Source organism: Ursus arctos, unplaced genomic scaffold, assembly GCF_023065955.2.
Source record: "Ursus arctos isolate Adak ecotype North America unplaced genomic scaffold, UrsArc2.0 scaffold_2, whole genome shotgun sequence".
NCBI lineage: Eukaryota > Metazoa > Chordata > Mammalia > Carnivora > Ursidae > Ursus > Ursus arctos.
The window spans coordinates 63,337,671-63,440,689 of NW_026622874.1; the positions used below are offsets into that span (position 1 = coordinate 63,337,671).

General features: G+C 56.8%; 1 protein-coding gene across 6 annotated transcripts; it reads left to right on the forward strand.

Annotated features, from left to right (window-relative positions):
- Positions 1 to 19,941: 19,941 nt before the first annotated feature.
- On the forward strand, positions 19,942 to 102,070 carry ARHGEF11 (Rho guanine nucleotide exchange factor 11). Of its 6 annotated transcripts, none has more exons than XM_026485090.4 (41): positions 19,942 to 20,752; positions 60,550 to 60,638; positions 61,765 to 61,863; positions 67,202 to 67,251; positions 67,829 to 67,886; positions 68,626 to 68,804; positions 69,552 to 69,623; positions 73,997 to 74,116; positions 75,566 to 75,611; positions 76,150 to 76,226; positions 77,270 to 77,407; positions 79,429 to 79,503; positions 79,719 to 79,820; positions 80,743 to 80,841; positions 81,848 to 81,890; positions 82,905 to 83,001; positions 83,165 to 83,287; positions 85,358 to 85,381; positions 85,573 to 85,717; positions 85,992 to 86,091; positions 86,817 to 86,846; positions 88,882 to 89,008; positions 91,254 to 91,433; positions 91,518 to 91,565; positions 91,737 to 91,924; positions 92,157 to 92,303; positions 92,582 to 92,661; positions 92,770 to 92,895; positions 93,349 to 93,466; positions 94,153 to 94,331; positions 94,680 to 94,755; positions 94,908 to 95,075; positions 95,482 to 95,572; positions 96,166 to 96,291; positions 96,607 to 96,668; positions 97,485 to 97,703; positions 97,946 to 98,272; positions 99,187 to 99,306; positions 100,020 to 100,228; positions 100,444 to 100,633; positions 101,053 to 102,070. In XM_026485090.4, the coding sequence occupies exons 1-41, from the start codon at positions 20,721 to 20,723 to the stop codon at positions 101,109 to 101,111; spliced, it is 4,638 nt and encodes a 1,545-aa protein (XP_026340875.3). In that variant the 5' UTR covers positions 19,942 to 20,720; the 3' UTR covers positions 101,112 to 102,070. The 6 variants fall into 6 exon arrangements, with proteins under 6 accessions (XP_026340875.3, XP_026340877.3, XP_026340876.3 ...); XM_026485092.4 differs by having other exon boundaries at positions 97,488 to 97,703; XM_026485091.4 differs by having other exon boundaries at positions 85,995 to 86,091.
- The last annotated feature ends 949 nt before the right edge of the window (positions 102,071 to 103,019 follow it).

Consider the following 103,019-nt stretch of genomic DNA (forward strand, 5'->3'; position numbering starts at 1 on the left):
GAGCCAAGGCGAGCAAACCTGATTGTTCTCCTGTCTCTAGGCTGCCAATGACAGGTTTAGGACCTGTCTCCACTTCCTTTCTAGGATGTGGAGTGGGAACTAGGGGGGCACAGAGGGTCCCAGTCCCTCGTCCAAGGAGTGTGCTTCCTGCAGGGTGGGGGGTGCACTTTGCTTTCTGCTGCCTCCCTGTGCTTCTTTGTGGCAGATGTGTGGGGAAGGAGAGGGAGCGCCCCAGAGTGGCTCGGGGTCAGGCCCTCACCCCACAGAGGCTGAGATGGGCAGGGAGCCCAGCCCCTGGGCTGGCAGGCCGGGTACAGGCTGAGAGCGCCAGCTCCGCCTCCCTGCCCGAGACGTCTCCTTCCCAGGAGATGTCAGGGGCTTCGTGGAAACGGCTTCTCCTAGCTCTCAAAGCCCAGGCCTGTCGCCAGCCCCGTCGGAAGGAGGCGCCCCCAGGCCGGGGCGTCCCCTCACCCTGCCCAGGCTGGGAGACAGAGAGCTAGGGTTGTTCCTCCAGCACAGGGAACTGGCTCGCACTGTCAGGGGGCCTGGGTGCTGTTCAGAGAGCCAACCCACGGACAGGGTCCCATACTGGGGACCCCGTGTGCCCCCTGCCTTACCTGCCCCTTCTGTGACCCCCGCGTTTCAGGCAATGAGCACTGTTCGTCAGTCAGTATCTAGAAGTTCCCTTTGGGGGAGGTGAACCGGGACGGGTCGGCTCCAGGAGACATACCCTGCCGGGGTCGTGCTCTCCGTTTTCGTAAAGCGGTTTCTCAGCCTTGGCACTGTCGCCGTCTGGGGCATCATCACACCCTGTGGTGGGAGCCGTCCCGTGCGTTCCGGGATGATCAGTGCATCCGTCCCTGGCCTCCAGACGCCAGCAGCAGCCCCCCCGGCAGACGCTGTGAACTGTCCCTAGGGGGAGGAAATTGTCCCTGGCTGGGAATCACTCAAGCAGAGGGTGGCCTCAGCAAGTCCAGATGGGCTCCCCAGCACAGACAGCCACAGGGGTTCCCCGTTATGAGAGTGCCCTCTGGTGGCCAGAGCTTCCACCTGCGACACGCACGCTCCCAGGGGGACCTGCAGGCGGGCACAGCCCAGGGAGGAGGCTAGGCTTGAGGCCAAGGGTGATGGGCGCCCTGGAGTCTTCTCAGCTTAGGAAGGGAGTTTCAGGATAAAAACACTTTATGAAACCGTCCCATTTCCAACCCCCTTTGCAAATGACAGACAAGCCACCCAAGGGTCTGCAGATGTCATGTGACCACAGATGGCCGGTTACCAGCTCCTCTGGGACAGTCGGGTGCAGCCATCAACCCCGACATCACATGCTCTGGCTGCCTGTGGCCGTCAGCCTCTCCTGGGAGAGCGCAGAGTGGGTACCCAGCATCTTCCAGGAGCAGGGGAGCCAGGAGAAGACTCGCCAAGTCAGCGCCCCGACCAGCCCTGCTCCCGGGCTCTGTCACACCAAAGACAGGGACACTCGTGGGTTCCAGCAGAGTTTGAGGAAGCCACGTACACAGCTCCACGAACTTGAGACCCGAGGGAGGCAGAGGGACCGTGTGATCATGGCCCACAGAGGGGAAGAGGCTTGTCCAAAGTCACAGGTGAAACGGAAGCTTCCCAGCTATCCCATCTCACCACAATCACGTGGACTGAGAGCTTAAGAGGCCCTCAAATTCCATAGAAATAAGAGCATATTACATATCGAGAGGGAAATTTTCCGTTATTCCCATGTGACTTGTGATATGACTGCGGTAGCAGCCATTTCACTGTCTGCGTGCGTTTGGGCGCCTGATGACATCGGCTTGGGCTGCCGTCTGACAGCCTGAGGTCAGTAATGGCGTGTCCCCCACGCAGCCGGGATTCTCGGGGTGGCGCGGCACATGCTCCTTACAGGGAAGGTGTTTGTCAGTAGAACCTGGATGCACGTGTGCCAGAAGCCTTGGGATTTAAAAACAAGAGCACGTGGTTTGCTGGCCTGAATTGTGGGTGGCAGTGAGGACCATCCCTCCCCTCTCCCTTCTTTGTCCCCAAATGAGGACCCTGCCCAAGAGGGGAGAAGAAAATTCCAGAACCATGTATGTGTTACACACACACACACACACACTAATTCAGAGAACCTTTCTTAAACGCCTGGTATGTGCTGCCAGGCACTGGGGTTCAAGGGACCACCCTTGAGATGCTTCTCAGTGAGGTGTCCGAGCCATGGTCGCCAGCAGCCGGCAGAGCAGGTGACCCCGGCAGGGCCGCGGACTCTGAGCGCGTGCGGAGCGCTGGAGTGGCATGCTTTCGGCATCATGTCCAACACCAAACAACACCAAACTTAAAGACACGTTTTGTTTAGTGATCAACCTACTTTAAAATACCCGAAAGGAAATCTTAAGAAGGCATTTCTAATCCCCACACGCAAACAGCCAGGCAATACATGCCAACTGTTATCAAAGTTACCAAAACACACACAGTTCCGTGACCACTTTCCTCGTGGGGTGTTACTTCGCCAACACTGCGCCGAGCGTGGAGAGCGGACGTGGGCCCTCAGACCGCGTTGGAATGTTCGGGCATGCTGATGCAGCCTGTACTTGACCATCAGCCTCTCGCTGGCCTTCTGGGTTGTTTCTGGTTATTTGCTTTGTAAATACAATGGTTTCAAAACCTTTGTCCGAAGTTATCCTCTGTTTTTCTTTTTTTGAATTAATTCCTTGAGACACATCCTCAGGGAAATTACTGGCTCAAAAATCACATTTTATTTGTTTATTTTTAAAGATTTTATTTATTTGACAGAGAGATCATAAGCAGAGGGAAGAGGGAGAGGGAGAAGCAAGCTCCCCGCTGAGCAGAGAGCCCAACATGGGGCTCGATCCCTGGACCCTGAGATCATGACCTGAGCCGAAGGCAGATGCTCCACTGGCTGAGCCCCCCCAGGCGCCCCCAAAATCACGACATTTTAATGGCTGTGGACACATATTGCCCAGCTGTCCTCAGAAAGATTATAATATTGTAAAAAGCCACATTTACAGGCCACTCACCCTGAACCAGCCACGTCGGTATGTGCTTCGCACATATCGGCTCATCCACGTTACGGATGAGGACTTCGGGCACAGAGAGGGAAACCACCCGCTCAGGGCCACGGTCCTGGCAAGTGGCCGAGCCGGGGTGCAGACCGGCAGCCGGCTCCGAGGCCCCGCAGACGGTGTCAACAGCAGGGAAGCGGCTGTCCCTGAGCCTCGCCCCCCGCCCCGCCCCGCTCCACCTTGCCCGTCTTTAGTAAACAGTGAGGCCACTGGGCGTCGTTATGCTTGCTTGCCTGTTCTAATCCTCACGCCCCTGTTTTAAGACTGGGAACAAGGACTACCTCACTCATACGATATTTGAAAATATCTTAGGGGCTCCTGACTGGCTTAGTCTGTGCAACTTGATCTCGGGATTGTGAGTTCGAGCCCCACGCTGGGCATGGAGATTGCTTAAATAAATAAACTTTTTTAAAAAATCTCAAAAAAAATAAAAAGAAGTAAAAAATATTTTAAATTCATATATGGCCAAGTAAGGACAGAGAGAGGAAATAGAAGTAGGTAAAGAGAGAGAGAGCAGGGGCGCCTGGGTGGCTCAGTCGGTTAAGTGTCCAACTCTTGATCTCAGCTCAGGTCTGGATCTCAGGGTCTTGAGTTCAATCCCCCTATGGGCTCCATACTGGGTGTGGAGCCTACTTTATTTTTTTGATTATTTTTTATTTTTTATAAGAACTTGAGTTGATTTTCAGCATTGTCCATTGTAATCTGTCCAGAAAACCCACTGAACCATTCTTTTTTTTTTAAGATTTTATTTATTTATTTGACAGAAAGAGAGCACAAGCAGGGGAACAGCAGGCAGAGGGACAAGCAGGCTCCCCGCAGAGCAGGGAGCCCAATGTGAGGCTCGATCCCAGGACCCCGGGGTCATGACCTGAGCCGAAGGCAGACACTAACCAACAGAGCCACCCAGGCGCCCCTGGAGCCTACTTTAAAAAAGAGACAGACAGACAGACAGACAGAAAGCAAAAAAGCTCTTCAGAAGGCTTTGAGAAAAAAGGGGAAGAACACATTCCAGGCTAGGCGTCGCTTACCTCATTTACTGTTAAAAAGGTAAATTAAATTATTTCCATTAAGACACGCCCCCCACTTGGGCTGAGAGCTGGTATTTCCATTCCAAGTGTTCATCCATAGCTAATGGATACACTTTGTCCCCGTTTCCCTGCTCCATCCTTCAGCTCTGGCTCAGAGCAGTCAGGCCACCCTGGCCTCCTGGTCCCCGAAGGGCTCAGGGCTCGGCCCAGGAAGCCACCGTACAAATCTCAGTGGCTGAGACCTCGCCTTGGGCCAGAGGTTTTCCTCCCAAGCAGCACAGCACCGCAGACCACCGCCGGCACTTGGAGGTGAAGCCCAGGACACCAATGGCCTCCAGTTAAGGTTTCCAGGTCCCCAAGCAGCAGGTGTCCTGAATCGCAAGGAACAGAGAAGCCGTGTGCCATCCATCCGTCACAGTCACGTGTTCTGGTCACAGGCTGGGGCTGATGGAGAAATCCGCTCCCCCCCCCCGCCCCCCACAGGACCTGGTGTTGCCACATAGCCCTCACCGCCCCACCTCCCCGAGCTCCCAGGCTGGCCGGTAGATCTGCTGAAATCCTCCCTCTCACTCCCATCCCACCGCTTCCTCCTGGTGGTCCCCCACTTCCCAGCAGGGCTCCGCTCCCGGCTGGGTCTCTCCTCCAGTCCTGGGGGGGGGCTGCCTCCCCAGCAACGCAGATGGCCCCCACCAGATGAGGAAGGTCAGGCAGTGTCCCCTCTCCTGCCAATTCCACCTAAGTGACTGGGGCCGCACCTGAGAAGCCAGTAGTTGAGGGGTCCACGGCCGCGTCGGGACTCGGGACTCGGAAGGGGGCGGTGCTGTGATTCTCCGCGACTTTCGTATTACTGGATCCAGTGACGACACTGCGGTCCTTATCTTGTCCAGCCTCTCCCTGCATGCACCGTTGTTGACCACCTTTGTTCCAGCCCTCCAGGTCTCCCATCCCTAAGATGTGCCATTTCAAACTCTGTTCCAGGGTCCCCTCTGCACCGCCATCCCCAGGGCTGGAGACCCACAGGTCTGCTCCCCTGCACCTGCTTCCTGGGCCGCCTCAGTTCTGTCCTGTCGTGGCCCCGACCGCCGCCTACATGCTGACCCAGCCACGTCTGCACGGCCGGCCCTCACCTCCGCCCTGGGCTCCAGGCTCCTCGGTCCGACTGCCCGCTGAGCATCTCTGCTGGGGCGGACCGTGTGCACGCGCCCCTCGGACCGTCCTGCCCCAGTGAGGCTCTGTGTCTCCACGCCCGGGCCGCCCCTTGCTCCCCTTGCCTTTCTGGGTCTTGCTTTAGTTAACGACACCACAAAATAACCACTTCCACCCAAGGAGAAGCTTAGGGGTCAGGCGCTCACCTCCTATACCCCATCTGTCACCAACTCTACCAGTTTCACCTCCTCAGCATTTCTCGAATCTACACTTTTCTGGAAAACCGTACGCTGACCTTCATTAGCCTTCACCAGCCTGCACAGAGACCACCGTCCATATTCCATACGTTTCTGTTTAAAATGCCGATCTGATCATGTGATGTCAAACCGTTCGGTGGCTCCCCTGAAAGGACAAACAGTCCTCTGTGCCCCCAGTGACGGTAATTTATTTGTACAATAGTGTCATTTAAAGAGAGACCTAAACCTAGGTATAAATATGTATTCATGGCACATCGAACTATAAAAGCAGTGGCAATTTACCAAATAGAAGCTAAATTATCAAGCCGATACATTTTTGAATAACATTGATTTATTGCAACAGATGGTATTTGCTGAAACCGATCGCTGCACAAAGTGTCACCGCAAAGCGGGTCCCTCCGGCGCAGGGTCCACGGTGGTTGGCAGGCGTGTGATGACTCACCCCTCCCACCGCTGCTCTCCGTAGAACCGCTGCGAACGCCCTGTTCATACTCCCCAGTGCCTGTGAGGCCTCCTCTAGTCTCTGTTCGGGGCCCGGCCTACCAAAGCGGCTTTCCTGGGACCGCGCGTCACGAACACAAAGGCAAACGCAGACACTGAGATCTTTCTGCAACGTAGGTTACGGAGCGCCTCCCAGATGACCCAAAACCTGACCGGCCCCTCCGTGTGCTCTACGACCCTTTCCACAGAAGATGCACGGACTTTGGGTCGAGACCTGCAGAACCAAGTCCAAGTTCCAGAAAGCGTGGGAGCCGGGAGCTCCCCCCTGCACCCCACACAAACGCTCAGAGACACTTCTGCAGCCACGTCCCACCCCCCACTTGACATCCCAGTGGCACCAAGTTGCCTGTGCCCCTGGGCTTTGGGTGCGTCCTCACCCCCTGATGGAAAGGGACTCTTGCCCCCTTCCTAAGCTAACTCCTTCTCATGCTCTGGAATGTCGCTCAGCAGCTCATCCTGACTCCCGAGGCAGGGTCAAACGGGTCTCGCGGAGCCGGCCCCCAGCCTGGGCCTCGACAGCACACACGGCTGCTGGAAGAAACTCCGGGCTCCATGCTGCAGTGGAGAGGAGCCCTCGCAGTAGCTGAGCTGCCCAATGTGCTGTGACGATCGTGGTGACCTTGGACATGTCACTTCACGAACTTGAGCCTCAGCTGCCCCCTCTCTGACACAGGAACCATACAGGTAAACTGGCACAGGTGAGGGGCGCCAGGGCGGCTCAGTCGGGTAAGCGTCTGCCTTCAGCTCAGGTCATGATCTCGGGGTCCTGGGACTGAGTGCCTCATCCCTGATCAGTGCGGAGCCTGCTTCTCCCTCTCCCTCCTCCCTCCTCCCCCCACTGGTGCTCTCTCCCTCTCTCTCTCTCTCTCAGATAGAGAAACAAAATCTTTAAAAAAACAAGCCTGGGGGCGCCTGGGTGGCAAAGCAGTTAAGCGTCTGCCTTCGGCTCAGGGCGTGATCCCGGCGTTACGGGATCAAGTCCCACATCAGGCTCTTCCGCTATGAGCCTGCTTCTTCCTCTCCCACTCCCCCTGCTTGTGTTCCCTCTCTCGCTGGCTGTCTCTCTCTGTCAAATAAATAAATAAGTAAAATCTTTAAAAAATAAATAAATAAAATAAAATAAAAAATAAAAAAACAAGCCTGGCACAGGTGAAAAATTCAAGGAAACACAACACAGCGTGGTTCTGAGCAGAATATTGTCACGCAGCCACGTGCGGGAGCGCCCCGCACAGACGGGACGAGGAAGCCGTGTGCTGACGTGGAAGCACCTCTGAGATTCGGCTTTAGAGAAGGAAGGAGGGACATAGCAGTGTGAGTGAGATGTTACCGTTTGTCTAGAAAGGGGGGTACATAGTCGTATCTACTTGCTTACGCATTAAAATGTCTGGAAAGGTAAACAAGAACTAATAAAAGTTACATCCGGGAAAAGGACACGGGTGGACAGGACACAGATGTGAGAGCGGATTTTTCACTGCACATATGTTCTATCTGTGATTTTTAAACTAAAGATTGTATCACTTATATTAGAAGTAAATGAATGTAAGAGTAAATGATAATATTACTGACCTAACTACAGCCCCGGACCGAGTAGGAAAACCAAATAAAAACCGTAAAATCACGTGCCGTTGTGGTCAGGTGTGAAGCAACAACAGCGCTTTTGCGGTGAGGCTGCTCTCCTAGGGAGCTGCTAGCAATGATAACGACAGATGCCACATGCCCGCCCGGGCCGTCTCCACACTGCTCCCGCCACACTCACCACACTCGCCGGGGAGGACCAAGCCCACACCCACCTTACGGAAGCGGGGAGGCTGGAAAAAGGGAGCGGACTGCTGGACTCGATCTCGTGCCTGCTCCCCGTGCGGTGGGTCCCACGCACAAACCCTCCGCCCTCCCTGCCCACGGCCCAGTCCCACCCCCACCTTCTCACGGCCCCCCAAGCAATCGGGCTCTTCCGCAGACGGTCCCAAACATCTACCATCACCCCACAGCACTTTCTCGCGAGCCTGGGCCACACACCGGGTCTCACGACCTTCCCTAGCTCCTCAAGACGAGCTCACAGAAGCCTCAGGGCTGCCAAGACAGCAGCCTCACGGCAGGTCCCCGCACAAGTCCTGGGTGCTGGTTCCCGAGACCCGGGGTAAGCCCAGCTCACAGGGTGAGTCACTTCTGATGGGCTTCTTGCATCTCCTCCCTCTTGTTTCAAAGAAACTAGGATGGCGGGGGGGGGGGGGGTGCGGAGGGGGGAGCGCCTGGCTGGCTCAGTCAGAAGAGCGTGCAACTCTTGATCTTGGGGTCCTGAGTTCAAGCCCCATGTTGAATGCAGAGATTACTTAAATAAATAAAACTTGAAGAAGAAAAAACAAAAACAAAAACCCAGGACTGGAAGGGAAGAATGCCGGGGCTGGGTTTTGGAGAACAGCCAGGTACCATGTGAATAACACTCCAGTAATAGCCACATGCAGGGGTCTCCTGTGAAATCCCACCCTGAGTCCTATTTGGTTCAAGGTGGGGCTGAAAAGACCCTAATGATTAATCACAAGGACTCGGGTCATGTTCATTCATTCAACAAATATTTACTGAGTGTGTACTCAGTGCCAGGTGCTGGGCCAGATAATGGTACGCCGGTAAACCAGCTCTCCAAACACAAAAATTAAAAAGCCTGATTTTTTTTTTAATAGGCTCCACACCCAACATGGGGCTTGAACTCATGACCCTGAGATCAAGAGTTGCATGCTCTACCAACCAAGCCAGCCAGGTGCCCCGAAAAAGCCCTGATTTAAAGCATGTGCCGATCACCACGGTGTAAATACTCACGGTGTGGCCGAATCAGCCACATGACGTCACTGAACGTGGCCCTGGGAAGAGACAGGTACAACTGGTTCTCGCAAGCCGGTACAAGCCCGCACCGCGCCCGCGAGCTCCGGAACGCGATGGGACAATGAGCAGAGCACACAGACGCTGCGTTCAGGAGCACACGGTAGAAGAGCCACCGTCGGCTGAGCGGTTACTGTATGCCAGATAATGTTCTAGCAAGTCCATCATTATACACCGCCAAGTTGCCACCAAAAACCCAGAAGGTAAGTTTTATCGTCTGATAACAAGAGATTGCACACATAGTCTCCAAGTGCGACGAGAACGCTGAAGCCGACAGACGGTACCGTCATCAGTAGCAGCAGTGGGGCAGGAGCGGGGTCTGATGACCACGGCAGCATCTCTCCCGCCTGGAGAGGTCAGTCAATAAACACAGGAGGGCTGCAGGCCGCTCTGTTCACACCTCCCACTGGGGAAGCACCTGAAATCTGGGGATTTTTGGTTTTTTAAGATTTTATTTATTTATTTGACAGACAGAGAGACAGCCAGCGAGAGGGGGAACATAAACAGGGGGAGTCGGAGAGGAAGAAACAGGCTCCCAGCAGAGGAGCCCGATGTGGGGCTCGATCCCAGGATCCCGGGATCACGCCCTGAGCTGAAGGCAGACACTTAATAACTGAGCCACCCAGGCGCCCCGAAATCTGGGGATTTCTGATGAAAGCTAGAATTACTCTAGTACAAGTGTTTCAGTTGTTTGCAAGTTTTCACATCTATCACCTGGAGGCCATCGTTTCACTGTTTTCTGGTTTCCGTTGTCGATATTGAGACGTCAGCTATCAGTATAAATGTTGCCACTTTTTTTTAGATTTTATCTATCTATCTATCTATCTATCTATCTATTTATTTATGTATTTTGAGAGAGAGAGCGCGCGCGCGCGCACTGGGGGGGAGCGGCAGATGGAGAGAGAGAGAGAGAGAATCTCAAGCAGACTCCCTGCTGAGCGCAGAGCCCAACATGGGGCTCGATCTCGCAACCCTGACATCATGACCTGAGCCGAAACCAAGAGTTGGACGCTTCACTGACTGAGCCAGCCAGGAGCCCCTAAATGTCGCCACTTTTAAAGACATCAGTTTTATACTCTAATCCCTTAAAAACATCTTCCTCTATAAATGTCTCAATATGTATCTCTAAAATATAAGGAATAACTATTTTTAACGTAACTGCAGTACTGTTGTATCAACAGTATTAACAATATATCACTTTTATCAACAATTCCTAATATCCGGTGTTCACACTTCTAATTGACTTACAAAAGCCATACGCTTTTTAAAGTTCTAGCAATTTGTTTGTTTGAATTAGTACCCATAAGGCCCGCATATAATGATTGCATGGTATGTTTTTTAAAATCTCTTAATCTGGGGCGCCTGGGTGGCTCAGTCGGTTAAGTGTCCCACTCTTGGTTTCGGCTCAGGTCACAACCTCAGGGTCCTGGGATCCAGCCGCACGTCAGGCTCCTCACTCAGCTCGGAGTCTGCTTGGGATTCTCTCTCACCCTCTGCCTCTCCCCTTACTCGTGCCCCCCTCCAAATAAATAAATTAAAATCTTTAAAAAATGAAATCTCTTTATCTATAGGTTCCCCCCCACACACACACACACACACGCACATTCTTCAATATCTTTCATCAGTTCTGTAGTTTTCCTCAAATAGATTTTGTATATACTTCGTAGATTTATACCTAAGTATTTCATTTTAGGGAGTGGTAAGGTAAATGGTAATGTGTTTTTAATTTCTGATTTCACTTGTTCATTGCCTGTATATGGAAAAGCAATTGGCTTTTGTATGGAAACCTTGTCTTCTGCACTATTCTATAATCCCTAATTAGTTACAGGAATTTTTTTTTTTAAAGATTTTATTTATTTATTTGACAGAGACAGCCAGCGAGAGATGGAACACAAGCAGGGTGAGTGGGAGAGGAAGAAGCAGGCTCATAGCAGAGGAGCCTGATGTGGGGCTCGATCCCAGAACGCCGGGATCACGCCCTGAGCCAAAGGCAGACGCTTAACGACTACGCCACCCAGGCACCCCTACAGGAATTTTTTTTTAAGGAGGCTCCATGCCTAGCAGGAAGCCCAAGCAGGACTCGAACTCACAACCCTGAGATCATGACCTGTGCCAAAATCAAGAGTCAGATGCTTAATTGACTGAGCCACCCAGGTGCCCCCACAGTAATTGATTTTTGAATGTTGGAGCAGACCAGCATACCTGATATAATTCCCATCTGGGGAGCGCCTGGGTGGCGCGGTCGTTAAGCGTCTGCCTTCGGCTCAGGGCGTAATCCCGGCGTTCCGGGATCAAGTCCCACATCGGGCTCCTCCGCTGGGAGCCTGCTTCTTCCTCTCCCACTCCCCTGCTGTGTTCCCTCTCTCGCTGGCTGTCTCTCTGTCACATAAATAAATAAAATCATTAAAAAATAATAATAATTCCCATCTGGTTGTGGTATATAGTTCTTTTTATGCATCGTTGAATCTGATTTGCTTACCTTTCGTTGAGGATGTTTGTATTTATGTTTACGAAAGACATGGGTCTACAGTGTTCTCATTATGTGTTTGTCTGACTGTGATGTGAGGGTAAGACTGGCCTCATAGAATGACTTACAAAGTACTTCCTCTGCTTCACCCTTCTGGAAGAGATTCAAGATGATTGGTGTAATTTCTTTCATAAATGTTTGGTAGAATTCACCAGTGAACAAACCTGTGCATGGTCCTTTCTGTTTTTGAAAGGTTATTAATTATTAGTTCAATTTTTAAAAAAGATACGGGCTTTTGGGATTGTTTATTTCTTCTTCTGTGAGTCTTGGTGGATTATGCCTTTCAAGGAGTTTGTCCATCTGATCTAGGTTACCAACTATGTGGGCATAGAACTGTTCATAAGATTCCTTTATGACCCCTTTTTTTTAAAGATTTTATTTATTGTTTTGAGAGAGAGAGAGAGCGCGACTAGGAGGGAGGGGCAGAAGGAGAGGGGCAAGCAGACCCCTCGCTGAGCAGGGAGTCCGATGCGACACATGATGCATGTGGGGCTCGATCCCAGGACCCTGAGATCATGACCTGAGCTGAAGTCAGAGCTTAACCGACTGAGCCCCCCAAGCGCCCCTATTATCCTTTTAATGTCCATGAGTTCTGTAGTGATGCTCCTCTTTCATTTCCAACATAAGTAACTGGTGTCATCTTGCTCTTTTTTCTTAGTTAGCCTGGCTAAGGACTTAACAATTTTATTGATCATTTCAAAGAACCAGACTTTGGGTTTGTTTATTTTCTCTACTGGTTTCCTATTTTCAATTTCATTATTCTGCTATAATTTTTATTATTTCTTTTCTTTTGCTCACTTTGGACTTAATTTGTTCTTTTTCTCGTTTCCTAGGGTGAAAACTTAGATTATTGATTTTAGATCTTCCTTCTTTTCGAAAAAATGCATTCATTGCTATAAATTTCTCTTTAAGCACCTTTCTTGCTGCATTCAACAAATTTTGATAAATTGTATTTTTATTTAATCCAGAATATTTTAAAATTAATCTTCAGAGTTCTTCTCTGATCTGTTATTTGGAAGTATACTGTTAAATTTCCGAGCATTTGGGGATCTTCTGGCTACCTTTCGACTATTGATTTCTAATTTAATTTCACTGGGGTCTAAGAGCAAACATTGTATGATTTCTGTCCTTTAAAAACTTGTTAAAGTGTGTCTTATGGCCCAGAATGTGGTCTACCTTGGTGAAGGTCTCGTATGAGCTTAAGAAGAATGTATAGGCTGTCGTTGTTGGACGAAGTAGTCTACAACATCCTTTATATCCAGTTGATTGATGGTGCTGTTGAGTTCAACTATGTCCTTACTGATTTTCTGCCTGCTGGATCTGTCCATTTGTGACAGAGGAGTGTAAAGTCTTCAACTATAATGCTGAATTAATATACTTCTCTTTGTAGTTTTATCAGTTTTTGCCTTACGTGTTTTGACACTGTGTTGTTAGATGCATATGTATAAGGATTGTTATGGCTTCTTGGAATATTGGCTCCTTTATCATTACATAATGTCCCTCTTGATCTCTGACGACTTTCCTTGCTCTGAAGTCGGCTTTGTCTGAAGTTAATACAGCTACTCCTCCTTTCTTTTGATTAGTGTTAGCATGGCATATCTTCCTCCATCTTTCTTTCTTTTTTTTTAATAAAAAGATTGTACTTGTAGTTAAAAAAAAGTCCCACAAAGAAAATTCCAGGTCCAAATGACTTCATGGGGTATTCTATAAAACATTTAAAGAAGAAATAATGCCAATTCCACACAAACTCTTTCAGAAAACTGAAGAGGAGGAAATTCTTCCCAACTCATTCTACGAAGCCAGGATTACACAAAACCAGACAGGACATTACAAGAAAAGGTGACAGACTACTATCTTTCATGAACATAGATATAACAATTCCTAATAAAATTTTAGCAAATCAAATCAAATAATAAATACAAGGTAACATCGCAACCGGGTGCCGTTTATCACAGAAATTCAAGGCCGGTTTAACATTGAAAATCCACAATATGAAGCAACTACAGCAGATAAACCATAGGATCATCTCAATCAATCCAGAAAAGGAATTTGATGAAATACAAACAGCATCTACTTACTCTTGATTTTAAAAGTAAAAAACAAACAAAAAACCAACTCTCAGCACACTAGGGATAGAAGGGGACTTCCACAATCTGATAGAAGAGTGCCTACGGAGGGGCACCTGGGTGGCGCAGTCGTTAAGCGTCTGCCTTCGGCTCAGGGCGTGATCCCGGCGTTCCGGGATCGAGTCCCACATCAGGCTCCTCCGCTGGGAGCCTGCTTCTTCCTCTCCCACTCCCCTGCTGTGTTCCCTCTCTCGCTGGCTGTGTCTCTGTCAAATAAATAAATAAAATCTTTAAAAAAAAAAAAAAAGAAGAGTGCCTACGAAAACCCTACAAATGACATCATATTTAACGGTGTGATGCTTTCCTCCAAAGATCAGAAACGAGGCAGGGGTGGGTGCTCTCACTAGTTCTAGCAACATTGCACTGGACGTTCTAGCTCCTGCGATTAGACAAGAAAACAGAAATGCATACTGGAAAGAAAGGAGTAAAATTGTCTTCATTCTCAGACAACATGCTCATCGATACAGAAAATCTGATGGAATCCACAAAATACCTACTAGAAGCACGAGAGTGGTTTTAGCAAGAATACAGGATATGAGATCAAGATACAGAAATTACTGTATTTCGATGTATTCACAGTACGCAATAAGAAATTGAAATTTTAGGGGCACCTGGCTGGCTCTGTCTGAGGAGCCTGTGACTCTCGGTCTTGGGGTCATGAGTTCGAGCCCCACGTTGGGTGCAGAGATAACTTAAATCCGTAAAACTTAAATTTAAAAAAAAGAAATTGAAATTTTAAAAATACCATTCAGCAATAAATTGGTATACTCAACAACATAGATGAACCTGAAAATATGCTGAATAAAAGAAGTCATACAGAAAAAATACACACCGTATGATTTCATTCATATAAAATTCTAAAAAGTGCAAAGTAATCTATGGGAACAGAAAGCAGATCTGTGGGGGCGCCTGGGTGGCGCAGTTGTTAAGCGTCTGCCTTCGGCTCAGGGCGTGATCCCAGCGTTCTTGGATCGAGCCCCACGTCAGGCTCCTCTGCTATGAGCCTGCTTCTTCCTCTCCCACTCTCCCTGCTTGTGTTCCCTCTCTCGCTGGATGTCTCTCTCTGTCAAATTAATAAATAAAATCTTAAAAAAAAAAAAAAGAAAGAAAGCAGATCTGTGATCGCCCAGGAACTAGGAGGGGCAAGGGGGTCCAGCGGGAAGGAGTAGAAGGGAAGAACCAGGAATGAGTCAAAGTAAGCTTCATAAATAAACATATGCACTATCACGATTGTGGCGATTGTTTCGCGTGTCTGTAAGTGTCAAAACTTACCAAGTTGCACATTTTAAACATGAAAAAATTATTACATGTCAGTAACTTTTTTTTCAACTTAAGAACATTTTTCAGTTTTTAAAGCAAGCTTTGGGCAGTTTTTAAAAATTATCTTCCCCTTGGCATCTCACCTTTTTGGGAGCTCACTTTTGATCCTGGGAACTTTTTCTGATTCAGAGGAAAAAAATAACACACACACACACCCAATTTCCCAAAATATTAGCCTTCAATCTAAAACTGGTTTTCCTTCACACATTTTCCTTTACAATGTATCTTGGCACCTTCCCTGTTATTCAGTTCGTCTCAGCTACCAGGGGTGTCGGTGGGAGAGAGCTGGTTTCTAAGGTAACCACAGACAGCAAGGTACCAAGCTTGGGAGGCTGGGGTGCACACCCAGGAGGTGACCCCCCAGGCAATGCAGACCTCCCCGCAGTGGGAGGTAAGGTGAGAAGCCCCTTCTCCACGAAATGCCTTGAGATCTTCCCAAGTGACGAGGGGGCAGGTTTCTGGGGGTCACGGCACAAGGGCCAACAGAACTGAGAGCACACAGGTAAGCTCCACTGCTCACTACCCCATGGACCAGGACGGTGCCGGGCAGGCCTCCCCCTCCGGCGACACCCTCGCCAGTCTCTTCGCCGCAAGCCTGTACCTTCCGAGAAGATTGTACCTCTGCATTGTTCTTGGTTTTATCTTTTCCTCCAGTGCTGGCTCCGTGCCTATGACATCGAGGCCGTCCGGGTGACAGAGCAGCAGACTCTGCAGCCAAACCTCCTGGGTTCCAGCTCTGTGACGAAGTACTCCCTCAAAGGTTGCTCAGGAGGATCCAGTGGTTAAGACTAGCTTGTTCAGAACGGCGTTTACGTACAATACACGTTTTGGGTTTTATTATTACTTCATATTAAAATATTATAGGGAACGCATCGGGTCGAAGGAGCAGAATATTCTGAGTGACAGTGAAATGGTCTCTGTAACGCAGGGGTAATATTGGCTATTCTGGCTACCCAGAAGCGTTCTAGGGAAATCTAAATCGGCCGAAAAGTAAGTCTCAGCCTTAGGGCTAACAGTACCTTAATTAAACAAGCCTTTGCACATTCCCCTTCCAATGGACAAAGGTTGAAGAGGGAGAAAAGTCAGAAAGCAGACCTCTGCTTTCCTCGGTGACGTTGTCCTGCAAGGCCTGTCCCCTACCGGCGCTCCAGGAGAATGGCTGCAACCCATGGTTGAGCCCACACTCTGGAGGACACACCAGTTTTGGACCGGGGATGTCTGCCCATGAATGAGAAGCCCTTTCTCTAGAGCTCACGCTCCGAGCCACTCAAGGATCTGTATCACTGCTCTCCCTCTGCGGTTCGGTTAAATACTAAGTTTCTAGAAGCCCTCCCAGCAAGTAGAAGCTGACCACAGCTGTGTTGTTCCTTTGCTTCTCACGCCTAAAAATGAGAAGGTCTGAATTCTAGCTCCAAACTATCAATTAATGAAATTCCATGCAAATCACTGAAAACCTGCCTGTGCCGTAGTTTCCAAGTGTAAATGAACAAATGTAACATGACAGCTAGTGTCCTGTCTGTCCCCCAGGACGCTGGGCAGACACGAGGATTCATTTATTGAGTTCTGTGGGAGAAAAGTTCAAAGGATTATGGCAGTTGAGGACATCACTCCTTCATGTTTATCCGGATTTTTCCGTCCAGCACGCTAGAGTTCACAGAGCCCGTGCCCAATCTCATTTAGTCCTTACACCCTGCACACCGCAGGTCCCAGAGCTAAAAAGGGGTACACCACCACCACCACCCCCAAACTCACTTCTTTGGACTGCTAGTCTAGTGCTCTTTCCATTAACCAACCACTGCTTCCAACTTCCCACCACATCGTCTGTCTGGGGCGCAATCTAATAATCTAGGTCTTTTTTCTAAACCGAGACTTATAATTTGCTTCGGTGGCCAGTTAACTTCAGGGAACTCTATCCCACCAAAGCCACCCCCTGCCCCGTGGACTTCCAAGTGGAGCGTACAAAGAGAAGCTCAGGTGTGCACCAGGAAAACATGTAAGAATGCACGCACGGTACTGTTTACCTAGAGCTGAAATAATTGTCTAAGCTGTACGGATACCCGTCTTTAACATACGGCCCAACCTAGCACTCGCCCCGGGTCCATGCTTCAGGAGTCATCTGTCCCGGGCCGTGAGTGAGACGTTTCCAGGAACCACAGTCGTGCACACTCGGTTCAGACATTCATTTTCTTTACAATGTGATGCCATCCGCCAGACAAAAACAAGCCTGTTAATTGCTACAAACTTGATAATTCCTAGTAAAGACGGAGAGAATGACCATGAAAATTCTCGCTCTGCAGAGACTGACTGCTTATCTCCAGGGAAAGGCCCAACAAGAGATATTGAACATAGAGGAGACACGCGTTTTTATTTTACAATGTCCTGCGTTGAAGATTAGCTGGCAAGAGGGTACCAGCACTTATTTTCAAAGACAAACAACAACAACAACAATCCACTTAATCTGTTTCTTCAAGGTGAACATGACAGTCTATTAATGAGTGAGAAAGCCATGGCTTTTCTAAAGAAATCACGCCTATGGAGAAAACATTTTGAAAATGTATGACTACAAATGCTCCCAATATCGTGATTTTTAAAACTTATTTATCAAAAACAATGTGTGTCACCTGTTTTTAAATATTTTTTATTAAGTAAACTCTATGCCCAACGTGGGGCTCGAACTCAAGACCTCGAGACCGTGAGCCACGTGCTCTACCGAGCAAGCCTGGCAGGTGTCCCGTTAGCTGTAAAACTTTTGTCTGCACGCTTGAAAAACTAAGAAGCAAGATTTTAAAATCTGTTCTAAAAACCTAAATGAAATTTCTCAGTGGGTGTGGACCCATTTGTTAAAATTATAAAATGCAACACCTTCCAACCATTCAAGGACTAATGACTTAAAATGTTAATTTACTAGCTGAATTTCAATCAAAACCTTTGCATCGTGGTAAATGGATTGTAAAATGAATGTCATGATTTAACAAAGGAAATCAAGGACGCACTTCTTCGGTCTTAATCTACCTCTTTGACAAGTATCTCTTCCAGTTATGACAGCCAATAACATTCATGAAAAAGTATGATTTTAAAAGTGTACTTCACCTTGGGGCACCTGAGGGACTCAGCTGGTTGAGCACCCAACTCGATCTGGGCTCCGGTCTTGATCTCAGGGTCGTGGGTCCAGGCTGCACGATGGGCTCCACACTGGGTGTGGAGCCTACTTTTAAAAAAATGTACTTCATCTTTATTTTGATCTTTTAATATTCCCACTCTAGGACATGTTTTATAAGGTACCTAATAGAACACATGTATATAATATTTTAAAATACTGCATCTATTACGAAAACAGGGTGTTTGCTGACCACTCGCTGGTCTACCAGCACAGAGGGCTGCCCACACTTGGGAGCATGTCTTTGCAGGTCTATGGGAAGGGAATAAACACTGGGACAGTAGCACTTTGGACTGTGGTACTACAGATGCTAGTCGACCACCTGTCTTTGGACGTTCTGACCTAGGAGGTGGTGGAGATGGGCGAGGCAGTGGGTCTTTCTTTTATTTGCCAACTTGTAGCTGGTATCATTTAGGGGAAGTTCCTGGATTAATCCAATGGTCAACCGATGCTTACTAGTTTTTTCCCTCTTGTGATTTGCAAACCCGCCCCGGGTACCATTGCTGGGGTCCGTCCGCTCCCTGGCCGCGGCTCATGGATGTGTGGGGGTCAGTACAGTGGACAGTACATGTTTCTCCCAGGAAGGATCCAGGAGGCGTGGGAGGGACAGAACACGGCAAACACAGCGCGGCCTCCACGGTGCTTTACAAGAGCATTTACCTGGGCAAGAAGACCAAGTTCATTCCCCCGTGCTAATGAAAAACTTTCCTTTTTATCTTAATTATTTTTAACTATAACGCTAGGAACCTTCTAATGTCATGTTACTCGTAAAGATTTAGGAACTGTGATTCTATGAAAATAGAATCGGCCTTGAAAGGCTGTTCCATCGAGTTCAAAAACACTGCACAGCCGGTCCCGAGGTGCCCCGGAACGCAGTCGCGGGGCAAGAGCGAAGGGTCTCTGCGGCCAAGGCGGGTGCGTGTCGGAAGTGGGGAGACCACGGAGACCCGGGACACTTAAAGGAGCTCCCGGCACCCGGGAAGGAGGCCGCCGCATCTCGGGAAAATAACATGAGCACTGAGGTGGAGAGAGGGTGAGCTGCGGCTGGGGGAGCGCCCCGGCGGGAGAGAGGCGCGCCCGCGGGGAGGGGGCCGGACGGCGGGGGCAAGACAAAGAGGGGAGACGGCCCCGGGCCGAGGAAGGGGCAGCGGCGGGGGCGGCACGCGCCGCCTAGGCGGGCCGGGGCCGGAGCCGGGGCGGCCGGCGGGCCTGGCCGGGAAAAGCCGGGGATCGCGCCGCGCCCGGGGACAACTAGGCCGCGCGGAGAGAGGGCGGCGCGCGAGGGGCCGAGGACCGCGGGAGGGGCGCTGGGGGGGAGGGGAGGGGGCGGGGCCGGAGGGGGGAAGGGCCGGGGGAGGGCCTGGAGAGGGGGAAGGGAGGGTCTGGAGAGGGGGAGGGTCTGGAGAGGGGGAGGGCCTGGAGTGGGAGAGGGCCCGGAGACGGGGAGGGCCAAGAGGAAGGGCGGAGGGGGAGGGTCCGGAGTAGGGGGAGGATCCCGGGAGGGGGGGAGGGGAGGACAGGGGGTGTGGGGGAAGGTAGGGAGGAGAGGGGAAGGGTTTGGGGGAGGGGAGGACCGGGGCGGGGGGAGGGGAGGGCAGGGGCGGGGCCGGCGGAGGGGGAGGGGCCGGGGGAGGGGCCTGCGGGCCGCGCCGCCGGAGCGGGGCCGAAGGGGGCGGCGCGGGCACGGGCGGCCGGCCGGGCCTGCGCCCCGAGGAGCGGCGCGCCGAGGGGGAAGGGCCCGGAAGGAGCCGCCGAGCCGCCTTCCGCGCGCGCCGGGCCGGAGCGGAGGCGGCGGCGGGCGAGCGGGCCGCGCGGGGCGGAGGGGAGCCGGGGCCGGGCCCCCGCGGGCCGGCGCGGAGGAGGCCGCGGGTCGGGCGGCGCGGGGACGCGAGCGGCGTCCGCGGTTGATGGCGACGGGCGGCGGGCGCGGGGCGCGGGGAGGCCGGGGTCCCGGCGGGCGTGAGGCGGGGGCGCCGCGCTGCTGCTCCGTGCCTTCGGCTCCTTGAAGGGTTTCCAGACCTTTCACGTAAAAGCTGTTTTTGTTGCTGTGTTTTAAGGAGCTCCATAACCGCGGTCGCAGGGCCGCCCCGGACTTGAAGGGCTGCCGCGGTGCACGTCCTGTTGTATGCTTTCATTTATTCCCCCGCCGAGCGCGCGGCCCGGGGCCTCCCCCGGTGCCGGTTCGGACCGGCCCTCCGCCGCCCCTGCCCTGGCGTCGGCGTCGCCGTCGTGCTGAGCGCGGGGGGACCCGGCACGGCCCTGCCGGCCACCGGGCGCCCGCCTGCGGGAGGACAGCTTGCGGGAACGGCGTCTCGAGCATGGGCTTCATCTGTATCTTGCAGTGAAGACTGATATTTTGAAGGCACATTCTTTCTGTGATTCATGTCTTAGCCCATAGCGCTAACCTTGAAGAGATTTGTGGTTGGGTTTTTGGTTTCTAAGAAGGTCATAGTTTTTCCTCTTTTTCTTTCGGTTTTTTTCTCCGACGGGGGAGGGGCCGGGGGCTGAGAACGGACACCATGCTCGCTGGTACAAGTAGAGCGGAGCCTCAGTTCCCAGGGTCCTGAGAGCCAGCAGAGAGCATTCGAGCATCCGAGCATCCAACCGTGAGGTTGGGAGGCCCTCCTCCCACCTTTCTTAAAAATTGCAGCCGACTCAGCCCTGATCAAGACATCAAAACTGCAGGATCCTGGTTCCGCGGAGACACTGAGAAACCATGAGTGTGAGGTTACCGCAGAGCATAGACAGGTAGGTTTGCTAATAATGTGCTTTCCAACACTTTCTTCACCAAAGACTGGGAGGGAGGGTGTTGCATTTCGGTAAAAGGTTGCAAAGGAAGGGTCGGGGTGGGAACGGGTCTCTGGGGACTGCCCGGGCATGTATGTTTATGTGTCCTCTGTGTGTGTCCATGTCCTGATTCGGTGGTTTTTAAATACAAGCAATAAACAGTGAAGCCAGGAGAGGAGAGAGAGGGGAAGTGCTTCCCTCAGTCTTTGACTTTTGCCCTGCCACAGGCTGAATTTGGGCCCCTAACTTGCCGGTTTAGGGGGCGGGAGGCGGCCCAAGCCTGGTCACGTGAGTCCCCAGGGTGGATTGGGACTGGCTTTAGGTGTTGAGTGGCTGGGGGAAGGGCCCTGGCAGGGGCGTGGGCCTCCACTGGCTGGTTGCTACGGAATGGTGGGGCTTGGTGATGGGGTGGATTCCATTTCTAGAACAAGGAGGATGTTCTTGGCCCGATTAATGGGACAGAAGCACCCTTTGCACCCATACAGATCTGGATTTTTGCCAGTGACTTTGCCAGCGATAATGGCCCCAAAATGCATAGGTCGCATTAGAATTTCTTCCTCTCCAAGCTGAGGGTTTAACTTGAGACCTGCTGACCGTCGAATGCTCTAGGTTTAATCTCCCAAGCCGTCCTTAATAAGCTTGACTCTGCAGGATGGGCCTTCCCTCTGCCTAGAGCCAGAACAAGTTGTTTTGGGTTCTCAGGCTTGATGGGCAGAGGCGCTGGTCCTTGGGAGTCTGAGCCCGGGATCCAACCCCTTCACCAGTCTCTGCATCACTGGTACCACCGCAGTTTACAACTTTGTGAGCTGTCTGCCTCCCCAGCCTCCCACGCCAACGCTTTCTCCGTAAGAATCTTAGAGAGGGTTGTTTGGGGGGTGCTGCACACATCCTAACTGGACGGATGGGTGGTTGGAGGACTGAGCAAGCAAATGAAAGCACTGGCCTGGAGACAGTGTTGCTGGAGAGGTGGGAAGAGCGTGGAGCCACGGTCTCTCCATGCCAGTTAACCTTTGATTATCCATGCTAGCTGTGGGCTAGTTTTGGGCTGTGGAATGTGGCCTAAATATAAACCTTACCAAGCACTAATCTGTATTGCCTCCGAGTCCTGTTTAGATCCGTTCAGTCCCCCACTGGGGTCCCTGACTTGGCAGTGGGGAGAAGGCAGCCAGCCACAAAGGGCATAAAGTGCATGTCCCTTCCCCCTGTCATTGGCTTCCCTGTAGTTCGAATCTTGTAAAGGGAGGCCCGAGGTGCGTCACGCGGGGAGGTGACATGGTTATGTGGCCGCCTTCTCTTTGTCGTGCTGGAGTTTGGGAATTAGTGGCCCTGCCTTTTGTGAGATGTGGGTGGTGAGTGATTTCTCTGAAATCAGGGATGTGAGCAGATGGAAACGCAGGTTTGGGGGTGCAAGAAGGAGGCCATGAGGGTTCCCGGGCTGATGCGAGATGGTCCCCTGGGAGCTCGTATATGGGGATGCGTACAGCCTGGGACGTCTCCCCAGGGGCTTTCATAGAACGGCACTCATCTTAGCCTCGCAGTGTTTCTGTGAGCAGACGAGGTGGAGGGGATGATTCCTGTTGTACAGCGGCAGTCCTTGAGGCTCAGGGAGGACGCCTGGCTTGCCCAGTGCCATCTTGCTGGACTAGCGGCAGAATCTGAGCCCAAATGCGGGTCTTCTGACCCAGGCTCTTGCTTGCCCCACGCTGGCTAACTGGGCTTGTGTATTGGTCCTGTGGGACGTGGCTTCTGTGTCTCCTTTTGACAGTAGGATAAGATGATCTCCGGTATTCCCTTTGCACTTGTCTTTTCAGCAGTCTTGGGGCTGGTACCGTCATTTCTATAGCAAAGCACCCATTTCTCCTGTGGGCTAATGTAGCTTTGCAGACTGAGTCAGCGGCTCAGGTCCCCTTTTAGATATCTTACCCCTTGGGCTGCAGGCTCCTTCTGCTGGACCTTTTGACATCTCAGGTTCAAGACTCTGTGGATTTTAAATAATTCATAAGTTTACATGGCACTGGAGAGATTGAGCGGAAGGACGCGCTCCAGACTGTGGAGTCAGGGATTCTCACACAGTCCGTCAGTGAGCCACGTAGAGTTTAGTGTAAGGCACTAGACAAGTGTTTCAGAAAATTAAAGTACGCGGCTCTCGCTCACAATGGGTGTGCAGTCTAATTGTGAAGCGAGGGAAGGGTGGGGTTCCCGAAGACCGTGGAACAGTGACACTAGGCGGTCCCAGAAAGTCAGAGACTGCATCTGCTGTGCTCAGCAGTGGGCCTGCGGTGAGCATTCTGTCAGTATGGGACAAGTGAGTGCTGGGATGAGCGAGCATGTCAGCAAGTGTAAATGCTTCCATTTCAGAGTGCTTCAGCACTCCTGGGTTGGTCGCCCACATAGTCAGAGCAAGGTCAGAGAAGGCCTCCTAGGTGGTGGGTATTTCCTAGGGAGGAGCCACATGACAGAGGACCACGTATATGGAGAAGTGTGGCCCAAAGTAAAGAAACCTCTGGAATATTTCTTCAGAAGCATCTTTAACCCCCTTTTGGGGACTGACACCTGGGTCCATAGGAACACAAAGTGTCTGTGCCGAATCTTGATCTTTCTGTATTGATTGGTCGTCCCTGACACGAGGGCTTGCACAGCTGCTCCAGCCCCCGTCTGTTTTGCCCACGGACAGCTCATTGCCTGGGGACACATATTGTTCTCAAGAGTTTCTGAAAGCGTGTTTGATGCTGCAAGCAGAGGTCAGGACGCTGAGTTATTTCTGCGGGGATGGTGATGAGTTTTGCTAAGCCGTCTACATCCACTGCCTCGTCTCCAATGGCAGATGTTTCCAAGCCGGCCAGGTGGGTTAGGCGTCAGCATCCGTTAAAACCACTGTCCTCCGCGAGGAGTCCCATAGTCCTGTGGGCCAGCACAGACGAGGAAGCACTAGCTTTAAGCCAAGAGGTCCTGGTTTGAACCCTGCATTCCCCTTAACTCCGCGACCTTGGGCAGGTGCCGTACCTTCTCATTTCCTCGTGGGCGAAGTGAGTGTTCATGTATATGAGAGGCTTTCCGGTTCACAAACACTTTCATGCCACGTGTCGTTTGAGGATTATAACATTTCTTGCATCTCATGGGGCTGTTGGAAGGAGCAAATCAAATAAGATCATATATTTCAAATTGCTTTCTAAACTGTAAAGCTGTAAATTTCAGGCGGTAAGCTTCTGAGTTTGGAGTAGCTTCATGTACTGCTTTCTGAACTAGCCCAAACAGAGTTTGAGTAACTGAAGGATCGTTGCATTGTTCAGAAGCATTTGACCAGAATGAGCAGGCTTCGCGTGCCAAAGCGCCTGGGGTTGGAAGGGAGCGTCGGGTGATGGTCCTAGAAGAATATGAGAAAAGGAAGCGCCTTCCCGAGAATTCTGATGAATGGGAGAGGTTGCAGCTACCTTGGCTCCCTTAGATGGGAAGAGAAAGGATGTGTTGAGTGATCTCTGGCCATTCCCAGTTCAAAATAAATCCAGACCCAGCAACCGTCCTTATCAGGGATCTGAGGTTGAATGTAGCCTTTCCCCTTTCTAGAAGAGGCACAATCTTAGGTTGGGGGGAGGCACAGGACGGAGGGTGGTTGTAGGTCCTAGGAGAGAGCCTTGGGCTTCAGAGAAGGTACTGGTTGCCCAGACTTTGCGTATCTAGAAAGGAAGGAGGTAGCTCCTGCAACTCTTCCCACCTTGGCTGCAAGTTCTTATCGAGCCCTGGGCCCTAGAATCCCCATTCAGCGGAGCTTAGATGGTCTCCCATTCAGAGCTACAAATAATAAGGCCCCTGCAGGGCTGAGTCTTCTCCACAATGTACCCTTGTCCTCTCTGGGGTGAGATGAGGGGTGGCCGTGGATTTGCGTGGATTTTGGTGGGTAACCACCATTACGGGCAGGAGCAGGCTAAGCCTAACCTCACATACTCAGAAGCATTTCTGGAAGAGCACCCTTTGAATAACAAATTTGTTCAGTTTTTTTTTTTTAACTGTTAGACTATGATCAGAGTCCCTTCCATCTATTTACGAGAATACATAAAAAATAGGAAAAGTTAAATGACAGTATGATTTCATCAAAAATAAAAAAGATTCTATGAAGGGTAATAGCCAACTCCCAAATTAGCATAAAGACAAAGGAGTCCTGGAAGCTCCTGACCTGTGTGGGATAGAGTTTGGAAGCTTGGGGGGGGGCTCCCGTCCTGCCCTCTGCAGGTCTGGAATTCCGGATGCGGGAAGGGCTTTGCTGCGTGTATGGTCCCGGAGGACGGGAGGGGGTCATTTTTGTCTGTGTCGGCCGAATCTGCTTCAGGTCCTTGCAGTGGCACTTACTGCCTTTAAAGCTCGACTTTATTGGTGTGTTATTTTAAGAACTTAATTCCAGGGTTTATCTGTGGCCTGCAAACCTTCTTTCCCCTGGGACGGCGCATGCTTCCTTTTCTCCATCACCGAGCCACCGAGTCAGTGCGGAAGGACCCGCACCCCGAGGGCTCTGGCCTCCAGGGTCACTCCTGCACCCCGCAGGCGAGGAGGACGCTCTAAAGAAATTGCAGCTTCTGTCTCAGAAGAAGAAAGGGATTGTTACCTTATTCATAGTGCACCAGATCCCCTGGGGGAAGGACTGTTGGAGCTCCGAGTTCCAGGTGAGCGCACCTGCTGCAGCCGCTCGGGGTTGGTCCCCTGAGAACACCTTGCCGTGTCCTTCCAGAGCCAGGACTCTTCCCCAGGAATCTTGTCTGGCCTTCCTGGAATTGGTGAAAATGAAAGCTTGGCAAGACTGGGAGCAGAGCTGGGCACTGACGGGAGGGAGGAACATGGAAGGACCGGGAAGGAGGCAAGAAGGGCTGCAAACCCACAGCCCCTCGTGGGACCGCAGCGGGATCTGGAGGACACTTTCCCACCTGGAGGAGCACCCGGAGGGGTGGCCAGAATATCACGCGTGTCCGAAAGGGTCACCTTGCCGGCTCCTCTTGGCTCCGAGAGGGCTCCCCTGGAGCTAGTTGCGGGCGCGTGGAGGGTGTGTCCTGTGTTTGGTGGCCTCTTGTGGGAGGCGGTGCCACACGGTGTGTGGCTAGGACTCCTTTAGGGTTTCAGACTTGCCTCTGCTACAATTTCAGCTCATTTCATTGTCTTTCAATCCTGACTTCAGTGGAGGCCCTAAAGTCATGAGTGTCCCTCTGTCATCTTTACCGATTTCTTCGGGGTTTCCTGTCTCGTTCTAAGTAACAGTAAACTAAGACAAATATGCATCAGGAAGAAGCTTTGAAAAGTCAGAGCAAGTGACTTCAGAGTCGTGATTTCCAGCACTTTCTCTGCCACTATTTGAAGCTACTCTAAAATGGTCTGATGGGACCTCTAGTCACCGGTCATGGCCTGGCCTCTGGTCACAGGGGATGTGATGGCTCCAGCAGCTTTCCAGGTGACGCTGGCCTGTAATCCAGGCAACTTGCAATCAGCTTGCTGCACAGCAAAGATTTATCACGGAGCCACACGCTTCACTTGCTTCTTGGTGTGCTGGTATATACCGTGCAAGAACGTGGAGCTTACGTGCTCGGTGCGAAAGGTTATTCGTGAAGCAGCAGGGAACAGTGAAGGGGTAGTACGGAATTGCTGAACCTCGGCGTGAGCCGAAAGGTACGTTTAGAGAAGAGCCGAAAGTTGGTGCCGAGGAGAGCAGCCGGGAGGGGATGGTTAGAAATTGGGAAGAGAAGAGAGGGACCCCATCGGACACGGGAACAACCCGGGCAAAGGTCGCAGGTGGGACCAGGCATGCGGTGGTTCGGGATGGTGGGATTGTTGGTCTTTGTGGAGCGGAGAAAGAGTAGGTTGGCAGGATGGGGGACTGAAGGTGTTGGGAGCTGAGGAGGTTCGTGTGTTACAGGGGAATAAAAACAGTGTTCCCAGAGAGAATGCGGACACTGATACAGAGATGGGAGAGGGCCTGGGGCCACGAGGGCCCCGGGGTGGTTTTGCAGTAGTCTTGGCAAAAGATAATGTTGAACAAAGAAGAGGGCCAGGATCTGAAAGACATTTTGGAAGGAAAATCAACAAGGTCTATTAAGGCTGAATCAAATTTGATTCCCAAGGTTTTGAGGCTGATTGGCTGGGAGAAGAGTCGGGCTGTCGCTAGAGAGGAGGACCGCCCATAAGTCCTCCTGTCTCCGGTGGACGCCCAGCAGCTGGCTGACTCTGGCACAGCCAGTGAGACTTACCGCTAGTACGACCCTTCGATTGGGCCTCCTTGCCCAAGTAGTTGCGGTTCTTCAGGGAGCTGTCCCGAGGGGAGCGGGGAGGGGAGCTGGGTCTGAGCGATCCCTTAGGAAACTGGTCCTCATCTGAGGAGGTGGGCAGGTGTTTGACGGATCTCCGTGAACTGATCACACCCCAGCCCCACGTAGCAGACCAAGCCCCAGTGGGACCACAGTTCCAGAGTCCAGGATCTTGAGGGAGAGGGGGATTTGTGGGAGCTTCTGCTCGGCCACTAACTAGCTGCATGGATTCTGTGGTGCCTGACACGGTGGGTGTTGGAAGCCACGGAGGACCTGGGCCTGGGGGCTCCGGCCTGTGCTCGCCCCAAACTAGGGAGCGGCGGACATGGCTCTGGGGACACCGCATGAACACGGTACGTGGGATCTCTTCCTGACGGCATCCCTTGCTGGACACCTGCAGTGTCTTCCCTTTCCAGTCCAGACTCCGCAGCTGGGGTCCGGGGTGCCTCCCCTCAGTTCAGCCCCCTCCGAGGCAGGTCCTCTTCCCGGGCCCCCCGCCAGGTTCCGGGGCCCACACACCTCCCTCCACCCCTGGCCTGGGCGTCTCCTCCTCGCCACAGCTGCAGGGAGACCTTTGCTGGCGCGCACCGGCACGCCGGGACGGTTCTGTCACTCAACGTTCCTTCGCGCAGACAGCACCGTTGGACTCTGTCTCCTGTCTGTGTGTGTAGCGTATTTACGCAGAGCTTCTAGCAGGACGCCTCGCCCGCGCTACGCTGTGGTAAGTGCGTGCTGGTGCTCTTCGGTTCTTTCTGGGTCGTGTGTTGGTGATCATGCCTTCCGCTGCCCAGGCTCGAAGCGACGTCTGTTCGTCCTTCTGGATTGCGTCCCGGTGCCCTGTCAGTTCTCGTCACACCAAGCGCTCACCTGCCTGCTAAGTGCCTTCACCTGCAGCTCCTTCTGGACGTTTCCCATCCCCAGCCTGCCTAGCTGAGGGTTTTCAAGAAAGCAACTCTAAACACTGCTGCCGGGAACGGAGACCAAGAGTTCCCCTCTTCTTAGTGGGGCTACGTCTTGGGCACTTGCTGTGTCTCGTGGGGACAGAGCATCCTTGTTGGGGTTGCTGGCCTCCAGTGGCTTAGGGCTCGGAGCTCGGGGGATTTCCCCCTTGGCGGCCTGGTTTCCGGGCTGCCTTTCCCCGCGGGGGTCTGACGGCACCGGGCCCACCCTGCTATTGTCCCGCCTGCCCTGGGCTGGCCCCATTCATTTCCCAGAGCAGCCTGCCCTGCAGAGAAAGGCCACTGTTGTTCTAGGGGAGATGGCGGAGAGCGTAGTAAGTAGCTTTGTGAATGGGACCTTGTACAAGGCCGAGCCGAAGACCTTTTCCCCTCAGGCCCTAGGGCTGGGGCAAGAACCCCTAGGCTTCCAGGGTCTTCACAGCAGCAGGGCTGAGGTTTGGGAGTGTCCGGGCCGTCCCTCAGATGAGAAGGTTGGTCGGCTCCACGGATCTTCAACGTGGGGTTCAACGTGAGTAAGCCGCACACTGTGCCCTCCAGGAGCCCGTGGCCGGCGGACAGAAGGATGCGGGAGGTGGTGGTAGCTCCCTGAACTTTGGTCTGTGATTCCAGCTGGAGCACATGGGAGGGACTCTGAGGAGGGTTTCCTGGAGGAAGAGGCTTTAAATGGAGGCCTAGAACTGAGAACCAGGCTCGAGAGGGCAGGTCGAGGCAGAGGGGGCACGCGTCAGAGCCTCGACCGCTAGAAAGAGCATGGTGCGGTGGGATGGGGGGAGCTGTGGTCTGTGGCCAGACTGCAGAACAGTGGATCCGTGAACGTGGACAGAGGAAAGGAGCCAGGACCTGGGGACCACGGAACCCTGTGTTAGGGCGTTTGGACTCTGTCCTGAGGGCCATGGAGCACTGTTGCCGGACTTACATAGGGAGCAACGTGATGGCATATGCTGTTGGAAAACCACGTCCCTGTGGCTTCAGTGGGGGCAGGGAGCTGTCACTACAGATGGAGAAGGACGGGTGGAAGACTGAGCAGGTGGCTGTGTGTGGGAGGATGACGCCCCTGTTCTTGGCATGGGTGTGGGGTGGGGGTCCCCCTCAGTGAATGCCGGAGCTCTGGAGGGAAGGAGCCGCGGGGTGGGTCGCACCCCTCTGGGGCGGAGCCAAGGGCAGGTGCTGAGTGCAAGCTGGCTCCTGGGCCTGGCAGGCCGGGGTGGAGAAGCACACGTGCGGTGCTCACACGTCCCGGTGAGGCAGAGGAGCGGGGTCCCACAGAAGAGGCTGGGGGAGCGGCAGAGAAGCAGAAGGCCGGCAGTGTCAGATGCCCCCAAGAGGGGAAGAAAGGGCCATAGAGAAGGGATAGAGAATTGGTTGTAGGAATATTTCCATGGCCTCGGCGTGGGGGGCAGGCAGGAGCCAGCTTGCAGTGGGCTGAAGAGAGAAGAGGAGGTGAAGAAGTGGTGATAGACGGTCTAGTGAGACCTTTTATGAAGTTTGCTCAGGCGGAAGCGGAGGAAAGACGTAGCTCCTGGTCGCCGTCGGTAGGACTTGAGCTAACTTCTCCAAGGCCAGACCGGCTGCCTGAGGTGGAGCTTTCCCTGGGAGGCGTGCAGCGGAATGGGCTAGAGCCTCGTCCGCCTGCACGTGGCGGGGTGCACCCCGTGGTGTCTGAGACCGTGACTTCGGATTGGGGTTGGGCCCGAGCACCTGCTTTCACGGCCTCCCGGGCGGTGCCTGCGCAGGTGTAGACATGGGTCAGCGAACCGTGGTCGGTGCGGGACGAGGCCTGGCGGCCCCTGTGGCTTTCCTAACCCCCACTCCGGCCTCTGGGTCATCTCAGTGCACAACAGAAACCCAGAGGAGAACCTGGTTCTCCCAGCAGGGCGGGGGGCCGGGCCTGAGGGCGCTGCTTCTGCTTCAGCTCTGGCCGCTCACCAGTTCCGAACTTGGAGCCTGACGGGGTGAGAAAGGACTGCACGGGGTGAGGGGCAGAGACCCGTCCCTTATCAGATCCCGCCGCACCGCCCTTGGTCTGGGATGTGGGGACTCTTCACGGATCCAGCACCGTCATCAGGTACGTGAGGCAGTGTTCTCAGCACTGGGGATACACTGGGACGAGAGGCCGTTGGGGAAGACAGGCAAGTAGCTTGTTTGTGATGCAAACGTAAGTGATTTAGTGAAATTTGGGCTCATAACTGTTAGGGCAAAAGGAAAGATCAGAGTTGAGAGGGTGGTCAGCATTTCAAGTAGGGGAGGACATGGTTGACGGAGAGAGGGACGCAAGTTTCGGGACGCAAGTTTCGGGACGCAAGTTTCGGGGCGCAGGACGGACTGCGTTGACTGTGCTTGTCTGTGTTTGTGCGGCGCGATGTATCATCTGTGGAGCGGGCTTGTCCCTCGTGTCACGGGGGCCGCGAGGCAGGGATTTGCAGTCACTCGTTGCAGACGACGACGTGCCCGAGTCTGTGCACTAGTAAGTGTGGGAGCCGGGATTAGAGCCCAGCATGCCTCACCCGCAGAGCCCCGTTGCATTCCCCTCACCCGGGGGCCTGCTGGGCATGCGCGTCCTGGGGGGAGCCCGGCCTCTTCCCAGTGAGCGTGCCTTGCCCGTGGCCCACGTGGGACTCCACCCTCCTCCTCCTCCTGCTTGGCTCGTGGCCAGGAAAGGGTGGCACGCGGGTGGGGGCCGGGCGGGTGGGGGGCTGATGGGAAGAACACAGTGCCCTCAGAGGTCACGCTGCACCCTGCCACGCGGTGTGGCACCTCTGAGCTGCTTAGGGGCTTCTCTGTGTCTGTGGTGCTGGGACCGTGTCGCGGGGGGACACTTGTGAAGTTTTCCTGAATGAATGGATGCAATTTTTCAAAAGATTTTTTAAGTTATCTTTACACCCAGTGTGGGGCTCAGGCTTACAACCCAAGATCAAGGGTCACGCGCTCTACCAGCTGAGCCGGACACTCTGACAATTTTTCCGTTAGCAGCTTTATAGAGAATAACTCACATCCCTAAAATTCACCACTTTACAGTTCGGTGTTGTTTAGAATATTCACGTGCTAATTTTGGAAACTTTTCATCACCCCGAGGAGAACCCTGGTGCCCACAGCGGTCACTCCCCACCGCCCCTCCCTGAGCCCCAGGCAACCATTAATCTGCTTTCTGTTTCTGTGGGTTCGTTTATTCTAGACATTTCCTGTAAAGGGAATCCTACCGTATGTGGCCTTTCGTGCCTGGCTTCTTTCCCTTGGCATGATCTTTTCAGGGTTCATCCACCTTGTGGCGTGTGTCACCGGTCCGTTCCTTTCTGTGGTCGAACACTGTGTGGGTTGGCCGCCTGTCCATTCTTCATTCGCGGGCACCTGGCTTGCTCCCACTTCCTGCTGGTGTGAATAATGCCGCCGAGGACATTCATGTGTAGGTTTTCATGGGAACATATGTTCTCATCTCTCTCAGGTCTGTACCTGGGGGTGGGGGAGGGATTGCTGGATCCGACCGGGGCTCCGTGTTCTGCGTTTTAAGGAGCTGCCGAACTGCTCTGCAAAGCGGCTGCGCCACTTCTCCGTTCCCAGCGGCACCCTCTGCGTGCCCGCGAGCCTCGGTGCCCTCGCCAGCGCCGAACTCTGTCTGCTGCAGCCACGCCCGCGGGCGAGACGTGGGCTCTCTGTGTTCCTCAGTGACAGCTCACGTCCAGCAGCTGTCATGGGCCTGTTGGCTGTTCGCACACTTTCTTCAGACAAATGTCTGTTCAGACCTCTTCCCCGTTTTTGTTTGGATTCTTTGTCTCTTTATCGCGTACAGTTTTAAGCCAAATCGCCTAACCTTGCTTGGCCTCGGTTTCATCATAAAATGGGAGAGTGGGATTTGATGTCTGAGATGCATGTCCCCACGTTCTCTCTAACAGTCATCGTGCTGATCTGGGGCTCAGCTCTGTTTCCACCCCGCGGTCTTGCCGCTGCCACTCTGGTTATTTACCCAGAGACGGAGTTGCTCGGGAGCCCTAGGAGCTCAGTTACTTTGGAAAGTTTGCTCCCAACAGGGGACAGTGTGTGTGTGTGTGTGTGTGTGTGTGTGTGTGTGTGTGTGTTCGTTCCAGGAGAACGGTCTGAGGAATGGTGCTTAATAGGGTAGGAAGCACCGAGGAGCGAGAGGATGGGAAGGTAGCCAGGGAGGTAGAGAGGACTCTTCAAAAGCCGTAAAAGTCAAGTTCTCTTTTCTTCAACTGACAAGAGCCCTGGCAGGTGCTAAATGGATGTTCTGTCTGCATCTGACCCGCTGGCGACCTGCGCGGCCTCCAGACTGATGCTCGGTCATCAGTCTGCTTCATTTCATTTCCTGTCTTGGTGAGCTTTATTAGGGTGCTGTGGCAAGAACCAGGATGCAGAGCAGGCAGAGGCCAAGAACCCACATAATGTAATAACCCTGCAGCCCCGAGCATCTGTGGGGTGCTTACCCTCTGCAGAGCACTCTCCACCTGCCGTGTACTTGAACCTCACTGTGGGTGTGTGAGGAGAGCCTGGGGTGGATGAGGGAGATTGACCTGGTTTCCCTCTCCCCCTCTCCCTCCTTGGATGTGGTGGCCCCGAGACACACTGTTTTGACAGCTCATTCCCATGTTGGAATTGCCCCCTTTCTGATACAACTCTGCTCCTGTGTCTTGCCGCAAATGGGGGACCTTCCCTCCCTGGGGGACCCACTCATCTATATGGCTGCCCCATCTGTCCTCATCATCATGTGGAGAGCCTTTTCTACAAAAGCTGCAGGATTGGAAAATCAGTTGGCTAGGCAGAAAGATGGCGAGTTCAGGGGCCAGGCGCCCACCACTTCAGGAAGGTGTGCAGGAGACAGGGTGAAGGGGGGGAGGACGAGATAAGCACTGGCAGCCTGATCCAACAGGAATCCGAGGTTCTGTTCCCTCCGCCAGACCTCCAGCCCATCTCACGTTGGCTGGCATCTCTCCATCAGCGTCCACTCCTGCCCTGTGCTGCGCCTTTGTGTCTCTTCCAGATGCCCTGGGGGAGCTCCCTGACTTTGCATCTCCTTAGTGACTAATGACATTGAGCAGCTTTTCACGTGCCTGTTGCTCCTTTGCATACCTTTACAGAAATGTCGGTGTTAAACCAACCTTGCATTCCTGGGACAAATCCTACCTGGTCATGATGCGTAATCCTTTTCCCATGTTGGTGGATTGGATTCGCTCATACTCTGATGAATTTTTGTGCATGGAGTCTTATTTCATGGTGATGACAGCCCTCTGAGATCAGGGTCCTCATGAAGAGGCTGACCTAGGCAGTGTGCCTGGGACTGCATGGTGTCAGAACTGTACCTGGAATGCAGGACTTTCCCATGTAGTCTCATTTTCTTTCCTGTGCTTCCCTTTGCCCCTCTTCTTGGTGTAGATAACCCGCAGTTGATTTCCTTTATTGGGGCTGCTGTCCTTGTTTGAAACCTCATCATTATGGCTTCGATTGAAAATTGCCGGAGGGCGTGGTCTCACTAATGCTCTTGTCACATGGCCCTACAGTTAGGACTTAACATTGGATGCATTTTGGATGATAATGAAATTTATATTCTGGATGGTCATTGATTGGATTGTAAATGTGTCCTCATCCCTTTGCAGAATCAGGAGCATTACAGAACAAGGACGTGTTGTGATGCTGCTTTCTTGTTTGAGTGCTCAGCATTTGCTTTGCCCAAACAAGTACTTATAAAGCCATAGGATGGGAAGGATGCATCTCTGGAGCGCCCGCCTAGCAGCACCCCTTAGATGTCCCTAGCATGCCCCGTGGCCACGCGCTCCTCTGTGTGTCCCATCATGCCTGTTTCTCGCCTCCTTCCTGCAGAGCAACTGGTTCATCACGCTGTGATCGCTGAGAATTTACTGATAGGATCTCAGCGTTTAATCTTGGCTTTTTCTGTCTTTTCTCATGTGAGAGGCAGACTGAAATATGTTTCACGTTGAGGTGCACGCCCTTAGAGACCTAGAAAGGCTCTGCGGTGGTTCAGGAGGGTGAGTGGGGGGCACGTGGCCAGTTACCCGTGAGTATGTGACAGTGGCAGATACGTACGAAGGCTTCTGCACGCTTGCTGTCGACACATAGCTTGGCTGCTCTATGCACGCCAGCATCGTAATTTACCCCTGCTCTGTGATCGCCGTAGCTCCCACCCTGGTGCGAGATGGGAGGAGGGCTGACAGTTCATTTTAATGGTAGTCAAGGCCTGACGTCCCTGAGAACATGTCTTCTGCAAAACAAAACCGTGTGTTAAATTACAGAGGCAAATGAAATTGCTTTTTGGATTATCTGTTCTTGCTGATTACTTGTGCTGCTTCTCCAGTGGGGGTATTTGGGACTTGCCCATGCATTAATTGATGAAATAATCCTTTGTATGTACAAGTAGGTAGAATCCAAGGGCGTATGTGTGTGCGGTGACTTCCCCGTTTTAAATCCAAAGCCATTGCCTCATTTTGTGACGTAGCAACGCTGTGACCGGGGTAACGAGCTGTGTCTCGGGGCTTGTACTACCGGTAAAAAGCGTCCGCCTGCATCTCTGTAATTGAGAAGGGCATCATTTAGTCTAGTTTCTGCTGGGGGCCCAGATTACTTTTTTCCCCTTAATGCTGTTTTTTTCCCTTTCAGTAGCTTTACTGAGGTATATTTGACATGCAGTCGAAATGCACACGGAGTATGTACCTCGATGCGATTTGACAGATGTGCACGTGTGACGCCATCACCACTGCCAAGATGACGAACATACTCGTCACCCCAAGTGCCCCTTCAGTCTCTCTCTCGTCCCCTGCCCCAGGGAACTCTCCTGGGGGCGTCCTTCTTTCACTGTAGATTGGTTCACGTCTTCTGTAATTCTGTGTCCTGCACTGTGACCCCTCTTCCTGTCCGACTTCTTTCACTCAGCACCATCGTTTGAGGCTGCCCTGTCTCGTACAGATCAGCGTGTGTATTTCCCCACCTGGAGGTGGTTAATTTCTCTCAGCTCTGTCTCATAGTTTCTAGTGTACTGGTCTTTCTACATCTGCTGTCAGATTTGTCCCTAAAGGATTTATTTATGTATTTATTTATTTACGTAGAGAGAAAGCGTGCGTGAGCAGGGGGAGGGGCAGAGGGAGGGGAAGAACCCCAGGCAGACTCCCCGCTGAGCATGGAACCTGACCTGGACAAGGGGAGAGGGGAGTGGGAGGCTGGGGCTGGATCCCAGGACCCTGAGATCACGACCTGAGCTAAAACCCAGGAGTCGGATGCTTAACTGACTGCGCCACCACGGTGCCCCATAACTTGTGAGATGTTCACGTTTTTCCTACCACGTGCATTTTGGCGGAGCATGCTTTCGACCTCGTAGCCCCAGCATCTCCCACGATGTGGCGCGTGGGGGGTGTACGTATCGGTGTAGCTTCTCTTTGCCCTGTTGTCGTGCTGTGGGTTCCTCTAAATAATACAGGATCGTTCCCATTTTCCAGATAAGGAGATGTCTGCAGGCTCCAGGGAGCAAATGGTAGTAGGTGCTTTTTTTTGGTAGAGAATTTTGTATTTTATTGGTTTGTTAAAATGGGATGATTTAGGCAGCACTGACCAAACCAGCACTCCTCATTTCGGAGGTGGGGAGCCTTGCTTGCCCACAGAGGAAGACAGATGGCAAGTAGCTCTCTTCTGTTGCGTGCCATCCCCATTCCGAGGGGCAGAGGCCGGCCTGTGGGGGGCGGGGGGTGGGCCACGGCTCCCTGCAGACGCACGTGCTGGCAACCTGACCCGGGTTCTTCTTTGCTGCTTCATCAGTGACAGAAGCTTGCAGATGCCCACAGTCCTCGTTTGGGTCTGAGACCTCAGCAGCCGTGACCTCCCTCTTCCCACCACCGTGTTGCGAGAAAAGTCTCTCCCCTTCCTGAACCGAGCCCTCGCGGACTGACAGCGAAGTGGCTGGCATGGGGCGGGGCTGAGTCGGTGTTCTTGACCAAGAGAAGGAATGCGTTGAGCACACCACGGGAAGCCCAGCCGTCGGGCCGGCGTGAGTCTGGTGGTTGGTTTTCCACCAGTGCCTCTTCCCCTGGGGTGCTGAGAAGACCACACCGGCATCTACTGTGCCGAGTGTGGTGAGGCCCTCCGTGACCTCACGACCCTCCGCAGAGCACCCTCTGCTTATGGAGCCCCTAGGGGGTGGCGGCCTGTGCGCTGCACACACAGAGGGGACAGTCCCGGCCTCCGGTAGCTCGCAGGCCATTAAGCAGACAACAACAGTTGACCCTTGAATAGTGCAGGGGTTGGGTGCCATCCACCCCACCCCCCGGCAGTCAGAAACCCACGTGTAACTTGTAGTTCCCCAGACACTTAACTGCTGGTAGCCTAGTGATCACCAGAAGCCTCGAGCACAACTGAACGTCGATAAACACGTATTTGGTACGTTATGTGTGTTATACGCCATGGTCCTCCTGTAAAGTGAGCTGGAGAGAAGACAACACTGTGGAAGTCACCAGAAGACTTACGGCGCACCTGTGGGCCTGTCGTGTATTTCTCGAACAAAGCCATGTGTTAAGTGAACCCACGGTTCCCCCATGCTATTCCAGGGTCAGCCGTGCCGCGCACGCTGGATACAGGGGTGGGGGGCGTTAGGGCCCAGCGCAGAGATCACTGACCCAGCTGGGGGTGGGGGGCTGTTCTGAGCACTTTGCACCTAATAACTCCCTCAGCTCGCCTAGTAACAGCCTACGAGTTAGGTACCGTTAGTGTCCCCATGTTACAGCTGAGGGTGAGGAGCTATTGGGAGTTAAGGTCGCATAGCTGGGAAGTAGGGGAGGAGGGTCCGAGCCCGGGCAGTGAGTCTGTAGGTCTGCTGGTCATCACTGCGCCGTCTCCTGCAGGACAAATAGGCATGTTCCTATGGAATTGACAGGACTTACTGTTTAAGTGGCAAGCGGAGGGGCGCCTGGGTGGCACAGCAGTTAAGCGTCTGCCTTCGGCTCAGGGCGTGATCCCGGCGTTACGGGATCGAGCCCCACATCAGGCTCTTTCGCTATGAGCCTGCTTCTTTCTCTCCCACTCCCCCTGCTTGTGTTCCCTCTCTCACTGGCTGTCTCTATCTCTGTCGAATAAATAAATAAAATCTTTAAAAAAAAAAAATAAGTGGCAAGCGGAGAGAGAGAAGGAAGACTCCAGGCGCCCTGGGAGTGTCTGCCCTGGGGGAGAGAGTGTCTGTACAGGAGGAGGCATTGACTGTGAGTATCTGCAGGTTGAGTGTCGCCCCTGAAAGTTACAAATGGGGGTCAGGAGCTTGAGGGAGACCGAGGGCTGAAGTGGATGTGGGGTCCTCAGTGTTACAGAGACGGCTAAAAGCACCAGAAGAGGCAGTGTCCCTACGAAGGGGGTGTAGAGCAGGGCTAGTGGCCCACGTGGTCAGACACAGCAGGGCCTGGTCAGAACAGATCTGCAGAAGAAAGCCTGCCGGCTGAGGCCCTTGCGAGGGTGAGGGGTCGGGGATCTCACCCAGAGCAGTCAGAGTTCTGGGAGCAGAGGCCAGACTGCAGTGGGTTGAAGAGGCATGGGAGGTGAAAGGTGAGCCAGCCGGGCAGATGACCCTTCCCAAAGTCCAGGTGGGCAAAGGGGAAGGGGTCGGCTGGTGGGGCAGGAGGAGCTTGCTTTCTCCAGGAAGCAGTTCTCAGGTCAAGAGGGGTCGAGCCATGAACTGGAGGGACTTTGGGTTTGGGAGGGTTCCTGAGGAAGCAGAGGGGAGTGGGGCCAGGGCATGGCCCTGAGCAGGGGGAAGGGGTGAAGAGGCGAGTGAGCGTGCCCTGAGAAGCTCGCAGTGGGAAACAAGGGGCTCTGGCTCCTTCGGTGAGGCAAGAGGCAAGATAGTCTCGTGATAGAGGGTGACCTTGAACACACACCTGGGGGCAGCCATAGAGGAGAAGCGAGCTGGCTGGCGAGGCAGGGTCAGCGGCAGGATGGCCACAGATGGGAGTCCATGCTGCTGCACAGCAGACTTGGAGGGGAGACTCCCCACTCTCAGGTGTCGGCAACAGAGCCGATGCCTGGGCCGGGGAGGGAGGGGCAGGGAGGGGCCTGGAGCGGTCACTGAGCCCAGAGCGGCGGCAGCACCCAACGCTGCCTGGTGCTCAGAACCATCCTGTGAGGCAGGCTGTTTTCCAGATTCCACATTGGGGATTTGACCAAAATCCTGAACTAACACTTAGAGAAACTACTTACTTTGGATGGATGAAGGGTAGGTATCCATCAGCATCCTAGGGAAGGCCTTCTCCACTCAGTAAAACCAGAAAAGCCATGTGTTTTTTACAGCTTTATTGAGATGTGTTTCCCATACCATACAGTTCCCCATTAGAGCACACCAGTAGCTGGTTTGGGGGACTTTCACAGAGCTGTGAGGCCATCACCCCGGTCTCATCTTAGAATTTTCCAGTTTCCTGGGAAGCAGCCACGTGCTCCATAGTGGTCATTCCCCTGTCTTGCGCCCCCCAACCCCTGTCCCAGAGAGCCCCTGCTGTCCTCTCTGTGTCCAGGGACATGGTTCTTCTGAATATCTCACATGTAACGGAACCCTCACAACGTGAGGTCTTTGCGCCCGGCTCCTCCCTGAGCGCCCCGTGTTGGGAGTGCTTCCGTGTTGTAAGCGTGTGGCAGCGCTTCATGCCCTGGGGAGTCCATCCCGTGGTCCGGACAGGCCACCTTGGGTTGCCTGTTCAGCTGCTGTGGACTCTGGGTTGTTTCCTCTTTGGGGCTACTCGGTGGGTGACGCTCTCACGACGTCCGTGTACAGGCATGGGTCTGGATATTCTCCTGGGTCGTACCTGGGGGTGGGGCTGCTGGAGCGTGTCTCTGTGAGTCTCTGTATTTGCTGTTCTGCTGAGCCGCGGAACCGTGTTCGTGCTGACCGTGTGACTTCGCGTCCTCACCAGCAGCGTCCGGGGTTCTGATTTGTACACATCCCCACCAACACTTGTTGTTTCCCGCTATTTTGGTTTTAGCCGTCCTAGCAGGGGTGAGGTGGTGTCTCATTATGGTTTTGATTTGCATTTCCTGAAACACTAATATTGCACATTTTTTCACGTGCTTATGGCCATTTTTATATTTTCTTTACAGAACAGTCTATGCAGATCTTTTGCCCATTTTTTTTACATTTTTTTTATTTTAATAATTTTATATTATATTATGTTAGTCACCATACAGTACATCCCCGGTTTCCGATGTAAGGCTCGATGATTCATTAGTTGTGTATAACACCCAGTGCACCATGCAATACGTGCCCTCCTTACTACCCATCACCGGTCTATCCCATTCCCCCACCCCCCTCCCCTCTGAAGTCCTCAGTTTGTTTCTCATAGTCCATAGTCTCTCATGTTTCATTCCCCCTTCTGATTACCCCCCCTTTCTTTATCCCTTTCTTCCCCTACCGATCATCCTAGTTCTTATGTTCCATAGATGAGAGAAATCATATGATAGTTGTCTTTCTCTGCTTGACTTATTTCACTTAGCATTATCTCCTCCAGTGCCGTCCATGTTGTACTTTTGCCCATTTTTAAAGAACTTATTTTTTTTCATTGTTGTTTTCTAAGAGTTTTGTACATATTCTCGTTACAGGTCCCTTCCCAGATACATGACTTGGCAAATTCTTTCTCCCATTGTGTGTGTTGCCTCTTTATTTACTTTCTTGATGTTGTCCTTTAATTTGAGTATGAAAGTTTGATGCTGTGGGTTTTATTTGTTTTGGGGGAAGAGTGAGATGAATCCGACAGGTGCCCCAGGCAGCAAGGTCATGTTAGGAGAAGACAGGAGAGGTTCAGCAAATGAGTGTTGAACCTGGGGGTGGGGTGGGTGCTTTTATGGTGAACGAAATGGTTCAGACCTAAGATAACAAGTCGTGAGCTGCTTCTTGTGTTTGAAATTTGACAGTCAGGTAGACTGGCCGCATCTCTGCAGAATTTTCCCGCCAGCCAGCTTAAACTAGCAGATGAATTTGCGTTGATAAGGAGTCCTCTTGTGTTTGGGTCAGTTCATGGTTCAGACTGGCTGACAAGCTAGACAAATAAGAGAAGGGCATTTATACGTTCTCTGTCCCTTTAAGAGCTTAGCGCAGTCCATTGACCTCAGTGTCGCCGGAGAGCCCCAGATTTCTGGTCACTGCACGTGTGACTCAGTGCTTTCTGTATACAGTTGGCTGTGGATTTGCACTTCTCTTACTTGTGCGTTGCACACCGTGCCCGCTGACGTCTCAAGATGGTGATTTCCCAAGGACGAGAATCATGCGTGCACCAGCGTACGTGCCCAAGTGTCTAAGTCCCGTCTGTGGACCAATAAGTAGTCATTAACTATTGATAAATACTGCCATGGTAAATACAAAGGCTTCTGAGCTATTGAGAAGTATATTAAGTGTAAATCCATTTTGCACTTGGTAAGCAGACTTTTGGCCAAGATGGAGGAGGTTACCTGAAAGTCATGATTTTTAAGATGTGCAGGGGTGTTACTCTAAGATGCCCCTAGAATTTAAGTTCACCCCTCATTATCGACCGGCGATGGGTCAGGCAGTCCAACTTCTCACTTCCCGTGGGCTTGATCTTTACTAAGTGCCACATGTTGTGCAACCTCATGACCCAGCAGCCCCTGGGGGGGGGGGGGGGGGCGCAAAAGCAGAGCCAGGGCTTGCCTTTCGTCCTCTCCCCACCTTGTGACGGAGCCCCCTCTGCACCTCCCAGAGGTGAAGCCGTGGGCTCCAGGCCCAGAGCGGGAAGCTCTGAGGGGCTGGACAGAGGCGGAGAGAGAGGTGCCATTTTTCCAGCTTCTCCCAGGGTGGTTATTTCCAGAATGGCAAGCACGTCGGCACCGGTGTGCAAACACACCCCCGGCCTGAGCCAGGAGCCCTGGGTTCTGGTTCTCACGCTTCCACCGGGGGACCCCGAAAATGTCACGTAAAGGCTGTCTTGCTCAGCTCAGGCTGCCGTAACAAATACCATAGACGGGGTGGTGATTTTCTCATAGTTCTGGAGGCTGGAAATCCGAGGTCAGCGGGGCGTATGTCAGGGTTCTGGAGAGCCCTCCCCTGGCTTGCAGATGGCCACGTGCTCACTGTGCGCTCCCACGGCCTATCCTCGGTGTGTTTGCACCCCGGGGAGCCTGCTGTCCTGTGTCACGAGGGCCCCCCGTGACCTCATTCCACCTCCCAAAGGCCCAAGTTCCACTACACTGGGGGTGAGGGCCTCAGCACAGCAATTTGCAGGGACACACATTCGGCCCCTAACAAAGGCTCTGACAATCTCAGTGTCCTTGTTCGTGAAACAAATTGGGGGCGTTGAGATTCTCTCTGGCTCCTTACGATGACGACTCTGCGGCCAGGGCACATGTGCGGTTTCCTGATTTGATTCTGTGAGCTGCCCCCCTGCGTCCTCTCAGGCAGCACAGAACTGAGTACGTTGGGGGCTCCGGGGGCTCAGCGTGGTCTCTCATCCAGCCGTATCTGTGAGCAGCTGCTGTGGTGAGTGCGAGGCTGCGGCGTGACGAACAGCCAGAACTCTGCCCTCCCGGGGCTTCCATTCTATGCGAATTACATAAGAAATAAAATTGGGGCACCTGGGGGGCTCAGTTAGTTAAGCATCAGCTCAGGTCCCGACCTCAGGATCGTGAGTTTGAGCCCCACGTCGGGCTCTGGGCTCAGCACGGAGTCTGCTTCTCCCTCTCCCTCTGACCCTCCCCCTGTTCACTCACTTACTCTCTCTCAGATAAATAAGTAAAATTTTTTAAAAACTAAGAAATAAAATTATAGTGCGCTAGGTAACAGTTGCTAAGGAGACAGAACGTCAGGAATGTGGGGTTGCAGTTTTCGGGAAGGTGCTGTTTGAGTCAAGGGGCGGGAGCGTGGGCTTAATTCTGCATGGCCGGGTGGGAAGCCGAGACCCTGCAAAGGCAAGCGCCCTCACCCAGAACCCCACAACAGGCCTGCTGCCTGCCCGCTGGCTGCCCCCGTCTCCCCCCCGTCTCCCTCCCCCCTGCTTCCCTGTCGCCCACTTCCGTGCCGGACGCTCAGCGCTAATTAGTGATTTCACAGCCTTTTTAAAAATCTCCACCCGAAGACGGTAATGAGGAGTTCCACTGCACGCTCCTGCCGCCGGAGTCGGGGGAGGATCTAGACCCGCTCCTGAGGTCGTCGGGTGTCTGAGAGCGCCCCCAAGCCCCTTCTCCCCGGCGGCCTTCCCTCCGTGGCCCTGGCTAACCCCTTTCTCCGCATCCTCCTGGGAAGCCCTCCGTCCCGGATCTCTTCATTCTGGCGTTCTCCTGCTTTACTCTTTGGACCTTCTCTCAGGCCGCATTCTCGTCCTTCACCTGTGTGAAGCCCCCCCCCCCCCCCCCCCGTCCTTTCCTTGTGGGGGCAGGGCTTACAAGGGGAGGGGCTCAGGGGCTCTCCCTTTCCCCAACATGTGCTGACACGAGTCGGTGAGGACCTGAGGGGCTGCTGCTCTCGGCCATCTGGCCCTGCAGGAGCCCTGGCCTCACTGGGCCTTGACACGGGACTCAGGCTGCAGACCTGGGGCTGCCTCGCTGGGTCCTTCGTCCTCTGGCTCAGCCCCTGGCACATTTACGGTCAGCGATTATGGGGATGGCATCGCCTGTCAGTCAGATCATTGAAGGTTCAGCCTGCTCCGGGGAAGGGGTCCAGCCGTTGGTGGAAACCTTGATCAGTCATTGCCGTCTCTGACCTGACTCCTGCCCAAGTGTCCAGGAGGTCAGAGCCACCTGACCTCCCTGGTGTTACCAAGAACCAGAGCCTCGAGGCCCATCCCCGAGCAGCCGTCTGCACCTAACGGCAGACAGGATCTGAGAGGGGTCTACTTCTTCTTTTTTTTTTTTTTTTTAAGATTTTTTTATTTATTTATTGAGAGAGAAAGCAAGAGAGAGCATGAACAGGGGAGAGGGGTTGGGGGGGGCAGAGGGAGCGGAAGAAACAGGCTCCGTGCTGAACAGAGAGCCCGACATGGGGCTCAGTCCCAGGCCCCTGGGATCATGACCTGAGTGAAAGGCAGACGCTTAACCCATGGAGCCCCCCAGGCGCACCATGGGTCCTCTTGTCTAAGAACTGAAAAGAGTCACAGGAAACTAGATTCTGCCACTTGAGTCCTATGATTCCAGGCCTTTGATGGGATGTGTCCTTGCTCCCCACGCTCCCCCTGAGTCCCCTCTGTCTCCAGATCAGGACCAGCCTCAGGACTGGAAAGAATCCCAGCTGTGATTATCAGCCAGTGTGGTTGTGTGGCTCCATCCTATCTCATTTCTCATTGGCTTATGGTCCCTTGGACTCGTGCCAGTGACTGCTTGTCCGCTGGTCTGCCCAACAGGTGGACAGAACAGTGCTCTGTGTGTGGAGTCGCAGGGTTTATACGGGTGCTGTGTGCGTGTCTGTCTGTCTGTCTGTGAATGCTGTATGTACATGTGTGCGTGCCCACGTGTCCTTGGGTGCTGTGTGTGCGCGTGTGTCTGTGTGTGTGTGTGTGTCTGTGGATGCTATGTGTGCATGCATGTCCGTGGATGCTGTGTGTGTCCGTGCATGGGTGGGTACGGTGGTCTGTTTTTCACCGATTCTGCTGTAAGCGACCAATGATGCCGAGTGAGTTTATGAGGGCGTGGGCGATGCCTGCCTGGGGGAGAGGTTGGCCAGGGCACATAGAACCAAGGGAAGCTTCTAGGGATTAACGTTTGAAGTCAGACTTTGGTAGGTGGACTTGGGTCAGTACCAGTCTGCTCGGCCAGCCACTGTAGGGGGCTCTGGACTGGCCTCGAGAAACCGCCTCATAGCCTCCTGTTTCCACCGTAACTGCTCCAAAGCCCTTTCGGATTTTGAGGTCCACGGCCTACGTGGGATGCCCAGCTATCCAGCACCCACCGCACCTCCTGAGGGTCCCTGTGAATAATCCCGGGCTCTCAGTCCCCCAGAAAGCTGCGGCATGAAGCGTGGGAGTGGGGACAGCAAGGGACAGCACTCTGTTTTTAAGGGTGTGTCCAGAGCAGTCCTCGGAGTGAAATGGAGCAAACCCGTCGCCCAGGCTCTGGGCAGTGAGCTCCGCACAGGCGCCCCCGTACTGGGGTGTGCAGCACAGGAGACCCCAGCCCCACATTTCAGGACCAAAGAGCAGGGTGTTTACAAGAGAAGGCAAGGCCGGGGCTGCCTTCCTGCCAGCCAGGATGAGGAGGGGCTCTGGGAGGGGGGTTCACTCAGGACCCCCGCCCCCCAGGATGTTGGAGTAAGAGTCAGAGGCCCGGCTCTGGCCTCCTGGAGGCCATGCTGTCCCCATCCCATCTGCAGCCGAGAGTGTTCCCTCTCTGGGGACACTGAGGGTGTGTTCCTGTTCCTCAACATCCCTTTCCTTTTCACGTTGGGGTCTCACCCAGGGAACTCCTTCCCAGTGTCATCTTTGTGGAAAGAAAGGGATGGAATGAGGGAGGGACCTCAAGAATGCTTTCTTTCTGTGAAAGTTATTTTCATGTCCTGCTGCCATTTCTCCGGAGTTATACCCGTGAGACGGCTTCTTTCCTCCCTCACCCACCCTTCTTCGGTTTCCTGGAAATGAGGGGGGCTGGAAGAGAAGGGGCGGAAATCCCCACGGCAAGTCGGCCCACCGCGCAGTGGCTGCCATGGGGCTTGGGCGAGGGGGTGGGAGAGGCCGAGACTGCTGAGCCCACGGTATGGGCCTAATTACTCCCCGGCCTCGAGCTTGCCTATAATTGTGGTTTCTGGGAGCCAGCGCGTCCTGGAAATCTGCTGGAGCAGCAGAGATTTGGGGTTTCCGCCTGGGATGGGCTTGGATTTTCCACTTGGAACAGCATGCCTGGCACCCATTTTCAGTTGGGGGGTAGGGTGAATCCCTAAAGCTCTGACGGGGCAGTTAGGAAAGGCATAGGGCGACAGGCCTTCCTTTGCATGAGAGATTATATATGCTGAAATCCTGGACGTTTTTGAAGAGCTCAGGGAGGGGACGTAGCAGGGCCTGGGAGAGCAGGTTGGCCCCACCGTCGGGTGAGGACCCCCTGTCTCTGCACCTTGGTTTCCCTGCCTGTCATTGACAGGCTTTACTGGTCACCCATCATCATGGACAGGGAAATGCTAGCCTCAAATAGGGAAGCAGCTCGACCCCCTTTCCCCATGGTGGTGGTAATAATAGCAACACATAGTGTGACTGTTTAGTGGGTGCCCTATGTAGAATGCTTTAACGAACGGCACCATTAAATCTCGTAACGATCCCATGAAGCAGTCCTAACCTCTGTGACAGGTGAGGACACCTGAGGTTACAGGGCCAGTGTCAGCAGCAGGATCTCCAGCACAGGGAGCGGATCCCAAAGCCCAAGCGTTTGGCCTGCACACGTACAGACGGTAATCCACGTCATGTGTACGCACGGGCCGGGAAACACCCGGAGTCAGCCGGGCTTAGGGGGGCTACTGTTGAGCTTGGGGCTCGGGGGTCTAAGTTCCAGCCCTGGAGCAGGCTGTCGCTAACCCCGGGACCTCGGCGAGTCCTGTGTCTTCTCCAACTGCAGCTTCCTCATCTATAGGATAGATGTTTGCGGAGCTGTTCTAAGGGTCCGACGAGGTGCTGCCCAGGTCTGCGCCTGCCACTCAGCAGGTGCTCCGTAAACGCCAGCAGAGTCGAAGTTCGTGGAAGGAGAAGCGAGCAGCCGGCGCTGCCATCTGGGACTTGGGACATAGCTGGAAGTGGAGGATGGGTCTGTGGCAAGTGGCACGGGCGGGGAGGACGCTCTCGAGCCAGAGGGCGCAGCATCAGCCCACCAGGGGCTGGCGGGGGTCGTGTACCCGCGCCACCTCGCTCGCTGGGCGCATTGAGTGAAGCCTGGTACCCGGCCTTTCCACGGCCTGATTTCCTCTGCTGTGAAGTTACAACAGCGATGGCACGACCCCCGGGGGCGTTGTGAGGAGTGACTCTCAGGCTCATGTTTATCGAGCTGTCACTGCACCAGGCCCCGGCCTGAGCAGTTTCTTTTTTCACGTTTAAATGATCCAGCCCTAACAGCAGCCCCAGGAGAGGGTGAGCAAGCGTGGTGCAGAGCGCTCAGGTACGCCAGGCCGGCGCCCGCAGCCGGGAGAGCGCCAGGAGCCCACGCTCCTCGTCACTCTCAAGTTGTCTCAGGACGTGCTCCAGACGTGCGTGTCACGTCCTCGCTGGACCCCGTCTGTGGGTCAGCCGCAAGCACGTCCGAGGAGCGCGTGCCCGGCGCTGTGCTCACAGGAGTGTGCCGTTGCCCGTTCAGAGGGAGACGTGGTCGACACGGGGGAGGTGATTCAGAGCAGCGAAGCGCCAGGACACGTTGGCATCAGTGGCGCCTGTGGACTCGGGCACAGCGGATAGGAGCCACGTAAGCACACAGGTCCCTGGACCTGCCGACCGCATAGGCCAGGGTAGGACTTGAGCTCAGCCACAGGAGACTGGGCAGGGGGCGTGCGGGAGCTGTTTAGACACGGGTTTGGGAGGAGTTGGAATTTCAAGGTTGGTCATTCATATTCAGCGCATTTTCATTGAGACGTGTGCGTGTCTGGCCCAGTGGGGAAAATCAGTGTGGCGTCCCAGTTGCCGAGGATTCTCTCCTGGTCAGTCCGGGTTTGTTTCTTAACGTTCCGCAGACTGGCAGTTTCCAAGTTGAAATACTGTTATCGCCTGCTGGGGGAGGGGACCCCTTGTTGATAGAACAAACCTCATTGTGATGTGGTTTGTACCTGGGGGGAATGAGAGTGTTTCTGGGTCTGCGGAAAAGGAGCTGCAGGACCCTCTGGCTCGTGCATCCCTGCCCCTGCCGCACCTGTGCGTGTGCGCACACCCCACACTCTGCTCGTGAGGAAGCCAACACCCGCCGCTGAGGCCTTCAGACCGCCAGGATGCCTTGTAGAGACCGCGCGCTGTCTGATCGTAACCCCCGAGGCACACTGAGTGCTCTGAAATGTAGCCGCACAAAACAAATGATTACGTCTGTTCCCCTACATGGGGCAGGGGTATCCAGTCTCCCGGCTCCAGTAACTCCTCTCCACACGGAAGGTTGAATTCAGTAGGAAAGGGTATGAGCAGCCCTTGCTGGAAGTGGTTGGAACCCCTGCTCTGAAAACCCTCGTCTTCCCGCAGCACAGCCTCTAAGTGTGTCAGACTCGGGAAGACCCCGGGGACAGGGCCAGTGCCCACTCTCCTGGTCTGCAGCCTGCCCATCGCCCTCCCCCCGGGCAGGCCCGTCTGAGTGGCTGCTTGGAGTTGCCCCACTAAACCTGCTGTCCTATCCCGCAGGCCCCGTCCCACCGACACCAGGGGGTTCCCGGGGGTGCAACGGCTCAGAGCGGTCACCGGGGGTGGGCCTGTCCTGAGGGCCGTGTTCTGGCTGGCCTTCCATCGGCGTCCTGACCAGCTGTGTCTGCGAAGTGTCATGTGTGGAGCTGGGGCTTTTGGCTGGGGCCCGGGTCAGGGGAGCTGAGGAAGCACAAAATTGAGGACAGGAGTTCCCCCTTCAAAGCAGGTGCTTTATTATTAGTTTCTTCTTAAAGTAACGTAGAGGCAGGGATGTGTCCTTACAGCACAAGTCAAAAGCCTAAGGTCCAGATGGTGTAAACAACAGGAGTGGCCATCACTGGCCACTCAGTGGCCAGCCACTGACTAGTGGCTAGTCAGTTGAGGAAAGCTTCCGGAAGGCGGGGAGTTTCCGTGCAGTCTTGAAGAGGGTAGAAGAGGAATTCAGAGGGTCCTCCCCCACCTGCCCTCCTTTGTCCCTCTCCTGACTCGGGGCCTCCCCAGTACAGCTGGAGGCTCCCATTTGCGTCTTTCCGCAGGTGCCTCAGCTGAGGGGGCGGGTCCCGGGGGCAGAGGGGTGGTGAGGGAGGGCAGCAGCCTGCCCGAATTGTCATTCTGTGGCTTAAGCTCAGCAGTTTTAAAATCAAAATCAAAGGCGAACTTTCCGCTGCCACCCTGTACGTTCCCATCAATTTTGTTACAAACTCCAGGAACGAAAACGAATTTAAAATCCACCCTAGGGGCGCCTGGGTGGCACAGCGGTTAAGCGTCTGCCTTCGGCTCAGGGCGTGATCCCAGCGTTCTGGGTTCGAGCCCCACATCAGGCTCCTCTGCTATGAGCCTGCTTCTTCCTCTCCCACTCCCCTGCTTGTGTTCCCTCTCTCACTGGCTGTCTCTGTCTCTGTTAAATAAATAAATAAAATCTTTAAAAAAAAATAAATAAAAATAAAATAAAATCCACCCTAGGGGCGCCTGGGTGGCACAGCGGTTAAGCGTCTGCCTTCGGCTCAGGGCATGATCCCGGCGTTGTGGGATCGAGCCCCGCATCAGGCTCCTCCACTATGAGCCTGCTGCTTCTTCTCCTACTCCCCCTGCTTGTGTTCCCTCTCTCGCTGGCTGTTTCTATCTCTGTCAAATAAATAAATAAAATCTTTAAAAAATAATAATAATAATAAAATCCACCCTAACAAAGTAAATTAGAAAAGTGAATCTGTGTCAGGTGACAGAGTTTTTTAAGGCAGATGGATTTCTTGGATTGGCTGTTATTTGGGATCGTATTACGGTTCGTCCTTCATTTGTGCCGGTCATCAGGTCATAACTCTGTCGGTACCAAGTCCGCAGCCCGGTGTGCCACGTGCATTATCACCACTTCCGGAAGGTTTACTTAGAACACGTGTGGTTACCTTTTCAGGAAAACTGGAGGTGAGACAACACACGTCTGCAGGGTGGTTCTGGGTTTCCAACTAACAGAGTTGTCACAGGGCCCGTGAGGGGCGAGGCTCCATCTGGCCACGGTATTGCCACGGAAGCTGGGCCTTGCAGGCGTTTGGTGTCTTGTCCGCTGTCACATGGTGGACACAACGCAGGCGAGGAGGACACGTCAGGCCCTAGACCGAGGCCCTCCACCCCCACTCCCCAGCCTCGGGCCCTAGGACACGGGCTTGGCCTGTGTCTCGTGGGTTCTGAGCTCGGCTCTTCCTTGGCTCTTGTTAAAACCAGGAAACATGAGAGACTATGGACTATGAGAAACAAACTGAGGACTTCAGAGGGGAGGGGGATGGGGGAATGGGTAGGCCGGTGATGGGTAGTAAGGAGGGCACGTATTGCATGGTGCACTGGGTGTTATACACAACTAATGAATCATCGAGCCTTACATCGGAAACCGGGGATGTACTGTATGGTGACTAACATAATATAATAAAAAATCATTAAAAAAAAAAAAACCAGGAAACAGAATAAAACTCTTCCTGGCCACCCTGCGGGCATCCCCAGCACAGACTCTGACGTGCGTCTAGGTCACTGTCGGGGATGGTGTCTGGAATTTTCCTCTCAGTTCAATAAATTGAGTTCCGCGTGCGTCCCCCCAGGTGCCCAGACCTGATGTGCCCAGGACAGCCCGGGAGGGGCGGAGGATGGTGCGCGAGGAGAGCAAGACAGGAGAGGGTGGCCTGGCACAGCCCTGCAGTGTAGGGGTGAAGCCAAGGCGCCCAGAGGGGAAGGTTGACTGTGGCGTCCGGCAGGCTTGGGCTCATTTCCCAGCTCTACCGTTGAACAGCTGTGTGTCCTTGAGCAAATTACTGAGCTTCTCTGACTCCGTTTTCCTGATCTGTCAAGGAAAATAACAACGTCTACTTCATCGGGTCGTTGCGAGAATTAAATGAAGGCCTGTAACGTATTACATGCTCATTCCATATAATTTTCTTCTCCTTTTCCAAGGTGTACAGAAAGATGGGGGCAGAGTTGGTCTAGAACCCAGATGTCTAGACGGCCTGTGCCGCCCCCTCCCTGCGGCTGTGGCAGTTTCCGTGGCTTCCCTCGCGTGTGCTGCCCGCCCCACCTCCGACCCGCGTGCCCCGGCGGGCCTCTGGAAGCTCTGTGGTCTCGCTCTCTGCAGTGCCACGCTGGGGAAGGGCAGCTTTGGCACCCGCCTCCCAGCCTCCTCTGGCCGTCCCGAGACATGGAGACGGGGGGCGGGAGCAGGGACCAGGGACCGGGCTCCACAGCCTGCAGCGGGGCGTCTGCTCCAGAGCAGGCCTGGGAGCCGGTCACATCGACGTGAGAGAACCCCACGTTCGCGTCTCCTGTGCGCGAGCCTCCATGGGATTGCTTGGGCGGTAGCCCGTTCCTGCTGTTTGACTTAGGGCCTCGGGGCAAGAACGGCAACCGTTTTTTGAGCTTGGCCGCGTGCCGGGCATTACGCCACATATTTCACGCGCGTTACACCCGCTCTTACGACCGCCCGCGGGACAGGTGGCTAATGTTCCAGCTTCGTGGATGAGAACGCCGGGGGTCTTGGCAAGGGAGTCATTCTCCCTAAGCTCCTCAGGTGTTGGGGCCAGAGCCAGAGCCACGATGCAGACGTACCCCGTCCAGCTCCACACCTGACCACCCTGTTCCTCGATACCCGTTTCACATTAAAAGTAGCAAGGAGAGGGGCACCCGGCTGGCTGAGTCAGGGGAGCATGCAACTCCATCTCGGGGTTGTAGGTTCAAGCCCCACGTTGGGTATAGAGACTACTTAAGATCTTTCAAAAGTGAGAAGTAAGGAACAGGAGAAATGAATTTCAGAGATATATTTCATTTAACTCAGTCTACTCAAAATATTGCTATTTTGGCATGTAATCAATATTGAAAGTATCGATATTTTACATTCTTCCATTTTTTTGTACTAAGTCTCTGAAGCCTCGTGGGTATTTTACACAGAGTCTCTCACTTCAAACTAGCACGTTGGTGGTGCCCTGCGGTGGCCCCAATGGCTCCTGACTCCCCTGTGGACAGCGTGGGGGCCAGTCGTGCATCCCACTCCCCGGGCCTCTCTCCCACCTGCCCTTTCCGGTTTATTCCACAGCAGTGCTTGCGCTCAGGTCCATGTCAGCCCCACCCCGCCTGCTCTTCGGGCCTCCAGCTTCTCCCCTTCCAGCCCGCTCTGGCCTCTACCATCAGACCTGTGCTTACGGAGGCTTGCTCTGATCCCATGAGCCCCAGGAAGCCTTCAGCAGCTCCCGGGCCCCAGCCTCTCCTCGGCCACGTGCTTCAGCGTTTCCCAAGCCCTCCAGTGCCCCCTCATCTAATTCCCACAGCCGCTCCTGAAACAGGTGGAGCAGGCAGCTGGACTGTCCACGTTGTTCAGGTGAAGAAACTCAGCCTTTCAGAGAGTTTCCTAAGAGCCTCCGGCTAGCACACGGCAGAGCGGGTGTGGAAACCCACGTCTTCTCCGCTTTATCTCATGTTCTCTCTTGTCTGATCCTTCGCTCTGCCCCGGGTCACACTGATGGCCTCGGAGCTGCTGTCTCTGCTGTTCCTCCCCTCCAGTGTCTTCCCACGCTCAGCTGCCCCTTGGAACTCAGGCCTTGCGCTCCGCTCAGTGGGCTGTCTCTCCTGTTCCTTCTTTGGCCTCCTCTCTCCCCAGCCCACCTTGTCGTTACAAACACACTTCAACACACATTTTCTCGTTTAGTGCTTTGTGTGCAGAATGGAATTCTAGAAATTTGGGAGAGCGAAGACTGTAGGAGCTTAAACAGTTCTGACAGCCAGCTTGGTGGCCCTCCCGCGTCTGCCCGTGGAGAGCCTAGCACCTTCCCACCTCAGTCAGCCTTCATTAACCCCGGGAAGCTGCGAGTTCCGTCCTACTTTGTGCGCACTGTGGAGGCCACTCAGACGCTCTCCTGACGACACGCGTGTGCTTATAGTATTTGGGTGTCCGTGGAGTTCCTTGGCATAGATGGTCTGATTGTATCTTTTAACTCCTGTTTCTTGGATGTCTGCTGTCTTCTGGAGCTGCTCTGTGTTCTAGAGAACAAGAGACAGTGGAGCTTATCGGTAAACGGGGGAAGTTGATACGAAGCAATCCTCAGAAGCACCAAATGACTAGTCAGCTCTTGAGCGAGCACTACGGGGAAGACTTCAGGGGAGACCCGCAGGGTGTCACGAAGGCCTCGCCGAGGGAGAGGCGTTTGTGCTGACCCTGGCGAGTGAGCATGTGAGCCTCACGGAGGGGTGGGCACCTGGGGTTGCGGTGCAGGGAGGAGGGGTGAGGGTACCCGCTGGGGGACCTGCGAGGCTGGGCTAGGATTTGGACGACGGGAAAGCACTTCCGGGTGCATTCTGGTTTGAATGGGTGGATTCTGGGGAGGGGAAGCTGCGTGGATGGGAGGTGGGGGTCGTCCTGGGGGAGGGGCAGGGAGGGACAGAGGCTGGTGGGGTCCAGACATAGCAGAGGGTAATGGCAGTAGGACTTGGCGTCAATTCGATTTGCACGGGTGTCAGAGGTAACTCTTGGGCTCCGGCATTCACCGCGGGAGGAAACATTTGCTTAGGAACAGGGCTAGGCTCGGGCTGGGAGGTGGATTTCCGATTGGACAAGTTGGCTTCGAGGTTTTGGTGGGGGTGACTCGGCGCTCCCAGGCGCCCTTGGAGGAAAGTGATATTTTCCACATTTGTCGTTGAGAACCTGGGGCATCTCAGTGGGGTGACGGCCAGGAGAAGGCTGAGCTTAAGCCCTATTTCACCCCGGAAGTGTGTTTTCCTAGCCGTACCATGTGGGCCGGCGCTCTGCCTCCCTGCACACACCGCTGTGCACACGGGCTTGCACGGCCCTCGGAGAGCTGCGCGGAAGCAGGCAGGACTGAACGTGCCGGGCTCGTCCTCACTTCTCCATCTCTTGTCTACTCACCGTTCTGTGGCCCTCACCTCTGTCACGGTGAGCGTCGGTCACCCAGTGTGGCCCTTGAGAGGATTTGCACAGGACTTCGCACAGTCAGCGAAGCTGACGAACGAGGCCCCTGTGACCCTCATACCGGCTTCAAAAGGAGGGGTGTGCACAGCCCCACAGCAAAAGTACGTGGCATGTGGCCCAGGTGCCCCTGCATGCCCTGGATACCGCCCTGGGCATGGCCAGTGACCTCGACCTGGAGGGCTAAGGTCCACGGGGGACCCTGATGATGATGCAGAGAATAAGGGACTGTGTTGAGGCCTCCACACAGTGATGGTTCCCTAAGCGAGTGTCACCCGGGCTGCTTGCCGAAGCGGAGGTAGATTCCACACCACAGAGCCTCTGAATCGGGTCCCAGCTTCGGTGAGTCCCACGCCGCTCTCCAGCCAGCATGTGACCTGGCTGAGGCGGGAGCCTTCTCTGGCCGCCCCTGGTTTACAGATACGGGACCCCCACCCACGGAAGTCAAGCGGGCGGTGGCCAAGGGCCTGTGTGAGTTGGAGACGGAACTGGGATTAGCTCCTGAATGTCCTTGATTCGAAACCCAGCCCTTTTTTACAGCGCCCTTCCAAGTGTTAGCTTTGCACCTGGTTGTGACCACACTGCTTGTGTGCGATCTGTGCCCCTTGTGTCCCAGCGTGTTCAAGGACAATAGCTCGCGGGGGCGTTTGTGTCTCTTCCCTTCACTGCGGGGATGTGCGGGCCTGTGCCAGCTTCCCACCGTGGGGAACGTTCCACCCAGACGCGGACTCCAGGGGCAGTTAGAGTGCTGGGAGGCTGCTTAGAGCTCCTCCACCCTGGATGATAAGGAAACCAGACCAGTAAGACCAGGTCAGGGTTCAGCGAGTGTGCACTTTATCTAGAACGAAGGTCCTGGCCAGGTAGCTCTTTCCTGGTTTACTGCTGCTCCTGGCTTCGGGGAGGGGCCTGGGAATGTGACTGCCCAGACGCAGGAGACCTTGGTCAGCCCACATATGGTGTGCAATCTAATCTCTGTGTATTTATCGTGTTGTCTTTCCAGACATACAGGACATATGTATTCTATGCATCCCGTGTACTGGCATGTGTCGTGTATGTATCACGTGTGTGCGTGTAAGCCGTGTGTGTTGTCCCATGTGCATGTGTTCTGTGTACATGTATGCATGTGTGTGGAAAAGAAAATAAGGGGAAAGGTCCAGTAAACACCTGTTAGCTCTTCCTGGGGCCACAGGTCAGATAACTTTTCATTCAGGGGCACAGGCCTTGAAGTCAGGTATATCCTACTCCACGTACTTAACCCCGTGTTGGCTCTGAGTATAGGGTGAGCTACTTCCGTGGCCAGGCTTCGTGGTGATTACGTGGATGCTGTATGTCGGGTGTTCAGCCCTGCCTAGAGGTGGGAAGAACTTAGTAATGAGTACCACGGAACAGGGACGTTCTAGGCTGCTCCTCAGCTCCCCATTGCCGGTGGGATGGAGTAAGGCTGGGGAGGGCAGGAAGTCCCATCAGCCGACGGCCGCTGACTGAGACTAGACACACGGTGGTGCCAGAACTCCACCCGTTTCTGAGAAACCAGAAACCTGTTATCTTGTTAATGTGAAATTGCCCGATCTTCAATTTTTCACTGATTTTTAGAAAATACGCACACACACACCCGTGGGTCAACGGAAGGGATACGTGAGCAGTTTCGACTTTGCTGTCTGGAAGGTCACCAGAGGTTTCCCTGCTTTATCGCGCACCCTGCAGGCTCCGACGAGGAGGGCAGCTTCCGCCTGTATTTGCAGAGTGGCTCCTTGGTGCCTGGTGCTGCCGGAGAGCCCGCCAGAAAGTACTGCGACCTTTGCCCTCTAGCAGGTGACAGGGAGTGGAGTCGGAGGGACATCAGTGCAGGGTGTGGGCCCAGCGAAAGGACAAGGAAACGGCAGGTTTCCGCGGCCTGATACGGAGTCACTCTGAGGCTAGGTTAAATGAGAGACAGTGTGAATGGGTGCGGTAGGTACCTGTTGTGTAAGCAGGAAGGGAAAATGAGACGATTGCTGCGTCTTTGCTTAACTTCCCAGGAAGAGACCCAGAAAGGAAGCCGAAGACAGTGAAAATGTTTCCTTAGAGGAGTGGGAGCATGGGCTAGGGACACTTCTGAATGTACTTTACTTAAAGTTTCATTTTGAGTTTTCAACTGCGTAAATGCTTAGCAAGTTCAAAAAATGAAATTAGAGAAATGAGAAAAGCAAACCCCCAAATTAAGTGCAAATCTGAAAAGAATCCTGCATGCATTGCAGATGGATGGCACGAAGTCAGTCCCACGCACGGAGCGTGCTCCCGCGGTGGACGCAGTCTGGGGACAGAAGAAGCTGCAGGGAGACTCCCACTTCGTGAGTCTGTGCCATGTTTCCGCCACCAGCCGGCGTGAATCCTGTAGCAGGCAAACGAGTAAACGCGTCTGGTGTGGGAACCGGGTTCTCACGACGGGGGAGAGAAGCTAAAGTAACGGAATTGGGGAAGACAAGAAGGGACCCTGTCGTGCTGCAGTCACACTGGAGATTTCCGTGTGAACCCACCGTTCCTGCACAAATGTCCCCACCCACCAAAGGGGCTGGAGGAGCAACAGCTCGGCTGCAGGGAACACCCAGCACGCAGACCCTGTCTCTGCATACGTGTCCCGCTGAAAGGAACCAGGGCTCCCTACAGGAATGTTCCATTGAAGGTCTGGCTCGGGGCAGGTGCGAGGTGAGCCGGGAGCATCTAGTTGTCCAGAAGGCAAGGATGCGCTCCAAGACAGATGGTGACACTTGAAAGGAACAGGAGCTCCCACCAGCCAAATGCGGCGCCTCCAACAGTTTTAAAAAATGATGAGGGGCCCCTGGGTGGCTCAGTCGGTGAAGCGTCTGCCTTCAAATCAGGTCATGATCCCAGGGTCCTGGGATCGAGTCCCATGTCCTCTGCTCAGCAGGGATCCTGTTTCTCCCTCTGCTGCTCCCCCTGCTTGTGCTTTCTCTCTCCATCAAATAAATAAGTAAAATCTTTTTTAAAAAAAAAAGTGATGATTACAGGGGCGCCTGGCCAGCTCAGTCAATGGAATGCGCGACTCTTGATATCAGGGTCTTGAGTTCGAATCCCATGTTGGGCGTGGAGAGTTCTAAAAAAATAAACTTAAAAAACAAAACAATCATGTTTAAAAAAAAGAATCGTGATGATAATGGACTATAAGGCATTGCATTGGAGAAAAAATTCATGCATTCACGGCACCACTCTAGAAGAGGGCTAAGACGACCTTCTCTACAAGAGACTGCGTGCTGGTAGAAGTAGAAGGAACGACAGAACGAGCAGACCGTCTGTCTGCAGCTGCCAGTGCAGCTGGTGCGTCAGGCACAGACGTCCGTGGATGGTGCAGTGGCTGGGTGTGGGGCTCCTGGGGAACAGGGTGGTCCTCCGGCTCAGATATCACCCCAGATCGCCCGCTCATTCAAACGGGAGATCTGGTACCGCTGCGAGCTCCCAGGAGTAGTCAAACCCAGTGGAACCAGAGTGAGCATCGCTTATGTGCTACTCTTCAGAGGCTTAACGTGAATCTAATCGTTGGAGACACACGTCCTCTGCAGGCCATCCACGAAGACGACTGCCTGAGCTCTTCAGCACGCCGGTGTCCAGAGAGACCGGCATGGGCAGGGGTTTTGGATCAGATGAACATCAAGGAGACCGAGTAAATGCGACCTGCCATCCACGTGGGACCGTGGTGCGAGGCTGTTGGGGCACAGCCGTGTAGAAGAGCGATACGGTTGGGGGGGCGGAGTGGGGACACGGATGAGGTCATCTTTCTGTGTCAAAGGTGAACTCCTGGGTGTGCTGACGTCACTGGTTGTATAGAAGCCCGAAGGTCCTGGGGGATTTATGCTGACGTATTTAGGGATGAAGTACCATGCTGTCTTCCAGCTTTGAAATGGAAAAAACATGTATAGTCATAGAAAAACAAAGCAAGTGCAGAACGTTAATTGGTGAGCCTAGATGAGGCTCTATAGGTGTTCGTCATGCCGCTCCCTCAACGTTAACGTGGATTTGACATTTTTCAGAATAATCTTGGAGTAAAGGAAATGTGGGCTGCCGTGGCCAGGGAAAGCGTGGTGGGGTCAAGCTGCCACTTGACCAGAGCCTTGAGAAGCAGGGGGAGAGGGTGGGGGCCGGCAGCAGCATTAGAGAGGGCACAGGGTCTGGCGGAGCAAGGACAACAGGGAAGGTACAGTGTTGGAGCGACCTGGTGACAGGCCTCGGCGTCCAGTGCCAGGGGACAGCGTGCGCACCAGGGCGTTGGGGAGTGGGGCGGGATGACAGGTCCCGATTGGGGAACCAGGGAAGGCTGTGCTGGGGAAGGCCAGCCCCCACGGTGGAGCGGAAACAGGGCTGTTGCCGTCATCCAGGCCCATGGCTAGAAGCCACGCTGGCCGTGGTGGTGCGAGGCAAGGGACTTTGGCGTATCTGATAGTGGCTCCGTGGCACGGGGCTTACTGAGAAGCTGGGCCGGCTATCGTCTGTCTCACGGCTGCCATTTAGCGAGCCCCAAGTTCGGGGGGAGAGTCTGCATTCTCCCGGGCCTTCCCCACACGCATCAGGTGTAGGCCGATTGGAATCCGGCCGCTGCTGCCATATTCCCGAGGGAATGTCACCTGGAAGAGGGGAGCCCGCGTCAAACTTCTCTCTTCTGTGACGGCCCCTATTTCATGCTAGACTACGGTCTTCCCTCCTCTCCCTCCTCCCTCGTCTCTCTGATTTTCCCGTGGTCTCCGTAAGAGTGTCTGCTCGGGCTCAAAGCCCAGCGGACCCAGCAGCCCACAGGTTGTTTCCATCTCGCGGAGCTGCTGCTGCCGGCGCGTCTTCCTCCACTTCTGTGGTGGGTTTTCCTCCGTGAAGCTCTCAGAGAAAAACATGTTCGCCTCTGTTGCTGGAGTGATTCTCATCCACGTCCCTGACGGCCTGCACAGCCTCGTGGGCCTTCGATGACGCGGACCAGCGCTCCACCAGCCCGCATGCAGAGCAGCCTGGGAGTTGCCATCCCTCCGGCTTTGATACGGGCCTGGGAGGCCAGTGGGCCGCGGAGGCCAGTGGAGGCCAGGAGGCGGCCCGCGCGGTCCCAGGATGAGACGGGCTTTCCCCTGAGGTGGCGAGGCGGAGGAGCTCACGCCTGCGTGCGGCCACCCAGTGGTGGGGTGCGTGGATCCGAACAAAGCAGATGAGCAGCTGGAATAAAAGACCTTTCGCGTGAGATCCATTCTGAGAACGCTCCGGGGGGGCCGGGAGGGAGCCGTGGCCCCCGGGTCTGTGGGGAAGTGCTCTGTGCTCACCTCATCCCCTCGCTGCAGTGACCGCCCCCCATGTTTGCGCCCCAGTGCCTCCCACGGTGTGTGGAGCAGCGCCGTCCGGTAGAACTCTGCAGCAATGCGCGTGGTCCAGGGGCTTGGGGACCACCAGCCACATGTAGCTACGAAGACCTTGAAACGTGGCTCGTGCAGCTGAGAAACTGAATCTCAAATTTTATTTCAGCTGTAAATTTGAATAGCTCTCTGTGGCTCCTCTGTCGGATCGCACGGGTCTGGATGCTAGGACACCGTTTTCAGTGTCACAGAGCTGTGACGCACAGACCTCAGCGCAACGACGACTGGACCTACATCATTGCAGGACGGTCACCACCGGGAGTGCAGTCACCGTCCCTACATTCTAGAACATTGATGCTGAGCTCCGCGGAGTGCCCGCCGTGGGTGGAGGGGTCGGGTCGTCTGAAGACAGCCAGAAGTTAGAGCTGTTGGCAGTGCACCCTCGTGTCTGGCTTCCAGATGCGGTAACGGGCCGTGGAGTAGGAAGGACACGTAGGGAGCAGGCCCAGTTATGGGCAAAGGCAGGAGCCAGAAACCCGAGCAGGTGAAGCGACCGTAGACAGACCAGCGATGAGATGGAGCGCCGCCCAAGTCCCGCCTTCGTGGGCCCACAGCCGCCTCTGGGCAGCCCCGCAGTTGAGGGAGGAGGCGGTCCCACTGCGCGCCCTTGCTGCTGCGGCACAGTGGGTCCCGGGGGCTGTGGGAGAGCCGGCAGGACTCCCGCTCCATGCCGTGGCCGTGGCCCAGCTGCCCCGAGGACCACGGAGGCTCTGCGAGGTTCCGGGCAGCAAGATGACATGGGTAGATTGCGTTTTCGCAAGATGCGTCCTCTGCGCTGTGGCCAGTTCCCACTCCAGGGTCCTTCTGAGCTCAGCTGTGGCTTTTTTTGAACCAACTGCTCCAGTGTCTTGTCTGGTTTATGTCTTGTTTTGTTGTTTTTCTTCCTCCTTTCCTGCGTCACTCTCTCCTGGGCCCCGCGCTCTCTTCTTCCTTGGTGTCCTCTCTCTGATCCAAAGATCAGCCAGTAAAAAGCAGTCTCACCTGTCCAGGTAAGAGGGGCACCAGGGTGAGGGGGGGAAGATCCCCTCTTTTAACTTTAAAAGTGATTTATGTTGTGTTGTATGTATTACTTGAAGAGACAGCACCTTCAGGTGACTGAGAATGTAAAGGTACATTCAAGAATGTGGTGAAAAGCTCGCAGCTCCAGCCCTGCACGCAGGGCATCCAGCCTCCAGCCTCAGGCAGCCAGGGTGGGGGTTTCTTTTGTATCCTCCCAGAGGTGTTTCAGGCATTCTGTGCACGTGCAAACAAGTATGTCAACACTTAGAAACAAATAATTCCCTTCTCTGCTGTGGTACCCACGTTTTCCTGTGCACATAATTCTGCTCCTTGCTCTCTTCACTCCACGACACATCCTAGAGGCTGTTGCTTTGCACTCAGAGCCTCCCCCTCCCCCGCGGCTGAGCGCCCTGCTGTCACGCTGCGGTTTGCTGACCCGGCCGCCCGTGGGAACAGTTACATCGAGTCTGTGCTTTACCACTGCACACAGTGCCTCCGTGAATAACCTTCTGCCTGGTCATTTGCTGTAGATGTGCCTGGGGGACCCCCTCACAGGGGCAGCAGGTACACTCTTCTGAAAAGGGGAGGCATGGCAATGATCGAACTTGGATCCCGTTCAAGACAAGATCGGGTGGTAGATCTCATTTGGTAATCTGGGGTACCTTGAAGTTTTAGGGTCTTAACAGTTGCTTAGCAAGGTACTTTAGGCTGGCTGCCGGCGGGGGGTAGATGTGGGCTGGAGTACTACCACGAGACAGGCCAGACCCTCCCATAGCCCATAGGATAAGTGGCGTGTTCAGAGGCTCAGGCCGTTGCTCTGCCCCTCCTTTCTAGTTACCCAACAGGTTAGTATCAAATGCCCAGTTACCCTCCTGGAGACACCAGTTTGGAGGGGGATGGCAAGACGAAGCCCGAGGGGGCAGCTGTCTGCCGCACCCACCACCGTCCTCTGCTGGGTGCACACGGGTCTCCATGTGGTTTTGACCCTCCACAATCTTGCTTGCTCTCCAGTTTCCCTTTCCTTTGCAAATCACCGCCTAAAACTAACTAGCTTTTTGTTTTTTCCTGTCTTTTTCTTGCATTCATTTTCTCTGCTGCTTCGTTCTGTTCCATCAGCCCCATTACAGCCTGGTAAGACCCAACACCCGTCCTTGCGTTGTCTCTCTCTCTCTCCTGACTCCAGGGAGGGCTCTTGCCCTTCACGCCTTGCTGGGTATCAAAGAGGCCATGCCTGCCCTGCCAGCCCAGGATTCCAAATAGGTGGTGTGGCCAGCAGTGTAGACCTGGCTAATCTCCCACCAGGTTTAGCGGGTCACAGAGTGAGGGTTGGCCTCTCTTTACCCAAGACTCGGGGCCCCTTTTAACAGACCCTAAGGCTGCCCCCTCCCTGTCCAACTCACCAGTGTGTTTTCCTTACCCTCCAGGTTAAGTGGCCTGTCTTTGGGAGATCCGGCGCCTGAACACAGGTCCCCTTCCCACCTCCGCCAGCCCTCCGACACCTCCGAGACAGCAGGTAAACTTGGGGCATTAATACCTACACACAGACGTGAACACCTACACAGGTCTTAGCCTTTATATTGAACTCAACGTGTGCTAAGTCTTACGTTCCATGGTTTATATAAATTAGTTCATTGGTCCTGTCATGAAGTATAGAAAGTAGATGTTCTCCTGGGGCGCCTGGGTGGCACAGCAGTTAAGCGTCTGCCTTCGGCTCAGGGCGTGATCCCGGTGTTATGGGATCGAGCCCCACATCAGGCTCTTCCGCTATGAGCCTGCTTCTTCCTCTCCCACTCCCCCTGTTTGTGTTCCCTCTCTCGCTGGCTGTCTCTATCTCTGTCGAATGAATAAATAAAGTTAAAAAAATCTTTAAAAAAAAAAAAAAGAAAGTAGATGTTCTCCTGCTTTACAGGTGAGGACGCTGAGGCACAGAGGGTTCAGAAACTTGCCCAAGTGCACAAGCTCAGAGGGGACAGAGGCAGGGCCTGAACCCGTTGGGTTCTAGCTCTAGAACTCACGCTCTGTCCATCCCAGGAGGGGCCACACGTCAGCAGGCGCGTCTGACGTCTGGTCCTCGCCCACAGGGATGGGGACGGCTGACGGTTACAGCCTTCTTTCCTTTCCTCTATGTTCTGTGCACGGACGTACGCATGAAAAGAAAGCGTTTTCTCTTTCCACGCACCCTTCCCTGGCTGCGGCAGGGGCCAGCCACGGGTCGCCCCGTGGGAGCCACACACCTGCTGCGCCTGTTGGGTTTCATTTAATGGAAAACTTCGGCCTCACTTGGGCTTCAGTCACGGGACTGCTTCTGTCACTCCCGTCTTCAGCGGGGACGCAGTCCTGCCCCTTCTCTGGCCAGCCTTACCCAGCCAAACCCAAAGAGGCACATGCGTGCAAGAGAGACAGCTCAGTGCTCAGAGGAGGGTCCTTCCTCCGGTGGAACACGAAGTCGGTGACGGGGTTTTGTCGCTCGCGAGCATAGTCTTTGGACAGGAAGAGTCTGGGGAATCCGGTGGGTGTGGAAAGGCTTTCTCTGGAGGAGGAAGCACCGGGGCCTTCCTGGGTCAGTCTTGGCTTGTCCGCGCCAACCTTCCTGTGACTGCACCTCCCTAATCCTGTCTTCCTTTGTCACCTCTTGTCAGGTCTTGTTCAGCGCTGTGTCATCATCCAGAAGGACCAGCATGGCTTTGGCTTCACGGTCAGCGGGGACCGTATCGTTCTGGTGCAGTCTGTGCGGCCTGGTGAGTGTTGTCTGCCCGTCCGTACGCACCGGCCGCGTGGGTGCAGCCACGGGAGCTGGGCAACGTGTACATGCTTTCTCCACAGGCATGGCGGGTTTGGGGCGTGAATGCCTGGTTCTAGACCTGGTCCCCAGAGCGCCACACCTGGACAGAATTCTAGGGCTCACACTTCCTGCTTGCTTCCCTACTGGGAAGGGTAGGGACAGCAGAGTGGCCCTCGGGATGTCAGGTAGATGCCCACCTGCTGCCCCAGGGGGCCCCCCGCACTGGGTCAGAAGACGCTGTGACGGAGTCTGAGACCCCCTTCTCCACACTTCCCTTCGGCACTTTCCAGTTTGGGATGGCATGCCGGCCCCAGCGGTCGCCTGCGTCGCAGATGCATCGTGAATGACCAAAGGCAACATGATGAGTGCGGGATGGCAGGGAGGAGGTGGCGTCAGGAGATCAGTGTTCGGGCAGTTTGAGGCTGAAGCCTCCCTGGAAGAGAGAGGATTTCAAGAATAGTCTGGAAGGCGGGAATGAAAACACGCCGGCAGGATTGGAATTGGGTGGGAAGGGAGCAGAGTGGGAGGGCCTGTACACAGGTCCGTCCAGCCCCCACTTCCGAGTGGAAGAGCCACCGTGCTTTAGAGCCCCGTCACCGCCAGGCGGTGGGCTCGTGCTGGTAAGTGACTGCGGCTGACGCTGGCAGGAAGGAAGGAGTGCGGAAGCGCGTGAAGCGCGTGTCCCGAAAAGGAGTGAACTTCCGTGTGGCAGGTGGGGTTGGGCTGGTGACACACAGAGTGCCACGGGCTTGAGAACACGGGCTCGTGGCAGAGACACAGCAGGCTCAGTCCCCGACCACTGCCACAGTAAAGCACGTCACGTGCGTGTTCTGGTTTCCCGGTGCGTGGAGGTTACGTGTATGCTACGCTATGGTTTGCCATGTGCAGGAGCATTAGTTCCAAAACACGATACTTGTGCCTTCAGGAAAAGTCCCTTCTCGCTAATCAGCCAGTCGTAGCCTTTGTGCTGGCGGAGGTCTTGCCACCGTGTTGGTGACTGCTGAAGCCGGGGGTGGCCGCGGCACGTTACTAATGTCAGACAGTGATGTTTGCTGCAGCAGCGGACCCCTCCTTCCGTGAACGATCTCCCTGCAGCGTGCGTGAGGTGCAGTAGCACTGCACGCCCAGGAGCACTTCCGAAATTGGAGCCGGTTTCTCCCACCCTGCCTCTGCGTGATCAGCTGGGTTTACCCTAAATCCTTCGCGGTCATCGCAGCCGTCTTCACAGCACCCTCCCCAGGAGGAGCTGCCTGTGGGGAAAGCACGTTCTTGGCTCCTCTGGAGGGAGAGGTCCTTGTGCGTTCAGATTTCACCCCGAGATTGCAGCCGCTCCGTCCCGGCTTCACACCCCCCTTCTGGTTCTGGTTCTCCTGCTGTTGCCACATCTGCAGCAGCGTCCTCCAGCGAAGTCCGGAGCCCCTCACGGTCCTCCGTGAGGGCTGCAGTCAGCGTCTCCGAACCCTTGTGAGGACTGATATTTAGACCTCTTCCCACAAACCATCCATGTTCTCAATGACCTCAAGAATGATAAATCATTTCCAGAAGGTTTTCAGTTGACTTTGCCCAGGTCCATCAGCAGAATCATTTATGGCAGCCGTGGCCTTACAAAAAATGTATTTGTCAAATAATAAGACTTGAAAGTCGGGACTCTTGGATGGCTCAGTCGGTTAAGCATCTGCCTTCGGCTCAGATCATGATCCCGGGGTCCTGGGATCTAGCCCCATGTCAGGCTCCCTGCTCAGCAAGGAGCCTGCTTCTCCCTCTGCCTGCTGTGCTCTCGTGTGCTCTCTCTGAGAAGTAAGTAATTAAAATATTTAAAAAAAAAAAAAAAGACTTGAAAATCAAAATGACTCATTGATCCTCGAGTTGCAGAGTGGGTATTGTGTCGGGGGCATGAAAACAACACTCATCTCATCGTCCGTCACCGTCAGAGCTCGGGGGTGGCCAGGTGATTTTTTTTTTTTTTTTTTTTAAGTAGGCTCCACACCCAACTTGGGGCTTGAACTCACGACACTGAGGTTAAGAGTCGCCAGCTGTACCGACTGAACAGCCAGGGGCCCCCATCAGGGGCATTTTGAAAGGGATCTGTTTTCTGAGCAGGTCTCAACGGCGGACTTCAGACGTTGGGTAAACCCTGCTGTGAACAGACGTGCTGTCATCCAGGCTTTGTGGGCCATTGCTAGAGCACGGCAGAGTAGACTCGGCGTCCTCCCGAAGGGCCCTGGGATTTTCCGAACGGTCAGCGAGCGTCAGCTTCCAGTCCTAGCTGCACTGGCCCCTAACAAGAGAGGCAGCCTGTCCTCTGAAGCTTGGGAGCCGGACACTGCCTTCTCTCCGGCCATGGGAGCCCTGCGTGTACCCCCTCCCAGCAGAAGGCTGCTTCGTCCACATGGAAAATCTGCTGGTCAGCGTAGCCTCCTTCAGGAATTCTCCGAGCTAGATCTTCTGCACAACCTGCTGCTTCACCTGTCGCTTCTGTGTTAAGGAGACGGCTTCTTGGCCGACACCCCACAAACCAAGCCCTGCCCGCGGCGGACTGTGCTCCCCTGGCGCGGCCGCCCCGGCCTCGGGAGAGGTCGGGCCTTGCTCCGGACCAGCCTTCGGCTGAAGGGGATGTTGCGGCGGCTTTGCTGTTCCGTCAGACCGCTCAGCCGCTCTCCGCATCGGCAGCAGGCCGGTGACCTTCCCCACCGCCCGCGTGTCCGCGGAACAGCACTGCTGATTTCCTCCAACAGCTCTCCCTCTGCGTTCACCACTCGGCTGACTGCTGGGCGCCGGAGGCCGAGGCTTTCGGGCCGTCAGCTCCGGACCCGCCGTCCTCGCTAAGCTCATCCCTGCTCGCTTCTGGTTTCCAGCCTCGGACGTGCGACTGTTCCTTCCACCTGAACACTTCGAGGCCGTTGTAGGGCGATTAACCGGCCCAATGTCAACACTGTCGCCACACACACGTTGGTTAAGTCTGCCGTGTGACGTGGGTGCCGCCTGCGATGCCCCCAGACAGTGACGCTGGTACCATCAGCGATCACTCGGCACAGATCAACGTAAAAATATAATAATGGAAAGGTTTTAGATGCTGTGAGGATCACCGGACCATGACAGAGATATGAAGGGAGCACATGTTTTCGGAACATTGGCACCCACGCGGGGTTGCCCCAAACCTTCCATTTGTAAAAACCCAACAGCTGCGAGGCGCCACACAGCCGAGCGCGGTAAAATGAGGTCCGCCTGCACGAGGAAGGAGATCGGGAGCAGGCTAGCGTTTCACAGTAAATACACGGCAAAATGGGAAGAAAAATATACTTTAGGTAGTTTTGAAGAAATATTTGGGATTTGTGTACTGGAAAGGTGAAAGAATTTAAAATTTATGACCAAAATGAATTGTGTGGGTCACACAAGGATGTAAGCAGTTGCAGCTTGTATGTTTGAGTTCCCTTCGGTCTGTGGCAGGCTTGTCTTCCTGTATGAGGATGACGCTCCGAAAAGATGCTTCTGTTCTCCGCTTCCCTCATTCTCCCTGTCCCTGGACTGGGGAGACGGCGCTGGTGGGAGCACGGCTGCCGTCTTTGCCTCTGCGGCCGCCTCAGGTGCAGCTCGCGCAGCCCGGAGTCCTGAGCACGGTCAGACCCGAGACCAGACAGCAGAAAGGTGGCTCGCTGGTGCAACCTGAGTTTGGAAAGGGTGTGTGTGTGTCTGTGTCTGTCTCTGTGTGTCTCTCTCTGTGTGTCTCTCTGTGTGTCTCTCTGTGTGTCTGTGTCTCTCCGTGTGTGCCTGCGTGTGTATGTGTCTGTCTGCATGTGTGTGCGTGTGTGTTTGGGGGAGGAGACGTGAAGAGACGACATTTTCGTCAGCACTGACATCACAGGAGTAGTGAGGTGGTGGTTACTGTCTTTCCCTGATGTGAGGCTTCTCTAGCTCACTGTTTCTCAGACTGTGGTCTGTGCCGACATCAGAGTCTCCCGGACCCCAGGGTGGCTGCCGTCCTCGTCCCCGGCCCACACCCAGAAGCACTGAATCACTCTCTCACAAGGGGGCCAAGGGGATGTGCCTCTGAACAAATTCCCCCAGGGGTCTTCAAGCTCAGTGAGGTCAGAGAACGTCGCTGGTTCCTTTACTCCGGAGACTTGGCTCTTTTTTCGAAATCACCACGTGTCTCAGACTTGCAGGCCAGACAGCTCTTCCCACCCTTGGTTCCCAGACACAGCCTAGAGCGTTTGGAGCTCCTTGCAAGTGTTCTTCCATAAATAGCGGGCTGCAGACGAGGGTGTGATCCTGAGTCCCCGGATTGAAACCCAGCTTGGAATGCACCCCTGCTGCAGAAGCTCCGTTTAGACTAGAAGCTTCTCTCTGTGCTTCGTGGGAGTTTTGTTTTGATCAGATGAATGTAGCTTCCAGATTGAATGATCGTCTGGGGCAGATTCACAGAAACACAGTCTGTGTGCCACTCGTCAGCTTGCCTCGGCTCTTGTTCTGCTTACGCTTCCGCATGTAAACCAAACCAGGACTGAGTCATTAGAAACCACACAGCGGTCACGGCCACTGCGGCCTCCAGCCCAGGGACAGCCTCCAGTAAGGCACAGCAGGACCTCTGAATCCGGCCCTTTAAGAGGGAGACACTGGGGCGCCTGGTGGCTCAGTTGGTGAAGCGTCTGCCTTCAGCTCAGATCATGACCCCAGGGTCCTGGGATCAAGCCCTGCGTCGGGCTCCCTGCTCAGAGGAGAGTCTGCTTCTCCTTCTGCCCCTGCCCCTGCTTATGTGCTCGCTCGCTCTCTCTCTCTCTCTGTCAAATAAATAAAATCTTTAAAAAAATAAAATGAAGAAACTACAGAAGGTCTAAAACAAATTTTAGCAGACAATAAAGGAGTGATCGTTATCATCTTTACTGGTGTGAACCCCAGAACAAACTTCTCAGGGCTCAGGAAGCATGGTTTGAAAACTCTTGTTTTCACTCATTTCTCCCTGTTCCTCTTAATAATTACTGTTACGTTAACAATTATATTTAATACAGTAAACTCATTCTTCCCACTGGATCGTGGGACATCGAGACATGTTCCGATAAAACACATGTCTTTTCCCAGACCCGAGCACTGCAACTCTGGCCCCGTGGCCTGGCTACCAGCAGCCTGGCCACCTGTAGCTCACAGGTGATCGTCCCCGGAGCAGGACAGGAGGCACACCCAGCCTCTGAGGTCCTGGCACAGAGGGCTGAGAACCCTTTTTGGAGGGACTACAGGGCAGGGTCAGTGACCTCAGGGGACAGGGGCTGGGCTCTGCCAACCAGGTCTTCTCCCTACAGGAGGGGCAGCCATGAGAGCTGGTGTCAAAGAGGGCGACCGGATCATGAAAGTGAGTGCCCCTCCCCTTCCGGCCATCTCCCTGCACCCTCCCACCTCGCCCCCAGGGTGGCTGGCCACTGGGTTGGGGGTGGTGCCACGAGAGTACCCCAGGAATGTGGGGACCAGCTTCCAAGAGCCCCATTCTCAGCCTTTCTTGACTCTAAGTAACCAAGCTTCTGGAATGGGTTTTATCTTTCCATTTAACAAACAACTAAAATACACCTAAGGTGGGGAGGCTGAGACCAGCAAGGGGCCCAGGGCCTTCGGACTCTGTCCCCACACAGTGCTGACCTGAGGGCCTTGCCAGGTGCCACCTGCTGGGACCTGCCTGACGTCTGGTGCCTAAGGTGATGCCTTAACCCTCCCGGGAGGAGGAAGCATGCAGAGCGGGGGTGCGGGCCGGCAGCCGGAGGCTTGCAGGCCAGCCGGGAAGACAGAACATACAGCAGATGTGAACGGGAGCAAATTCACAATGAGCAGAGGTGTCTGGGGAGCACTGGAAAGTGCCTTTGTGAAGGATTGGCGTTTGAGCTTTGAAAGAAAACCCTGCATCCATCCTGGTCACTCTGTCGTTTGTCCCCCAACAGGTCAACGGCACCATGGTGACCAACAGCTCACACCTGGAGGTGGTGAAGCTTATCAAATGTGAGTCGGAGAGAGCAGAGCACAGAAAGTTGGGGGGCAGGTGGGCTGGGGGGAGGTGGCCCTTAGACCCGGGGCCTCCTCTGTGGGTGAGAAGCAGCCCGGGTCACGTGTTAGGCTTGATCCAGTGAGCCTGCCCCGTTCCCTGTGGTCACAGACCGTGGAGACACCGGTCTCTCACTGGACTCCTCCTCCTTGCACGCCCATGGGGACCATACCCTGCTGCCACCAGCTCCCTCCAGGGCCGTTTGCTCCCCTGTCCTCTCCGCGGACAGCCTTCCTCAGTGGTGGCCTACTTGTGGGGGGAAAGCAAAAACATCGTGTTCGCAGCCAGGAAGACTCAACCGTCGGGGCTGCCCAGGCAATCCAACAGAAGCAAGAGACATTGAGGAAAGAGTTCACGGGCAGGGGGTCCGAGGAGGGCAGGAGGCTAGGGTCTGAGCGCCTTCTGTGTGCCAGGGGCTTGGCGGAACTGAGTGAGGTGAGGTCACGAGGGCCGGGCACCCACATACCTGGGTGGGACTTCGCTTGAGCATCCTGCGTGAAGAAGGGGAAGGAGGGGTACCGCTACGGGCGCAGGGACGGCAGGGCGTTGAAGAGCAGAGAGTTTTGTCTGCAGGATTTTAAGCTTCGTGCAAGAGGAAGGGAGAAGACCCCCCCACCCCCCCCGTTTTACAGCTTGAGTGTCCGCCGTCCAGGACGACGTGCCTCAAGCGAGCCTCTCCTGTCTCTCTGCCTCCAGCCGGCGCCTACGTCGCACTGACCCTCCTGGGCTCTTCCCCCTCGTCCGTCGGTGTCTCTGGGCTGCAGCAGGACCCTGCCCCCGCCGGAGCCCCCCGAGTCGCCCCTGTGGTCCCACCGCCGCCTCCGCCCCCACCTCTGCCCCCCCCGCAGCGCATCACGGGGCCCAAACCACTGCAGGTAACAGTCCTGCTGCCCTCCTCGCTCGTCGCCCCGTGGGGAGCAAAGCAGGCTATAGCGAGGTGGCTGGTAAGCAGATACAAGCCGGAGATCCGTGAGGAGCGTCAGCACAACAAAGGGAGGGCTGACCGCGTGGAAGGGGCCACCCTATCCTTAGTGTCCGCCTTCCACGTGAACGCACCCAGTCTTCCCAGACAGCAGCGAGCAGTGTGCTTCCTAAATGGGGGGGACCCCAAGGAGGCCCTTGGGGGTGCTGCCCGCCAGCAGGGAGAGTGCACCCCTCCAGGCACGGACAGAGGTGACAGTTAAAGACTGCGGCCAGCCACTGTTAGAAGAGTGTGGAACACACAGATGAGCAGGGGAAAGGCTGCCTGCAGGGACGAAAGGAGAGAGAAGGAGAGTGGATCGAGAAAGCACAGACAGCAGCAGGGGCGGACCCAGGATAGGGCAGAGGGAGGATGAGGTGCATTTAGGAATGGGGCTGGAATCTGCAGTTGGACAGGAGCCCCAGCCAGCAGGTGAGGGGAGCCCTGGAGCAGTTTGGTACCAGGGGCGGTTGCCACCAAGGCCTCTAGGAATTCGAGAGGAACACCCGGTGCCTGAAGTCTGCTGAGGGGCTGCATGTCACTCAGACGTATGGATGACCCTGACAGCCTTGCCAGCTTTCCTGCCTAAGGACCAGTGGGTAGGAGAGAACTAAGCTGAGAGGCTGCTCCCACCCTCACTGCTGGTCTGTTCCATTTCTAGGATCCCGAATTCCAAAAACATGCCACCCAGATCCTTCGCAATATGCTGAGGCAGGAGGAAAAGGAGTTACAGGTGAGGTCCTGCCGAAGGCAGCCGGCCACGGCCTTGCTCTTGGGACACAGCCCATCACCACCAAACCCCAACACCATAAACTTGCTGCCCACTGAACAGTTGTTGTGACCATGGGATTCGTTGAAGCAGAACTTGGCCAAGAAGGTGAATGGGGACGAGAGCTCCTGGGTAATAGGTTCGAATAGTGGACACACAGCCCTGTCCCAGGAGGGACGGGGTGGGGAGAATACAGCGAGGGAGCACCAGAGCCGAGGAAGGTCTCAGGGTCTTCAGGGAGGGAGGTGGGGAGGGCAGGGGGCGGCTGGCCAGGCTGCTGGCGGCGGGACCCCGTTGGCGGGACCCCATTGGCGGAGGGTGTGCAGTGGGGGAGCCAGGTCCTGGCCTGGCCCCTTCATTTCGGTGCAGCACGTTTCCGGAAGTGCCTGGTGCCTATGAAGCGGTGTTTTAGGTCATGTGGTGTACAGACTAGACGGCTCTCCTGTAGCAGAGAAAATTCACAGCACAGTGGGGGGCCAAGGAGGAGAGCAATCTGTGAATGATGGGGGTGCAGGGAGACATCAGGGACAAGGCTGTATTTCAGCTGGGCCTTGACTGGTGGGCCTTCTGTGGGCAGAACAGATTGGGGGTCCACTGGTGAATGGACAGCACAGGCCAAGGGCGCGGACATGTGAAAACACCCTCCTGTGTTTGGCAGGATTGAGTTGCTGCTGCGTGCTGGTGCTCGTGGGGGTGGGGGGTGCAGAAGCTGGAAAGGTGACATGGAAAAGTGAGAGGTGGAGCTTTCCTTGGTGGGGTTTGTGATCCGGTGGGGTGTCCGTGGATGGATGGAGGTACCCGCGTGCCGCACTGTAGTAAGTGCAGATAGGTAGAGACATGGAACGGTCGGGACAGACCTGTCGGTCCGTAGAATAGAATTCGGAGTCCACACAAATGGAGTCGGTTGAATTCTGACAAAGGTGTCCAGACCATTTGGTGGAGAAAGTGGTCTCCGCCAGTGGAACTGGACCAACTGGCCGTCCACATGCAGAGATCAACTGCAGATCCGTACAGCACACGGTAAGCAGTCTAATCCTGAATTGATCAAAGACAAACGTTAAGAACTAAAACTGTTTTTTAAAACTGCAAAACTCTCAGAAGACAACACAAGTGTAAATCTTCATGACCTTGGATTAGGGAGTGTTTTCCTACATATGACACCGAAAGTAAAAACAACCAAAAAAAATAATAAACTGGACGTCATCCAAATGAAAAACATTTGTGCATCAAAAGACACAATCAAGAAAGTAGAGCCCACAGGATGGGAGAAAATACTTGCAAATCATATATCCGATCCGGACTCTGTAAACATAATAAAGACACGTGAGCCAGTTTAAAAGTTGGCAAAGGATCTGAATAGACAGTAGAGACGCGTACGGATGGCCAGGAAGCTCGCGGCGACTGGTCATCAGGGTAATGCCGGTCACAACTGCGCAGCCACTCCACACCCAGCGGGATGGTTAGAGCCAGTACGACAGAGTAGCAGGTGCGGGCGAGAGGGGAGAAATTGGGGATATACTGGTTTATGTCCTGTGTGCTCATCATCCTAACGGATCCCCACCATTGCTGGTGAGGACGCGAAGTCACGGCCGGCGTGAACACGGTCCGGCGGCTCAGCAGAGCAGCGAATACAGAGACGCGCAGAGACACGCTCCAGCAGCCCCACCCCCAGGTACGACCCAGGAGAACATCCAGACCCACGCCTGTACGCAGACGTCGTGAGAGCGTCACCCACAGAGTAGCCCCAAAGAGGAAACAACCCAGAGTCCGCAGCAGCCGAACAGGCAACCCAAGGTGGCCTGTCCGGACCACGGGATGGACTCCCCCACCCCCACCCCGGGCACGAAGTGCTGCCACACGCTTACAACACGGAAGCACCCCCCCAACACGGGTGCTCAGGGAGGAGCAAGGTGCAAAGACCGCACGTTGTGAGCCCGTTAAAAGGGAGGTCCAGACTGCGTGCATCCACGAGGACACCAAGTAAATTAGTGGTTGCAGGGGTGGCGGAGGGGAGAAGGTGGCAATGACACCATCCTGCCATGTTCCAGAAGTACGTGGTGGGGCCGTCGTGGTAAGCCCGCGAGTATGTGCAGACCACTCAGTTGTACACTTTAAAATGCTGCGGTTTATCTTATGTGAATTGTGTCCGCAACTTCTAAAGTATTAAGTGCCCGGAAGCCAAAAGAAGGAATAATGTACGGTAATCAGGGAGGGCTTCCCGAGGTGGCACCTTGAGTTTGGGTTCAGTCCGTTTCACTTGGAAGGTGCATCGGGCCTTGAAGTCCACGCTGAGCTTGGAATGAATTCTGCAGACAGTGGGACGGGTCAGAGGGTTTTGAGCAGGGGAGTGATCACATCTTCAAACCAGTGTTCTGCGGAGACCGTCCCGCAGCTGCTGCGGGAGACTGAGCGGGAGTGGTAGGTGTCAGCACAGGGAGACAGAGGCCGCGGGGGCATGTCAGAGGTCAAGGGTGAGCAGGTGGCCTGCAGCCGGGAGATAGCAGGGCAGAAAGAGCAAGAGATACCCCGAGTCTGGGCGCCGGTACAGCGGCGGTGCCGGTGCTGGAGGGAGCGGAGGGGCGGGGCAGGGTGCCTGCGGGTCGTTCAGACACAAAGACTGTCCACCAGCCACGTGGAAATGAGAGGGTTGAGCGTCGAGGGAAAGGGCAGGGTGGAGACAGAGGTTCAGGTATCCTCAGTATGAAAGTCATAGTGGGAACTGGGGACTAGGTGGGGGCCCCGAGGGCGCCAGTGCAGAGAGGAGGAGAGCGAGCGGGTGAAAGTCTAGAACGTGATGCCACGTTGTTTGTCCTTCACCCTGTTGGACTAAGTAACTCACAGGCTGGGATCACATCTCTGCGTGTGTCCCCTGCACAGCTGGCCCAGGCCCACGCGAGTTAAGGGGTGCAGGGACCGGGCGAGGCTGCGGACAGGCTGTGAGGGAGGGTGGGAGGCACCAGGACAGCCTTCCGAGGAGGCACAGCTGAGGCCAGGCCGCAGGTCTGGCCCCTGGGTCATCTTGACGTTGTCGGAGGGACAAGGCGTGTGCAGGACTCAGGCTCTGGGCCCCAAGGATCAAGGCCTGTCTGGAGACGTGTCCGTGGAAGGAAGGAGAAAGGGCTGAGGCAGTGGCGTGAAGGATAATCAGAATTGTTGGAAGGGCTTCGTGTCAGCGGCTGGTTTTTGTTTTAAGACCAGAAAGGAGCGTTCCTGCAGGATGAAGGGAAGAAACCACGGGATGGGGAAACAGAGCGTGAACAGTGTGTCCGAAGAGCTCTGGCAGCTGGAGGTCGAGCTGCTCCGTGGGGCCGGGGAGGGGAGGCCGCAGATGTCTGCAGTGAAGCCGGGAAGCTCTAACAGAGGACGGCGCCTGCCGAGGCGGAGGGCTCCAGGCCACAGGCATGGAGAGGACAGACGGATTTGTAAACCGAGGCCGTCGGGTAGCAGGGAGGCCTGGACGAGCTTACAGAAGGCGTACACGCCCCAGCTTTCTTAATTGTGTGACGAGCCGGCTTTATTGGGCACTTCCTTCTCGAGCGCAGTAGTATCTGTCTCCTGTGAAGACCTCACCGGCAGAGTGTCGTCCAGGCCTCACTGCCATCCAGCGGGAAGGACCCGCGATCCCCGTTACCTGTGAGGACACAGGAAAGCCTGTCGGGTCTACACAGCAAGTGAGCATGGGGGACAGAATTCAGAGTCAGGCCTTCCCCAGCTGAGAAACCCAGGCTCTAAGCTCTATGTGCACAGCAGGTGGGCGCAAGGTGAGGGCCAGGTGCGCCCCAGGTGAGCGTGAGGTGAGGGCTAGGTGCGCACCAGGAGAGCACCAGGTGAGGGCCAGGTGCGTGCCAGGTGAGCGTGAGGTGAGGGCTAGGTGCGCACCAGGAGAGCACCAGGTGAGCGCAAGGTAAAGGCCAGGTGAGCGTCCGAGCGGCTCCCAGATCCGCCCGTGGCCAGACCGGGCTCCTGGGACTCACTGCTGCGTGTGAGCTCCCTGTGTGGGCTGCTCTGCACAGACACTGAACGTGTCCCCCTCGAGCAGGAGCCGAGGAAGACCCCTTTAGGATGAGGCATACACCCAGCCTTGCACGGTGGTTCAGACTGGACGGGCCTTTGTGTCCTGTCTCCTCGCTCTAGTTGGCCTTCTGTGATGTTTCTCACCGTCTCCACACCTCTCTCTCCTGAACGACGGCGAGCTCGTGTGCATCTCCGAAGGCAGAGAGCTCCCACCTCTCCTCTTGGTTTAGGGGTAACTGCCTGTTCTCCCCCCTGGGCGAGGCGTCTGTCCTCCACTAACCACCCCTTGTGCTTTCCATCCCTGTGATCCTCGCCGCCCCCAGCGTATCTGTGAGGTATACAGCCGGAATCCCGCCAGCCTGCTGGAGGAGCAGATCGAAGGTGCCCGGAGGCGTGTCACTCAGCTCCAGCTGAAGATCCAGCAGGAGACGGGTGGCTTCGTGGTGAGTGATGCGGGCCCGGCTCCAGGAAGGGCGCCGCACAGGGGGCTGGGGCAGAGGCCGCCTGCGTCATGCCGGACCCCAGGCTGACTGCTCAGCAATTAGTATCTCACAAAGAAACAAAGGACAGCAGTTCGTTTGGCGCCACAGGGCTGGGCGCTGGGGGGCCCTTTCTTGCCCTCCGAGATCCTGCAGTCGCGGTGGAAAGAAATACCTGTGAACTCAGTGGGACCGTTGGCTTTAGTCTCCTCAATGTCTGCTCCCCCCCGGGGAGGGTGGCCGTTCCAATGCCGAGTTTACTCAGCGCGCCTCTGGCGGCTCCTTGAGCCACGCGCACTGCAGGCAGCAGGTCTCCTCAAAGACCGTGCACCTCCCACGTCAGCCGCGGTAAAGGACCCGCACCATGGAGGGGGTCTGTAGGGAAACCCCAGAGAGGAGATGCCCTTACCCGTTCTAGTCAGGGACTCCATTCCTAGCGTCCTGCTCGGTCTCCATCAGGCCTTAATCCTCAGGCAAATAAGGAACTCTCCAGAAACTTGACGATCCCCAAGAATGGTATTTGCCAGAGCCAAGAGAGGTTCTTCGAGGATTATCTGCTTTCTTTTCTAGAACATCCAGATCAAAACGTCTGGGAGCCACAGGCCAATCAAGTTTAAACTCTTCTATTTTCTGAAGGGCACGTCCGTGTCATGTCGCCGATAGGCACTCAGGTTCTGAGCTCACCAGCTCTAAGACCCTGGGACAAGCTGCTTGAGCCCATGTCCTCCTCTGTGAGACGGTCGGAGTCGAAGCGTGCCCCCCTTGCGGGCTGTGTGTTTGCCCTGCCGCTGTGCCGGCGTGCTCCATGGGGTGGAGAGGCCGAGATACCCGACTGGGGGCTGCAGGGCTGAGCGCCAACCCCGGCATAGGTTCTGCTGTGTGGCTCGGGCAAGTCACACGTGGTCTCTGGGCTCCTGTTTACTCACTGGTCACACGGGCCTCAGCGTTGCCAAAAGCCTAAGTGAGAACCAGAAGAGCATGCTTCCCGAGCGTGGAGCACGGTCACCGTGGTTCCTCCACACGGGCTGCTCTTCAGAGGCCACCAGAGGCTGACCCTCCTCCTCTCCCCTCAGTCCCCCGCTGTAGCTCTTCTCGCTCCTGGATGGGAAGCTGCTTCTGGGTCCAACCCAACCAAGGCAGTGGGTGCTGTGGGGTCCGGAGCGATGAATCAGTGAGTTTGGAGACTTTCTCTAAGGGCAGAGCTCCCTCCACCATCAGGGTCACCGTCCTCCTCGGACTACCGACGAGGCAGTAGCTCCACGGCCTGGGCATTTTTAAGGCAACGAAGCAGAAGAAGCCACTATTTGCAGCAGATACTGTCTGCTGAGACCGAGGGAAGGGCTGGCTGCAGGAAGGACCGAGTACGGGAGAGGTTTGTGGAATGTGCCCACCCTCTGGACATTTCTTTTTCAGGACATACCCCCCCTATATGGTGACACCAGCCAGAGAGCATCAGAAGGTGAGCTCCCCCTCACCCCAGAAATCCAGGCCAAGTTTCCTGTCGTCCCTCCCCATGGGGCCGATTCTGGAAAGACTGGCTGCAGTCCGGGCTCTCCGGGCATTAGGATAGGGAGAGAAAGCGGCGTCCGCACACAGGGACAGGGGTGACTTACTTGGTGGCCATGGGGCACAAGCTTCCCACCAACGAGAGAGTGCCAAGGGCGCTACTAGGATGATGGGGTTCCAAGAGCCCAGCTTGCCTCCCAGCCCCTGGCACTTGGGAGCTCAGGAGCCACTTTTGTGACAGGAAGTGAGTCGAGCCAGAGGAGGGGTGGGGTGGGTTGAAGGTAAGACTCCCGGTGACAGAGCTGTGGAGTCTCGTTCCCGGAGGCGATAGGACCAGGCATGGGCCGTGAGGGAGGCGGAAGCCGGGTGCGGAGCATCTGACCTGAGGGAAACCAGGAAAGGAGAGAAGGTGGCAGCTTCACCTTCCTGCCCCACACGCAGGCCCCCAGGCCATGGCCTCACCCCCCCCCCTGTAAACTGTTTCTCCCCAGGCCAGCTCTCTCTGGACTGCCAGGAGGGGGACAGTGGCTTGGACGCTGGGACGGAGCACTTCCCCTCCCTCAGTGAGGTGAGTGCCTGCAGGGGCCGGCCCTGTCTCAAACCATGGGTGGCATCCCCTTTCCAGGCGCCAAAAGGTCCTGCTGTGACCAGTTGTGCCGTGGCCTCCGACCTGCCACGTCTGCACCTCGGCCACGCTTCTAGCTCCCAGGGTTTTTAGCCACTCTGCTCTGCATGCCAAAGGGGTTTCACACGCGCCCTGCGTGCAGGACCGTCAGACCGTCTGCTTTATCACAGCTCTGTTCTGTAGCATCGGGCAGAGAGAGGTGTACGAACGGTACGAGCCTGCGGGCCCGAGGGAGCAGAGCCTCAGTCACAGCCACACACACGGGTCTTCCTGGCTGCGGCCGTGGCGTCTTAGATGCGCACACGGAGCCAGCCAAGGCGGATGGCAGCCTCTTTCGCTCGGTCACAGACCTCACTCGAACAGCTCATCTTTCCTGGAGTGGTCAGAAGCATTTCAGGTTTTGGCCTCACGTTCCCTCCCAGCTGTTGTCTGCCTGCATGTATAAACTGCAAAGTAAAAGTACGAGTGGACGGAAGAAGTGATATCACCGTCAGTCAACTATCTGCTCGGCTGCTTAAACTCTGATTTTAAATAATGGTTGGAATTGCATTTCCTTACTGCTGCCGTCTGTGCGTGGGAGGACGGTGAGCCTACGTGCAAGGATCCGTCTGTGGGAAGGACACCAAGAAGGGGCGGAGGTCTTCAACAAGCCACATACGGCGTATCCTGAGGGCTGGGTGTCTGGGAGGCGGCCTGGCTTAGAGCGGAAGGCTGTGGGCTGGGCTCAGGTGCCGCGGCCAAGTCCAGGGAATACCCCGTCACTGGGTCCCCCGCCTTGAGCAAGTCTCGTGACCTGTCCAGGTCATTGTTCCCTTGTTTGAACAGTGGGAGGAGTGGTATCTGCCTCAGAGGGCCGTCGTGAGCACCGAGCAGGGTACCACGCAACCAAGGGCTCCGCGTGGCCCGGGGCGTGCGTGCACCCCTGGGCGTGGGCATCACCAGAGCAGCTGAGGGTGAATTTTCCGATGGACTCTCTGTTCCTCCAGGCGCTGATGAATCGGAACTCGGCACTGTCAGACCCTGGGCTGGACAGTCCCCGAACCTCACCTGTGATCATGGCCAGGCTGGCCCAGCACCACCGGCGGCAGGGCTCGGATGCACCAGGGCCTGGCACCAGCGAGCAGGTGAGGGGTCCAGAGCCCCCGGCGGTTCTCCGTCCCCTCCTCCAGAACCAGCTTACCAGGGCCCGGCCTTGAACACTCAGGCCAACCCTCTCTGCGGGAGACTGTTGCTTAGAGGACGAAAGTGAGGAAAGAAGGTGGTGTGAGTGGGTACTTGAACAGAAGCCTCTCCCAGGCTCTGGGTGAGGACACATGAACACATCCACAGGGAAGGGACGGGATGTGGACGAGCAGATGGGTTTGTTCAATGTCTCCAGAACACTCGGCTTACTTTCTTCTTTATTTAGCAAAATCCTTTCTCTTACACAAAACCTTACTAGTTGGCGCCCTAATGTAGGAACCAAATAGAAGCTCAGCTACCCAGGATCGGCCCCAGGCGCATCCGCCCTCAGGGGCACTTCCATGTGGCCCCACGGTCCTGAAAACCTGGTGTGGCTGCCACCACCTGTACGGGTAGACCAGGTGCAGGGGGGCGTCGGGAGGAGCGCTTCGGGCTCAGGGCAAAGACTCCGGCCGTCAAGGGGATTGCCCAATGCTGTGGAGCCAGAAGTGGGGTCCCTGCATGTGAGCAACACGGCGAGAGCTCGCCGTTCTGTAAAACAGCCTTTCTTAGCGTTCACCCGCCTCCTGGCCTCCTGGGGCGCTGGGGGTCGTGCTCTGGAGCAAGGTCTCCCTTTCTCTGAAAACTGTTGAAGCTGTTATCTTTGCACGACAGGAGCGACTACAGCACAGCCCCAGTCTCTGAATCGGAATCTGTGCTGACGGCGGGGCGGGGGGCCGTCCACACTCAGCAGCGGCAGGTGCAACCGTCAGCAACTCATTTTCTGTTGCATAACTGTCCAGTGTCGGGGTTTTCTTTAATAATGAGTATCTTCCGCTTTCATAGTCAGAAAAACTGCGTACTCGTAAAGACTTTTAAAATATCCTCCTCCCGCTCACAACAAGCAAAACCCTGGTGTTTTCAGGTTTCACCCGAGACCCCAGTAGAACCACAAGTGGCCGTCTAGTATCCCCTGGGGGTCCCGGACCCCACGGTGTCACGGGACAGGGGGAGGCCCGGGATGTGGCCTGCCCCTGCGTTCGGTCTCTGGGCCTCTCTTTCTCATTTGTCACTGAGTGCAGACCTGTTTGCTGACGTACCTTCTGGGTCTCGGGTTCTGTGATCTCATGCTGAGCATAGCGTCCGTAATACCCGGGAGAACACCCGGGAGGCGCCGTCAGGTGAAGCCGCTTGAGGGAGTGGGATGGGAGGCATCTGAGGCCTGGAAGAGAGATCCAGGTGGGCTCCAGAGCAGGGCCCTTCTTAGGGAATCCCTGGAAATGAGGTAGATGGCATCGAGCGGAAAATGTAGTTGGGAGAAAAAATCTGAAAGTTTAAGGAACCTTCAGGAGCAAGCTTGTCCAGGGAAGCGTCGGGAAGGCCTGTGCAGAATGCCCGCTCGGGTCATACCTAATACGGCACACCAGGTCAGGTTAGAGTTTTAGTGAAGTTGGCATGAGGAAGAAAACCATGCCGGGAAGCGTGGATTTGAGACCGGTCGTGGAGATCTACCGTAGACCCTTGAGCAGGCCGCGCGGGGGGAAGGTCAGCTCCGTCCTCTTTTGCTCAAGGAGGCAGCGATGGGCCGCGAGCTGTCCTGTGACAGAGACCGAGTGCGTGTGCCCGGTGGTGCCCAGGAGCTGCAGGCGGTGGTGGGCGCGGGCGTGGCTGCTGAGGGGGCCAGCAGAGCCCCAGCCCGCCGTCACCAGAGCACCCACTGTCCCCAGAGCTTTCGCAAACAGGAAGAGCGCGCCTTCTCTCGCTTCCCATGTCCGCGCACACGTGCTCCGGCAGCCCCGCCCGGGAGCACTTGACTTCTGCAAGTGGGGATCGCGGTTCTGTCCTCTGAGATTTGGGGGAGGTGGAGTGATGCCAGCATCTGCCAGTCCCGTGTGGCGCTCCTCGCTGGGACCATGCTGTGTCCTGGAGGGCTTGGACGCCTGTCCCCTAATTTCTCCTCCCTGCGACTGGCCTCTCTCCCCAGGACGCAGACCAGAGCCCGAAGCCTTTAATTATTGGCCCAGAGGAAGATTATGACCCGGGTTATTTCAACAACGAGGTAACGGTTTCCTGGTTTTTTCCTTTCGTCACGGTCACACCAGCTGCTGTTGACTCGAAGCAGTTAGAGCCGCTGCGGCCGTGAGGGGGCGCGGGGTGGGCGTCACGGCCTGTCAGCGCGGGGCGGCAGGGGCCATGGGGGCCAAGCTGCAGCAGGCCGTGCTGCTGTGCCCCGCATCTGCGCACGCCAGTCACCCCCGTCCTCCTGCCCTGCAGAGCGACATCATCTTCCAGGACCTTGAGAAGCTGAAGGCACGGCCCGCTCACCTGGGCGTTTTCCTGCGGTACATCTTCTCTCAGGCCGACCCCAGTCCGCTGGTAAGGAGCGTCTGTCTTGACCGAGGCCTGCTTGTGCCCTCGGTTCTGCCTCTGCTCTCGAGAGAAGTCAGATCGCGGGCAGCGGCAGGCAGCTCAGGGGAGGAGACAGAGCCGAGAAGGTGCAAGTTAGGCAGGGGGAACGCGTGTAGCCCAGGGAGGCGCGGGAGGAGCGAAGGTGGGACACCTGCCACCGTTCCCAGTCTGCTGGGAGGACACGGTCTCCCTCACGTAGCACATGGGATGGCAGATCTGTGACATTAGCGTGGGGAGACTCAGCAGCGGGCCGGGGTGACAGAGGCGCTGGGGACGGGGTGCCCTGGGACAGGGCTCAGGGCCAGCAGCCTCAGCAGCTCTTCTCATGCTGCTCCGTGCTCAAAGGAAGAGATGGACAAGAGAGGAGGATGTTGTGTCCCTCACAAGACCCAGACCGCTGTTGTCCTGTGGGGCTAGCCAGGGTCAATGTCATGCGCTCAGCAGGGGCCCGCTGAGCACCTGACCCCGGTGTATGGGCACCGGGCTCGTGACAGAGAAGTAAAACACGAACCCTTAGAAGACAGGATACAAACAAGTATGAGGCAAAACCTCGGTGCAGCGGGGACGCAGAGTCCAGGGTGCCTGTGCGGGAACGTGCTGGGCAGAGGCTGGCGCCGGTTCACCAGAGGGTTCGGACATCGAAGCCAGGGCCGCTCAGCCGCCACGTGGTCACGTTGAGCTGTCGGATTTCTTGCTGGCGGCTGTCAAGTGCGTCTCCCGTTCTCAGCCGCGTCACGAGGTTGCACCCGCTAGGTGCCCCAGTGCCTCTCCCAAGAAGGGTCACAGATGTCTCCGGGCACCGCCCATTGTCCCCTGGGGCCAGAATCCCACTCCGCAGAGTGGGGGTGGAGGGAACCGCGGCTCCAACCCAGTTTCTCTCTCCTCCTAGCTTTTTTACCTATGTGCAGACGTCTACCAGCAGACAAACCCCAAGGATTCCCGAAGCTTAGGAAAAGACATCTGGAATATTTTCTTAGAGAAAAGTGCGGTAAGGGGGTCACGGATTGAATTATAATTTTACTGGACTCTTGGGGCCACTCGGGAGCAGAGGGAATATGAAGCCACACGTTCAGGCCGGATGGACACAGGTTCTCGAGAAGTCGGGGCTGAGGGCTCCTGGGTCCTGTTCGCAGCTCTGCTCTCGATCCTGAGCTCCTGTCCTGGCCCCTTCGTTCCGCATGTGCACGGTAGAAGGCACGTTGCCTGTCCCCCAGACCAGTGCTGGCTCCCCCCACCCTCCCTGCGCGCCCATTGGGGGACGAATCGGTGGAGACGCAGAGACCCCGATGGTGGTTGAGATCATGCGCCACAGCGAGGAGCCAGGGTTCTGACACTCCGCACCCTTGGGGATGCTGCCCGAAGTGGGGTTTGGAGGGCGGAGGCCCGGAGTGTGCAGGCAGGGGAGCGCCGTGCGTGTGGACAGGGTCTGGCCACGGTGTCTGCCGCGTGGGACAGCACGTCATGGGCCTGCAGTCTGACCAGCTGCACTAATGCCCGGATGACTTGAGCCTTTGAGTTCCACGGCATCCGCTCGCGGGAGTGATGAGATTGGGGAGTAAACTCTGTTCCTCAGGACTTCCGTGCCTGTCTCGTCGCGTGGGTCTGGAGAAGGGGTGGCAGCTGCTGGCCATGCCCTGTGGGCGTTGGCAGAGCCAGCCTGTCCCCGCGGTCGGGTCCTCGTGCTCCGTGCTTACTGGGACACTCAGCCACAGGAGGGAGCAGAGGAGAGGGCCCACTGAAGTTTCCCGGTGCTTCTGACTGGCAGCAGCTGGGAACCCACACGAGCGGCCCCAAGAGACAGCTCCTGGCCCTGTGGCTTCAGATTCCATTTCTCTAACGCGTGGCCTCGTGTGCAGGCTTACAAGGGGGAGGACGGGGGACAGTGTCGGGGAAGGAGACAAGGGGGTGTTGGGAGGCCCTCCTTGCTGCAGGGCGAGTCTCTCACGTGCCCTGGGCTCTGCCTCACCATCCGCCCCCACTCCTCTTTCTTCTAGCCACTGAGAGTGAAAGTCCCTGAGGTGTTACAGGCTGAAATTGGTAAGTCAGCTCATGGACCAGTTAGTCTCATCCTGGGTTCTGGGGGGCTCCAGAGCGCAGAGGGCGTGTAGCCTGTCCTTGGGCACCCCTCCTCTAGGAGGAGGAGGTGGGGGCGGTTCCTCCAGAGCACCTCGAGGTGGCTGGCAGACAAGCACCCCAGCACAGTCCCTTGCCTGGGGAGCTCATCCCAGGAAGGGAAGACGGGACCCCGTCAGGCGTGCGCTCAATTCTGCCAGCCGTCCCCAGGACCTTCCTGGGTCCAGCGGGGCCGTCTGTACCAAGGGGTGGTTGGACTTGAGGGATTCCCAAGCCTGGCAATCATCAGAATCCCTTGGAGAACTCTGAAAAATCCAGAAACCAGGGCCTACTCCATCCCACCTCAGGGACGGGATCTCCAGAGCATTTTTGTTTCTGTGAGTTCCTCACTGATTCTGAGAGCAGCTGGCCCCGTGAAGACCCGGCCGGCTGGGTGGTGGCTGTATTCCCCTCTCACTCTCAGGTTGTGAGTAGAAGAGCCGAGGGAAGGCAGCCTAAGAGGGAGTCAGCCAAGGAGTGGGTCCCATGCAGCTTCCTAGAGGATTGGTGACCCACAGCCAGGGAGGGGGACTGGTCCTCGGCCGTGTGAAGCTGCCGCAGGGGCAGGACAGCCTCCGTCCAGGGTCGGGTGAGCTGCTTGCCTCCCCAGCTCATGCGCTGGCCAGGCAGCCACCGAGGAGAGGGTAGCACTGTGCTGGCAGAGGGCAGCTCCTGGGGCGCGTCTGACGGCAGGCAGGGCTTTAAGGTCCTTCCACATCTTGGAGTCCAGACTGCCCAGGTGTTTTGTCCTCGCCTTGGGACCTGGACAGCCAGGGTGCCAGTCTGAGATTCAGGAGTGACCTGCTGGGTCCAGGCCTCCACCTCCCCTTGGCTCCCAGGAGGGCGGAAAGCCGGCCTCCCTCCAGGCCACAGGGGGCTCCACAGGTGCGGCCCCCTCCTCCTGACACCCACTCTCTGTCCTCCCTGGGTTCCCACCAGACTTGCGTCTGCGCGGCAGTGAGGACATCCGTGCTGCGCTCCGGGAAGCACAGGAGGCAGCCATGCCCGAGATCCAGGAGCAGATCCAGGACTACAGGTTGCCGGGCCCCCCACCGCTCCCTCGGCCTCCTCGCCCGCCGTCCCCCATGCCGAGTGCCTCCTGTGTGTGTGTATGTGTGTGTGTGTGTGTGTGTGCGTGCTCCTAGCTCCTTCTGGGTCTCTGCCGGGCATCTGTGTATGTTTGTCTCTCTCTGACTTAGAACAAAGCGCACCCTGGGGCTGGGTAGTCTGTACGGTGAGAATGACCTGCTGGACCTGGATGGGGACCCTGTCCGAGAACGCCAAGTGGCCGAGAAGCAGCTAGCCGCCCTGGCAGACATTCTGTGAGTGCGCCCTCCATGCCCACCACGAGCACGCAGAACAGATGCGAGTGTCTGGGTCTATTTCCCGACGTCTCCCCTCCACGTCTGCCCGATCCCCCTTCCCCTGAAGGACGGGGTGAGCCCAGCTCTCCTGCCTTTCTCAGGCGAGGGCGGTGGCACTTCACAGGACATGTAGGGTCTGGGGCTGCCCACGGGGACTCCGTGGTCAGGAGCTTTCTGCTGCCTTCCGGGCCCTCTTCCTGCCCACGCTGCCTCCTGCCTGGATGTCCCAGGGACGCCGGCGGGAGGGCCATGCCGTGGGTCTGCAGCAGGTGCTGCCTTCGGGAGGCAGTCGAACCAGAGGACGGGAGGGTGGGCCGTTTTTAACAACGGCATCAGAAGACGGGCCTAACTCGCCGAGGGAGGAGCTTCCGGCAAAGCGACTGCGCCTCTCCAGGCACGTCTTCCCGGCGTGACCCGCGTGACTTGTGGGCACACGTCAGCCTTCGGTCTCAGCTGTCAAATGACAAAAGCTGGAGAAGACGTTCTCCATAGTCTGTTCACGCTGCCACTCCGTGCAGCAATATTTATGGGGTCTGTTCTAGGCTCCAGGGGTGCGTGAGTGAGCAGAACAGTACCTGTGATGCTGACGTTGTAGCGGGAAGATAAAGCAGCGTTTGACAAATAAGCAGGTTTTGTAACATGTTGGAAATAAAGGGGGAGACCGCAGGCCGAAGGAAGGGGTCCAGAGCACCAGAGCCAGCGCGTGGAGGGTTTAAAGAGCGGGGTCGGGGCGAGCCACACCCAGAAAGTAGCATTGGAGCACCTGAAGGAAGTGGGGCCTTTGCCCTCGCAGACGTCTAGGGAAGAGCACCCCAGGCAGAGGCAAGCAGGGCGAGGCAGGCGCGTGCTCGGCGTTGGGGGCCGTGGAGAGCCGCATGGCCGGAGCACATCGTGAAGTCTGTGCTGACGTCAGAGGTGACAGGTGGGGCAGCCACAGAGTTTGAGGACGGTCGTAGGGATGGGGAGCTGCGAGTGGGGCTCAGCTGTGGGTGGAGGGTGGTGGGGAGCAAGGGAGGGTCCCAGACAAGGGGTCACACAGGAACCCATGTGGTAGGGGCTTGGACCGGAGCAGGGACGAAGGACACAGTGAAAACCGGTCAGTCCCAGGTGTGTTCTGACAGTTGAGCAAACAGGCATTTCTTAAAAATGGAGCGTGGGTTGTGGGAGAGAGAAAAGTCGGGAAAACGCCGTAGTTTGTACCTGAGCCGCTGGAAGGACGAGGTGCCGTCAGCCGAGACAGGATGGCTGTGTGCAGGGCAGTTCACGGTAGCTAGTCAGGACTCCACGTCAGACCTCACCCCGGAGGTTCGGGGACATGGCCACAGGGACCGTCCAACAGCAGATCAGAGCACGTATTCTTGGAAACAATCTCCTGGCCTTCAGCTAAGCCTTGGACCTTTCTTGGCCTCAGTTTCCCTAGCGGTCTGACGGCAGGAATCAGCCTGACCGCTCCAGGGGTGAGCGCAACACCTGCCCGTGTTTTTTCTGGGACCCTAACGCCCAAGAGTCACGCGGCCTTGTCGCCGACAGCATAGGCACCCCGCTTGTGATGGGGCAAAGCAGGGAAGCTTCCGTCTCGTTCACGGAGATCTGGCACCCACTCTTGTGTTGTTTTGAGAATTCGATGAGTCAACACATGTAAATATCTTTAAGACGCTGCCTGGCATGTGGCGGACCATCTAGCGTTCGTTGCTGTTACCATGTGTCTGGTAGATAGGCTCCCCTGGATCCGGTCTCAGGGTGCGCCCTTCTCTCCTTCAGCGGGGCGCACAAGCCCCTTGCTCCGTAATACCTCCCGAGGCTGTGTTTGCCACGTCCCGTTCCTTTTAGCCGGAAGGACGTCACCGTTGCTGTGCGGAGGCCCCTAAGGGAGTGAGAGCTCTCACCTTCCAGGCCCCACGCTGGCTCAGAGCTGAGACCACGAGTCGAGGCCCGGCCTCCCTCCCCCACGGCCTCCGTCCCCCATGTCGGCGCAGCAGACACCCCGTGCCTCACAGTGTGAGTCATCTGCCCTTTCTTTTTTTCCAGGTCCAAGTACGAGGAGGACAGGAGGTGAGTCAGTGTGCAGTGTGCTGGCCATCCTCCAGTCACAGGGGCCTCTAGCGTCGGGGGTCACGGTCTGAGTGTAGCCCCAGTCACAGCGGGGTTGTGGGGTCCAGGCCGCTGCTGCTTGGGGACCACCACGTGCGTGGCAGGGACATCTCGAGCGTTCTGATTGCCCACGCCTGCCTCCTCTCTCGCAGTGCCCCCATGGATTTCGCTCTCAATACCTACATGGGCTACGCCGGGCTCCGTCTCCGAGAGGCACGGCCTTCTGGCACAGCTGAAAAGGCCCAGGCGGCTCCTGACAAGGACAAGTGGCTGCCCTTCTTCCCAAAGACCAAGAAGGTGACAGAGCTATCTAGAAAGTCTCTTCTGGTGCGGCTCTCTGTAGGGGGGCAGCCTGGGAAAGGCCCCCCATCACTGCACTTGACCCCCACTGCCTTCGCACAGGGTGTGCATGAGAACCCACGGACTAGCTCAGACCCGGGCCGGAAGCACACGTGCTGGCTCGGACACAGGCCGGAGTCTGCTTTCCAGTTAGCTGTTCGGGGCGAGTCTTGGGGCCAGCGGCCACATCTGGGGATTGGGACCTTTCCAAACCTGGTGTCTCTTATCTCAGCAGAGCAGCAATTCCAAAAAAGACAAGGATGCCTTGGAGGACAAGAGGCGAAACCCTATTCTCAAGTACATCGGGAAGCCCAAAAGCTCTTCGCAGAGCAGTGAGTCCAGGGGGAGGGGGCAGCGGCTTGCGCGCGGGTCAGCCCCGTCCACACTGGCACGTCCACACCCCGCGTCCCGTCACTGCTGCTTAGTCTCCCCTTGCCCCCCCGCATGCAGGCTTCTCGAGGGACAGGGACCAGGAGGCCGTGCCGGTCCCTGGGCCTGAGCCAGGGAACTCAGAGCCCATTGTAGCTGCGGAACAGCCACGTGAAGGAAACTCGCCCTGGCGGCAAGACCGCTCTGTGGGCAGTAAATGCCCCCCTCACCTTATCCAGGGGGCTTCGTCTGTGCCCCAGAGGTGTGCGGGGAGCACGTGTGGGCCCTCGGTGGGACGTCCGAGTGACCGTGAAGCAGAGCTAGGCAGATGGGGGCAGATTAGGGGCCCAGAGGCCCCCCTGATGCTGCCGCTTACCCGGAACTCAGGTGGGCTGGTCACCGGTCTTCCCAGCTCTGCCGTTGGTCTGGAACCTGACGCTGGTCTCCAGTCAGTATCTTCAGCCCCCAGCATTAGTCCGGAATCTGGGAAGGGCCCTGGGGGTCAGCCGGCGGCCTTTCCTGAAATTGCTGCCAGGGGGTGGGGGTGCTTGGTGGGGGGCCTTTCCTTGATCAGTCCTGAGTTTTACCCACTACCTTTTCATTTTCCAACTTGATTGTAAGTTTTGAGTCTTGAAACGTTAATTTGAATTTTCATGGTTTGCTTTTGTTTTTGTTTGTTTTCTTTTAGCATTTCATATTCCCTTGTCCCCTGTGGAAGGTAAAAGGACCATTTTCTGTGGGTTTTTCTTTGCTTTAGCTTTGAGTTTCCATCTTTCAAGTCTGTGTCTCCTCTCCCTGTCCGTCCCCTCCTCCGTCCGTCCATCCCTGTCGCTCCAGCGGCCCTGTGATGCGGCCCTCCTGGGGCGCTGCTCCTTCCCTCCCTCCCAACTCGGGGAACAGGCTCCAGAAGTCCAGGGCTCTGTGTGCACGCAGGAGGCCATGTCCCACACAAGCTCCTTGGGGTCTTGTTTCCATTGAAATAATAACAAAAATCGTCATTTTTTAGGGTCATGTGGGCTTTCTTTAGTAGACAGTGGGTCTCTTAACGGTTCTTTGGGGCCTTTTACTTCCTGTTACCTGCTCTGCCTAAGCCGTCTGGCGTGACCCCTCCCTGCCCCTGACTCTGAACTTGGACAGTAACTGCAGCGGTCAGAGAGAATGCCCCCACCACGCGTGTTAGAGAGCCTCGGTGTCGCTTAGGCTCTGTGCCCGGAAAATCACGTCCTCCGCATCAACCCCAAGAGGCTGAGCGCCTCCAGGCGGATGAGCACAGGTGCCGTGGCCGTGGCCCCTGCGAATACAGTCTCGTGACTGGTGGTGGCTAGTTCTGCAGTGGGGCTGTGGGGAGAGAGCTGTGGGACGCAATCCGGAAATCGTCTTGTCGCTAGAAGTCATTCTATGTAAAGTGACAGTTAAAAATAGTGATTTTCAAAATTACTTCCAAGTTTTAAATTCCTAGACCCGTTATGCTGCTTTAAAGAAGAAAAATATTAAAATTCTGAGAAAAGGTCTATAAAACAGTAGAAAAATTAAAGAACGGCCTTTACCCCCAGGCCCTTAGTTCTTTCCACACACGGCTCCTCCCGTCTGCCCGAGAGCAAGTGGCCATCCGAGCGTCCGCCAGCCCCACGAGCTGGAGCTTCCCACGGCAGTGTAATGATTGGGTTTGGGGTTCTGGAGTTCCCGGGACATCAGCAAAGTCTGGATCCACATCTAGACCACACCCCCCCCCAGCGGCAGACGCCCCAGCACTGACCATTTGGGGTCCTCGGCTGTCACCCCGATGAGCAGCGACCACATCTGATTGTTAGTAACACGGAGTTTCCTTCTCTTTCGTTTCACTGTCATCCTGAGAACAGAGGAGGGAGAACACAGGACACCAGTGAAAATTGAGCCCGTTTTAACAAACTGTGCTCCTTCCTGCCTGTTTTTCCCGTTACCCTGGCTGAGCTGTGCCGGCTCCCAGACCACGCCTGTCCCTCATCACGGGGTGCAGCTACATGCCGAGGACACGTGGCCCACGGGAGGGGAGCAGGGGCTCGGCCGGATAGCCGCCTGTCCCACGGTGTTCTCGGGCCCCACGCCGTTGCCCCGCGGTGCAGCTCAGGCTGTGGCTGTGTAGCGGACCCTGAGACAGGCAGCTGTGACCCTGGTCCCCGGAGCAGGGGTGACAGGAGCAACCCCCTCTTATGCGGCCCTGGGAGGCTGTTACCCCAGCTCCACCCGAAGGAAATTAGTTCTTCTGCTCCCTAGGCCTGGACACTTTCTTACGAAACCCGAGTTTAGCTGTTTGGGGAGATTTGTACATTTTCATAGGCGGGACTCTGGTTAGTGTGGGTAGGATCAGGGTCTCGCCCACCTCCCGGCCCCTCTTGTGCTGCTGTCAGTGTCAGGCCGATTGGCCCCGGGTGCCCAGCTCCTGCTCTGAGGTCACGGGAGCCAAGCTCACGGTCTGAGGAGGGGAGCCTGTCTGCGGGGCACCACACGAGCCTTTTGACTTTCTTACCTGTCCTATTTCTTTGAACAAGGAGCACATGAGAGAGAGAGGACTACCCGTGCCGTGCTGCATACTAGCGGCAGGGACCAGGAGCTAGGCCAGAGGACTCGCGCCACGTCTCCCGGGTCTTAGCCCAGGGCTGCTGTCGTCCATGCTTGCTCGTTGCTCTGTCTTCTGGGCTAGGCGGGAGCGAGGGTTCTGGGCCACCATCCCTGAGCAGAAAGCAGAGTGCCCTTCATTATCTTTCTGCTTCCAGTCAAACCAGGCAATGTGAGGAACATCATTCAGCACTTTGAGAACAACCAGCCGTATGACGCCCCGGAGCCTGGGACGCAGCGGCTCTCCACAGGAAGCTTCCCTGAGGACCTGCTGGAGAGCGACAGGTACGAGGGGCCACGTGGCGCTGGCCACCTCCCCAAGGAGGGGAGCCCGGGCAGGGTCTGCAGCCAGCGTTGGTCCCCGCTGCCTCGCCCACTCCCCGAGGCCGTAAGGTTCGCACTGCAGAGCTCGAGCCGCTCCCTCAACCTCCCCGCCTGGGCATCATCAGGAAGAGACTAGCTAGAGCCTGGGGACGGCTTGCCCTTAACGTTTCCTCTGGACTCACCCTGGGCTACTCAGCAGCGTGCATCCCAAGAATGATCTAGAGACTGGAATAGAGCAGCTGATCTGGACACCGTAGGTGACAAGGCGAGAGAAGACCGCGGGGCGGGGTGGCAGGGGGAGGTTCTGGGAAACGGCGAGGTCACGCAGAGATGATTGAGGGCATCTGTGAGGAAGAACGCTGGAGGTGGGTTCTGCCACCTCAGAGCAAACTGCTCTCTTGCTCTGAAGAACAAGGGGGGTCTGCAAGCATGTTCTCCGCCTTGGCCAGGTTCTAATGAGAACCCGTCTCTGGCTGGAGACATACTCTTGGCCTCGCTCTCAGCTGCGGTATGACAGCCGCACGTCATGTCTCAGACTCTCCAGCCAGCACTTAGTGAAAACCACCTGTGGTCGGAAAGCTCTGTGCACAGCCCTAGTGAGAGGAGTGGAGCAAGGGACAGAAACTACATGCGTGTGCACCCGAGGCTGAGCCCCCAGTCACCAGGGAGCAGCCTGGGTAGTCAGGACATTGGCACACCATGAGTCCGCCACCCCCGCTCGCGTGCGGGGCTACTCCTGTCTGTGGTAAGCCTCTAGGCTTCGTATGCGTGGGGAGACTGCCGTAGCGAGAACTGACGGAGACTTAAGGGAAGAGGAAGGTAACATTTGTCCTGAGCGGGGAGATTGAGTTCTAATATTAGCTGGTGAACCGAATGTATAAAGTACGTGACGTGTAAACCTGACGTCACGGGTGCATCAAATGAACGGTTACGTAGACGTAATACCCACATTTTGAGAATAAGCTGAGACCTTTCGCAAACGTGTGTTCCGGAAGTTGCCCTGAGGCACGCACTCTCTCAGCAGCACAGTGGGGCAGGGGTGGGCCGATGAAAGGAGCCCCCAGTTCCAGAAGGCAGTATTCTAGGGCCTGGGGGCCAGGGGTGGGTGTTACTCGCCCGTGGGGACCGGGAGGAAGGTGTTCAGCTCAGGAGCCTCGCCGGGCAGCTTGTCCCCGTGCTCGGGGCCCGCGGGGCGACACTGGCGAGGGCGCTGTTGGCGGGCTCCGTCGGAGGCGCTCCAGCAGACCGCGGGGTGTTCTGGGGACCCACTGGCCGCGGGATTCTAACCGTCCGGACCCGAGGGGCGGCTCCAGTTGGGCCCATGGCAGTTGAGAGAGACGCGATCGGTGGGGATGGAGCCGCCTGGCTCCTTGTTTTCAGCCTGCTGTGCTGCCAAGAGCTGCCCTCACTTCCCAGGCCGTCCACGGTCCTAGCTGCAGGGCCGCGTGTAGATGAGTGATGGTGGCAGCGGGGCCACACGGAGGCACCATTCTGGGGCAGCCAGGGGTCAGAGATGCCAGCTGTCTCCGTGCTCGTGCGCCATAGGACACAGAAAAGAGCAACACCGGCCGTCAGCCTCCCTAGGCCCACAGACGCACGGCGGCCAACCGTGGCTGCCAGGGGCCGCTTCCTGACGGTCGGGAGCCAGGCCCTCCCGAGCCCGCCTGCCCCCAGGAGGGGAAGTGGAAGCGAGAAAGTGTGTTACAAGATAGGAACGGGAGACCCCGTGCCACAGCTGGAGCGGGAGCCCGGCGGTGGATAGACTTTCGGCCAGGCCTGCCTGTGAGGAGGCCAGCATGAGTGTGAGAGGGTAGCCCCTATGCCGCCCTGGTGGAAAATCCTATGAAAGGAGAGCACAGTCTCCAGCAGAGTCCGCGGTGGGAGCTGACCTGCTCCGGAGAGGGCTGGTCCCCACAAGGCCCAGGAGCAGGTCTTCTCATGTGCACAGCTATCCCGGCAGATGTGGGGTCTTCGCGTCTGCACACAGCACGAGTCTGTCTGTTGGTCCTGGATTTCACCTTCCTGGTGGCTCCCAGGGAGGGTGAAAGGCCTAGCAGAGACAGGAGATTGATTGTGGGGCAGCGGCGGGAGCTGTCACTGGGACGTTCGGGCCCTGGAGGGGTGAGGGAAGGACCGCTGAGTCAGGGCAGGAGATAAAAGCCATCCAGCCTGTAAGACCCTGGGGTCTCTTGCCCTGCTCCCCCAGCTCACGCTCAGAGATCCGCCTGGGCCGCTCTGAGAGCCTGAAGGGCCGGGAGGAGCTGAAGCGGTCCCGGAAGGCGGAGAATGTGCCCCGCTCTCGCAGTGACGTGGACATGGACGCGGCCGCGGAGGCTGCCCGCCTCCACCAGTCAGCCTCGTCCTCTGCCTCCAGCCTCTCCACCAGGTGGGCAAGGCTGGGCAGCTCAGGGGGCATCTCAGGGCTGGGGCTGGGGGGCAGCGGGTGCTGAGAGCTGACTTCTCTCCACAGGTCTCTGGAGAACCCAACCCCTCCCTTCACCCCCAAAATGGGCCGCAGGTGAGTGTGGCGCCCCAGCCCGGAACGGCTGCTCAGGTGTGCTTCTTGTCTCCACAGCTGCTGGTTTCCCGCGGGCATGGGGCAGGGGCGGGGAGGGACCGAGCGGGAGGGACAAAGCCCTTGTACGCGTCCTTCCTCCTGGTGAAGCTGCCCCTGCCCCTCTTTCCCCAGGAGCATCGAGTCCCCCAGCCTGGGGTTCTGCACAGACGCCCTCCTCCCCCACCTCCTAGAGGATGATCTGGGCCAGCTCTCGGACCTGGAGCCAGAGCCGGATGCCCAGAACTGGCAGCACACGGTGGGCAAGGACGTGGTGGCCGGGCTAAGCCAGAGGGAGATTGACCGGCAGGAGGTCATCAATGGTGAGAACGTGCACCTCGCACTTGGGTGGGGAGTACGTCGGGCGGTGCCCCGGGGACAGGACCAGGTCCGTGTCACCGTTTCTGTCCTGGGGGTGGCGGAAGTTGCCAGACGATTGGACTTCGGCACTCGACTGCTCAGAAGTGAGGTGGTTTGGGGTGATGGTCGTCACTTCGGATACTTGCTGACCTCTCCTGCTTTGTCTTCCTCCCGTCCCGGGACCACCCCGCTCAGAGCTGTTTGTGACGGAAGCCTCCCATCTGCGCACGCTCCGGGTCCTGGACCTGATCTTCTACCAGCGGATGAAGAAGGAAAACCTGATGCCCCGGGAGGAGCTGGCCCGGCTCTTCCCCAACCTGCCCGAGCTCATCGAGATCCATAGTGAGAGGCCCGTCCTCCCCGCCTGCTGTCCCCCCTGCACACACTCCCGCTCCGGCTAGCCTTCAGGTCGCTGTCCCCGGTCCACCCCCATGCCAGGGCCTCCCTGAGCAGATGATCTCCCTGCCTGAGAACTTGATGTATGCCCAGAAACCAGCATTCCCCTTGCCCCAGACCCTTCCCCCCGTCACTGCTTCCACGAGCCCCCCCCCGCTCAGGTCACAGAGGGTCCGGCCGCGCAGCTCCACCCCAGGCCTCTGTGTCCCTTCTCTCCATCCCAGATTCCTGGTGCGAGGCCATGAGGAAGCTCCGAGAGGAGGGCCCCATTATCAGAGACATCGGTGACCTCATGCTGGCTCGGGTATGCTGGGAGGAGACGGGTCCCCTTTCCCGCGGTGGCGGGAGTGGCGGAGGAGGGCCGGGGGGGGGGGCAGGGGTGCAACGCCTGGGCGGTGTCCCTGTGCCACAGTTTGACGGCCCTGGCCGGGAGGAGCTCCAGCAGGTGGCTGCCCAGTTCTGCTCCTATCAGTCCATCGCCCTGGGACTCATCAAGACCAAGCAGCGCAAGGAGAGCCGTTTCCAGCTCTTCATGCAGGTGCGTGCGCGGCAGGAGGGTGAGCCGGGCCCCCGGAGAGCTCCTCGACTGCCCTCCCGGCGCCCGCGGCAGGCGTGCTGGCCTCTCCTCCACCCCCGCCCGCGCCCCACACCGCCTCCTTAGAAACGTGGCCCGTGCCCGCTCTCAAGACAGGCCGCCGCTCCCTGAAAGGAACCCCGATCGCGGTCAGAAGGCCCAGTTCACCTCCTGGTACCTGTGGGCACGTAGGCAGAGGTCCACGTCCTCGTCCGTAGAGCGGGCACAGCAGCCCGCTCGGCGCAGTCTGTCTGGCCAGGCCCTTCCTGGAGTTCTCTCCCTGCCCCCACCCGCCTTCCCCCAAATATTTAAGGGATCAGGACCCACTTGGGATCGTCACGCCCATCCGGGCCCTGAGCCCATCAGCCGGCTTCCGACTGGGCTGAGCGCTCTCCGTCCGCGCCCCCTTCCGTCCAGGAGGCCGAGAGTCACCCCCGGTGCCGGCGGCTGCAGTTCAGGGACCTCATCGTGTCCGAGATGCAACGGCTCACCAAGTACCCGCTGCTGCTGGAGAGCGTCCTCAAGCACACGGAGGGTGGGCGCAGGGGCGTGGCCCTCACACCGCGTTCTCGCACTGCCCTGTCCGTGACCATCGCAAGACCTTTCTGGTCTTCAGGGTCTTCACCCTTGCCTTGTTAGGGTCCGTCCCAAAGAAAGTGATAATAACTGCGTTTTGGGGAGAATCAGGTGTTCAGCCACGGGAGGAGGGAAGGGTCGCCTCCAGCCCACGTGGGGCTTCGTTGCAAATCTGAGGGAAGCGTCTGGGCGCACACAGGGTTGGCATGGGGACCCCATTGTGACCGGGCTCCCCCACCAGGGCCGAGGCACACGCAGCACCCGTCCTTCCCCTGCTGGACGCCTCTATGCGGTGCATGAAAGGAAAGCCCCCTGGGGTCCCGGGCATCCCTCCATGCCCTCAAATTTGGGGCGTTGGGGTCCAGATATGGAGTGGCACCCTGGAGGCCGTCATTGCCCCCGGCCAGTCCCTGACCCTCCCGTCCACGGAGTGGGCTGTGGTCCAGGCGGCAGTTCCCAAGGGCTGCCAGTGTCTCCCGGGAGCAGCGGTCTGAAACCAAGGACCCTCAGTGGCAGGGACCCTTACGTTTGAGGTCCTCCGGCAAGGGCGGCGCCGCTGTGCCCATGCCTGGCGGCTTGCCAGGCGCACCATCTTCCAACAGGCTTCTCAGGAGCCCCTCACTGCCGTCTCTGCCCCATCGGCAGGTGGCACCGCCGAGCACGAGAAGCTCTGCCGGGCACGGGACCAGTGCCGGGAAATCCTCAAGTATGTGAACGAGGCGGTGAAGCAGACGGAAAACCGGCACCGACTGGAGGGCTACCAGAAACGCCTGGACACCACGTCCCTGGAGAGGGCCAGCAACCCCCTGGCAGCAGAGTTCAAGGTGGGAGGCACAGCGCGGCCAGCCCCCCACACACACTTGGGGCACCCTGGGGAGCAGAGTCGGGGCCTGGAGGGACTCAGAGCAGGCAGCATGGGCCGGTCTGGGATGGGGTGCCCTGGCGGGACCCTACGCATATCCAGGGCTGGACGCTGGGAAGTGAAGTGCTGGGGAGGGAATAGGACGGGGTCGGGTGGGGAGAGGCCCCGGTCCTGCCCGTGCCCTATGGGAGCGTCAGAGCAAAGACCGCCCCCTGTTGGCCGCTGGCCCTCGGCTCCTCCACGGGGCATCTGTCGCATAGGCGGTTCTCACACGCGGTTGAAGGAATGAACGAATGGTGTCTCCCTGCAGAGCCTGGATCTTACAGCCAGAAGGATGGTCCACGAGGGGCCCCTGACCTGGAGGATCAGCAAGGATAAGAGCTTGGGTAGGTGTCCGGGAACTGGGGCGCACACCCAGGGGGCCGGCGCGGGGTCCCGGGGGGTGGGGAGGGAGCTGTGGGCCCTGACGGCCTGTGGCCCCGTGTCGCCCGGGGGGCCGGGTGGACAGCCGGGGCTCCTGATGGTGCGCCGCCCGCAGACCTGCACGTGCTGCTGCTGGAGGATCTGCTGGTGCTGCTGCAGAAGCAGGACGAGAAGCTGCTGCTCAAGTGTCACAGCAAGACGGCCGCAGGCTCCGCGGACAGCAAGCAGACCTTCAGCCCCGTCCTCAAGCTCAACGCCGTGCTCATCCGCTCCGTGGCCACAGGTAGCAGCCGGGTCGCGCTGCCCGCCTCCTCGCCACCCGCTGAGCCGGAGGGCGTGGCCGGGGGGGGGGGGGGGAGGCAGGGACAGAGGCGGCTGCAGGAGAAGCCCAGTGTGGCCTCACTCTCTTGTCTCTTCCTCGGAGCCATGCCCGCCCTGCCTTCGGGGCTCGCGGACGGGGACGGGTGACAAAGCCCCTGGCGCTCCAGCCCTTGCTGTTAGGATCGGAGGGAGGGGGACGGCTGTGAAGGGGACACGTGTGTGCCCATCCCGCCAGTGGGCCCCGTGTGCTCCGCTCACCCAGTGTGTATCCTGCCGCGGTCGTCATCCTGAGTCGGGGTCAGGGCTCCAAGGCTGCTGTCAGCCTCTGCCGGCCCCGCGCCGACCCTCCCCCCACCTCCCCCACACAGACAAACGAGCCTTCTTCATCATCTGCACCTCGGAGCTGGGCCCCCCCCAGATCTACGAGCTGGTGGCACTGACGTCGTCAGACAAGAACACGTGAGAATTGAGTGGCCATGCGTAGCCACCGTTCCCCTGGGGCCAGGGCAGTGTGTATGAGCAGGGCACCGCAAGCGGGGCGCAGGCCGGCGGGGACAGGGCAGCCACAGGGGGCTCCGGGGTCGCCGTCCTTGCCCAAGCCCAGTGTCACCAATGCTCCTTGTTCTTCTCACTTCTTTCCGCTCCCGGCCCTCGGGGTCTTCCTTCCCCTCTAAGCTGCCTCCATCCACGCACTCTTGGCAGACGCCCACCCCCAGGGCCGTCGCCCACCCACCCCGTGTTCCCTCGTGGCGCCCGACGAGGTGGCGTGACTCAGAGCACAGACAGGTTGAGTCAGATGGCGTCTCCGTGTCAGACTCCCCCGTAGAGGGTGGGTCTCACCGCCTCTCGGCCTTTGTGTGCAGGAAGCGGGCAGCGAGACGGTGCTTAGCGCAGAGCACAGCAGAGGGCTGGTGTTCTGTGGCACATGGCTGCCAGTCCTGCGCCGCCATAGGAGCCGCCGGGTGGCTGGGGGAGGGGTACCGGTCGGGCGGCAGGGGCGCGCCCCGGCCTCGTTCTCACCACCAGCCCTCTCTGCTCCTGCCGAGCCACAGGTGGATGGAGCTCTTGGAGGAGGCCGTGCGGAACGCCACCCGGCGACCGGGAGCTGCCCCTGCACTCGCCCATCCCCCGCCCCTGGGTGCCCGGGAGCCAGCGCAGCAGAGCCCCACCCCCAGCAGGTGCTCACCCGCAGGCCCGCTCATGCCCGCTGCGGGCCAGCTGTTTGCTGCCTCTGAAGTGTTCACACCCTTCTCCTCTGTCCTGGTTGTCCTGGAGACCAAGCCCGAGGTGGGGTTCGGGGTGTACAGCCGGCTGGCATCCACCCTCCCCCCCAGGTTGCCAACCGAGGGCAGGTGCCGAAGCCTCACACCTCCCTTTTCAGACCCGCCTTTGCTGCGTATTTCAGAAGGCCAGGGGGCACCCGAGACCTCCCCGCTCCTGGCTGGCCCAGAGTCAGAACCCCGGCGGGTGACCTCTGGTGGTTTCTTCCTCAGGGTCCGGCTGGATGGCTCAGAAGTGTTCCACAGTGAACCAGAGCCCGGGGAGCTGCCCGGAGGTATGTCCTCTGAACTGTCTTTGTGGGAACCCCCAGTCCTGTGTCAGTAGGACAACTAGGGAGGTGGTGGGAGAGGCCGTCGGGGTTTGGATAAGAGCAGAGAAGTGAGTGAGAAGGGGGTCCAGGAGAGGCAGGAGAACAGACCTGAGTGAGCGCAGACGGGCTCACTTGGAGATTCTGACTCTGCTTCTCTGGGGACAGGTATGTAGCCGTGGAGGGAGAGGGGCAGTTGGGTGGAACCAGGGACCCCTGCTTCCTCCAGCTGGGCGTTTCCGTGGAGAAGGACATGCCTGTGGGACACCGTTCTTAGGACAGGGCTGGCGGGGGGCGAGGGGTCCCACACGGGAATCTCATTGAGAGTTTCTCTGGGGAAGAACATAGGACCCTGGGTTTAGAGAGAAATCTCCTGGCGGGCTCCTTGTCTGGGTCCCTTTTCTCCCTCCTCCGGGTCTGTCCAGGCGTGCCTTCTCTGGCTCTCTGTGGTGTAAACGGCGCTCCTGCACCCCCCCCCCAGCCTGCGCTCTGCTGTCTTCTCTCCCACCGCACTGCCCACCCGTGTTTCTCAGAGAGTCCGCTGTGTGCTGTGTTATTTCTGTGTGTCTCCACACTAGAATTTAAGCTGCGCATGCGCGGGGATCTTTGTCTTATTACCGGTGTATGCTAAGAGCCTGGGGCAGGGTCTGGCCATCGTAGGCGCTCAGTAACCATCCGTGGAATGAATCAGTCACGGTTCTAGCCCCTCGAATCCAGAGCTGGGCGTGGGGTCAGCCCCTACGTGCCTTCCCCCTCCGCCTTATGCTGTTCTCCCAACCAAAGCAGGCACTGGACCCCAGCAGAGGGTTGAGGGGAAGCACGCGGGCCTCCTAGACGATCCCGAGCAGGAAGGCAGCATCGAGGGGGAGCTGGGTGCCCTGCCTCACCCCTCCGCATCCCTGGATGGAGAGAACAGGGGAGGCCGGACGAGAGACCCCATCCTCCTGCCCCTCCCCGGTCCGCTGTTCACGGAAGGGCTCGCCGACTCAGCCCTGGAAGACGGTGAGTGCCTGCCGGCCCCGGCGCCTGGTGGATGCCCGCAGCCTGCACCTGTCAGAGGGCTCTCCCTGCGCATGCGTGAGGAGAGACGGTGCCGAGACTGTGTGACACCCCCCCCCATCCCCACCCCCAGCTGCGCCTGTGACTGAGGCAGCTTCTCCCCGTTGGGAGTCGGGGAGGGGAGCAGCACCGCCGCTCTGTCTCCGGGCCCGTGCCAGGGAAGCCAGCGCCCTTTTTCCCTCCAGTGGAGAGCCTGCGGCACCTGATTCTGTGCGGCCTGCTGCCCGGTCACCGCCCCGAACCTCAGCCCGCCGGGGAGCCCGACGACGGCCTGATGCCTGCGCCTTCTCTCGGAAGCAGCAGCTGGCGCCCCAGGGACCCAAGCGCCCCAGGGCACGGCCCCCCCGGGGGTGAAGGGCCAGAGCAGGAGGACGTGGCTCTCAGTTCTCTGGAACAGCTGCCCCCACGGGCCAGGAATTCCGGGATCTGGGAGTCTCCCGAGTTGGACAGGAACCCAGAGGAAGAGGCTTTAAGCACCGAGGTGGCAGGAAGTTACAAAGTCGTGAGAAAAGGTAACGTACGTCGGGACGTCCGCGTGGAGACGAGTCTTCCAGATGGCTCTTTACCCCGGAAGCCACGTGGGCAGGGGCTCGCGTGGGGTCCTGGCAGGAGACGCTGGTGCCGCACAGATTGGGATCGGACGACCAAGCTTCAGAGCCCGTCCCCTAACGTCTGCATGACCCTTGACAAAATGCTGCGCCCCCCCCCCCCCCCGAACGTGACCGTAGCGCGAGGACGTCCGCACTGCCTGGCACAAGCCAGCTGTCCGTGAGCACTTCCGCTCGGAGTCCTCAGGAAACCATGTGGCTCTCCTCACACCTGACACGGGCCGATGCTCGCGGCCTCGCCGAGGGCCCTGGCAGCACAGGGGTGCATGGCGAGCCGACGTGGCAGGGGGAGAGCACCCTGGCTTCGGGGAGGCAATGGGCAGTGTCAAGCCCAAAGAGCCAAGAGCAGCTAGGATGGGGTTTCAGGACGGCTTTGGGCAGAGCCGTGAGCCCGAGGGACGGAGGTCCCCAGAGCGGTGGGAGGAGGCCTGCAGGATAGAGTGAAGCGTGAAGCAGGTGCTCCGGCCCGGGGTGGGTCCGTCCTCCGCTGCACTTCTCGCCCTATCTGCCCGAGGTCCGCCCCCTCTCCAGGTTTCTGGGACTGACCTTTCTTCTCTGCCCTTCGGTGAACTGGTGGACGGCTTCTCTGCAGCCCCCTGGTCGTCTTCACTGTAACCTGTGTTCACTTTGTTGTCCCTTCTTTTTCACCCCCTGCTGCCTTTGCCCTCCTTCCTGCTCCCCCTCCCCTTCCTGCTCCCCCTCTCCTCCCCTGCTCCCCCCTTCCTTGCTCTCCTCCCCTTCCATGCTCCCCCCTTCCCTGCCCCTGCTCCCCCCTCCCCTGCTCTCCTGGTGTCTGCTGTCGCTGGTGGTGGTGGTAGCGGCAGCTGGTGGTGGCGCTGGTGCGGCCGAGGCCGAGGTGGCGGGCAGCAAGGCTATGCTCCCAGAGAGCAGCCAGTCAGGGCCTGAGCCCGAAGTGGAAGGCGGAGCAGAGACTGCGGGTAATGAGCTTCACCTTGGAGTCAGAGCCGGGCCAGGGCTGTGGGCAGGGCTACGGGGGTGGGGGTAGAGTCTGGCTGTGGGAGTTGAGCCCCGCCTGCAGTCACAGGGTGCTCCCTTTGGACCGGGGAGGAGTAGCACCTGGGGACCGGACCGGGAGAGCCCAGGGGAGTGGGGGGGGGCTGTAGTCTGGAGAATAGTTGGTGCTGAGTCGTGAGACAGGTGGGGAGGCAAACGAGGCCCGGAGCCCCACGTCCTTGGTGTCTCCCCTCTTCCTCCCTCCCGCCATGGCTGACCCCCTGTGTGAGCCAAGGGCTCTGTGGGATCCTGTAGGAGATGGCCATGGGGGCAGGGGGCTGTGTGGCCGTTCATCGGGAGAGCTTGAGATGGGACAAATGGGAAGGAGCCTCCCTGCGTTCCTTTCCCGACCAGCCCCCCTTTCTGCGCCTCCTTCAAGGACTGGGAGGCACCGCCGTCTCCCTAACCTCCACCACTGAGCATCTTCCCTCCCGCGTGGGCCACCTAGAAGGCTTTCTGGAGGAGGAGGGCCTTTAGGGGACGACGGGTGGGCAGCGTGAGGCTAGCGTGCGCTGGGCTTGTGCGTAGGATGGCATCCCGCCCCCCCGGGTCAGCACAGGGAGCACTGGGGTGCGGGAAGTGGCTCCCACTTCCTCTGTATGCGCCTTCTGATCGCCTTCTCTTGCCGCGCGGACAGGGAACTGCTTCTATGTCAGCATGCCGGCCGGACCCCCGGACTCCAGCACCGAGCCCTCCCAGCCCGAGAGCCTCCCTGCCTGGCGGCTTCGGGGAGCCAGTGGAGGTCACGGGCGCCCTCGCCATTCGCCGCCCAGCCTGGCCCTCAGGGACGTGGGCAGCATCTTCCGCACCATCGAGCAGCTCACGGTCAAGCTCAACAGGCTCAAGGTGGGTGGGGTGTGGGGGTTCTCAGGCCTGGGGGGCGCTCAGTCCTTTGTCCCGAGACCCATCGCCCCCACGAGGGAGGTATGTCCTCTGGCCTGGGCTCTCCCGGCAGCCGCCCTGGAGCACAGAGCTGCCCCTGGGCCCAGCGAGGGAGCGGCCCCTTCTCCAGGGCCTGCTGCACGGGACCAAGGTCAGACGTTCCCCTGCTGCTGTCCCAGGACATGGAGCTGGCCCACAGAGAGCTGCTCAGGTCCCTCGCGGGAGAGGCGTCGGGCGGCACCACACCCGTGGGCAGTTTCCATACGGAGGCAGCTAGATGGACAGACAGCTCCCTGTCACCTCCGGCCAGGGAAGCCCTGGCCTGCGACTCCAGAGACGGCCACCAGCCAGGGCCATGCTCAGAGGACGGTGAGCGAGGCGATGTCCTGTGTGTACCCATGGGGGGCGGACACGGGTCCTCATCCCCCCTGAGTAAGTTAAGTCACACCCTCAGCTTCAGAAAAGGATCTTTTAGGGGAAAGCCCACAGAAGCTCCCCTAAAAATGGGAAACCCTCCTTGGATTAGAGAGAGAACGAACCAGGGGAGCTGGTCTCCCTCCGGAGAGCGGCTCGTAATGAGCGTGGCAGCGCAGAGCTGCCCACAGGCTTGAGGCGGACGGACGGATGGTGGGGGGGGGGGGGCAGCAGACAGCCCTTTCCAGGTCCCACGGGAAACTCCATGCCTTGTCTCATGAGCACGAACACCCCCGGGGCGGGGGGCCGAGGGAGGGTGTTCCCTCCCCCTGGGCCAGCTGTTCACCGTCCTCCCCCCCCCCCCACCTCCACAGGTTCCGACGCCCCCCTGGAAGACAGCGTGGCGCCCGTGACCTCGTCCCCAGGACTATAACCGCCCACTCGTGCTCTGGGGACTGGCCCGAGGCAGGGGCACAGGGCAGTGGGAGCCCAGACCTCCGCGCAGTGGAGGCCGTGGAGAACGGGTCTAGCTGAGACCCCCGGGGGCGCCCCGCATGTCGCTTGGTCTGCTCAGGTCCCAGTCAAGTGTCAGTGTCTCCCCCTCCCTCCAGCCGCCCCCCAAGGCCTCTCCTGAGCATGCTGACTGCATCTGAAAGGCCCCCCCAGACACGCAGGTGAAAGGAGGAGTCTCTGTGTAAATGCACTTTCTTCCTCCCTCCCCTCTTCTCAGGACCCTGGGGCTGAAGTGGGCACCCCGCTTCTCTCCTCGGAGTCACTTCGGTTTCCTATAAATACGTACGGGCTGTATGTGCGTCTTGCTTTGTAAAGAACTTTGACCTGTTTTGTTTCTGTTCCTCGGGGCCGGAGGCAGGCCCAGAGGGACAGCTCGCATCTCCTAGTTAACAGGCCAGCTCCGGAGTCAGGGCCCGAGGGGGGAGCCAGACCTGAGCACCCGGGTCCCCATGAGCGGGAGGGTGTCCCAGCCCACGTGGCTTGAGAGCCCAGTCTCTGTGGCCCGAGCAGAGAGCTTCTCCCCGCTCCTAGGACTTGTCCTCTTCCGGGAGTTCCTGACCCCACCTCTGTGCACCCTTCCCCACCCTCTCCCTAGAGAAAAACCAGTGTATTCGGTACGGCCCTAAAAACCAGGCCCAGGAGGTGGGGGCAGGGGGTGTGAATGCTGGAGTGCCCGCATTAACCCAGGACCATCGCAGGGGCCACAGCAGCATCGGTCGCTCACCCCATGCCAGCCCCCTCCCTGCGGACCGATAGAATAGACACACTGTGCTAGGTGTATATATACATATATATATAAATATATATATAATATATAAAATATAGAGATGGAAATGACTGTTTTCCTGTTAAAATAATGTATACTCTTATTTTCTTTCTCTCATGGTTAAGATTTTTTTTTTTTTTTTTTTTTAAGAAAAGTTAAATATTCTTCAACTGTGGTGGTGTGTGTGTGATTTCTGGAACTGCTCTGGTAAAAGATACTGTGGTTGTTCTCAGGATTGGGTGGAGGACACAGAAGGCAGCCCCCACCCCTGGCATCAAGCCCCCAGGCCCCACTGTGGCCAGAGACCCCCCCCCCCCAAAGCTTCCCACGTGTGCTCACTGAGCCGCCATCGGGCAGGCTAAGTTCTAGGGCCCCCACGGGCAAAGCGGGAAAAGACAGAACCCACACCATCGGAACACACGCACAGGCAGTGGGCCCAGAGTCGGGAGACCTCAGTCGCTGCCCTCCATGAGCCCCAGGACTCTAAAGACAAAACGAGGAGGGCCATGTCAGAGGCCTGGCCGATCCTCACTGGCTTCAGCCTCCGCTCTGTCCCATGGGCCCTGACACCCTGGAAGCCACACGGGGCGCAGCCGCATCGCCCAGACCTCCCGCCCCTCTGCCTTTATCAATGGACCAAGGGACAGATTCCCTTTCAGCTCTGTCTCGTGCTCCCTCCCAGACCTAGCACGTGCCACATGCCGACCCCATGGACTTGGGGTCCAGGTGGGCATCGGAATTCCTACACGCGAGTCACAGGAGTCTGGAGAAGCCGAGGGGCCCTGCAGTGTGCCCAGTGGGGGGCGTTCCAGAGCTGAGCTGTGTTTCCTGCAGAAGCTCGGTGGCCAGGTCCCCAGAGGCACAGGGAGGCCCATGACAGCCGCTGAGCCTCGCAGAGCGGGAGTTTGGGGCGGGTAGAGTGGATCTCCGTGGGCTGAGGGGATATGGCCAGGTTAAATCTGCCAGGGCAGCAGGGACACTTCTGGAAGCTCCCCGGAGGTCAGCCCATGCTCCGTGGGCCCCATCCATAGGTGATCTCCAGGGAGGCAGCACTAAAGGGTA

Coding starts and splice junctions, on each gene's coding strand:
- ARHGEF11 (XM_026485090.4), top strand. CDS start 20,721: ATGAGTGTGAGGTTACCGCAGAGCATAGACAG. Junction 91,925..92,156: donor CCGGCAGGAGGTCATCAATG/GTGAGAACGTGC, acceptor CACCCCGCTCAG/AGCTGTTTGTGACGGAAGCC. Junction 94,756..94,907: donor CAGCAAGGATAAGAGCTTGG/GTAGGTGTCCGG, acceptor CGCCGCCCGCAG/ACCTGCACGTGCTGCTGCTG.